At 50.0% G+C, this 141,237-nt stretch overlaps 3 protein-coding genes, 2 long non-coding RNA genes and 2 other non-coding genes across 11 annotated transcripts in view; 3 read left to right on the forward strand and 4 right to left on the reverse strand.

The window, feature by feature from the left end:
* Positions 1–24,641: 24,641 nt before the first annotated feature.
* On the forward strand, positions 24,642–39,154 carry ETV4 (ETS variant transcription factor 4). 3 transcript variants are annotated; one of them, XM_087854340.1, is made up of 13 exons: positions 24,642–24,757; positions 25,278–25,388; positions 25,571–25,664; positions 25,886–25,933; positions 32,562–32,615; positions 33,804–33,930; positions 34,267–34,428; positions 34,664–34,932; positions 36,903–36,977; positions 37,137–37,205; positions 37,356–37,528; positions 37,804–37,905; positions 38,245–39,154. In XM_087854340.1, the coding sequence occupies exons 2-13, from the start codon at positions 25,329–25,331 to the stop codon at positions 38,467–38,469; spliced, it is 1,458 nt and encodes a 485-aa protein (XP_087710466.1). In that variant the 5' UTR covers positions 24,642–24,757; positions 25,278–25,328; the 3' UTR covers positions 38,470–39,154. The 3 variants fall into 3 exon arrangements, with proteins under 3 accessions (XP_087710466.1, XP_045670470.1, XP_087710467.1); XM_045814514.2 differs by having other exon boundaries at positions 34,285–34,428; XM_087854341.1 differs by lacking the exons at positions 24,642–24,757; positions 25,278–25,388; positions 25,571–25,664; positions 25,886–25,933 and adding an exon at positions 27,708–27,865.
* A 903-nt stretch (positions 39,155–40,057) lies between these two features.
* Positions 40,058–72,559, reverse strand: DHX8 (DEAH-box helicase 8). The gene is made up of 23 exons (XM_045814072.2): positions 72,348–72,559; positions 67,555–67,640; positions 66,735–66,807; positions 66,224–66,309; positions 65,260–65,369; positions 64,520–64,873; positions 63,903–64,047; positions 63,609–63,812; positions 62,838–62,925; positions 60,119–60,216; positions 59,137–59,284; positions 57,577–57,758; positions 55,741–55,935; positions 55,252–55,437; positions 54,922–55,132; positions 54,305–54,486; positions 51,825–51,965; positions 47,930–48,085; positions 45,315–45,452; positions 44,717–44,845; positions 44,339–44,535; positions 43,717–43,896; positions 40,058–42,838 (listed from the first exon to the last, which is right to left on the reverse strand). Exons 1-23 carry the CDS (start codon positions 72,493–72,495, stop codon positions 42,619–42,621), a joined length of 3,657 nt encoding a protein of 1,218 aa, XP_045670028.2. The 5' UTR covers positions 72,496–72,559; the 3' UTR covers positions 40,058–42,618.
* Positions 49,416–49,488, reverse strand: TRNAM-CAU (transfer RNA methionine (anticodon CAU)). Its single transcript has one exon. It is a non-coding gene; the product is annotated as a tRNA-Met (tRNA).
* Positions 72,560–93,166: 20,607 nt separating the features above from the next.
* LOC148107943 (uncharacterized) lies at positions 93,167–115,194 on the reverse strand. Its single transcript, XR_015721390.1, has 3 exons — positions 114,940–115,194; positions 101,235–101,330; positions 93,167–93,309 (listed from the first exon to the last, which is right to left on the reverse strand). It is a non-coding gene; the product is annotated as an uncharacterized LOC148107943 (long non-coding RNA).
* An 11,960-nt stretch (positions 115,195–127,154) lies between these two features.
* On the reverse strand, positions 127,155–129,138 carry ARL4D (ARF like GTPase 4D). The gene is made up of 2 exons (XM_045814501.2): positions 129,015–129,138; positions 127,155–128,448 (listed from the first exon to the last, which is right to left on the reverse strand). Exon 2 carries the CDS (start codon positions 128,352–128,354, stop codon positions 127,749–127,751), a length of 606 nt encoding a protein of 201 aa, XP_045670457.1. The 5' UTR covers positions 128,355–128,448; positions 129,015–129,138; the 3' UTR covers positions 127,155–127,748.
* Positions 129,139–138,436: 9,298 nt separating this feature from the next.
* Positions 138,437–141,237, forward strand: part of LOC123803028 (uncharacterized) — a 4,583-nt gene continuing 1,782 nt past the window's right edge. The window contains exons 1-4 of one of the 3 annotated variants that reach the window (XR_015721285.1): positions 138,437–138,818; positions 139,446–139,588; positions 140,165–140,308; positions 140,415–141,237. The exon at positions 140,415–141,237 is cut by the window's right edge and continues 1,782 nt beyond it. This is a non-coding gene — a long non-coding RNA (uncharacterized LOC123803028). Of the gene's footprint in view, positions 138,819–139,445; positions 140,309–140,414 lie in introns of all 3 variants that reach the window. The other 2 variants (XR_006782733.2, XR_015721284.1) reach the window with 2 other exon arrangements.
* LOC123803267 (U2 spliceosomal RNA) lies at positions 138,874–139,064 on the forward strand. Its single transcript, XR_006782803.2, has one exon. It is a non-coding gene; the product is annotated as a U2 spliceosomal RNA (small nuclear RNA).

Here is a 141,237-nt window from a genome sequence, read left to right on the forward strand (position 1 = left end):
CTGTTTGAGGGCACCTGGCTGGCTTAGTGAGTAGAGCATGCAACTCTGGATGCCAGGGTCGTGAGTTCAAGCCCCATGTTGGGCACAGAATTCACTAAAAACAATAAAACAGTAGCTCTATTTTGAAAAATCTCTCCCTTAAGAGTTTGTAACATAGGACACTCATTGTTGCAAATATGGTCCTATCTTAGAAGAGAAAAAGCTCCTACTACGTGCCAGTTATAATGGTGACCATGTTATACACATAGTCCTGTTATACACATGATCCTGAAAACACTGCTGTGAGGAAGATACGAATAGCCTTCGTTGTACAGATGAGGAGACTAAAGTGACTTCTCCAAAGTCACAGAGCTAGAAAAAGATGACCCTGAAACTCAGAGAGAAAGGTCACCAGACTCCAAAGCTCAGGCTGCCTCCCCAAGAATGCTCGTTTTTTTTCCCCTCTGGTCTCTCAGAATCCATTTTGACAGGCCTGTTGAGCGGGGGGGTTGAGGGGGACAAAGGAGCAAGGTCTCCAAGGAACACCCTCACCGCCCTCCTGGGATGGGAGTCCATGGAACTTCCCCCAAGGCGCTCGGCTCACCGGGCTGACTTGGGACACATCAGAAGCTTTCAGAATGTTCCCTGCGATGCCGAAAAGAGACCTCCGTATCCTAAAGAAGGCACGAACCCATGGCTCAGAGGAACCAGAAGGTCAGCTCATGTAGGTGAGGCACGTTCGTGAAGTCATCCTGTCGCCACTGCTGGAAACCTCCCCACCACATCCCAGAGGCTGTGACCAACCTGAGGTGAAGAATGGAGACAGAGCCATGTGGTTCTCATCATCTCAGGAAACGTGATTCTCTTCCTGACACGTTGCCTGCAAGCAAGACAAGCCCAGCTCCGAAATTTGTATTTTCACCGTCGCTTCTCAGTTACCTCCTCAAACACATCAGAACGTCTCGCACAATCGCCACCCATGTAACCACCCCACCCCCGCCCCCCCAACAGCCGGCACCCCACAAACCATGCGAGTGTCATGAGGAGAGATCCACGGAGAGCTGCCGCGATGACCTCACCCCCAGGCTGGAGAGAGTTGTCTGTAACTGTCTCATCCCCCAATCTTCTCTTACTCTTCTGGGTGTTAGCGCCCACGCACAGGCCCTGGAAATGTCCCAAACGGACCAAGACGCTGCCAGTCTGTCCCCTAGAGCCGCCCAACACCAGGATGCCGTAAACACGATGACTCCAGGACTCTACCCCTTCCGAAAGAAGCCTGTAAGACTCAAAGGCTAAACAATAGCAATAAGAATAATAATAACAGAAAGGATGCGTGTCGTCCCTGGACGCAGAGCTAACCAGGAAAAGGAAGAGTACAGCCAAGGTCTCACGCCCTGGACCCTCTAGCCCTAAGCCCATCCCTGTCCAGTTCATCCCAGTTCCGCAGAAACATGCCCCCCCTTTAAACTCACTCTATCGCTTTCCCGTGTAGGCACAATACATCAACACGTCCAAATGTCCTTTATCTGAGACGTTGTCACTGTCTATTAAGCGTGATATGACAGTGATGCTCCTTGACAGAGGCTTATCACCCCGAGAGACGTGCCCAGCATCTGCACATGACACCGTGTATGTGGCTTGGCGCTAGCGGTGTGGACGGATCGGGGACATGGGTAGGCTGTGCAGCGTCCCCGGAACCAGCACGCACTGTTCTGAGAGCTTCCCCTCCGGCCTGTGTGCTCCCACCTTTTTCTGGGTTCAACAACAGCTTTACCCCGAAACCCCACCAGCGCACAGCCGTGTCCCTCCTCCCCTGCCTGCCTTGATCACGGGCGGCTTGAAGAGCCCCCGAGAGCCGTGTGCCAGCCAGGGGAAGGCTGTACCTTACCACCGAGCACTTTCTTGGGGACAGCTTTCTTTGCCTTGTAAACTGCAGAGGAGTGAAGCCCCGCTCGTTGGTGGGGTGGTGTCAGCCGGCCTGGAGCTCTGATGAACTGGCAAGGTGGGGATGGTGTCAAGGTGAAGGGCTGCCCTCTGGCTCCCCACGCCCCGGTCAGAGCAGCTGTAATTCAGGGAACAGAGACCCCCCCCAGCTCTTTCCCCAGTAGGTTAGAGAGGTGTCATCTCTAAGGGCCGCAGGCCAGACAGAGCCTGGCACCAGCCCCTCCTGCTGACCACCTAGTGGGGAACACAGGCCCCCAAAGGGCCAGCAGCACCAGGAACTCAACACAGCATGTGCCCCTCGACCCCGTTTGGGGAGACCCAGGGCCAGGCCAAGCTGCAGACACCCCAGGTTCTGCTGCTGCCTGAGTAGGGGCCGAGGCAACTCCAGCCTCCAGAGGGTTAAAAAACCCACTCTCCTCCATGGCTCCATTCCAAAGGGTCTCCGTTAACACCAGAGGTCTCCTGATATCTCACTCGCTTTAATAGATTTTTCCCATTGACAGCTCGCTTTATTGACTATCACTTCCTTTTCTGCAGGGGGGCTAGCTTCTGGGTCACTGATCCAACCAACTTAAAAGGGGTTGCATTGATCAGGTTTTATTGGTGGCGACTTGCACAGAGATGAGCCCACTTGCTCCTAACTGCTAACAGCTCCTTTGTTTCCCCCTCCCAGCCCCCACTCATCTGTGGACTTACGGGAGGGACAAAGTTGGAGCACTCGGGTGCTGGGCTTTACGCAGGGACAGGGAACTTCTGGCTACATGGCCTCAAGCTCTCCGTGGCATGAGGGTAAAGGCCATTCACACACACACACACGCACACGCACACCCAGGAATTCGTGTCAGCAAGGGCTTGGATAAAGGTAGAAGCAAATCCAGGAAGTTGCCCATTCATTTCCTGAGCACTTACTGAGCACCTACTGTGTGCGATCAGCATAAATAACGCCTTCGTAACATTTACAGGTTGCAAAACCTTTTTGGATTTATTATCTCACTTGCTGCTCACAAGTCTGAGCCATAAGTAGGATGATTATTATCCCAACTTCAGGGATAAAGCACCGGAGGCCAAAGAAACCTGCCCTGAATCACACGATTCGCTAGTGGCAAACTCAGAACTAAGCCTTCGTTGTCTGACTCCAGAGTCTCCAGCCTCTTGTGCTGAGAGCCCACGGGGCTACCAAGAGGTACAGGCAAAGTTAATATTTAATGTAAGTATAAGATTATTTATGTATGTCCTGTGCGTGTGTCACTAATAGACAAAGTACGGGGTGAGGCAGAAAGAAGCAGGACTGGAAAGGCTCCAGGAGGCATCCGGTTCAACCCCCTCAACCTACAGGTGAAGAAAAATGAGTCCCAGGGATATAAGATCATGCCCAATTCATATCATGAAGACTTTTGTTCATTCGTTCTTTCATTCATTCATTTTCCGTGCTGGGTCCTCAGATGTGCTCTCATGAGAGCAAGTACTCGAGTGAGAGGAAGAGCCACTCGCCTGTGGGAACGCTCGTTCCTGTCGAGAGGGCATCTGTGTGGGCAGCCTTTGATCCTTTCCTTTCTGGGTCACTGGCCTAAACTTTTCCCCTCCGTAGGCCTCCCACCCCAGCCCGTGACCGCGTTCGGAGCAGCCCACCTCCGGCCAGGACCCCAAAGCGCCAAGTCCCCCGACTTGGTCTCGGTCCCAATTAAAATGCCCCTCCAGTGCCTTCTTTCACTCTTAGCTTGTCCTGTTCTAGAATCAGATAGACCTTGTCTGGAAGGACAGCCGCTGCTACCCAGAGCCTTTCTGAAAGCAAAGGGCCAAGACGGGCAGAGCAAGAATCGATCAACGGGATCCAATTCCACAGCCACGACTAGGTGGGGGGAGCATGTATTTTTGTGGGTAAATATGTGTGTGATGGGGCACATGAGGGGCGGCTGCTGAGGGACCATGGATGTGTTTGTGTGTCTGCAGCTGAGGCCTCTGGAGGTACTCCTGACCATTCCCCTACTTGTGCGCTCATTCAGTCATTCAGGAAGCTTCTATTCGCCCAGCGTCTTCTCTGTCGCAAGCATTGCGCTGGGATCCGGTGATTCAGAGATGAACAGGCACGGTCTCTACCCAGGAGAAACCCAGGGTGGAATGTGGGCGAAAGACACATGTGCAAAGAATTACAGCTGCGTGTGGGGAGCCCCACAGTCAAGATATCTGCAAGGGAGAGGAGACAGGGAAAGTGTCTGGTCAAACACGACGTCTAAGCGGAGCTCAGGACAAATCAGCGTTTACCGAGTGGGCCGAGGGGGAAGAGGGATGTTCCGGGCAGTAGAGAGAAACATGCAAGGGCACGGTGAGCTCTTGGGACTAGAACAGTCAAGTTCAAGAGAGGAAAAGAGGTAGGCAGTGGTGGATGGCAGTGGGCGGGGACTGCTGCTAAAGGCTGGGACCAGGGGAGCCGGTCAGCAGGGGGACCAAAAGGGGGCCGTTGGATGGAAGGACAGGAATGTTCTTCCTCAAATCTGGCCAACAAGATGAGCTCTTTTTCTTTTTCTTTTTTTTCTTTTTAAAGATTTATTTATTTATTTGACAGAGAGAGAGACAGCCAGCGAGAGAGGGAACACAAGCAGGGGGAGTGGGAGAGGAAGAAGCAGGCTCCTAGCGGAGGAGCCCGATGTGGGGCTCGATCCCATAACACCGGGATCATGCCCTGAGCCGAAGGCAGACGCTTAACCGCTGTGCCACCCAGGCGCCCCAAGATGAGCTCTTTTTCATAGAAAGACCCCGAAAGATAGGCTCTCCTTATCCTTTTGGTCCATGTCTGAAACTTCTTCCAATAGAGAGAAGTTCTGCTCCAGCTTTAGCTAGAATTACTGTGTTCAACCTTCTTCAACCCCCTCTCCCTCTCTCTCTCCTTCAGACCCCCGTATGCAGAATCTGTGTTTTGCTTTCTGTGAATGAGAGAATTAAATCATCTGAATTTAATAAATTAAATAAATTTCGGCTCCTAGGCAGGAAGCTTGGCACATTTCAGAAAGAATTCCAGCAAACCCCCCAGAAACAAAGAGAGAGCCTGAGATCCACCCAAATGAGCAAAGGCTAAAAGGGCCGGCTGGTTACCAGAACCCATTTTTGTCTGCACAAATCTGCAGCAATCGAGGGATGTGCGTTACAAACACACGTGAGGGCTGTTCCCCAGAGCAGCAGCCGCGGGGGCGCCCCGCCAGAGAGACACATGCTACACGCGTGTGTCCACACGCGGCCCTGCTAAGTCCCAAATCCACACTCCAAAGAGAGAGGAAAACTTCCGGGCCCTGTTTTAAGGCGGTGCTCACACACTCACACACAGACGTCTCACGCACTGACTCGAAATCCTACTCACTTGCACACGTACACACCTCTCACACATCACACGTCTATCATCCACACATACCCGCAATCACACTCGTGCACAGGTACACACACACCTCGCACATATGACACCTACTCCCACGTACACACTCGCTCATACACAATCACAAACACTTGTACACACACACATGTCACACCACACATGCGCTCACACACACACAAATGTCTCGCACACTCACAAACAACACACACATACACACTCATCTCACACCACATAGACCCTCGTACACACGCTCACAAGCACAATCACACCCACTCACATGTACACACAGCCACACACGCTCACACATGTACACTTGCACGCCTACGCTCACGCATTGTCTGTGCTCCGGGAAAGCAAGAGTGGCACCTCACGTGTCAGGGGCAAAGGTGTGTATAGGCTGGTAAACTTCCAGTCTCCCCAGTCGTGTCCTTTGCTGCCCAGCAGAGCGATGGGGCTTGGGTGATGTCAACATTGCCTCCCTGTTCCCACAACTAGACTCACCAAAAGCTCATTGTCCCAAGATGCCTTTGGAGATGTTTTATGTACCGTGTGTGGGAGTAGAACAGCTACACAGAAACGTGCCCAGATCGTAAGTGGAGGTTCGTTGTCTTTTCCCAAAGACCATTCTTTTTTTTTTTTTTAAGATTTTATTTATTTATGTGACAGAGATAGACAGCCAGCGAGAGAGGGAACACAAGCAGGGGGAGTGGGAGAGGAAGAAGCAGGCTCCCAGCGGAGGAGCCCGATGTGGGACTCGATCCCGGAACGCCGGGATCACGCCCTGCGCCAAAGGCAGACGCTTAACGACTGCGCCACCCAGATGCCCCCCAAAGACCATTCTTGGATCAAGAAGCAGAACAGGGACATCTGGGTGGCTCAGTCGGAAGTGTCTGCCTTCCGCTCAGGGCATGATCCCAGGGTCCTGGGATTGAACCTTATGTTGGGCCCTGTGTCATGCTCCTTGCTCGGCAGGGAGTCTGCTTCTCCCTCTCCCTCTGCCCCTCCCCCCTGCTCACGTGTGCGCACTGTCTCTCTCTCAAATAAATAAATAAAATCTTGAGAAAAAAAAAAAAGCAGCGAACATTTCCTGATCCCAGAGGCCCCCACATGCCTCCTTCCTGGGATAATCACTCTCTTGGCTCCTAACAGCTTAGATGAGCTTTGCCTGGTTTTGAACTTTATATAAATACAATCAGTTGACTTTGACACCCCATAGACATCCACATCAAGAGATTCAGGGGGCCCCTGGCTGGTTCAGTTGGTAGAGAGCCTGACTCTTAATCTCAGGGTTGTGAGTTCAAGCCCCATGTTGGGCACGGAGCCTACTTTTAAAAAAATAAATAAATAAAATGTATAAATAAATAGAGTTTAAATAAAAATCTAAAAATTAAAAAAAAAATACATAACACTGACACCATAGGACAAAAGAAGACTAGGAAACAGGCATACAGAGTAGCATTTAGACAAAGAATAAGGAAAGGCTTTGAAGAGTAAAAATGCAATCCACTGATGTGAGACGCTCTCTGATCCATCAGGCGAAACTAGCTGCCCGGAGCGAAGTCAGACTTGCTCTAAGGCATCGGCGCTAGAAGAGAGGGTGTGCGGACAACCACACTGTCCCCCCTTAGACATTTTTCAAAGTGGGTGGAAACCACCACACTGAATACAGACTCAGGAGATCTGAGTCAGAGTCCCAGCTCTGCCCCCAACTCTCTGGTGACCCTGGGTAAGCCATTTTGTCTCTGGGCCCCTCTGCTTTCTCACCTGCACAGCAGGGGGTGAGAATAATAATGATTACACTCCCCTGAGCACTTTGGAGCACTGCTCCAACCTACTTAATCTTCTAGACCAGGAGTCAGCAAACCGTGATCTGTGCGCCCAATCTGGCCCCTCACCTGTTGGTATACCAGCAAGCGAAGAAGCATTCTCATATTTTTTAATGGTTTGAAAAAAAATCAAAAGGATGATATTTCGTGACACATGAAAACTATGATATTCAAATTTCAGTGTCTATAAATAAAGTTTTATTGGAACACAGCCATGCACATTCATTTACGTCTGTGACTGTTTCCAGAGCAGCTGTAACAAAGACCTTAACGGCCCACAGAGCTGAAAATGTTTACTCTCTGGCTTTCTACGCTCAAAGTTTGCTGAGCCCTACTCCACAGCACGCTCACCTTGGGCACTCGTTCTGATCGTCCCCACGTAACAGATATGGAAGCCGAGACCCAGAGAGGTTAAGACAACTACCGGGGGAGGCCCAGCTGGGAGTGGGAAGTCTGAGCTAAGTGCAGGCACCTGGCTCCAATCCACCGGCTCTGGGGAGCTGCCCCATATGGGAGGCCCTCTCAGGCAGCGGGCGTGATGGCATTGCTCGGCAAACGGCAGAGAGGCTCGAAGCACGGGATAGCTGCCCCCTAACCTCCTGGCAGTCATCAGTGACTCATTCTAAACACACCTCTCAGAGAAGATGCCCCAACACCCTACACATACCACATCCAGCCCAAGACCTTCTGATTTTTTTTTTTAAGATTTTATTTATTTGAGAGAGACAGCGAGAGAGGGAACACAAGCAGGGGGAGTGGGAGAGGGAGAAGCAGGGCTCCTGCCGAGCTGGGAGCCCGATGCAGGGCTCGATCCCAGGACCCTGGGATCATGACCTGAGCTGAAGGCAGATGCTTAACGACTGAGCCACCCAGGCGCCCAAAGACCTTCTGGTTTGAGTTAACCGTACTCTGCTCATGGCCCCTTATCATAATTAGTCTTTGTAGGCCCATGCTCCTGGCCTCATTCATTCATTCATTCATTCATTCATTCATTCATTCTCTTTTATCCCCATAGCCCAAGTCCATATGATAGTGTCTATCGTTCTGTTTGCTGAGTTCCTACAGAATGGGCAGTGTTATTTTATACACATGTGGTTTTTTATTTACTTAAATGGTATTCTGTCATTTCTTCTTGTGTCCTCTTTCTGCCTGGGCAACATGTTTTGCTCTCTACTCTCCTACTGAGGTGTAACATGCAGACAGTAAAACTGTGCCATGTGCACTGGCCTCAGTATAAAACTCGATTATTTTAGTCCATGAATATACCTGTGTCATCACCATCTACATTAAAATAAGATGCATTTCCAGCACCCTAAAAGGTTTCCTGGGACCCCTTCCCAGTCGATAAATTCTTCCCTTCCCCCATTTGCTGCCGGAGATACCGCTCTTCCCACTTCCGTCCTACCCGTTAGTTAACTGCTCTTGAACAGCATCTTTTTTAAATAAAATATTATTTTTATTTATTTGTTAGAGAGAGACAGAGCACAAGGAGGGGAGATTGGCAGGGGCAGAAGCCGGCTCCCCGCTGAGCAAGGAGCCTGATGCAGGACTCGATCCCAGGACCCTGGGATCACAACCTGAGCCAAAGGCAGGTGATTCCCTGACGGAGCCACCCAAGCCTCCCTTCTTGGACTTCGTCTACATGGAATCCCGCAGTGGGTTCTCTTTCACGTCCTGCTTCTTCCGCTCAGCTTGTCTGGGAGATTCCTACGTGTGGTGTGGGTAGCAGCACAGTGCTCCTGTCCACTGCCATGCAGCACTAAGTCTTTCAGATCGAGCCTCGTGGCTCTGTGTACGTCCAGTCTGTTGCTTCTCACGGCTGCTCCATGGCACATCCACCCCACTTTACCTTTCCACGCTGCCAGCGAGGGACACATGGGATGGCCCAATGACTGCGCTTGTCCAGCCTCCCTTACGGAGCCACGTGTACATTTCACGGGGCTGAAGAGCTAGGAGCGGAATTGCTGAGGCACAGGGTCTGGGCCGGCTCAAACAGACCGGTTCCACCCCAGCAGGAGCTGGAAGAAGGAAGAGCTGCTCTGCAGGTCTGCCCCTGACCCCATTCTCCCCTCCCCCTCCCCTTCTAGAAAGCCTTTCAGCTCCTCCTCCGTGTCCTCTTGCAGGACCCAGTTAAGCGCCTTGCTTCCTGAATGTCGCTGCCTCTGTGGCTGCCCGCGCCATCCTCCTGCATTATAACAAGACGATAATCAATGAACTGCTAACTCTATTGCAATAAAGGAGCGAGCCCAACCTTATATAATTCTTTTTAATTGTTTTCTCACATTACAAGGTTTTTTTTTTTTTTTTGCTAAACTTATTCCGCCATAAGTTATGTCGTTTAATTTCTCAAAGTGCTAATAATTTAATTGCTTCCTTCCTGCACACAAAGTGCCTGTACCGTCCTCCCTCCCCAGCTCTGAGATTATAAAACGGAGTTGGCAGGAATACCTAAGATGGGAGTCTTTTTGGCGGCAGGATTTGATGGGAAGCAGCTTTCTCAGAAGTCAGTGTGTGGGACTGGGAACCTGGCTTGGGACTTCAAAGGGGCATGGGGCCGAGCCAAGCCTGCCTGCTAGGAAGCTCCAGGGGGTTTGTGATAATCACAGGGGAGGGGAGAGGGGAAGAGCTGAGATTAGAGGGGCGGGATGAGGTAAGGGAGCCCTGCACACAGAATGTTCCCGGTTCTGAAGGGCTGTCAGGGAAGCTGGAATCTATCTCCAGCAGGAGGGATTTAGATCAGACCCGACACATTCCTGACAGTCAGGACCCCAGGAGAGGAGCTGACTGGACCCGGCAGGGAGGGGAGACGGCATCTGCTAAAAAGAACTAGCATTTATTGAACCCTTCCTGACAGCCTGACACTGTGGTCCCCTAGGTCATCACATTTTGTCTTCACACCCAACACTCTGAGGTCGGTACTATTATTAACCACTCTTTGACAGATGAGGAAACTGAGGCAAAGAGACATTCATTTGCTCAGGTCCTCATAGCTTGCTGTGCTTTCATCCGCCACGTGGTCATGCCTCCACCGTCTGAGCTGAATGATGACGTCACAGCTTATGGAGCAAGATGGGGGGGGTAAGAGGCCTCAGAAGACAGGATTAGAGATGAGCTACTCTTGAAGGTTCCGAGGCCCTGCTCTCCCTCCCTCCCTCTTGCCCAAGGTCTGATTCTCAGAATCACTTTAACACCTCCCACACCTCCACAGCCCCACTGCCCCATGACTCCACATTGTCTGTAGCATACGAAGTCCTTAACAAGGTCTCCAGAATGTTCGCACTCCCAGCCCCGTTGTTAATGCCCCCAACTCCATTACCCTGGGACCCATATTTCCTTTTGGGCTGCTGCAACTTTGTAAATGCTGTTTCTTCGACCCGGAACCATTTCCCCTCCCCTACGGATGAAATTTCACAACGCCCAGCACAAATGCTGCCTCCCCCCTTCCCCAAACCTGCCAGGACGCTTGGAGCGCACCTCCCCGGGAAAGGACACCTGGTCCGCGGCAGTGTTGGCATGAGCTTACTCGGTCGTCTCCCCAGCTACTTACTAGCTCTGTGACTTCAGGAAACTCACTTCTCTGAGCCCCCATGTGTGGCGTGGAACAAGGGACTGGCACCCATAAAATGTTGAGCCTGGCACAGGGGGAGCCCTGAAAGAAAGACTTGCTGTATTTTTGGCAGTCAGGATCCACGTATTCCCATGTCCTGGCACACTAGCTGTCATGTAGTAGCTGCTTCATAAATAAATAAAATGGGTAAAATATCTAATTAATTCATTCCCCCCCCAGACCCCTCCCCACTCAAGCCCCGAAATGCTGCTGTGCGTCCAAGTTTAGGACCCCAAATGTAGCATCTCTTCACTGTTTCCATTAGCCTAGTATTTCCTCTGGAGGGCAGGGCCTCCAGGGGTCCACACAAATGAACACCATGTCCCCAGTCCCCCTCCACTCCGTAAAGCAGGCAGCAGAGGGCATCCTGAACCAGAAGTCATAGGCGTGAACCATTGTCCGGGATGTCCGGCCTCCTGATTTGGAGAATCCAGAGCTTTTCCACCGGCCATCCCTCTCCTGCTCCCTTTCCTTTCTCTGACTCTGGTTATGACCTCTATTATCAATCGGGACTCTGCCTCTTGCTCTGCTCCTCAGGACGGGGGTGTCTGGGACAAGCTGTGTGTCTCCTGTTCTCAGTCTGTTGAGTCCATTCACACAAGGGAAAGAGCTCTAGACAGAATCAGAGAGCTTCCCGCTCCAACTATCATTCCTGGCTGTGTGACTTTGGGCAAGTCACTTACCCTCCCTGAATCCCCAGGTTGCGGTGATACTGTAGAGAAATGGGTGAGATTCAGCCACGTAAAGCCACAGAGATTATTCTAATGGCCCCCCTTCCCTGTGACAGCTGCCTGCCCTGGGAGACTGGGTAGGGTGCGGTCAGAGCGAAATGCCTTGGGGTCTCCAGAGTTTGAGATCCGGAGGGGACCAGGGAAGAGGGGTGAGCTACAGAGCCACCACCATTACCCTGGCTGTGGGAAGGTGGGGGGCAGGAGGGCAAGGACAGACACCGTCCTACCAGGGGCACCTATGTGACCAGGCACCGGAAGTGTGGCTCTGGGCTGCCCTGCTTCCTGTCATGTGCGTTTGCCGGAATTGGGTTTGAACCAAAGGCACGACTTGCTTCTCCAGCACTGTCTGAGCAGAGAAAGCGTGCTCTGCAACCGCTAGAGAAGGAACAGGGGGGGACCCAAAGTCTCAAGGCCCCCTCGTCCCTCCCCGGGGAGGACAGACACACAGATCGGTGTGGCTCTGAAGTTACCCCATCCTCAGCTGAGAGCAGCAGAGACCAAACGAGGGCCTGACACCCCGAAGTAAGCATGTGACGGGCCCAGCGTGGAAGGACCCCCAGGAGAAGCCACTGTTGAGCAGAGCAGGGGGCTCCGAACTTCTTTGAGCTAGAATTGGGGATACCCCCTCTGAGGGTGTCTCCCCCGCTTCATGTTGACATCCACTTGGCTGGGTTGGCTTTGGTGCCTCAAACTTGAGTTATGAAAAATGTTATTATTATAACATTACGCTGCTACTCCCCACCCCCACCCCCGACTAGACAGGAAGCCTTGGGCAGGTAGAGGCCTGTTTCATATCTCCGTGGACAAGCCCCTTCCCCCAGCACGCACTCACTTCTTCCTTCCTTCGTTCTCAAATATTTATTGGCTTCTGAAATCAGACAAGGCTGGGTTAATAGGCTGGCTCTGCCCCTTCCCAGCTGGGTGACCTCAGGCAAATTCCCTCTCTTCCCTGAGCCTGTGTGTTCCCCTCTATAATAAGGGGATAATGACAGACCCTCCTCTCCCCCCACACAGAGTTTTCCAGAGGATTAAATTATTCTCTACGGGCTTAGAATAATGTCTGGCACTTAGTAAGCTCTCAACAAATGTCAGCTATTTCTATTTTACTTATAACATTCCCCCTCATAGCGGAGAATGTCCATCTTCCCGGCCAGAAGATACTCTACCCACAGAAGGATCTCCATGAACGTGTGTTGAGTGAACAAATGAGGAAGGACGAGGCTGGCACGTCAGGTGTGAGCTCTCAAAAGAGTCACTGCTGGTGGTGCTCAAGAGGGTCCCCTGGGGTTGACCCCAACAGCGCCCAGTTCCCCGTTTGGTCCCAAGGAAGAGCCACTCAGGCACAGGGGCTTCTCATCTCTCTGACTCTTGGCTGTTCTTTAAGGCCAGTTTCTCAAGTGTCTCCAGCTGCCTGGCCTCCCCCATGTAGGTGCAGGAAAGAGGAGGGGAGCACCACGCACCCCACTCGAACCCCTTCTTTATAGGTGGCGGAGGACAGGCCAGGGCTGACTCCAGCGACATGGTGGCTGAGCCCTGCTCTGGGAGAAGCTGTCACTTCTCATCCTGTGGCCTTAGGATCTGGCTTGTGGCCACGGGCAGGGCTCTTCCCCAAGGATTCTAAAATGTGCTTCTCCATCTCATCCGTAAGTCTGGCTTCGGGGAAGTAAGAGCACGGTGTTATTTGGAGCCCTTTCTTCCCCTCACACCCCCTCGCACAGGTTCCCCATTCCTCCCTAGTCCAGGGGGCTCTGGGAAGAAGCTTGGAACTGGAGCCAAAGCCCCCCCCCCTTTGTCACCTAACTCTCCACCCCACCCCCGCTCAGCTCAGGGGAAGATACACCCACAAAGGTCCTTCTCGGACTCCTGGGGAGGGTTCATGCTGGGAACATGGATCATGGCTGCCTTTGCCCCTGACTTGCCCAGAGATACTTGGCGCCCTCCCTTGGGCTGCCCCACCTTCCGTATGGACTCCTACTCTCTGAATTAGGTCCTCCATCGACACTTTAGAGGAAGGTTTGGTGAACTTTCTCTGTCAAGGGACAGAGGGGAAATAACGTAGGCTTTGAGAGTCACACATACCATCTTTCCTGCAGCTGCTCAACTCCTCTGTTGAGCACAAAAGCAACCGGACAATATGGAAACCAGTAAGCATGAGTGCGTCCCAATAAAACTATTTATAGACACTAAAAGTTGAATTTCTTGTATTTTTCGTATGTCCCTAATGTTTTTCTTTTGATTTTCTCCAATCACGGAAAAAGGTAAGAACCCTTTGGAGCTAATGCACCATACAAAAACAGGCATTGCACCCGACTGGGCCCACAGGCCAGTTTCCCAGGCCTTGCTTCAGAGACTCCAGTCCTTCTGCATCTCCCCCAAGAACATTCCCTGGCCACAAACTCAGTTCCACGAACTTATCTTCAATTCAGCTTCTGCAGGCTGTTTGCAAAGCCCTGACTCTTCCAGGGGCTGGACTGGGCAGCAAAAGGGGTACAGAAAAGCAGTGGGGCCCCCAGGAGCTTTGAACCCAACAAGACAAGTCCAAGGAGGAAGGTCAGTGTCATGAGAGAGACCATACCTCGTCCAATGAATAAGTTCTGGCAACGTGCTTGGCAAACTTGGAGGAGAGGAACCAGTTTGCTGGGGGGAGAAATGTACCAAGAAAGACTTCAGGGAGGAAATGACATTGGAGATGAACTTGCGGGAATGGGAACTCTAGGAATGAATTGGTCACCCCTAGTCTTTCTTCCTCCACACAAAGGCCTTTGCACAAAAACATTGTGACCCGCTAGCTATTCCCTTGGCTTCATACCCATAATGCCATCACCAGACGGTGGGCTCCTCAGGGCATGGCTAGGGACCTAACTCATTTCTGAGCCTCTGGCCCCCAAGAACACGTTTTTTGCACAAAGTGTATTGTAGTAAATGTTTGTTGAGATTGAATTGAGGTTAGGGTTGGGAGAGAGGATGACAAAGATTTTTTTTCCTATGATTTTATTTATTTATTTGAGAGAGAGAGAGAGAAAGTGGTAGGGAGGGGCAGAGGGAGAAGGAGAGAAAATCTCAAGCAGACTTCAGTGGAGCAGGACACAGGGCTCGATCTCACAATCCTGAGATCACGATCTGTGCCAAAATCAAGAGTCAGACGCTTAACCGACTGTGCCAGCCAGGTGCCCCAAGGATGACAAAGATTTGATGGAAATTGAACCAACTAGGTTGTGTTGTTCCCTCTGTTTCCTCCAGCTCCCCGGGCCCCAGAAAGGCACTTCCCAGGGAACACACCAGCTGTCTTGGCCACAACCTAAGAGTCTCAGAGGAGACTCCTCATTCTGGAAAAATTACCGCAGCCTTCTGACTTCTTGAAGATGAGAAGGGAAGCGGCAACTATTATAATCTGTGTGTACACACACACACACACGCACACGGGGACCCAAATCCTCCCTCTACGACAGCCACCTCCTGCCTCTTTACTGGACCCCCCACTTCTCTGTTAAAAAAGGTGGAGTCCCTTAGACATCCCAATACCCACAGCAGACTGGGCTCTGGGGGCCTCAAAGCTAACTCCCCTAGAATCCAAACAAGCCCGGCCACCACGACCCAGGGAATGAAACAGGTCACTCCCTCGAAGCCGGCAAACCAGAACCATGGCTCAACAAGTACTACTGTGCCCAAGCAGCATGCGGGAGAAGTGCAGGGAATAGTCAGGATGGGCTGGAAGGAGCCCTCTCCCCCTACCCCTACACCTCCTGCTTTCTCCTCCTCGCCCTGGCCACCAGAGCTGACTGATCTCCCTGAGAAGAGTTCTCAGGTGACTGGGACTCAGCCCCTCCCACCATGGGTACCCTTGACCCCGAAGCTAGCCCACCACTGCCCACAGGCCGTGCTGCCTGTCCAGAAACATCAGAGCCTGAAGTGGAGGAGGCAGTGAAGTGAGGGTGTACCAGGAAAAGGGGACAGCCACAAGGACCTCGCGCACGCCCCTATGTGCCCAGACATACGGAGAGACTGGAAAATGGCTTGTTAACTTGGCAATGACTACACATTATCTCTAGTCCTCTCACTCCTATGAGGTCATTGAAATCCAGAGCCAAGGGAGATCTTATCCCCATGGTACAGATGAGGAAACTGATGTTCCGAGAGATTGCTTGACTCACCCAGATCACGAAGCCAATCGGAGGCACAACCAGGATTTGGACCCGGGCCCGTCTACCTCAAAACCCATGTCGGTAACACCAGAGTCAGTCTAAGACTGTGCCTTGGGCTCCAGCAAAGCAGAAGCACCAATATTTTATTCTTTTAAATACTTAGGTGTTGGGGCACCTGGGTGGCTCCGTTGGTTGGGCGGCCGACTCTTGGTTTCAGCTGGGGTCGGGATCCCAGGGTCCTGGGATCAAGCCCTGCATCAGGCTTGGCACTCAGCTGGGAGTCTGCTTGAGGTTCTCTCTCTCCCTCTCCTTCTGCCCCTCCCCCCATGGTACGCACACGTACGTACACGCTCTTTCTCATAAATAAATTAATCTTTAAAAAATGAATAAATAGGGACTCCTGGTGGCTCAGTCTGTCAAGCGTCTGTCTTCAGCTCAGGTCATGATCCCGGGGTGCTGGGATCGACCCCACATTGGGCTCCTTGCTCAGCGAGGAGCCTGCTTCTCCCTCTCCCTCTCTTTCTGGCAAATAAGTAAATAAAATCTTAAAAATAAATAATAAATAAATAAGTCCATACATACTTTGGTGTTGGTAATCAGGATAAAAATCAGACCTTTCTGGACTTCCTCTAAGTTATTCTGGGGTTTCTATTGTTTGTATTTTAATTGCGTGGCAGGTGAGACAATGGCATAACTATCTTAACAGTACACAGAACAGCCTCCAGAAGTTCAAGTCCAGCTGCATGAATTGCTTCTCGAACTACCCGTTCTCGGGTTGTGCCAGGCTCTGTCGGGATGAAGTTTCTTTGGCTCGTGATGCATTCAGGCCTCGGTGCTCACAGTTTCACACCGTTTGCGTAAACAAAGGAGAGGAGATTGCTGTTTGGTGTGTGAGGTCTGTATTTATCGTATGGAGGGAGGTATGCGTGGTCTGTGTCCCCAAGAGCACAGCAGAAACGGAACATCTTGGCTGCCTCTAGGAAGGCCAACTGGGTCGCCAGGGGAGAGATCATAAAATCTCACCAGAGACTATTCTGTGACTTTGGAATTTTGGTTTTTTTTTTAAGATTTTATTTATTTATTTGACAGAGAGACAGTCAGCGAGAGAGGGAACACAAGCAGGGGGAGTGGGAGAGGAAGAAGCAGGCTCATAGCAGAGGAGCCTGATGTGGGGCTCGATCCCATAACGCCGGGATCACGCCCTGAGCCGAAGGCAGAGGCTTGACTGCGCCACCCAGGCGCCCCTGGAATTTTGTTCTATGTGGATGTCTTACCTATTCAAATAAACAAATAAGGGCTTTACAACGTTTACAACCTCGCTTGAAGCAAAAACAACATAAAATGTGAATTCAGTAACTTCTGTTTTCAACGCCGCCGACCCACCTGGGACCACAACACAAAGGTCTGGTTACCGCCTCACAGCAAGGCAGAGAGACCAACACAGAGAACCAAATGCATTTTAAAATCTCACCAAATGGGATTCATGCGGAATAAGGATCCATCCTGGAAGTCAGGAAAGCGAGAGGCAGGAAAACGGGCAGAGAAGAGATCTGGTACCAACTAGGGAGGCGGGGAAAGGGGCTCCGGAGGCCAAGCCCCTCCCAGCATGAGTTTGCACTGAGGGTGGGTGGGGAGAAGGGGGAGACATTTAAAGACAGAGGAGCCCATCGGTGATTCCTGCCCTTGAGATACACCAGGAAGTCAAAATAGGGGAAGAAGGTGGAGCCTTGGAGAACCAGCCCCTCACCCATTTCTGGAACTTCAGGGGACCCTTCGCCAATCTGAGACTTGGTTTCTTTGTCTATAAAATGAAAGGTTTGGCCCAGAAAGATCTCCAGGTGCCTCACAGCTCTAATATTCTCTGATTTGATGGCTGCAGCCTTCTGCAAACGTGCATAAAATAGATGAGTTTTAAGCAGTAGTAAAAACAAAACTGAAAATCAGATTTATCATTTTAATTAAATATACTTTACACTCTCAATTTCTAGGGAACAAAATGCTACCCCCCCCCATCAGTTTTCCCTTCGTGGGAGACATTCATGGCTGATGCACAATTTAAGAAAATGCCGAACCGCCCCCTAAGAAGATCCACAATTAACAAGACCCTAACAGGTATTTCTTATCAGGAAAGTGGGACTTGAAGGGGGGGAAAAAGAACATAAAAAGGAAATGTCGGGGAGGGGAAGATCAGGTGGGGTCAGGGTAGAGAGGACAGGGACTGCTAAGAACAGCTTGCTTTTGTCTCCTCTCTCCCCTCAGAAGCCGTAGTTCACCCTAGAAACTGGGTGGAGCTTGGATGGGACTCAGGAGCGAGGCGTTTGGTCCCAGCCCTGGTGACATAAGGCAAACTGCTCCCTGAACTTTGGAGGGCTCAGCTGTAAAATGGAACTAAAAGCACCAACTTCAAGGAGTGCTAGGCAAATGTAAGAGAACGTATCTGCAAACGCTTAGGAAACCGCTGAAGCGTGAAGCGTGTGTGCAATCACCGCGTTTTGGAACCTCGAATTGGGATCCAGGATGCCTGGTCCCCTCTGATGAGGTACTGTGTCCTCTTAGCATGCGTCCCCCTACTAGTCCTTCCTCCCTGCCACACACTCTCCACCCAGGCACTTGGCCCCACGGAAGAGCAAAGAAAGCAAAGCCTCACCCAGGGGGGAGTGTCATTTCCTGGGCTCCGGGCTCCACCATCCCCAGCCCGTAAATTAACAAATGTGGTTGTAAATTACCAGATAACTCTGGGCTGGGGTCCCCCGTGGGATGGATGAGAATCAACAGGAGAACTAAATCTACAACGGGGGGTCCCTGAGTCACAGGGGAGCCCCCTCCCCACACCCTAGGGGCGGTCAGGGGCTGGGGGGTTGGTGACAGAGGAGTTTCTGTTGTGAAAAACAAAAACACTCAGAAATAAAACCGGGAATGCCCACGGCCACCACTCTTCCCCCCAAAACAGTCCAGAATGAGTCAAGAACCCAGGCTTCTGCCAGCTGTGGCTTTCCCTGCCCCAGCCTTAGCGAGTCGGGGCATCCCCTCAGTTGCCCATTATTCGTGATGACAAGAGCAAATATAGACACTCTCAGAGAACAGAGGAGAGACTCAGTGAAATAAACGGTGTTCGGTCTTTAAAGAGAGCAATTGCCTTTGCTTGGGAGAGCCCCGCCCAGCGGGAGCTGAGGTCCCTCATCATTCAAGTCTACACTTAATTAAAAAGGGGAGCATTCTGGACTCTGCCCAATTGGCACCAATTCTATTCTAATCCTTCAGGCTGCTGACATTTGTCTGTTTGTCTCTCTTTGACAAAAAGCGGGGTGGTGGGAATCAAAAGACAAAAAGAATCTTCTTTCCCGCAGCTTTCAGACAGGGCCTGAACTTGAGCTGAGGCAGTAGGTCTGTAAGTAGAGGGCTGCAAGTTCAGTTAGTACGGGAAGACACAGAACAGGACAAGGAAGGTTTTGCATTTGGGGGGAGTCCCGAGTGGCTACAGGCAGCGAATATGAAAAGCTGAAGTCACCAACACCTTCTAAAAATAGAAATGACTCTCCTCGGGGCACAGTTGGTCTCTCTTTGGCCTTCCAGACTCTTGCCAGCATGAGGCTCAACCTTTTGCCCTGGGACAATATTCCAGATGAAAGGCGGACACATGTATTCCGCCTTGTTTAAAAATACTGAAAGGCTAGGGGCGCCTGGCTGGCTCAGTCGGTAGAGCATGTGACTCTTGCCCTCAGGGTCATGAGTTTGAGCCCCACGGTGGGTGTAGAGTAGCGTTTACTGAAAAATAGATATAAAAAACAGGGGCGCCTGGGTGGCTCAGTCGTTAAATGTCTGCCTTCGGCTCAGGGAGTGATCCCAGGGTCCTGGGATCGAGCCCCACGTCGGGCTCCTCCGCTGGGAGCCTGCTTCTTCCTCTCCCACTCCCCTGCTGTGTTCCCTCTCTCACTGGCTGTCTCTCTCTCTCTGTCAAATAAATAAATAAAATCTTTAATATATATATAACAAAACAATATACATATATTGGGGCTCCAGGCTGGTTCAGTTGGTGGTGAACTCTTGATCTCAGGGTTTCAAGTTCGAGCCCCACCCTGGGGGTAGAGATTACTTAAAAAGAAAATCTTAAAAAAAAATATTTAAATGCTCTTCACTGGATTTCTGACAAGTTCTTATACAGCTCCCCAAAAGATTGCTCCCCAGGAGGAATCCTAAAATCAGCCCCTCCCAGGGATTGGCTTGGCCCCACGGAGATCGCTGTATCCATCCCTCTACTCCTGAGACTATCACAGCTGCCACACTGAGATGAGGGTCTCTCCCGGGGACTGGAACCTCCCACCTCAGATTCCTGACTGCCAGATCCATCTGCTCTAGGAAATCCGCCCCCCCTTCCTCCCTGGAGTCAGGCTGGCATGATCACCTTCTATTTCTCCCAAGGTTCTTGAGTATAACCCACCCCACAATACCCAAGAGAAAGACCGGTCTCCAAGGCCTCATCTTTTTCTTTTTTTTTTTTTTTAAGATTTTATTTATTTGGGGCACCTGGGTGGCTCAGTCAGTTAAGCATCTGCCTTCGGCTCAGGTCATGATCTCAGGGTCCTGGGATCAAGCCCCGGGTCGGGCTCCCTGCTCACTGGGAACCTTGCTTCTCCCTCTCCCTTTCCCTCTCCCTCTGTGTATGCACGCACGCACTCTCTCTCTCTGTCTCTCTCTCAAATAAATAAATAAAACAGAGAGAGTGTGTGTGTGAGCAGGCAGCAGGGGCAGAACGAGCAAGAATCCCAAGCAGACTCCATGCTGAGCACGGAGCTCAATACGGGGCTCGACCTCACAACCCTGAGATCACGACCTGAGCTGAAACCAAGAACCGACCCTCATGCAACTGCAGCACCCAAAGGGCCCTTCTAAGGCCTCACCTTTAGGACTTTCCTCCTGAGACAGCTCTCCTCTACAGGGTGCCCTCTGGAATTGAGCAAGACATCAGCTTCACCTGTACCTTTCCTCTTTAGCCCGACATGCTCCCGGCCAGCCGACTAGAAGGAGGGGTCTCTTTTCTGCGGGGTGTCAGGAAACGTCTCAGCTAAGTGGCAGGTAGAGATGAACAAGGGAAGCAGTTGCACACCACCCCCACCCAAGCACATCTCCCAAATGGTGCCTTTCCAACCATTTAGAAGGTAATAGATATTGGCAAGATATCTGTAAAGACATCTATGATGAAAGCCATTAGCACATGATTCTTAACCTGGAGGTGGGGGGGTCACAGTCCCGTTCTGTGACGACCCTGAAAAAAGCCATGGCCTCTCCCATCAGCAAAGTGCCTATATGAGTGCACACGCCAGTGCAGCCGCTGGCCTCCGCGGGTGCCCCACCCATGAACCCCGACTTCAGATGCCCTATGCTTTGGAGGGAGCAATGTAAAAGTGGGTCTGGGAGTCAAGGACAAAAGGAAGCCCGCGAGGAGCACTTTGTGTTTGGTGGTCCTGACCCACCCGTCCACGGGGACGACCCCACGGTTCCCCACCCCTACTGCCTGACCCTGTTCTCTGGTTCATTCCCCCTGGGGACAGATCTAGACTGGGAGCCCCTAAAGGGACATAGGACACCACTCGATCCTGTTTATCTCATCCATCTGGCCTTATCGAGCTGTCTCCCTGGGTTACCTCCTGAGTTCCACACTTTTTGCCATTGGGACTCTGAGCTCTTCCAGACACTGTGGAAGCCAGGCCTTTGAAGACATTTTGGGTTCCCTCACAGGTAGGCCGGACAGGTCACCCAGCGCCCCGCCACTACACTCTCTGAAGGCTGCCTGGGAAAGCCGGCCTCTCTGATGGCTGCTGGGCCTCCTTGTCTGACCCAGGTGCCTCTCCCGCCTCCTGGCAGGGCTCAGCCCAGCCCTCTGAGCAAGCCCCAGGCTGCTATTATAGGAATATTTGCATATCTAAAACCCACATTGGCATTTTATAACTTAGACTCCTGGGAAACAGGTCAGAGTCCAGCCCCAATGTACTAGAAAGAAGCATTTACCTGGGCAACCCCCTCCCAAGCTGTTTTGGGGGGACTACCGGGGAGTATGTTGTGCTTCGGCAAGGAAGCTGTGTGTCCGAGAGGGGACTGTGAACATCCTGAATCTGGGTGTGTCCACATGTCCGCGTCCTGGCTCAGAAGAGTCCTCCAGGGGTGCCTGGGTGGCACAGCGGTTAAGCGTCTGCCTTCGGCTCAGGGCGTGATCCCGGCGTTATGGGATCGAGCCCCACATCAGGCTCTTCCGCTATGAGCCTGCTTCTTCCTCTCCCACTCCCCCTGCTTGTGTTCCCTCTCTCGCTGGCTGTCTCTATCTCTGTCGAATAAATAAATAAAATCTTTAAAAAAAAAAAAAAGAAGAAGAGTCTGTGGCAAAAAGTCTGTTTGGGATGCCCTCCATCTGTTGAGTAGACACTTGGGATAGATGTGTGTTTGCAAGGCCTCAATCTGCCCATTTGTGAAGTGGACAAGACACCTCACAGGACCACTGTGAAAGTGGCGCGACTTACTCAAGTCAAGCACTGGACATGCTCAGGAAATGTTGCTTATCATGATGTGATTTCCGACAGAAACCTCTGGCCCCTCTATTCCTTCCTTTCCCTAACTATCTCGAGCCCTGGAAAAGGCTCGAATGTTCCCCCTGGAGATCACTGCTCTGAGCCTGGGTGTTGAATCAGAGGCCGGGTGACAGCAGGGGCAACAGCAGCGAGTGGCATTTTCTCTCACTCAGCCCGCATGCTAAGCCAAAGCCGGAAGAAGAGCAGGAGGAGGGGGTGGCTCTCAGCTGGGACCCCGGATGGGGAATAGAAAGGGAACACTTACTCTCCAGAGAGCCAGGGGCCTCCTAGAGAAATGCAAAAGCTCAAAACCAGAGGGGCACCCCTAAGAGAGTCTCTTCTCTGGAGTGCCCACTCTGGGACCCACAGGAATCTTCTTCATTGTCATGGAGACTACATCGGAAGAATCCTCTGTCCTCCTCCCCCACTTCTTTTGGCCCTGAGACACAAGCTCTTCCCTAAGCCGGTTCCATCCAGCCCAAAGCTGGGATTTGCTGGGGCTTGTCTCTCCTGCTTTGGGCAGGGTTCCTGCTAAGCTCGATTAATTTGGTCTTTATTGCACCTCTTCGCTGAACTAGTATTTCAAGGGACTCTCCTAAGCATGAAACAGCTGGGGGAAGGTTTTAAGAGACAAAAGAGACCTCCTCAGGACCTGGAGAGCTCTCCATGCTTCCGAACGACCATGAGGCAGAATGAAAGACATCTACAACAGAGATACAGGCGAGAATGTTGTGGGGTCCTTAAGGAACTGACTCAAGTTATCTGGAAGTCTTCCTGGAGGAGGGGGGCAGTAGACCTGCATCTCAAAGAATAGTTCCTCGGAGAAGAGAGAGAAGTTTATTTTCATCTGCCCACGATGATCTCCTGGAATTAACCCTAAATAAAATAAATAGCCCTAGGTGCTAGAGCTGTGGTGTTCGAGTCCCGGTTCTCACCTTGAGCGGCCTAAAGAGCTTACCAGTATCATTTCCTTCTCTGAAATGCCACTGCCTCATCTGTAAAGTGGAGGTGTTAGGTTAGACAGAATTTGGGGTTTGTTTATTACATAAACTCTCCGGCCAACGTGGGGTCCAAGCTCACAACCTGGAGATCAAGAGCCCCATGCTTTACCGACGGAGCCAGCCGGGCGCCCCAGGTTAGATGAATTTTGAAAGCAGCCCCAGCTGGCCTGGGGTTCGGCTAGTCTCTAGTGTGTATCCCAGATAGGCAGGGGGCAAAATCGGGCTCTCCTCAAAGGAGTGTATACACTGTAAACCCAGAGATTGTCTCTGAAAGAGGGCCTGGGGGACTTCATGTTCCGTGTACCCCCATGGCTACAGCCTACACAGCCCAGCTCTTATCGGGGGTCTGTCTTGGTCACAGCTGCCTGCCTGGCACCCAGCACTGTGTCTAGCACAGTAAATGTCTATTGAACGAACTGGTGAATGATCTTGGTGAATGATCAAGGAACCAGAGCCTGTGACCAGCTTTTTGGCTACACTGAACCAGTCCTACCCCCAGGTCATCAGATGCCTTGGGGCTTTTCTCCCTAAAACCCTATGTTTGCTCTCAGGATTAAGAGGAAAGATGGCTGAGAGGGAACTGCTCTTTCAGAGGTCCATGCGGGGGCCTCTGGCTTCTGCTGCAATCAACAAAAAGTGGGTCACAGACAGCTCTGCAGAGCAAACCCTTGAGGAAAAGCCCCGATTCCGTGCTCACTTACATTTATTGAGGGCCTACTGTGTATCAGTTGTTGTCACAAAGCCTTAATTCATTTAACTGTGGCCTCAAAGGGCTGTACAGGAGAATGTGGGAGATTGGGGGCTGTAAACCCCAGCTGCGCTGAGCTGCCGCAGCCAAGTCACCACCCCTCACTGAGTTTTCATTCTCAATCTCTGTAAAATGGAAACAATAGAATCCCTTCGCCAGGTTATGGGAATGAAACGAGCACGTGGAAGCGGAGCGCTTCATAAACGCTAGTTATTATTGTTCCTCCGGGCACAAGTCCGCTCGCCTCCCTGCAGGGCGCACACACAGACATGTTCACACTCCCACGTACACGCAGATGCAGAGACGTGTGCAGACGCCAGCCGGGCCAGCCCGAGGAGCTGGCCGAGCTTCACACCCAGGGACACCGCGGAGCCCCGCAACGAAGCCGTCGGGTCCTCGGCTTCGCTCCCTTTCTCTCAGCTCTTTATGAATGAACTCCGGCCGCCGAGGAGTTTATTTTTTTATGAATGGGAGCCCGAGCCGTGAATGAGGCCGGGAGCCAGCCCCTGCGTCCTGATTGGTCCTCGCGTCTGGGAAACTCCGCCCCCCAAGGCTCGGCCGGGCGAGTCTCCGGATTGGCGGGCGTGCCCGGCCCTGGGGTTTCATTCACAAAAGTCAATGAAACAAAGGGATCGGGGTGGGGGGGGTAAGAGAGCCGAAGCCGAGGCGAAGGAAATGCACCAATCAGCGGCTCCCCCGGGCTCACAACTGTCGGCGGCGCCCGGAAAACAAGCCGGTGCGCGGGGGACCCGGGGCCGGGGCAGCCTCGCTCCGGCCTAGCCCCGCGGCCCTTGGTGCGGCCCCGGGGCAAGCTCGCGAACCCCCGCGGCTCCAGCTCAGACGCCCCGGCCTCAGGTGAGGCTGCGGGAGGGGGAGGGAGGGAGAGCGTCTGTGACTCCTCGCCTCGCCTCCGACACACGCTGCACTCTCTAACCGCCGCCTCCGCAGATTCTAGGGCGGGGGGGGGTGGGAGGCGCTGGGATTCGGGGTCGGAGGGGGCGCGGGAGTTGTGGGCGTGCGAATGGTGCGCGCCTCGCCCGCTCCTCCGCGCGCGAGCGCACACACACACACACACACACACACACACACACACACACACACACGTCTTATGTAACCGAGCTTGGGCAGAGCAGGGCTGCAGAAAGCAGCCGAAACGGCGAGCCCGGCTCCCAGGAGCAGGTGGGACCTCCTTTGGCCGGAGGGGAGTGGTGGCGGCGCTCAGCTCCGCAGGCGGAAACCTCCCCATCGCCTGAGTGAGTCGGAGAAGTTTTGCTGTCGGACGCAGAGCCTCGGGACTGCCCCTCCCTACTGCCCTTACCCACCCCCACCCCGCTGCCTTCCCAGGACGGTGTGCGAACGCAGCCCCCCCCCCCAGGTCTCTGCCCCCGCGCGGGGCCCGGGCGGTGCGGCCGGAGGGAGCGGCCGGATGGAGCGGAGGATGAAAGGCGGATACTTGGACCAGCAAGTGCCCTACACCTTCTGCAGCGTGAGCGCCGCGCGGTCCTCCACGCCCGCCCCCGCCCTACACCCCGCCCCGCAGCCCCTTCCCCGCGGCCCCCACGGGGTCCAGCGCTGCCCGGCCCCTGTGTCACCCCGGGACCCCAGCCCCGCCCCCCCAGACCGGGCGGCCTCAGGGTGACTCGGGGGCATTCTTCCCCGTCTCCGCAGAAATCGCCCGGAAATGGGAGCTTGCGCGAAGCGCTGATGGTCCCGCAGGGGAAGCTCATGGACCCGGGCTCCCTGCCGCCCCCCGACTCCGAAGGTAAAGAGCCGAAAAGACAAACCATGACCCTCTTCACCTCACGCACGCCGAGGGCCGATCCTGGACCACCGCTCTATTCTCCAAAAGACTCCCCTCCAAGGGACTCTGATCATTCTCGGTCCCCTACCACCAAGGGGGGGGGGTCATCACCCGGCTCGCTAGGCTCCCTCCGTCTTACCGTCTCCTCCACCTCACCTCCAATTCCATTATTCACCCCTCAGATCTCTTCCAGGATCTCAGTCACTTCCAGGAGACGTGGCTCGCTGAAGGTGAGTAGTTTTGTGACCTTTTCTATGATTGGGGCGGGGGATGCTCTCTACCCCTGATATTCCAACCTAACCCACTTCTCTCTCCCTGCCTCAAGGAACTTTCCAAAGACACCCCCCCCGCCCCAAGCCTCCTTACTCCCCGCTCTCCCCAGCGCCCAATGTGGACACTTATATTGATATTTATTTTCTCTGCCCTGAGCCAGGCTTGTGTAACTAGGCCCGGGGATGAATCAGACCATTGTGTGGGGTATTTGCTTATTTGAATGGAACTTGGCCCCAGGCCCATTTTCCTGGTTGAAATTTTCATTTGCAAAGTTTGTTAGCAGCTGCCAGGCGAGGTGTGTGTTGGTGTGTTTGGGGGGTGGTGAATAAGGGACAGGAGGAGGGGGAGAAAGAGCAATTAATTTGTAACCTATCTTCAGGAGTTGCCAAAACAGTGGTTTTCGCCCCCTGGGTTCCTCTTCTTCCCAACCCCCAGCGCCTAACCATTTACTGTCTGAGCCAAAAGCACAACAAAAGTTTAAATAATTCTTTTTTGCAGCCCTTTGGCAGAGAGGGCCCAGGGCTTCCCCCGCAAATAGCCTCGATTGTAATTCTGATGGCAAGTGATCCTCCCTCCCCCTTCTCTCCCAAATACCTCTGCCCCAAGCAAATTCCCCCTCCTTTGACTCGGGTGTTTGCTAGGTGGTGAACTTCGAGCTAGCTGGGGTGGGGTCAGGAGCTCCTCTGCGAAGGGAGCCGTGTTCTCAGGGTCTTCTGGTTGGATCCCTTAGTGCGTTTTTGCGGGACCTCAGGGTGTCACTGGTGGGGTGGCAGGTAGAAGGCTTGCGGTGTTTAGACAGTCTGAGAGGGAAGGGTTAATACCCCCATTTTAGGATCCCTTTATTTTAACACTCTGAAAACCAAGAATCCATTACAGTAGGAACCCCTTTTTAAGGGCTTTTCTTTAGGATTTCCCCATCTCCACCTGGGTATCTTTGGTGATTTTTTAAAGCTCACACCCAGCTCCTCTGGAACCATGATTAAAAGCTTGAGGTAGAAGGGAAAGACCCCTGACTAGATCCTTGGAGTGAGACTCTCTGTCTTGACTACCGTGGTGTCCCCCAAAATATGTGTATTAACAAAACAACTATTTAGCATAGAGCAAATGCTTAAGACATTCTGTGGAATTCGTGGCCGACCGCCTGTATGGATGTTGGAGGGATCTGGGGGTTCTGGCAAGGGAATGATACGGCTCTTCCCTGACTCTGCAAGCCCTGGGCGCCCAGCCCTGAGTTCCAGGCAGAGTCTGCCCAGTCTGCCCATCCTCCTCCCGAGGTTCCGGAGCTGAGCTGGAGCTGAAGAACTCAGGGGTGTCAGTTTCCACGGTCTCTAAAAGACTTCCTTTCCCAACGCCTGATTTCTGTCTGGCTTGCCAGCCTTCTTGTCTGTCGGCAGAGGGTCCCTCTGCGCCCCACAGTGGGCAGCTCCCAGGGCTGCGATGTAGGGGTAGGCTCAGAGGTTGGCATTTTGGCCGCAGCTGGTCCATTTGTGCCTGGGTCTGGAATGGGAAGGGGAGGGAAAAACGCTCTCTCAACCTTGGAAGCCCCACCCCTTGGCGGTGGGGGTCTAGAGATTGTACATGTGTCTATCCGCATGTATCGGTGTGAGGGCGAGTGTGTGTGTTTCATGCTGCTGCCCTGGGAGTCCCTGTACATTTAAATCCAGTGGGTGGGGAGGTGGGGGTGGGGATCTCCTTGGTTCCCTCTCCTTCCTTCTGAGGGAGCAGCTCAGGTTCCCAGCTGGCGATGGATGGCCAGGCCTGAGAGGGGGATGCTGAGGCCACTCGCTCCTTCTCACTCTCTCTGCGGAGACAGATGCAGCTGCCGGGGCCCTGTCCCCCTGCACCATCCCAGCACCACCCCAGCCTCCTCTCCTGCCTCTTCCCACCAGGTCAGTGACCCCCACAGCCCAGAGGGAGCTTTGGGGTGGTAGGGAGGGGACTAGCTTCTTTGGAAACTTGCCAGTGGTGGGGGACATCAGGAGGAATGGGGGCCGGAACCCAACCTCCCCACCGCAAGTTTGATTTTTTTTTTTTTTAAATAAAGTCCCAATTTGGAGAGAAGCAGTGGGTCCTTGTAGTGTGGGTGGGGCTGTGAAGAATTTGGGGGATGCCAGGCTGGATCCGCAAGGATAGGGTTCTGGGTTCAGTCTGGTGTCTGGGCTTATTTAGGGGTGAGTGTGAGTGGGGCTCTGTAGAGACAGCTTAGACATCTTTGGGTTTGAGGTTTTTCTAGATAGTGGGGGGGTGTGTTAAAATAAGGCTAAGAGGGTGTGTCTGTTTCGGATGCCTGGGATCTGTGGAGTTGCTACAGAAGGGATCGGTCTGCTGTAGGGACCTGGGCTCAGGCAGGCTGAGCTTTAAGCCATATCTGGTTAGGGTCAAAATGTGCTGCTTCTGGTCAAAGGTTTCTTTCCCGGCTTGTCGGGAGCCCTCGGGGAGCCCTCAGGGACAATGACTTGGGTCTATTTGGTAGCAAGGAACATTGAGTCTGGGCCACGTTTGTCTTTTGTATGAGGCTGGGGTCTATAACGGAGAGTCTGGATTCACAGAAGCTCTGGAGGTAGGTTGCAGGGGTCCTTACGCCCTCCGATGTTGTGTGCAAAATTGTTAGGGGTGCACCATACACAAAGGAATGTGGATTTTTCTAGGAAGAGACGATCCATGGGTTTTACGAGATTCTTAAAGGGGTGGGTCTGTGCTCCCCTTTTCAAAAGGTTTACTGTTCCTAAATCTTCCTCTAAGGTCTCCAGTCCCTTTGCCCTTTGGTCCCCCCTCCCACCCCACCCTGTCACATTTGCAAGTCCAAAAAGAGCCGGTGTGTGAAGGGTGTGCATGGAGGATATGTTTTACCCGTGTGCTGCCGTGTAGTGAAAAGGAAGTAGGGTGTGTGTGAATCCGTGTGTATGCACACTGGTGCCTCAGCATGTCTGTGGGACGAGATGGGGTTAATCCCCTCCCCCAGTTTCTCCTAGCTACAATGCCTCCTTCTACATCTTTCTGTCTCCTCCCCTTCCAGAAGGCTCTTGGGGACAAATGTCCCTCCATAGATAGAGAACTGGTTCCTTCCAGTACAGAGGCTGCCAGGGTGGGGGCAGGGTAAGGGTGAGAGACAAGGCCAGTGGTGACACAATGGAGCAGAATGCCTCCCCCCGCCTCCACTGGAATCCTGAAGAGGCCCCTTCACCCGGTGATTGGACCCCAGGAAGGGGAGAAGGTGATGGGGCATAGATGGTGTAGGTAGGCGGCCAGCCTGGGGTGGGCTTAGCTGCTTGGCTGCTTTAACCTCCCAGTTCCCTCGCAGCCCAGCTTGGGAGGCTCCCAAGCCCCTTCCCTTCTACTGACCCCCTGTCGGAGGGACGTTCCCTGAAATTCTCTCCTCTCTGGGCATGATGCTGGAAGGGCACTTTTCTCATCCCCATCTTTAATCATCTGCCATGTCCCCAGGCAGATAAACTCCAGCTTCATGCCAGGATGGAGCTGGGGGCAGCCCCTGGCACAATAGCTTGGCAGCCAGAACTCAGCCAAATCAACAAATAAGTAGAGTGGCAGAGTCTCAAGACCAAACATGGTAATTAGAAATTCTCCTGCTCTCCAGGAACTCGGGGCTCCGTGTCACACTGTTCCTATTTCTATTCTTGTTGGCAGTCTCTGAGCGAGGCCCTATCCTGTCCCTTTGGTTCCAGAAGCCAGTATTCTGGGGAAGGGCCAAGCAGAGACTGGGGTTCACACCGCAGCCCGTTTTTGTCTTGACTGGTTTCTCCTGGCCCTGGGAAGAGAGCGCACCCCTTATGGGGTGCGGTCTATGTGCCAGGGGGTAGCCTTCTCTGGCACCGCTGGGGTGCGGGGATTCTGGTCAGAGCTTCAGGCCTGAGGTGGGAGGAAAGGCAAGACGACCCCTAGGGCTCTGTCGCATCATGTGAACTGGCCTGTGACTGGCCTGTGACGCCAGCAGGAGATGCCCCCAGCCCATTACCTCAGTGGAAACTGGCAGTTAATGAAGCCCCAAAGGGGGCCCAGAATGCGTCAGCCTCCCCCATGTTCTCCACCTACCCTGCCCTCGGGACCCTCCTTGCCTAGGTAGCAGAGATGGAAATGTTGCTCTTCCTGCTCCCATCACCCCCATCCTGCCAACTTCGGGGGGATCGGCTGTGGCTGGGCCAGAGGGCACATCAGGGATGAGCGTGGCCCTTGCGCCCCCGAGAAGGTTTTGCTCCTTCCCTTTATCCAGTGTTTCCCAAACCTGCCTGTTCTTAAGGGCCACCGGGGAGGCTTGTTAAAAGTACAAATGCCTGGACCCCAACCCATGCTTATGGAATAAGACTCGCCAGGGGCGGGGACTGGGAATCTGTGTGTTCTTTTTAAATGAATTCTGTGCTCGAACCTATGACCCCGAGATCAAGAGTCACATGCTCTACCCACCGTCTGAGCCAGCCAGGCGCCCCAGGAATGTGCATTTTTAACAATATCTTGGTGATTCTTGATTTGGTCAGTCTGGGGATGTTTGCATTCGCGCCTTAGCTGTCTGTGCGTTTTTGCCAAGGGACGTTGTGTCCCGCTCATTCGTTCACTCACTTTAGAATAGTTTTCTGCTGACTTTTCCTAAGTTCTTCTTTCGCTGCAGGTGGCTTCTGATTCTTAAACCCCTCAGTCCCATCCCTCTGTCGAGAAGTCAGCTATCTAGAAATGTGTATTTTTAAAGCGCTTGGCAACTCTGGTATTCAAAGCAAGTTGATGAAGAATCCTGCCGAGCAATTGATCCCAGCCTGAAGTACCTCTTGTGAGACGGGCTTTCTCTGGAGGGAGGACCTGCCTTTACAGTTACCCTGTGTGGGGGGAGGGAGAAGCCCCCAGGGAGAGGGAAGAGCTGGTTGGTTAGGATCCCTTCCGCTCTTGCTCTCAAGTCCACCGGGAGGACTCCCACCAGCCTGAGGATGGGGTCATCGTATGTTTATTCATGTGGTCAACAAATAAAGCATTTGAGTGTCTATTCTTAGCCAGACCTTCTTTCCCCGTGCTGGGAAATCATCAAGACAGATAAAGCCCCTGACCTCAGGGAGCTTAACTTTCACGTAGAGAAGGTAGACGACAAGCCCATAAACGTAAATAAGTTAATAAGAGGGATCCAGGTAGCGGTACATGCGAGGGCAAAAATACACGTGGGGTGTGATAGGAGCCGGGAGGGACCACTTTGGTGTGGGTGGTCAGAGAAGGCATCTGAGGAAGCGACAAAGTGAGCCAAGACTTCAGTGGCCAGAAAAAAACAGGCAGGCGAAGGTCTGGGGGAGAGGAAAGGCAAGGAGAGGCAGGTCGGAGAGGTCAGCAGTCCAGACCACGTGGGGCCCCAGAGGCTGGCCAAGAGGAAGAGTTTGGGGTTCGAGGTTTAAGCAAGGAGAGAAGAGAGTGGACTTCTCTTGCAGAAAGACCGCTCTGACAGCTGCGTGGGGAACCACGTGCTGTAGGAAGTGAGCGAGGAAGGAGGGCGTCCCGACAGAGGCTCTGGCTGAAATCTCGGGAAGAAACCTCTGCTCATGGGGAGGCTGAAGAGGCTGCGGTGGGTGTGGGTAGAGCTAGGAGTGGAGCTGGTCCCCAGCCTTGTGTCCTTGTGTCCTTGATCCTTACCAGCCTTTCTCTGCTCTGCTTGTTTTATCCATCGGTTTCCCGTTGTCCATTCTAAGAACAGTCTCCTGTCTTCCGCCCCCTCTCCTTCAAACCACTCTCTTCCTGGACTATCAGGAAGTTCTTCTTGGTGTCTACCCTTCCCCTTCCTGCTTTGATCTATTCTGGAGAGAGGGGCAAAAGTGGCCAAAGATTCTGGGGTCAGGGGTGGTACTCAGCTGTATGCCCACCTGAAGGAGCTGGCGAGGCCAGGGTAAGAACTGGAAATCAAAGTTCGAAGGTCCAGCTTGGAGGCCATGACGAACTGCTGTGCTATGGCTGCCTAACCCCCAAACCCAGCTCCGCCCACGCCGGCTCCCTGGGAGTGTTCTCAGACCTCCAAGCTTGGGAAGCCTTCCCCTCTCTCCTAGCTACACGCCGAAGACATGAGGCGCGGTGACCTGCCCATGTCCCCAGCCACTTCCCGTCCCACTGCCATCCCGTTCACCTCTCCTGAGCCACCCCGTTCTCCATTCCATCTTCCTTCCCAAGTTCTCCATCTCCGGAGTTCACCCAGGAGGTTGTATAAAACACAGATTCCTGGGCCAGGCCCGGGTTCAGAATCTCCCCGTGTTAGTCTAGGTCCACAGGATGTCGTGGTAATGCCCACCCATCCCGGATTCAGCTCTGCTGGGAGCTCTGAGAGGGGGCTTTGTGAACCCTGAGGGCCAGGGTTGCCTTCACTTCCGAAAAAATGGAGGGAATAAAGACAAAGCATCTAGGAAAAGACTGGAATCTGCTCAGACAGGTTCTGGGAACTTGCCGCCTTGCCTCCAGGGTCTTAATGGAGCCCAGAGATGGAGGGCACTAGGACCTGGGGTGGGGTTGCTTTCAGGCCTAGGAAGGCTGTTTTCCCCTCGGGCTGGTGCTAATCTGCAGGGCTGCCCCCCAGGGCCCCCACCCAGACTCACCTCTGACCTCTCTCTGCAGCCCAGGTACCAGACAGTGATGAGCCCTTTGTTCCTGATTTCCATGCAGAAAACTGTGAGTGGAGGGCCCTGGGTTGAGGGAATGGGGAGTGGGGGAGGGCAGGAAATGAGTCATGGGGATAGAGAATCACAAAAGATCAACTTGTTCTCTCCTAAGGAAAAGGGGGGAAGAACGGGGCTCCCCAGTCTTGGGTTTGGACGCCAAAACCAAGGCAGTGCCTGGGAGCTGGAGACCTTGGTTCAAGTCAGGGTTTGCGCCGTCCTCGCTGTGTGCCCTGGGAGTGGACACTTCCCCTGTCCCTCCAGTCCCTGATTTCTGGAAGGAGGGGCTTAAACCAGTTTAGCAGGGTCCAGTCCTACCCTTCTAGGTTACTTTCGTGCAACTGGGGGACCCTTTTGCCTCCCAGGAGACATGTGGCTGCGTCTGCAGACATTTTTAGTGGTCACGCCAGAGTGGGGTGCTATAGGCATTTAGTGGGTAGAGGCCAGAGATGCTATAAACACCCCATAATGCCGAGGACAGCTCCCCCCCCCCAACAAAAATCCTCTGGCCCAAAGGTCCTCAGCGCACTGTTGAGAAACCCCGCTTTAATGTCAGATACTCAGTTCTCAACTGTCTTCACCATTGAAATGAACTAGGGGACAAATAATGGAAAACAGCCGACAACAGAACAGTCCGTCACTGGCGTAGTAGAGAGAGAACCTCACACTCGCTCGGAACCAGCTCCGCGGCTCGGCCTGGAGGCTGGAGTTTGCGGACCCAGCAGGGGCCGCAGGAAAGACCAGTGTTCCTCACAGATAATTAGGAGCATGTGTTTAATGGTAGTCAGCTGACGTGCGAGTGGGCGGATAGCCAACCCGAACCAGAGAAAGAATGATCCTTTATAGCACCGAAGAAGAAAACATGTCTCTCCCTTGGAATTTTCCAGGGCACTCAGGAAAACCACAGGCCCTAGGTTGGAGGTGCTCACTCCTCCAAAGATGTTTTTGGGGGCTTAGGGTCACATTAAATGTTGAATTTTAGACAGTTTCTTTGGTTAATATTGGACCTTAGCCCGATGTATAAAACTAGACATGGTGTAGATAGCCACACTGTCCTTGAAAGTGTCTGATCATGAGTCTCTGGAAACTGAGACCCAGGGAATCACCTGGCTGGTCCTCAAAGAACAGAAGGTGTCGGGAGCTCTCCTTGCCTCCTCCGTGACCCCCTCTGGCCTTGCTCTGCCTCCTCCCGCTCCTGCAGTAGCTTTCCACAGCCCCACCACCAGGATCAAGAAGGAGCCTCAGAGTCCCCGCACAGAGCCCGCCCTGTCCTGCGGCAGGGAGCTGCCGCTCCCCTACCACCGTGGCGAGCAGTGCCTTTATTTCAGGTGAGCCCCAGCCTGCCGGGGAAGGGGAGGAGGGCGGAGGGAGGAGGGGGAGGCAGGAGGAGACAGGTGTGAAGGCAGCAGTGGGATGCAAGTTAGACAACACAAAGGATTTCTGAGCCCCTGGAAGGGAGCAACGGGGCTGGGGAGAGGCATTCTCAGGATTACACCCATTTTCATGAGTTACGAGAAGGGAGAAAAAGAGCTCACTTTGGGGCCCCGTCGCTCATGCCATTCCTTTCCCAGCACCCTCTACTCTTCCTTCTCTGGGGATAAAGGGTTCAAAGATGCTCGCCCAGCTTCTCTGCCCCCTCACCCCCGTCTCCCCCTCAACTCCAGTGCCTATGACCCCCCTAGACAAATCGCCATCAAGTCCCCCGCCCCCGGTGCCCCCGGACAGTCGCCTCTGCAGCCCTTCCCCCGGGCAGAACAACGGAGTTTCCTGAGATCCTCTGGCACCTCCCAGCCCCACCCTGGCCACGGGTACCTCGGGGAGCAGAGGTAAGGAGACAAGGAGACCTACAGAACCTGTGGGCCCAGGTCTCACTGGTTCTTCCTCAATCCCTGAGTGTTCTCCAGCTGTCCCTAAGAGACATGGCGTGGGGGAGGTGAGGAAGAAGGGACGTTGATACCCCCCTCACCCCCACCCCAGAGCCCACTCTGCAAGCTCTGCGAGTGGGGGGCACAGGGACAGTTTAAGTTAATCTTCTCTTCCTTCTCTGTCCAACACATCCAGCTCTGTCTTCCAGCAGCCCCTGGATATTTGCCACTCCTTCACATCCTCCCAGGGAGGGGGCCGGGAACCCCTCCCAGCCCCCTACCCACACCAGCTGTCGGAGCCCTGCCCACCCTACCCCCCGCAGAGCTTCAAGCAGGAATACCTGGACCCCCTGTACGAACAGGCAGGCCAGCCGGCGGTGGGCCAGGCTGGAGTCAATGGGCACAGGTACCCAGGGGCGGGGGTGGTGATCAAACAGGAGCAGACGGACTTCGCCTACGACTCTGGTAAGACATGCTCCCGGGGAAGGGGGTTGGAGGAGTTTTGCTGGGATTGCTGGGGAGGGTGGCATGCGATCCTATGAACAGTTCCATTACACCCAGAAGGTCTCCCTACAAGTTTTTTACCTGCTCACCCGCTTACCGCTTCATACATCCAACCCGCCCAACCACTCACTTTTTGTCATAGTTTCCAAAGAATTGTTATTTTTCAGTCAGCAACCTTCTGCTCAGATGAAAGATAAGAGGGGTGCAGTTCCTTGCCCTCAGGCGGCTTGAGGTTTCATAGGGAAGTTGAGGTTTATCTCTTCCTTTTTCTCTCTGCCAAGCGTTTGAGGCTATCATTACCTACTGAGACCCGAATGCTGGGCCGGGAGCAGGAGTTGTGAGGAGCTGGGGGACACAGAGATGAGTAGGATGTGTCATTGGTCCCAGTCCCCACGGAAGCTTAAAATTATTAACGGATTTGAATGAAGAGAAACATGGACCTGCAAGGAGCCAGGCTCCTAGTTCAGCGGGAACGCAGGATTACTGTGTGGTTTCCACATTCTGTTCCAGCCTCCAGGTTGATGGAGCTGGGTACGGGAGCAGGGCTGCTGCCTGAGCCTGGACAGGAGTGAGGGGCACTCAGCCAGATTCTTGACCAGCAAGAATGCAAAGCCTCCGGGGCCCGAGGGAGGGCCATTCTCATTTAGGAGGGACCCAGAAAACCTTGGCTTCTGTTACATTGTCACCATCCCCAAATTTGAGTTTATCTGCAAGTTGGTGTGAGAAAAATAAATACTGAGATTAGAGTCGGCTCAGGGCAGGCTAGAGCTTTCGGATTTCCCATTTCCTGATGTACAGGCTTTTAGGGGCGGGGGGGAGGGGTGAACCACAAACCCCCAGGCTGCCCAAGTGAGAACCACAAGGGTTCGCCTCTCCTCCAACGTGGGGCAGACGCTGAGCCGCGCCTGGCAGCGAGGTGGAGGAAGGAGGAGGGAAATGCTCTTGCCGCTGACCTTCAAAGGATGTAGACCGGAGGAGATCTTGTTACATGCCCTTGAACTCCTGCCCCACCCCCTTCGGCTTCCTCTCAATGGAGTCAGGAATTCCATTCACAAAATGGAGGCATGAATGAGCCCACCCTCCAGCCTCCTCCCGGAGGTGTCGGGTTTCACCGTCTCATTCATAGGTGGGAGTGGAGGGGGTAGGGCGGGAAGGGGCTGGAGCTTGAACGGGTGGCTTCACACCACCCGCCTCCTCCAGGTGGAGTAGGGCTCTTTCAATCCTAGGGAAGGGAGGGAAAAGGGAGTGAATGCGCTCTGCTGTCAGACCTGCAAAAACACAGCCCAGTGCCCACCGGCTCTTCCCAGATACAGATACATTCCGGTGTGCTCTCTCGCTCTCCCTCCCACCTCCCTCCCTATGGGTCTTCCCCCAGCCCCCATCCTCCTCCGTTTCCTCCCTCCCTACACAACACACACAGAGCTAGGAACCTGGCCTGCTGCACTCTCCCTCTCTCTCTCTCTCTCTCTCTCTCTCTCTCTCTCTCTCTCTCACACACACACACACACACACACACACACACATACACACAGCTAGGAACCTGACCTGCTGACCGGAGGTTAGCCCATTCCAAGGGAGTCTTAGGCATGGACACTGAACCCTTTCCCCGGAGGTTCATCCCTCCCCCCCCTCCTCCCCCTGAACTCACAGGAAACAGCTGTTGCCTGGAATCCTGGGCCTTGTGCAACAGCTTTGCCCAGCCCAGCTGCTGCCGGCAGTGCCCTCTGGCCCTCTGGCCCAGACTTCAAGCCGAGAGGTTCAAGCCTTGCGCTCCCTCTGGGTGAACTTGCCTTGGGATTTGGTGCTTGGCAGGCAGCTGGGGAAAAGAACCGGAATGCAGGCTGGCAGGAAGACGTTCTCAAATGTGGGCAGGACTGCCGCCTCCCCCTGCAGCCACCTGTAACATCACCCTTTCTTTCCTCCCGTCCCAGATGTCCCTGGGTGTGCATCAATGTACCTTCACACAGAGGGTTTCTCTGGGCACTCTCCAGGTGACGGGACCATGGGTAAGGCGGCCCCCTCCTCTCTGCCAAGCCCCTTCACATTGGACGGGGGTGTCCTGCTGTCTGGGAGGGTCTCCTGGCCAGGAGTGCCTCGGGATGCTGGGGGCTCATAGCAGTGAGCCCCCCCCTCAGATCTGAATGACCCCCAACTTCCTCCTCAAGGTTATGGCTATGAGAAACCTCTGCGACCATTCCCAGATGATGTCTGCGTCGTCCCGGAGAAATTTGAAGGTCAGAGAAGTGTTTGTGAGAGGGTCAGGGTCTTGGCCATGCCCTCTGTGTCCCCCCTGCCCCGCTCATTACCCCTGGGGAGAGAAGAAGGGGTTGCTTGGGGGACCAGAAGGCACAAACCTGACGGCCCCTGTTTTCTGTGTCGCCCAGGGGACATCAAGCAGGAAGGGGTGGGAGTGTTCAGAGAGGGACCGCCCTACCAGCGCCGGGGGGCCTTGCAGCTGTGGCAGTTCCTGGTGGCCCTGCTGGACGACCCGACGAATGCCCACTTCATCGCCTGGACCGGCCGGGGGATGGAGTTCAAACTAATAGAGCCTGAGGAGGTGGGCCTCTCAGATGTCCCCACCTCTCCTCCCCACCTCTTTGGGGCCTGGAGATACTGGGACCTGGGAATGTGGCAGACGCCTCCCCATCAGAGTTGCTTTTCCTGACCTGAATTCTTGTCACACCTGGGTCTGTGGGCTGCTGCTTAGTCTGCTGGACCAGCTTACCATTTTGTACCAAGAATCTCTGGTGCTCTTTCTAACCTGCCCCCCCCCCCCCCGTTTTTTGTCTGCTGAGCAGACACCACCATCCCAAAACTCTGTCCCGTCTCCAGGTTGCCAGGCTCTGGGGCATTCAGAAGAATCGGCCGGCCATGAATTACGACAAACTGAGCCGCTCGCTCCGATACTACTATGAGAAAGGCATCATGCAGAAGGTTGGGGGGCCAAGGGCCCAGGGATGGGAGGGGGAGGGGCAATAGCCATGGGAAGATGATGGGGGCAGGGGAGCATTTCTCAGCAAGTGTGTGGGAGCAGATAGTGAACCAGTCAGAGGGAATGAGAAATCGTGGACAAGATTTCCCTTTCCCGAAAAAGTGCCACCCAGTAACTGCAAAGCCCAAAGTGTGGAGACATCGAGATTGGAGAACCGGAGCTGTGCAGGGAGCTGGCGCCCCCCGTGTCTGCCTGGACCTGGCCAGGCCGGGTCGTGTTCCCCCTGCCCCACACCGACCTGGAGGGAGAGCTAGGCCGACCCAGCCCCTCTCTTCCCACAGGTGGCGGGCGAGCGCTACGTGTACAAGTTTGTGTGTGAGCCTGAGGCCCTCTTCTCTCTGGCCTTCCCGGACAATCAGCGTCCAGCCCTCAAGGCTGAGTTTGACCGGCCAGTCAGTGAGGAGGACACAGTCCCTTTGTCCCACTTGGACGAGAGCCCTGCCTACCTCCCGGAGCTAGCTGGCCCTACCCAGCCCTTTGGCCCCAAGGGTGGCTACTCTTACTAGCCCTGGCCGCTGCTCCCCTGCCGCCGGGGGGTGCTGCCCTGTGTACATATAGATGAATTTGGTGTTGGGGAAACCCTCACTGTGAAACCCACAGATGTCTTTGGAGCAGATCCCCACTGGCCCATCAGTCGCCCCTGCCCAGACTCTGAGCTGCTCACCAGAGTTGATGGGAAGGAAAAATGGAGAACACTGAAAGTGTAAAGGTGGGGTCTAGAAGCTCCCCTGGGGGTGTCACCTCCAGCCTCTTCCCAGGTCCTGCTTAGAGGCCCAAGCTGCACTCCTCTCCCCCAACACAGAGAACAATAGTTTGCTCTGTTCTGGGGGACAACAGAGAAGGAGCATTCCCACTTTATCCTGGTGGAGAGGGTTGCATTGAGCTCCCTGGATCTCCCACTGTGGGCAGACAGAAGCCTGGATCTTGCACTCCGCTCCAAGCTGTGACCCCCCGAGGGTCCTGCTTGTCCATTCTTGGTGCTCTGTGTTCCCAGAGGCAGGGGGAGGCTGGAATAAGGACGCTGGTGTGGGGGAGGGGCTGCAGGGTGGAGGCAGGGAGGGCTGGGTTCCTGCTCCTAGGGCCCTTTGCCTTTTCTCTGCCTTTTTCTAGGCCTAGGCCTGGGATTCCACCTCCACCTCCAACCTCCCCCACATCTGCCGGACCCCAATAAAGGCCCCTGCTTCTCCTGTTTGTTGTCCTGTGTCCTCTTTGCTGCCATGGGAGAAGGACCTGGGGTTGGAAAGAGCTTTGGCCTTGGGGCAGATGACCAGAGTTTGGCGCCTGGCCTTGACACTTAGCTTCACAGTTGGATTTGGGAAAAGACAGTTGACCTCTGACTTTTCCTCTAAAAATGGGCTCAGTGATACCTGTTCTTTCCCCCTGTTCTATCCCTCTCCAGGATTATGGTGTCAGGATCCTGAAATAATGGTTGACGGGTACTTCATAATCTGGCACTGGCTGTCTTCTTGCTGGGGAGGGGCCAGACAGGGCTGAGCTTGGAGGCCCTCCTGGAGCTTCCTCAGGCAGTTTGGCCTGTGGTTTTGTGACCATGACCGCACTACCCACGTCTATACCCCAACTGTGTGTCCCCCCTTCTGCCATGGCTCCAGGTTTCTGTTTTTGCTGAAGCTGGGGACGAGTTTATACAGAGAGGATCTGGAGAATGGGGAGAGAATGGGCACCTGGGCAAGAGGGTGCAGGGAGAGGCTGGAGCAAAGCCCTGTGTTCTGGCCAGTGAAGGCAAAGGACCCTGGGTCTTCGGGGAAAGGGGACTAGAAACAGGCTCCTTCCCCATATTTAGGGGACACCAGAATGCTGGGGCCGTTCTCTGTGGGTGGACGGGAAAGTCAAAGCTGAGAAAGTGGTAACACCTACGGAGGAGACCTGTCCAGGTGTGAGGATTAGAATGGAAGGTTCTAGACCCAGGCTCTGGTAAAAATGCACGCTCCAGTTAAGCCAGAACTGCAGCCCTGCTGAGGCTACGCAGGCCCAGCCCTCATTAAGGCTTGAGCAGCTTGGGTCCCCGGCCCCTAAGCCCTCAAAGGAACGGATGCCCGTCAACCACTACCACAAATAAAAAGCAACGTTATTGTTTTCCTAGAAACTGAAAACATCAACTTACTTTTATAATTTAGAGCAAGGAACAAAACATTTTAAAATACAAGTTTTAAAAAATATACATGTTTTTTTAAAAATACATAATTTAATTCCACATTAAAGCCAGACTATCTCGGTGGGAAGCTGTAGAAGTCCATGGAAACCCTGAGGTCCTGAGTTTTCGTAAAGGAGTGACAGATTTGGATGAGAAATGGTATCCACCGCCTGAGACCTGTGACCTCTATCCTCTGAAGTGTGAACACTGCCACTCCTCACAGCCCTTTGTTCAAATCTTAACCTTGGAGGGCCATGACTCCGAGGAGGCAGTCCGGCTCCGGACTGGATGAAGGTGAACCCTGGACGGAGGCGTAGAGTTCACACAAGCCGCACCGGGACGGTTCCCCCCACGTACACAAGCACACACTCAGCACGTGCGCAGGGGCAGGAAACTCCTGAGCGAGGCTCCTGCAGGGGCGGGGCGAATGGCCTAGAAGATTCCAGCGCCCTGCAGAAGACCCACATCCTCTCCCAGGCTGTCACTCAATCTCAGGGAAATATTGTTTCAAGGAAGAGAAACAAGGGCCCCATTGTGTGGGAGCGGCAGGCAAGTCCTCCTTCCCAATCTGGCCCCTTTCTCCCTCTGAGCAGGCTCAACAACGCTGCCTCCATGCTGTTTCCTGATGGTCAGTCTGAAGGTCAGACCCCTAGCCATACCGGCAGAGCAGAGCAGTGACCCCAGCTCTTAAGAGGGGCAGATGTTCAAGGAACACCCACAGAGCTAGGGTCCTTTTTACTCACCTAACCCACACAAGATGACTAGCCCTGCTGCCTCTCACGTTGGCCTGTTAAACATGTCCTCAATCTCAGCTCAAATCCCAAACCTCCCCACCCCGTCCCCAGGGCCTTTATGATCTCCTAGGTGCCCATGCCTCCAGGCTTGGTCACTCAGTGGGGCAGGCGGCTGCCCAGCCTGGAGTCTGTTCCTGAGCCGGAGACTGGGTAGCTGGGTGCCCAGCCCCAGCTTCACGTTCGGTTTCATCTGTAGGCCCCTGCCAGTCTCTCCCCCTAAGGCCTTAAAGGTAAACACACAAAGATCCCCTGCCCATAATTACTGGCCTGGGCTTCCTGAGGAGCACGTGAACAGAATCAGCTCAAGGGTGGGGCAGGGACCTCTGTCCGCAGACGCCCCGGCCTGTATTCCTCTCTGCTGGATCCTCTCTGAACTGTCTTTAGGGTGGTCAGTTTGCTGCCCAAAGACAGCCTACATTCTTTTACATCCTAGAACGTCCTAGAGTCTCTTAGCTTCCGGTGTACAACTCAGTACTTCTGGTATTTACATCATTTCAGAATTTACTAGAATAGGGATGGGGGAGACAATGCAGGCCATAATCTCCGACGTGCCCAGTCCCCCAGGGGCGTCTCTACCAGCTCCACACCTACACCTGCTCTCCAGAAGCCCCACCACCTGGCCTGGCAGCATCTGTCTGATGTTCTTCCCAGTAGAGAGCTTCCTCAGGCACTGGGAGATGGCCATTCCCCAACCAAATGCTACGAGAAACCCACTTGGCGACAGCAGCACAGACCGGCTATGAGAGGGGTTCTGTGGGTTTTGTTTGTGGTGGGGGACGAGAGGCTTTGACCAGAAAAACCCTTTGTTAAAGCCCATCGAGGACCCCAGGGGAAAAAAATAAGAACAAAATAAAATAAAAGCTGTGACATCGCTTGCATGTTTCAAAAAGAAAAAGGACACACTGCGCGCTGTGTGGCGTGCAGAGGAGGGAGGCCGGGCGAGCATTCCGCATCCAGCAGGCTGCATCTGTGACCACGCAGGCGCCCAGACTGGGCCAGTGGATGTGGTTAATCACGGGGCCATGCGGCAGAGCTGGCCTCGCGCGGGCATCAAGAGATAGGACTGCAGGCCTGGGCGATGCGTCACCCCCAAGCCCGAAGAGGCCCAGAGCTCTGGTTACAGGGGACTCTCCACCATGTGGAGAAGCCACCCATCTCCCCAACCCTGAGCCCAGGCCAACATCCTAACCTTCCAGCTAGAAGACACAGCCACAGAAAACCATTTCTGTTTCCTTAAGAAAATAAATATTTCTAGGAGGTTAAGCAAAAGTACAGGCGCTGGATAGGGGCGGGAAGTGGGGGCAACACGGTCAGTGAGCTTCGTGGCTCCCTCCTCCAGAGTTCCAGCTACGGCATCAGGTCCTCGCTGCGTCTGGGGGTCAGATGCTCGCCACTCCCGTTCCCATCCTAGGGCTACAGGAGTCGCCCATGTCGTGGAGATGATGCCCTGTACTCCCGTGTCGGCTCTGAGCCCCCGCTGGCCACAGTGCCTTGAGGTGGGAGCGGCTGGAGGCTCTGGCCAAACCAGGCGTAAATCCGTTTCAACTTTACCACCAGGGAAGAAGTAAGAGTCAAGTTTAGAAAAGGCCCAGGGAAGATATTCAGTCACAGGACAGCTGTACCCTCAGGACCAGTTTTTCCTCAGTAAGAGTGAGTCCAAGGCCCAGGCCTCGGCCGCAGGAGAGGCAGACACGGAGAAGTCCCGCCTCTCAGCGCCGCCGGAAGGCCCGGGATATTCTCCACGCGTTGGGCTCCTCGTAGCGGTTGTACAAGGGTTCAAGACGCTGCTGCTTCTTCTGCTTGCTCAGCTTGGTCGGGTCGGAGACCTTGAAGAAGGCCGGGGCGAACTCTACAAGCCACCTGGGGTCGATAGTGGTGACCTCACGCATGTACTCCTTCGTGGTCAGCACCAGCTCGTGGTACACCACCCTGAGTGCGGGACAGACAGAGGGCTGCAGCCTCCCGCGCAGCACCCCCCCCCCCCCGGGTCCCCGGGGTCTCTGGCAGGCCTCGGCAGAGCTGTCAGGATGTGTTCTAGTCCCGGCTCCAACTAGTCTTGGCTCTAGCTAGTTAAGCGACGTGAAGCCAATCACACCGCTTCTCTGGACCTGGGTTTCCTGCTCTGTGGGACGGGAGCGTGGTTTTTCGGGCTGTCTCCACAGAACTCTGGGGCCCTGAAGAGGTGCCTCTGGGGGCTGCCGCAGGGGCTGGGGAGGCCCGCGCGGCAAGGCTCTGCAGCTGCAACCCCTCCTAGCATGACGACACCATGGGTTTAGAGCAGTTTGATGTTAGGGTGGGTAAGACTCCAATTTTTTTAAGTGCTACTTAAAAAAAACTTGTTCAAACCGTCTCACTAGAGGCGCCTGGGTGGCTCAGTCGTTAAGCGACTGCCTTCGGCTCAGGGCGTGATCCCGGCATTATGGGATCGAGCCCCACATCAGGCTCCTCCGCTGGGAGCCTGCCTCTTCCTCTCCCACTCCCCCTGCTTGTGTTCCCTCTCTCACTGGCTGTCTCTCTCTGTCAAATAAATAAATAAAATCTTTAAAAATAAACAAATAAACAAACAAATAAATAAATAAATAAACAAACCGTCTCATTAGACGATCTCTAAGATCGTCCTCCTTGGCTCTCACTCCTGTGATTTTATTTCTCTCGACTGTGCCTACCTCCAGCTTCTGCCGCTCTAGAAACGGAAGCGATGCTAGAGGAGGTGCGAGTCCGGGTGAACACCTGAGTGCAAGGTGCCAGGATGGTTACACGCCCTTTCTGCCCACGGCTGCCCCTGGACCCGAGTCCTGCCCACCTACCATTCGGGCTGTCTGTTGAAGAGAGCGCTGGAAGGGTGGATGTAGACCACCTGCTGGTCGATCAGCGTCCGGTAGCCCTCCTGCGGGTCTTTCTTGGCAGCGTTCCGGAAGAATCCACTGCAGATGGCCTTCTGCACTCGCACCGTGGACTTGCCACAGGAGACCACATCCAGCTTGTGCCTAGCAGGAGAAGAGATCAAAAGAGAATGAAAATGCGAGACTACTCCGCATTCACAGGGTCTATCTTCTGGAATGATGGTGCCCGGGTCCCCAGAGTCTTGGGTTCCCCTCTTCCAGCCCTAAGTGTACCACGGGGGCAGCTCTACAGAGGGCAGGATGGATGCAGGAAGAGCCAGAGATTTTATTCGATTGAGCCTATAATGTTCCAGATACTTATAAGCAAAGCATTCTTCAATTACTAAGAAGTAAACTGCTTAGGAACTTTCTGAAATGATTCTCAGTTGCCCCCTGCCTGGGCGGTGGGGGGGTGGGGCACAACAAAGGAGGAAAAGGCGAATGTGAAGAGCCTGTAACTTCTCATCAGGTGCACAGAGAGACAGACGAACAGACCGGATAGTCAAGCAGGCTCCACTCAAACACGGGGCAAGCCACCAGACGTCACCTGTCCATTATGCCCAACATCTGCTTGCGAATATCCTGGGCCCGGCGCAGAGAGCGAGCCTGGATAAAGTTCTCGTAGCACCACGGGTTGGAGAACTTGTTGTTCTTCCAGGAGTTGTACACGGCCAGCAGGGTGAGGTGGTCCCCTTCGGTCTGGTGGAACTTGGCTTTCTTCTGGTCTGCGAGGGCTTGTTTATCCTGCCAAGAGGTGGGACGGAGGATCATTTTCTGTCCAACGGCTACTATGTGAGCACTCAGCAGCTCCAGAGAGGCCTACCTGGCCCTGCCGAGTGTCTACGTGAAGCACTGCGGTGACAACAGGCTGATGTTACCCACCGTCGCCACGCCCTGCACCTGAACGTGAGCCTGCTCTCCCTACCTTGGGCCTGTAGAAGACGTTCTGCACCGACAGCATGGACACGATGGTCAGCATCTCCTCGCTGCAGCCCAGATGCACGGACATGATCAGCATTTTGCACAGCATGGGCTCCAGAGGGAATTCTGCCATCTAGAGGGAGAAATGGAGACTGCAGTTGCTGCCCCGCGGAAGAGCCATGCGACACTGAGGGTCTGAGGGGGTAACACACCCAGAACCTTTACCCGAGCATGACGATATGAGCTGCCGGTCTCTATCCGAAGAATGTTGTTTTTTAATTTCCCAAATAAACCTCAACAAAATGTATGTGACTGAGAACATAACTACTGTTGGGGTAGATGGGAATTTTGCAGACCTCTTTTAAAATTAAGCCTAGACTCAATCATGTATCCTGAAGTAAAACTGACCGTACACAGAATTCCTTTTTCTGTAAAGAAATAATTTTAAGTGATGGTGGAACATCCAGTTTAAAAACATGCATCTAAAATTCTACTCAAAGCTTACCCAGGGCCTCAGAGTTTGATTTTGCACAGAACAAAGAGTACGGAAGGCTGGCCAGGGCCCCTCCCCGAAAGCACCGGAAGTTCAGTCTGGTTCCTACCCTGCGGCCCAGGCGAGTGAGCAGGCCCTCGTCGTCCAAGGCCCCCAGCGTGTACAGCTGCTCCATGGCCGTGATCAAGGTTTCCATTGGAGGGGCGTCCATGAAGTCAAAGGACAGCAGGTCATTGATGCCCATGGCCTAGAAGAGAAGGGAAGAAAGTGTGTGATGGGAGGGTCAGCTCTGCCAGCATTAACGGGGAGGGACAGTCCTTGTCCACTTCTTTCTTGTTTCTTCTGTCACAAGTAGGAAGTCATCAGCAAGCTTAGCGGTCACCTCCAGGGCTGGGCCACACAAAACCCTCAGACTAGTGGAAAGCATATACTTTCTCAGAAAACTTTAAAAACTGCTCCTTCAGAGTAAATGTAAATATAACTCGACACCAAAACGATCACAATTTAAATATGGGCAAAGGGGGGGCGCGCCTGGCGGGCTCAGTCAGAAGAGCTTACGACTCTTCATCTCGAGGTTGTGAGTTCAAGCCCCACGTTGGGTGTGGAGATCACTTAAATAAATAAATCTTTAAAAAAACAAATAAATACAAGTAAATAAAAATGGGCATCAGACTTGGAAGAGACATTTCTCCAAAGAGATTATAAAAATAGCCAAAAGGCACATGAAAATATGCTCCACAGAACTGGTAATTAGGGAAATGCAAATGAAAAGCACGAGATGCCCCTTCACACCCACGAGGACGGCCCCAATGAGGAAAAGAGCAGAACCAGGGTTGGCAAGGATATGGAGAAATAGGGACCCTCAAGCGTTGCCAGCGGCAATGTAAACCGGTGATCTCTCAGGAAGTTAACCATACGATCACCGTAGGATCCAGCAATTCCACTTCTAGATATGCCCCAAAGAACTGAAAGGAGGGACACAAGTAGATACTTGTACACTAGGTTTCACAGCAGCATTATTCACAATAGCCAAAAGGCAGAAACCACCCAAATATGCACCAACAGAGGCAGGGACAGACAAAACACTGTGTGTATACAACGTATTATTCACCCTCAAAAAGGAATGAAATTCCAACACACGCTACAACACAATGAACCATGAAAACAAGAGGCAGTGCAAAAGAGGCCAGACACAAAAGGACAAATACTGCATGATTCCATTTACATGGAAATTAAGCTCCAGAGACCAGAAAGTGGACTAATGGTCACCAGGGGCTGGAGGAGGGGAGGAGGGATGGTTCAATGCAACAGGGACAGAGTTTGTTTGGAATGATGACAAAGTTCCAGAAATGGATGGTGGTGATGGCTGCATACCTGGGGAAGTACTTAATGCCACTGAACTGTAGATCTTTAAAAGGTTACAAGGGTACTATGTTGCGTATTGTAACAAAATTTTTAAAAAAGGACAACACACCAGCTTGTCCTGTCTCTTACATACGTTAATTTCTACTTTGCATCGAGGCAGTGCCTCATGTCAGGCGGCAGGGATATGAAGATGACTAAGATATGGCCCCGGCGCTCATAGAGTTCACAATGGGGAGACACACGGACACGCAACTGCAGTAACGCAGTGAGATCTGCGTGCCGGGCGAAGAGTAGGCATTTCATGTGTTTGTTGGCTAATGTGATGAATCAAAGAAACAGACGAGTGGTGCACTATCCAAGTGTGTATAAGGGGGATGTGGTAGGACCTAAGCCTTCTGTTCCTTTCCCCTAAACTGACTGTGACCATAAACACAGCAGGTGCCCAATAAATGCTTATTGTATGAATAATCACTACAAGGAATTATGTTAGCAATCAGCAAGCACTGTGCCAAGGGCCTTTACCTGTGTTATCTCATTTATTTTCACAACAGATACTATTAATAGCCCACTTCTGGAAAGGAGAATATAGAACAGAGGGCTGAGCAGATAAATTTGCCAAGGACACAGAGCTCGGAGCCGAAGTCTGAGCCACAGATGCCTCTCTGTTCTCACTCCAGAGACTAGAGCAGGGGTTTTTTTTGTCTGAAGCTCTGGTTTAGCCTCTCTTACGGCGAATGAATAATAAATTACAACAGAGCACTCTGCACCAGTAGAGTGCCAGGGCCCCAGGGCAGCATCAGTGTCAGGGGGTGCAGATGCCATCAGCTGGGAAATTATTCATGCAGCTCCCCCTGCCAAAGAGAATAAGGGTCCTCACTGGGGACCGAGAGAGGAAGAGCAATGATTCAGAATGAAAACCCAGCCCCCAGAGGGTCAGTCAGTACAGAAACCTGTACTGATAGTTCCCTTGCAAAGTTCTTGGATTGGGAGTTTCGCTTCCATTCTAGAAGAAGAGGGCCGGACTGGGGTTGAAGGAAGTGTGCCTGTCCATGGTTTGGCACTAATGAGATTTTTCTAATATCCTTTTAGAAAATGCTACCAAATAAAATCTTTTATAACCAAATATCCTGCTGGTTATTATGGTAAGAAAAAAACGTGTGCTCGCAGCAGACATGCCAACTTAGCCCCAGACCCGCAGTGGAGATGCTGTTATCACAGCCATTTGCATTCCATTCAAAGGGATTGGCTCCACGAGGTTACTGCAGTATTTAACAAGGTTCATAAAACAGACGCTCATTTACTATGGACATACGACTGGACTGTTCCACCAGCCCATTCTAACAAGACAGTGATTTCTACCTTGAGCGAGAGCACTGTGCTCGCTAGGTTGGTCCTCTGGATTTCCGGCACGTTGGTGGTCAGCATTTCATCTCGGTAGGCACGTTCGGTGTACAGCCTGTAACACTTTCCTGGGCCTGTTCTGCCGGCTCTGCCAGCTCGTTGTTTTGCCTGAGCCTAGAGGGGTGGGCATATAAAAGTAACATATCTGTTAAACATCGTTCAACAGCTTTACCCAGGAAATCTACTAAAAGGGGGGCACTGAGCAGCTGGCAAAACCTGAAATGGGGTTTATTTCACTTCCTTTAGGACCATTTCCAAGACTATCAAAGCTCTTATCATCCCCTCTCTAAAACTCAGCATTTCAGGAAAGTTTGTTCAAAGGAGGCAAATATTAGCAACGTGAATGGAAGAAATATTATAAAGATCATAGAAATGCACATTCAAAATACTGTGACACAATATAAAAGAAAAAGCGTAACACAGTATGAAAAATACCACCTCCACTGTCGTGACCAAAAATGTAAGTGAACTAAAGAAATGTCATGTTAATCACACCAGTGATGACTCGGCAGCTTGTGCGTGCGTGTGCGCGTGTGTGTGCGCACGTGTGCATGCGTGTGTGTGTGTGTGTGCGTGTGTGTGTAAGTAGGCTCCACTTACAAAAGAATTATGAGCTCCACTTACTTCATGGCCCAGCATGGAGCCTGACACAGGGACTGAACTCATGACCCTGAGATCAAGACCTGACCAGAGACCAAGGAGTTGGATGCTTACCCGACTGAGCCACCCAGGCGCCCCTCCCAAATCAGGTTTGGGACTCTCAATAACAGAAGGAAATGTTCGCGCACATAGGGAGAAGAGCAAGTTACAGAACAATACTAAATTTGTAAACGGAACAAAAAACTACCAAAAGGAAAAACCAGGACAAAATGCCCCCAAACTGCGGCTCTGACGGTAGGCTTGCAGATCGGTTCCATCGACTTTGATCACAGATCTGATGTGGAACATTATTTTACCTTAATAATCAAGAAAATTAAACGTTTAAACAAAAAAATACACAAAACTGCATACTTAGTAGACGACTAGACTTGCAAACAAGAAACAAGCAGGGGCGCCTGGGTGGCTCAGCGGTTAAGCGTCTGCCTTTGGCTCAGGGCGTGATCCCGGCGTGATGGGATCGAGCCCCACATCGGGCTCTTCTGCTGTGAGCCTGCTTCTTCCTCTCCCACTCCCCCTGCTTGTGTTCCCTCTCTCGCTGGCTGTCTCTGTCTCTGTCGAATAAATAAATAAAATCTTAAAAAAAAAAAAGAAACAAACAAAAAAAGATGGGCGGCAGGAAAAGCATCAAAATGATGACAGTGGTGGCAGCAGGATTACAAGCAATTTAACATTTTTTTTCCTCTTTCCCCAAAATAATGTAACACTTCTCTGCACTACTGAGGGGAGGGGGCCGCTGATTTTTAAAGTGTGTGTTTTTTAAAATTATTTATTTAAGTAATCTCTGCACCCAGTGTGGGGCTCGAACTCACAACCCTGAGATCATGAGTCCCATGCTCTTCCAACTGAGCCAGCCAGGCACCCTGAGGGGCGCTAATTTTATATTTAAAAAATATATGTAGTTTAGCCATAGGTTGCTAGGAAACAGTGAATGGCAATCGGAAGAGGGCCATTTGCTGACAAAACCATCTGTCTTACAAGTAGTATCAGGACTTTACAAATACCTATTCCAGCCCCAAACCAAAGGACAGCGTATGAAAAATCACTAAGCGCACAAAGGCAGGCAGCAATCGCACAGTGGCAGACTCCACGGCGTTCTACAGATGTCTCTCTCCAAATCAGAGAGGACAAGTGCAGCTAATTTCTCAATCACTGCGAGTTGCACGCACCATCCCGAGGAATGGTACAAAACATACACGCAGGGGCCAGACCGCCCTGGTTCAAATCCTAGCTCCACCAGCTGTGTGACCTTGAGCAAGTCACTTAACCCCTCTGTGCCTCCTCCTCATCTGTGAAATGAGGGTAAAGACACATCTACCACCGAGGGTGGGTGCGGGAGCGCAATGAGTTCATGTATGTGCAAGTACCGCGGGCCGGCACTTAGTAAGCACTCTGCACGCGGTAGCTAGCGCCACTGGAGGTTCGAAAGGACGACAGCCTTCTGATTTCTATGGATTACGAAAGTCACGCATCCCTCTTATAAAACATGAAAATAATACGTAGAAGCACACGGGGAAAAAAATGCACTTCACCCCTCAGCACAGAAACCGGCAGCTCCATCGACAAAACCCCCAGCTACCATGCCGACTGCACGCCGTCTCGGGCGCATGCGCGCGCACCATTTATTTTTCAACAAAACTTGGATTCTAGGTGCTATGGTCCCATTCACTTTTTTCAAATAATAGATCATAATTATATGCTTATGTCATTAACTATAGATGCGAACAACCATGTTAACGCCACGCAACACTCTATGGCGTGGATAAACCATATTTTATTAAACGACTTCCCTTTTGGAGTTCATTTAGCATTTTCCCAGGTTTCCCTTCATATAAATAATGCTTCGGTGAACATCCTTTCCCCTTACTTTCAGACGTGTGCTTAGTAAACTTTCAGATTAATTCCTGCAAGTGGAACCATTACATTCAAAAGATGAACTCTGAAATGTTGGATGCCTTGTAGCCAAAATGCCCTCAAAAAGGCTGATCACGTTATTCATTTTTAAACATAATTTGGGCAGGAAATTATTCCACAATTACCAAAGAAACACATTAACATCTCATGAAATATTACTATCTCAGATGTCTGTGGTTAAGTACAGTATTTTTAAAAATATGTCCATATGGGTGCTGGGGTGGCTCAGTCGGTTAAGCATCTGCCTTTGGCTCAGGTCATGATCCCAGAGACCTGGGATCAAGCCCTGCGTCAGGCTCCCTGCTCAGTGGGGACCCTGCTTCTTCCTCTGACCCTCCCCCATCTCGTGCTCTCTCTCGCAAATAAATCTTTAAAATAAATATATGTCCTTATATAGTTTTATAATCTAAGGTGCTAGAATTTAAACATTTTAAGTTTGAGGAGGCTTTTTAATGTTGAAACACTATCCTAAAGATTGAACACAAACCACACAAAATCTTCCTTATCTCACAAAAGCACCCAGTATCTTAAAGGTTCCTCTTTTTTTATTTTTAAGATCTTATTTATTTATTTGAGAGACAGTGAGAGAGCAAGGGTGAGAGTGTGAGTGTACAGAGGAGAGGAAGAAGCAGACTCCCTGATGAGCAGAGAGCCTGACGCGGGGCTCAATCCCAGGACCCCGAGATCATGACCCGAGCCGAAGGCAGACGCTTAACTGACTGAGCCACCCAGGCACCCCTTAAAGGTTCCTCTTTGAAAACAATAAAGTTCAGGGGCGCCTGGGTGGCTCAGTCTGTTAAGGGTCTAACTTCAGCACAGGTCATGATCCCAGGATCCTGGGATCGAGCCCCACATTGGGCTCCCTGCCCAGCAGGGAGTTTGCTTCTCCCTCTCCCTCTTCCTCTGCCCCACCCCCCTGCTTGTGCACGTAAATGCACGTGCGCTCTCTCAAATAAATTAAATCTTTAAAAAAAATCTTAAAAAAAAAAAACCAATAGGGGCGCCTGGGTAGCGCAGTCGTTAAGCGTCTGCCTTTGGCTCAGGGCGTGATCCTGGTGTTCCGGGATTGAGTCCCACATCAGGCTCCTCCACTGGGAGCCTGCTTCTTCCTCTCCCACTCCCCCTGCTGTGTTCCCTCTCTCGCTGGCTGTCTCTCTGTCACATAAATAAATAAAATCTTAAAAAAAAAAAAAAACCAATAAAGTTCAAAATATAAAACCACAAAAAATTTAGAAGCCCTAACAAGGATTTTCAGGATAGCTGTGGGTAGAAGCTGCCATACCTGAGAAATCGGAGTGACCACGAGCTGATCGATGCCAGTCTTGGAATTGTAAACTTTTTGCTTCACAAACCCAGGGTCCACCACATAGTAGATGCCATCAATAGTCAGCGAGGTCTCTGCGATGTTGGTGGCAATCACGACCTGCAGACAAAAAGGACACCACTGGATTGAGCCGCCCAGGCTCCGCCCGGAGCTCTGAATCAGGACCTCTGACCTCAGACATATTCCCGAAGGAGTGTGCCATTATCAGCCTCTCTAGGGGATTCGACAGCACTTCGTCTGTTCGGCCTCAAATGAGTGGAAGGGGAGGTGCCCTCATCTTAAAGGTCAAGTTGGGAACGGGCTGCTACCTGAGAGGAGAAGCAAACAGGAAAAAGCAAAGGCCAATCAAAGCCAATTTCATTTGGTGCAAATGGCTACATATCTCATTTTCTAGATCCAGTGTTGATTACTACAATTTTAATTTTCTTGCACCCTGGGAAAGCAGAGATTTCCTGGCATCACATGTGCCGGCGCAAAATGAGATTTTTCTTCCCCCACGGGGACATCTGGACTACAAAATGAGCTGTTTGTGTACGTGGAACGAGAGATTTTTTTTTTTCCTGATCATAAAATGAACGAGGCAGCAGAGGAATTTCACGGTTTGTGTGTATGCAGCAGTCTGTGTGATCTAGAAGATTATTGGTCTCGGCTTGGCACTGCCACTGTTCTTCCACCCAGAGGTTCAGCTAATAAAACACAATTGCTTGGAAAAATCATTGCAAGGAAGCACCAGAACATCCCGAGTCGTGCCAGCATCTCCCTGGCCCTGAAAGGCTTCCACCTGCCACAGAGCTGCAGAACCCTCTTAAAAAGAAGTCCGATCACCAGGAACAGAACAGAAGAGGAATCGCCGTCTTCCCCGCCTCAAACCTGTTCCTTCTCCGTGTTTCCCTCCTCGGCACCCTCTTCCATCCAACTGTTCAAGCCAGAAAACTGCGAGTCACTCCTGACTCCTCCCTGCCCTTCTCCCCTGCACCTCCAGGCACCCGTTCTGTCTCGTCCATTCTAACTCTTCAGTGTTATTTGAATGCATCTGTCTTCCATTCCAAGGTATGCACTCAAGAGAAATGAAAACATATGCCTGCACAGAAACTTGCAAACAAACGCTCATAGCGGCATTATTCCTAATAGCTAACCTGTGGAAACGACCTGAATATCCGTCAAATGGTGAATGGAAAAACGAAATGCGGGACAGCCACATTCTGGAGGTAGACTCTCATTCTACGGTAGAAGATCGTGTGGCAGTAAAAAAAAAACGAAGTACTGATACACGCTGCAACGTGGATGAAACCTGGAAACGTGCTGCGTGAAAGAAACCGGTCAACAAGGACCACGTATTATATGACTCCATTCATATAAACTGTTCAGAATAAGCAAATCCAGAAACACAAAAAGTAGATGAGTGGTTTCCAGGGACTGAGCAGAGGGGTGAATGGGGGGTGACTGTTAAGAGGTACAGGGTTTCGTTTGGAGGTCATGAAATTATTCTAAAATTAACTCTAGTGATTAATGGTTATGATTAATTACCACCAATAATGGCAATTAACAGTCAAACGACTCTGAATATACCAAAAGCCACTGGATTGTATGTTTTAAAGGGATGAATTGTATGGTATGTAAATTGTGTCTCTGTAAGGCTGTCATCTAAAAAAAACCCATCTGGGGGCACCTGGGTGGCTCAGTCATTAATCGTCTGCCTTCGGCTCAGGGTGTGATCCCACCGTTCTGGGATCGAGCCCCACATCAGGCTCCTTGCTCCTCTGGGAGCCTGCTTCTTCCTCTCCCACTCCCCCTGCTTGTGTTCCCTCTCTCGCTGGCTGTCTCTGTCAAACAAATAAATAATCTTAAAAAAAAAAAAACAAACAAAAACCCATCTGTCTCCTCTCCCGCTGTCTCATTTGCACATCCCCACGGTTAGTTCCAGCGGCTAGAAGGGCACAGCCCCCGGGGACGGCCACACTCTCCTGTCCCTAGGCTATCACAGGCTGTGCTCTCAGAATGCTTGTCCTCCCACCCTGCTTGCCTAGAGGAACAGCCACATGCTCTTCAGGACGAGCTTAGATCCTGACTTCCTCTAAGAATTCTGGGCGAGGGGCTCCCCCTCGGGGTATCCACAGCCCCAGCAGCTCTTTCACAGCATGTGCTCAGGGCATGTCTACTGGTGGGTGCCCCACGGCAGAGACAGGCCTGGCCTCACACCGCAGCCCTAGTGTGTGCTCCGAAGCCTGACAGACGCTCACAAAGTATCTGTCGGATGTAGGAGAGGACGAGGAGCTGGGGCCACATACAAGATCTGTATTCCTTAACAAACTGGTTGGACTGTTTTCTAAGACATAAGAAAACAAAGCTGGCGTGCACCTCAGGCAACCCCCGTCAGTGGCAGGTGCACGCACCGCGTGGGTCCAGAGCGCACGGGAGCTCCACCTCTGCCCAGTTACCTTCCTGCTGCCAGGCGGAGCCGGGTCGAAGATTCGGGTCTGCATCTCACTGGGAAGAGCAGAGTATACCGGCAGGATGATCAGCTCTGGAACATCCGGTCCCAGGGATTTCATTCTTTCATAGAGGATCTCGCAAGCGGTATCGATCTCCTCCTGACCAGTCAGGAAGACCAGGATATCACCTAAGAAGAGAACGTGGACTTCCTGGGTGCGTGCTCCATACAAGACCACAGGGACATGAAAAGAACGCCGAAGGATGGAAGACACACTCCTATTCCGACCTCTACTAAATCAAGTGGTTTTCATCTGTCCGGGTTTATTCTGGTTTTTCCTTTTGAGTGTGTTCTTGTTTTTAATTTTTTTTTTTGATTTTTAAAAATTTGGGTCAATATGTGTGAGCGCACGTGCATGCGTGTGTGTGCACGTGTGTGTCTATGTTTAAACAGATGCACTTAAACCCTGTGCACCATTATTTGCATCTCTACCACCACTTCAAACATGCAAGACTTAGGCTCACAGAGAGACTGATATTTACAAGGCATTTTTTTAAAGATGAGAGAAAAGTGACCCACGTTAGGACTTTTGCCCTAAGACGGGAAGATGCCCTTTCCTCCCACCTGGCGGTTCTGTTAAATGGATCTGCATGACGGTGATCAAGCTGGCGTCCAGATAATCTGTCTCGGGTTCCTTCGTGTACAGTATTTCCACCGGGTATGTCCGACCTGGGATGGTGAAGATGGGCGCTTCGTAGAAGTACTGCGAAAACTTCACTGCGTCCAGCGTGGCGGAGGTGACGATCAGCTTCATGTCCTGCCGCTTCTGAACCGTCTAGAGGGAAACGCAGTGCGGTGAAGAAGGACTAGGGCACAAAGGCACAGGGACTCGAATCCAATTCCCAGGACTCAGTCCCCAACAGGTGGAAGGGGCACCAAAGGGCACCTCGCTACCTTCTTCAGCAATCCAAAGAGCACGTCGGTGTGAATGGTTCTCTCGTGCGCCTCGTCCAACATGATGATCGCGTACTGTGTGAGGTCGGGGTCAATCAGGCACTCTCGGAGCAACATCCCGTCTGTCATGTACTTGATCACTGTCTCCGGGCTGGTGCAGTCCTCAAAGCGAATGGTGTAGCCCACCTAAAGCAGAAGCGAAGCTGAAAACCTCAGACACGAACCCTCTCCTTTCTGCAACCAGCAGGCAAGACTTTGGCCCGGTCACACTGTTGCCTGTAATCTTAACAGGTAAGAATTTGACCAAGGTGTGCAGTGATTTCCTCATAGTAAAATCTGCCTTGGACTTGACCCTGAACGGATTAATGATGACAATGAGCACCCTCTCCCCCTCGGAGAAACCTGAAGTACCATTCCCATTCTACAGAGAGAGATCTGGGCTTTACACTCTCTTTAGGCGTTTCCAGAACAGCTTCACTACCCACTTACCTCTTGGCCCAAGCAACAACCAAACTCCTCCGACACTCTTTTGGCCACGGACATGGCTGCTACTCTTCTGGGCTGGGTACATCCTATCTTGCCCCGGGACGTGTAGCCTGCCTCCGCCAGGTACTGGGTGATCTGCGTGGTCTTCCCAGATCCTGTCTCTCCAATAACAATCAGGATTTGGTTGTCATGGACAGCCTGAAAGCAAGAGAATATAAACATAATCATTAAAATTTCCGACACGTTACTCTGCAGGAAAATAATTAATGCTTACATTCTAACACTAAAGAACAAAAAGGGGATACAACAATATACATATGGTAGGATTACAACCAGAGTCCAAGTTACTTTGAATCGTGCATAGAAAAAAATATTAATGGTGATTTTCTATGGGCAATGCTCTTTCTTATTTGAACTGCATGCATAGCTTAAATTAAAAACCTCAAACTTTATGGGTATTCATTTTTAACAGACTCAACTCTATTTTTTAAAATTTTATTGGTTTTCTTCAATTCATAAGAACCTAAAGGTTGATGCTAAAAGCATAAACTACCACCCAGATATCCCTGATTTTACATATATATATTTTTTTACGTACCACATGCACATGGTTAAAAATTCAACAGTAAAGAAAAAAGGTATATAAAGTGTTCCTGGGTGTCTCGGCTTAGTCGGTCAAGCATCTGCCTTCGGCTCAGGTCATGATCCTGGGGTCCTGGGATCAAGCCCCGAAACAGGCTCCCGGCTCTTTGTCACTGCCAAATCTCCAATACCTTACCCCAGAAGTCATCTTATTTCTACACTGTTTATAACAGCAAAGGACTGCCATCAACCTATACGTCTATTAATACAGGACTAGTTAAATAAGCCAAAGCACAGCCACACAAAAAAGCACCCAAAAAAAAAAAAAAAAAAAGGAAGATTTTCCGAGCTATGTCATTAAGGGGGAAAAGCAAGATGCAGAACATATGCATGATATGCTGCCATCTACAAACATACAGTAGACAAGAAACATACACCGTTTATGCACACAGGTACACGTGTACTTGTACTTGCTTGCGTATGTTTGAGATAACACAGAAAGGATTCACTAGGAACTAGTAAACTCGGCTGCCTAGGGAAAACTTGCTGGTCTTCAAACCTGATCTCCAAAAAATGGAAAATAGTACCCGAAGCAAAGTGTTGCCCATATGGGATCCCTGGTCAAGCATCCCCAACCTCTCTCACTGGCCGGAGACGCAGTTCCACGCCACACAACACCCCTGCCCACTCGGAACGGCTCCATGGGCCCCTCGTTCAAACAGGTTTATTTTCTCATTGGAAAAAAAAAAAAAACATAGGGGTGTCTGGCTGGCTCAGTCGGTGGAACATGCGACTTTTTTTTTTTTTTTAAAGATTTTATTTATTTACTTGACAGAGGGAGACAGCCAGCGAGAGAGGGAACACAACCAGGGGGAGCGGGAGAGGAAGAAGCAGGCTCCCAGCTGAGCAAGGAGCCGGAGGCGGGGCTCGATCCCAAGACTCTGGGATCACGCCCTGAGCCGAAGGCAGACGCTTAACGACTGAGCCACCCAGGCGCCCCGGAACATGCGACTCTTGATCATGAGTTCAAGCCCCACACTGGTGTAGAGATTACATAAATAAATCCAAAAAACTATATAGACTAACATATACATTTTTATAAGTACTTGGATGTGTTCTGTTTTTTTCCTATTCTCTCTGGAAAAGCCACTTCAAATGTACACATACCCGTCCAGCTAATTTCAACTCAAACACGTCATCCTTCTTTTAGAAAACACCGCTGCTCCCACACCAATACATCGTAAAGGGGCTTCTCACCTGGACCAGCTGCTCCTTCAGCTTGTAGATGGGCAGGCTCTCTCTCTGCTCAATGATTGACATCTGCGTCTTTTTCCCGTAAGAAGCTTTGTTGCCCCCAAAGGCATGCTTCTTCCACTCAGGGATGTCATTGGGCATCATCCCAATACCCCTCATATTGGCAGCAATCTGCCTGCCTTCCGCTGCAAAGAAAAACAGGCGACTTAGTATTATCCTCAAGCTAGCTCAGCGTCCCCGCCCCCAACATTCAACAAATCCCATTTCCCCAGTTGATCCCTCCTGTCTGCTACCTCTGTGTTCAAGGCACCATGCTCTCTCCTCTGTTAGAAAAGCCTCCTAGGGGCATGTAGTTCATGGTGCACTGGGTGTTATACACAACTAATGAAACATCGAGCCTTACATCGGAAACCGGGGATGTACTGTATGGTGACTAACATAATATAATAAAAAATCATTTAAAAAAAAAAAAAAGAAAAAAGAAAAGCCTCCTAGGTCAGCTCAGTGTCTACACTTGCCCCATCGATCCATCTGTGGGGCACTCTCAACAATCCTTTAGAAATGCAACTCTGATCATGCCCCTCCCCTGTTTAGACCCTGGCAGCCCCTGCCAGCGGAGTCTAGGATTGAGCCCCAATTCCTGAGTCCTGGCTGCCCCACCTCATCCCCACCACTCGGCCCACCACTCGAGTCCAGCCGCACAGGCCTGCTTTCCAGCTCACAGCCCCAGGCCAGGCCACTCCTCAGCCTGGGACACACACCCCAAGGCCCACCTCATCCCCTCTGACGGACAAAACCCTATTTATCCTTCAGGTCTCAACTTTCTCAGGGAAGTGACCCACGTTACCTGTACTTCCTCACACAGCGCCGGTCGTGATGTAGTTAGTTAGCTGGTAACTACGTGTGATTAACCTTCATTTTCCCCACTAAACCGTAAGCCTCGTAAGAGCAGGGATCATGTCTACTTACTTCACAGCGTGCCTCAAGCTCCCCAGTTGCCTCACACAAATTACTAAGCACTTGTTATGACTGTATCTGGCAGTTCTGAACACTGACTACACAAAGAATTATGTGAAAAAAGGAGCTTCAAAGCTGTATTATCTTTAGCATAAAAAATTCTGGGGACACCCGGCTGGCTCAGTCAGTACAGTGTGCGACTCTTGATCTTGGGGTTGTGAGTTCAAGCCCCACGTTGGCTGTGGAGATTGCTTAAAAATAAAATACTTTAGGGGCGCCTGGGTGGCTCAGTCGTTAAGCGTCTGCCTTCAGCTCAGGTCATGGACCCAGGTCCTGGGATCAAGCCCCGCATCGGACTCCCTGCTCGGCGGGGAGCCTGCTTCTCCCTCTCCCACTCCCCCTGCTTGTGTTCCCTCTCTCGCTGTCTCTGTCAAATAAATAAAATCTTTAAAACAAAATAAAAATAAAAATAAAAATAAAATACTTAATTTTTTTTTTTAAGTAAACTCTATGTCCAACATGGGGCTGAGCTCAAGAGTCGGACGCTTAACCCACTGAAGGCTCAGTTGTTTTTGAACAGTCCCCACGCCCCTCCCAGGGTCTTACCATCAGGCAGAGGATCAACCCAGTGTTTGTTGAGCCCCATGGGAATAGAATCCATCTCCGCTTCCCGCTGGGCCTGCTTGAGTTCCCGCCTTTCTTTGGCTAAGGCACTCTGCATCATTGCTGCTTGGGAGAGGGAACCATCCGGGTTCTAGTGCAACAGAGGATAAGCAGCATCAGAATGAGATCTCAGCATGCATTAAATGTCCAGGAACTAAAATGCAGAGGTTAAGCCCCTTGAATCTAAGAAATGAGACCCACCTGGAAAGACGTTCATCTCAATGTACCAGACTACACTGGAGGAACTGGGACTGTTTGGCTTGAAGATGAGAACCCCAAGAGAGATGGGACACACAAGAAAGGGGTAAGACTTCTTCTGTATGGTCCCAAGAACTAAAATTAAGACCAACATGGCTGTCTCGGTAAGAGAGATTTCAGCTCTGCCTAAAAAAGAGCTAATGATCAGATCCCTCTGAAGATGGAATGGGTCTCTTTAAGGGAAGATGAATTCCCTGTCACCAACCAGGTCAAATACACAGAAAACCAAAGGGGAGGAATGCTGCAGAAGGGTACGTGAGTGAACTACAAGCACTGTATGGAAGGCTGGGCTGGAAGACCTTTAACATACCCTTGTCCAAACCTAAAAATGTATCATAACTTTCCATGAATTCTTCTCTTCACAGCCCTGCTATCCACAGCACCCAGTGCTACAGCTTTCACCTGAGGGCCAGCCCCAAGTGAGCCCTTCAAAACTGCCTTGGACTCTTTCAAGGCAAAGGCCTTGAAAAGACAAAAGTAACAAAGCCAAGTCAATCACTCTTTAAAACAAAAATATTCTAGATCCTGACCAACAGTCAATACTTTCTTCTAGCCTCAGTTCTGCTTCCACAGATGTAATAGCCGGCTCCGAGAAACTAACTCAACAGTTACTTTAAGAAAAGAAATCCACCCACCACACACAGGTTAGAGCCCCAGCACTTCTCACCTTGACGATTTTAATAGGGCTCATGTCCATGCTTTGCTTGGTGTGGCCTCTCAGGAACGGAGGCTCTTCCTCAACCAGTTCGATCTCAAGATCTTCATCTAAAAGATGAATGAGCAAAAACACAAGAGAGAAATAACCAATCATTTTCACCAAAACAAATGATTTCCATGGATACAGGCGATCTTTATCAAAGATAGCTCCCAAGGTCAAAAAGACAGCAATTCAATAGAGAGGACTGTCTCCTCTGCCCTCCAGATACTTCTGCCATTTATGCTCTGGCCCAAGACTGATCAGAGGAGCTACTTTCCAAAGAAGTTAAGCCTGTGGAAAAATGTGGTCTAACATTCTTTTTTTTTTTTTTTTTAAAGATTTTATTTATTTATTCGACAGAGATAGAGACAGCCAGCGAGACAGGGAACACAAGCAGGGGGAGTGGGAGAGGAAGAAGCAGGCTCATAGCAGAAGAGCCTGATGTGGGGCTCGATCCCAGATCGCCGGGATCACGCCCTGAGCTGAAGGCAGATGCTCAACCGCTGTGCCACCCAGGCGCCCCTGGTCTAACATTCTAAACGGCACTAAGGTATTTGCCATCCAACTCCATTATGGAGTAACTTCACCCACAACAGACTAGCAAAAAAATTAAGTTGAACACCTGGACAATACCAAATGTTGGCCAGGATGCAGAGCAAAGGAGCCCACACTTATGACAGAAGTGTAAAGGCGGGGGGGGGGGGGGCTCGTTGGTTCAGCTGGTAGAGCATAAGACTCTTAATCTTGGGGCTGTGAGTTCAAGCTCCACGTGGAGTGTACAGATTACTTAAAAATAAAATCTTAAGGGCGCCTGGGTGGCTCAGTTGGTTAAGCGTCTGCCTTCAGCTTAGGTCGTGATCCCAGGGTTCTGGGATCGAGTCCCGCATCGGGCTCCCTGCTCAGCAGGGAGTTTGCTTCTCCCTCTCCCTCTGCCTCTCCCCTGTGCTCGTGCTCGCTCTCTCTCTCTCACGCTCTCTCGCAAAATAAATAAAATCTTCAAAAAATAAAATAAAGTCTTTAAAAAATTTCATAATAGTATTATTCATAAAAGTAAACAAAAAACAAGAAAACAGAGGCACCTGGTGGCTCAGTTGATTAAGTATCCAACTCTTGATTTCGGCTTAGGTCATGATCTCAGGGTCGTGAGACCGAGCCCAGCGTTGGGCTCTGTGCTCAGCATGGAGTCTGCTTGAAATTCTCCCTCTCCACACTCACATTCTCTCTTTCAAAATAAATAAAATATTGAAATACATTTTCTTTTAAAGATTTTATTTTTGAGAGAGAGAGCAAAAGAGAGCACGAGCAGGAGCAGGGGGTGGGGGGGGGCAGAGGGAGAAGCAGACTCCCTGCTGAGCAGGGAGCCCAATGTAGGACTCGATCCCAGGATCATGACCTGAGCCAAAGGCAGATGCTTAACCAACTGAACCACCCAGCCACCCTCAAAATAAATAAAATCTTTAAAAAAAAAACAAAAACGAAAACACAGAAACAGCCCATATGCCCAAAAAGAGTAAAATGGATAAATTATGGTAAATTTACATACAGAAAACACGACAGCAGTGAATACGAAATACAACTATAAAAAATCATCATTGATAGGGGCGCCTGGGTGGCACAGCAGTTAAGCGTCTGCCTTCGGCTCAGGGCGTGATCCCAGCGTTATGGGATCGAGCCCCCCATCGGGCTCCTCTGCTGGGAGCCTGCTTCTTCCTCTCCCACTCCCCCTGCTTGTGTTCCCTCTCTCGCTGGCTGTCTCTATCTCTGTCAAAAAAATAAAATCTTTAAAAAAAAAAATCATCATTGATAAAGATCAAAAGAACGATTTAAAAAAAAGGAATTAAGTTCAAAAGCCAACTAAATAAGGTAGTAGGTAGGAACAGATTTATAGAGAGGAAAATGCTAAAAAAAAAACAGGGAAATAACACAAAATTTAGGATGGTGGTTACCCAGAGGAGGAAAGAAGAGGATGTAATCGGAGCGGGACAGGTAAGGGTTTCAAAGGTGCAGGTAAAATTCTCTGTAACCTGGGCAGTAGGTACCTAGTGTTCATTTATTACTTACATCAATTTTATGTCCTGGGATTTCACAATTTTTAAAAACTGTTAATAGGCTGAGTTAAAATTTCTTTCCATGGCAAGTCAGAGGTAATCTAATTGGACCCATGGTTTTCAGAACAATTACTAAGACTATCAGATGAAATTTACTATCCAAAATACAATTACAACTTTTTAGATTCTGAACACGTATCACAGGGTTGCCTGGGTCGCTCAGTTGGTTAAGTGTCCAGCTCTTGGTTTTGGCCCAAGTCATGATCTCAGGGTCACGAGACTGAGTCCCGAGTTGGGCTTCGTGCTCGCAGGGAGCCTGCCTGTGATTCTCTCTCTCCCCCTCCCTCTGCCCATCCCCCACACACGCTCTCGCTCCCTCTAAAATAAATCTTAAAAAAAATATATCATAACCAAAAAGTACAACAATATATGTCTGTCAGAAAAATGCACTTTCTGCTTCCATCCTGGAGGAACCCCCGTTCTCAGGGATAATGAGTGGTGAGACCTCAGGAACAAAGGAGCTAAGTCACTACTCAGAGGCAGATGTAGCTTACACTACATCTAAACCACCCTATCCAACTGCCCTCCTTGCCCACTGTCTTCCGGACGCGTGACCCTGCTCGAGCCGAGTGGCTAGTTACCTTCTTCATCGTCCACTTTAGGGAGAATGCCAGTCTCTTCGTCGAAGTCCGGAAACTCTTCTTTGGAAAGGACATTGGCAGCAATCATCTAGTGAAAGGACAGAGCGCAGCACCTGTCACCGGCAGGGACTGAAACCCTTCCTTTGTAGGCGTTAATGCAGAGGTCCCACACAGGAAACGCAAGTTTTTTTCCTCTTCCGACCCGGGACTGCGGGGCCTCAAACATCATCTATCCCATCCCTAGGGGGCACAACCTGGTGCCTAAAAGCTCAAGGGTCTGTCCTCCGGGAAGTGTTACCTGCTCCTTCCCTGCTTTCCCCAGCACTGGGCACATTCCCGGTTACGTAACACCCAACTTCGACAATCGTGTTTCCATCTGTCTCCTCCAGTGGACTCTGAGTTCCTCAAGGGTAAGGAACCATGACACGTTCGTCTCTACAGCCCTAGCATCTACTCAGTGCCTGGCACCCCGTGGCTCTGACGTGCACGGACAAGTGGTGAGAACAAGAACGAATGTTTACACAGCACTTCCCACAGGCAGGCACTAGCCTAAGCGCTCCACTCCTACGGATTAATTTGATCCCCACAGTGCCACCACTGGCCCTGTTTCACAGATGAGGGCACTGAGGCACCAGGAAGTTGAGTAGCTTGGCTCCAGATCACACAGCTAGTCAGCGGCCAGAAGTCAACCCAGGCCACTGAGCTCCAGGGCCCGCCCTAACTACTACGGCCTGCAGAATGACTCTGATCATAAAGGCAAATGGCTCCGACCTGTTTGATCTCCCACTTCTCCGGGTCAGAGATGCGGGTAAGGCGCTTGCGCTCCAGTGAATCGTCCTCTACTTCAGGGGCGCTGACGAGGGAGAGGTGAGTGGGTCTGTCTGGATTCCTCATGGAGGTCTCCTCATTGGTCTCCCCAACGAGATTTCGTCGCCGGTTGGGGTTTAGATCTTCTCCAGTCTCTTGATCCACATCCTAAAGCATATACAAAAAAAGGGGACTAACTCATTCTTTGTCCTCTTGTTTCCTTGGCCATCGGATGAGGACACGGGGTATCTCACCTACCTTCATGCTCAGACTGGTCTTGGTCCCAGTGAAGGACAGTACTTTGACCTTCACCCTCTGGCCTTTGCTCACCACATCAGCCACATTGGCCACACGGCCTTCTCGCCGGAGCTCAGAGATGTGCACCAGGCCTTCCCACCGCTTCCTAAGGGAAAGTCACACACATCTGGAGCATGCCTAAAATACATTTTCCCCAACCAATTTCCACCCTTGTTGGAACAAAAGGAAATGGTCTTAAACTCAAAAACTTGAAAGTACCAAAAAGGGGGTCAAAAAATAAAACAGTGGGGCACATGGGTGGCTCAGTCAGTTAAGTGTCTGACCCTTCATTTCAGCTCAGGCTGTGATCTCAGGGTTGTGAGATCGAGCCCCGCACTGGGTTCCACACTGAGCGTGCAGTCTCCTTGTCCCTCTCCCTCTGCTACTCCCCCCACCCCCACGCACTATCTCTCAAATAAATAAAATCTTCAAAAAAGAAAAAAGGTCAAATTCTAACAACCTGATACAGTTGATTTGATTAAAGTGGCATTAACCGTAACTTTTTAGAATGTGAAAATCCCCAGGGATAAGAGAAATTCTGCTCATCACAGGTGTGGAAGAAGAGCACCAGCCATTACCTTAATCCCTCCAGCTGCACAAAGCATCCAAACTGCATGATGCTGGTAACTTTGCCATTGTAAATGTCTCCGATGGCAGGCTCTTCCGGGGGCGGGCGGTCCACATGCTTATCCCGCCATCTGTCCAGAGTCCTTTCCCCATACTTGTCCCGGTCCTTCCTGTCTTTGGGGGGACTCTGACTTCTGCTCCTGGACCGATACCTGGACTTCCCTTTATTCCTTTCCCGGGTCCTGGAACGTGACCGGGAGCGGGACCGGTGTCTCCTCTTGTGGTCTCTATCACGGTCTCGGTCTCGGTCACGTTCTCGGTCCCGGTCGCGGCTCCGGCTCCGCTTCTTCTTCTTTGTCTTGTCCCTAACAAATCAACAAACACCTGTTTGAAAAAGAAACCGGCCCAATTTCATGTCCGCATCCCCAACACCCAGCACAGTGCCACACACATGGCAAGGGCCTACTAAGCGTTGAACTGAATTATAGTTTCTCTGGGACGCCCCTGCAGGCCAATGAAGGATGAGGTCACAAACATATTCCACCTCCTTCAACCCAGATTTCTATCTTATGAACAACTTAGCATTTGCCGTGTAAATACTCTTTGCAGGGAGCAATGAAGTAGATCTAACAATGTGGTACGTGGCCAGTCTAGATCCTATAAACTTGCCCAAAATTTTGCTTAGCAGGTCCACAAAATTCTACTATCACAGTACCCTCAACCTCCAAGGGCTAAGACACTATGGACAAACCGGTGCTCAGCATCTCTCTGCTTCTCCTGGCCCGCTGCACTGGGCATTAAGGCCTCCAGTTCCTTTAGGACATCCACAGCGACTTTCACATCATCCTCATCCAGCATGGTCTGTGACGACAGCGGCCGGCAAAGTTAGGAGGACAGGGGGAGAAAATCATGTGAGAATCTGCATTCCAGGTCCATCTGCAGACCTGACAGGCCCTACATCACAGACCACTTTACGTGAAGGAAGCAGAAGCTGGAGATTTCCAGCACAATTTGAGAGAGAGGCAGAAGGAATGAGCAAAGGCTCTTGGAAGTCACGGCTACATCTGACAAATTTCCTTTGTCCTTCATGCAAGCCTACGGAGGGCAATTAGCTACCACCCCTCCAGTGAAAGCATCCGAGTGATGATTATAAACAGAACATAGATGTTAAGGGCGCCCGGGTGGCTCAGTCGGTTAAGCATCTGCCTTCGCTCAGGTCATGATCTCAGGGTCCTGGGATCAAGCCCCAAATCACATCAGGCTCCCTGCTCAGCAGGAAGTCTGCTTCTTCCTCTCCCTCTGCTCCTCCCCCTGCTTGTGCACTCTCGGGCTCTCTCTCCCTCTCAAATAAATAAATAAAATATTTAAATAACAAATAAAAATAAAAACACTTCTAACATGTAATAGATTTTAAAAAAATCTAATTTCACATATCAGGTATCTGTTCTAGAACCTTAAGCTAGTTCATACTTATTTCATATCCCTAATCACTGCTCCCCACAATTCTCAATCCCATTTCCCTCAAACACCATTCTCCGAACTGTAACACTATTCTATGCATAGTGCGTACTCAGGGAAGGATCCAACATTTTCAATTTGAAAAATATATTACAACGAACACAAACTTCAAACTAGGAACTAATGAGACAAAGAAAAAGGACAGGGATGGGGGAAACACCCAGTTATGGTAGACATTCTCAAAATGGAATCAGTACCCGAACAGAAGGGTTGTCCGGTTGGCAAAGGACTGGGAAGAGTTCCTTCAGCTTTTCTTTCCCAGTTTTGGGTTTAACAACTGGATCTTGTTTCATCAAAGAGCATAAAGGGGTTAAAAAAAAAAAAAGAAAAGAAAAAGATATATTTAACATTTTTAACAAAGAACCCCAATAACAGATTTGCATCAAACTAAAAAATTGGACATAGCATTTTTCTACCTACTACTCATATACATTACTATAAACATGATTCAATTTTCTAAAAATAACACTGATGACAAAACCCTCAACAAACAATCTGGGCATGTGGTAGGGTGTGTGCTGGGGTGGGGGATACATCAGAATTCATTTGGGTAGTTATGTCTTATGGGTTTAATTTTAAGTCATTTGGAAAATGTTCCTAGACTGTGTACTTGGCTCGGGAGCTCCTGCAAGGGAAAGAACACGACGTACAGGACGCTCACACTCTACACAGCTCTGGGGGCTAAGCGCAGCGGAGCGCTCTACTCACCTTTGCTAGTAGAAGGCTTTGCTGGAGGCCGCATGGTCTGTATGAGCCGCAGCAAGTTACTAATAAGGGAATCCTTTCAAAGGAACAGAACAAAAATTGTCAGCCCCTGAATTCGTGCCCGAAAACACTAGTTTTAGGGGCACCTGGGTGGCACTGTCAGTTAAGCATCTGCCTCTTGGTTTTGGCTCAGGTCGTGATCTCAAGGTCATGAGACTGAGCCCCATGTCGGGCTCCATGCTCAGCTTGGGGTTAAGATTCTCTCTCCCCCTCTGCCCCCCGCCCCCACGCACGCATGCGCTCCCTCTCACTCTAAAATGAAAACATCTTAAAAAAAAAAAAAGAAAGAAACACTAAGAAAAGGTGGTTGTATTCCTGAACGGAACTAACTAGAACAAAAGCAGCACAGGGTATCAATTTGATGGGCATGAACCTAGCAAAACAGCTTCAGAGAAAGCTGATATTTAGGATTCTTTGGGGGGGAAAAGTAATTTCGTTCCATTCAACCATTTTTATTTTCCACTGTTCAGAATTACTTCCAAAACCTAGACTCTTTTGTCTTTAACTTCGGATTCATAAAACAAGAATATAAACACTCATAAAGACTTAATGATGGAAATCCTGCCCCATTTTCCTAGAAAGGTATCACAGGAAATACGGTTATATCACCATTGCTTAGTGGCATGAAAACATTACACACTTAATGGTTTCTTGGATTGGTACGCACAAATTATCTCCTCTCTCCATCAAAATCCTATGTGAAATCCTATCAAAATTTCAGTAGTGACATTAAAACAAAAGAGGGGTCTCCGGGTACACGTACCGTGAATTCGGCACCATTTTTTACCAGAGATGCCTTAAAAGTATCAAAGGTGGTATTTTTCTCAGCAAGACTGATCACAAATTCAGCTGCAAAAGAGGAAAGGGATTAAAACTGGAATGGAGACTAACAAAAAATCACTTTCAAGTACATTAAAAGCAAAACCAATTAGCCTATCCAACAGTCATAAAAACCAAAGAGCACCATCCAGTGAGAGTAAAGAGAATTTAGAGTACCAAGATTATCCAGGTATGTTCCAGTTAATTTTTAGAAACGCAAAGAAGATATTACTACAGAATGGCTCACCGGGCCCTTCAGTGCATCTAAGGGAGAAATATCTCCCTCTCCCAGATCATCGTACCCGTCTCATGAGACTAGTAGCTGTGCGCATTGCCACACAGACTCCAGAGCTAACAATGCCCCAAAGCAAGAGCCCTCCCTCTCCCCTCTCCCCACGATGGAAGCACACAGTAGGATGCTTTCTACAGTTTCAGGAAGGTCAGACCTAGTCCATCTATGGGAGCCAGGCAGCTGCTGAATGGTACAATCTCCAAATTGATCAAAGACTCACTTGCCCCTCAAATTTTTCTCTACAAACCTGCCCAGTGTTTGAAATTTCTAATATTAGAGCTATTTAAGTAAGGGACTTTTGGAAGAAAAGTGCATTTTGTGAGGGGTTGAGATAATAAGCCTCACGCTGTGAACGCCACAAGAAAATGGTAATAATGATTTCCCCTGGATTTTAAACCTGAAACACAGCAGTAACAGCCTAGCAGATCTGGATCGCTAACACAAGCTAGCGCTATCATGCCATTTCCTAGCGGGAACTTTTGTGCCTTTACCTTTTTGATGACCTAAGGAAAAGCCAAATGCCGTCGGGCTACATGGACTTAGCTTATGCATAACAATACCAACGGTTAAGGCTTTGAGACCACCTGCCATAGACCCAGCAAGCACTATGCTAAGTGCTTCCCGTAAGCTATCCCGTGATCCTCACAACAGCCCTCATTGATCCCTTTTTTCTTTTATTGTCCCCCCCCCCTTTTTTTTTGGCAGATGAGGAGGCTAAGGCTTTGAGATGCTCACCTACCCAATAATAACTGGTGGAGCCAGGATTGGAACCCAGGCAATCTGACTTCTGAGCCCACATTCTGTAGACAAATGTGGAGGGAGAAGCAAGTCACGTGGTGCGAGGCATGCAATGCTCAAGAGACTATTCCAAAGCAATCAGCTGCATATTCACACTGCAGCTGTCATTAATCAGGGCTGGGTTATTTTTTTTAATTTTCAGAATTATATAGGGGCATCATTAAATTAACTGAACTATCAAGGATGAATTAGTAAGACTTTTTTTTTTTCCCTTAGCGAGCTCTATACCCGATGTGGGGCTCGAACTCACAACCCGGAGATCAAGAGTCACATGCTCTACCAACTGAGCCATCCAGGCACCCCAAAGATGAATTCATGTTTTTTTTTTTTTAAGATTTTATTTATTTATTTGACAGAGATAGAGACAGCCAGCGAGAGAGGGAACACAAGCAGCGGGAGTGGGAGAGGAAGAAGCAGGCTCCCAGCGGAGGAACCTGATGTGGGGCTCGATCCCAGAACGCCAGGATCATGCCCTGAGCCGAAGGCAGACGCTTAACGACTACGCCACCCAGGCGCCCCAGATGAATTCATGTTTAAAAACAAGTTCAGTGATGGGGCGGCTGGGTGGCTCAGTCATTAAGCGTCTGCCTTCGGCTCAAGGCATGTTCCCGGGGGTCTGGGATCAAGCCTCACATCAGGCTCCTCCGCTGGGAGCCTGCTTCTTCCTCTCCCATTCCCCCTGCTTGTGTTCCCTCTCTCGCTGGCTGTCTCTCTGTGTCAAATAAATAAATAAAATCTTAAAAAAAAAAAAAAAAAAACAAGTTCAGTGCTGAAAAGAGGAAAAATAATGACACCGATTTAAGCGATAATATAGGAGGGTGCCAGGGTGGCTCACTCGGTAACCGTCTGACTCTTGATTTTGGCTCAGGTCATGATATCAGGTTGAGGTGAGATCAAGCCCTGCGTCAGGCTCTGCGTTGCGCATGGAACCTGCTTAAGATTCTCTCTCTCTCTCTCTCTCTTTCTCTCTCTCTCTCTCGGGCGCCTGGGTGGTTCTGTCCTTAATTGTCTGCGTTCGGCTCACGTCATGATCCCAGCGTACTGGGATTGAGCCCCACACTGGGTTCCCTGCTCAGCGGGAAGCCTGCTTCTCCCTCTCCCACTCCCCCTGCTTGTGTTCCCTCTCTCACTGCCTCTCTCTCTGTCAAATAAATAAAATCTTTAAAAAAAATAGATTCTCTCTCTCCCTCTGCCCCTTCCCCCATCTCCCTAAAAAAAAGAAAAATGATAGTACATTAAGGCCAAAATCAAAAGAATCAAGTCAAAAAATAAAACATAAAAGTAGCAAATATATACCTTTTAGTTATTAAACCCACTCTGGCAATTTAATTTCAACAGAACAATACTATCTATCACATTTTTCCAACTTTAGTAACTTTAATGTTACTGGTTTTAAAATTCTGTGTCCAACACTGTGATACTGTGATTTGTGAGAAGAAATGTGTGTTTGGTCTTCATCCCCTTTCCAGGCACAGCCCTCCTAAAACCCTTGGAATTTCAGAAGCGTGGAGAGTGAAAAAGGTCTTTTGTTACATTAAAGAGATGACTTTAGGAAAGTGCCCAAGTAAGGTGGGGCTGGTTGCCAGGGAAACCAACCACGTGTTTACATGCTGGAACTTTCAGCCCCGCCTCTGGAGAGGGGAAAGGGGCTGGAGACTGAGTTCGTTTACCAGTGGCCAACGATTTCATCAATTTTGCCTTTTTTTTTTTTTCCAATTATGCCTATTATAACGAAGCCTCCACAAACACCCAAAAGGACTGGGTTTGGAGAGCTTGTAGGTAGGTGAACACATGGAGATTTGAGCACAGTGGGGCACTTAAGAGAGCCTGGAAGCTCCTCCATCTTTCCCACATACCTTGCCCTATGCATCTCTTCCATCTGGCTGTTCCTAAGTTATATCCTTTTATAATAAACCAGTAATCTAGTAAGTAAAATGTTTCTCTGAGTTCTGGGAGCCGCTCTAGCAAATTAATCAAACCCAAGGAGAGGGGTGTCATTGGAACCCCTGATCTACAGTGACTGTGGGTCAGCCCCTGACCTTGCAAATGGCATCTGAAGTTTGGGGTGGGGCAGTCTTATAGGTCTGAGTCCTTAACCTGTGGGATCTGATGTTATCTCCACGTAGACGGTGTCAAAACTCAGTTCAATGTAGGATACCAGCTGGTGTCACAGAACCACTTAGTGGTACTGGAAAAAGCACACATCATAAACGGTGTCAGGGGCACCTGGCTGGCTCAGTCAGAAGAGCTCGGGACTCTTGATCTCAGGTTCATGAGTTCAAGCCCCACGCTGGCCACAGAGATTACTTAAATAAATAAATATTTTTGATAAATAAATAAATGGTGTCAGTATTACAAACAGAAAACGCATGTTTGTGGTTTACTTGCAAATTAAATGGAGACTTCAGTTATATATAGGCAAGAAAATTATGGAGTTTATACCTCATTTTGTTTTTTTACATAATGAGGTTAACCTCAAAATGATTTAACACTGGCTCAGTACGTGTTTGCTGAAAAACGAACGTACAACCCAGATAGCAAACTACGAGACTGTCACTCATTACCATCTAAAAGAGAAGGAGAATGAAGACAAAAGATACCGGACAAGCACATCTTGACTGGGAAGAAAAATGTGACTAAAACATATTGGCAGCAGGGCATCTTCCCAGGTGTGACATGGTAACCCCGAGAAACACACATTATCGTCCCCATTTCACAGATAAGGAAAACAGCTTCAGAGACATTAGGTATCTTACTCAAAGTCATAAGGTCATACATCTAACCTCCCTGACCCTTCTGTCACATGCCCTTTCCTTTCCATCTCTCCAGTTGATGACTTCATCTTCATTTAGAAAATAGAACAATTAAGTGGAAGTCTCTCCCTCATCTTCCTACCACCAATCCCTAAACCTATCTGCACCTACAATCGCATTCTCTGTCCTCCTTCCTATTAAAATGGATCAAGCATCCCTGTACCTAAGGTCAACCCCTCCATTCATGCTCTTGATCCCATCCTCCCTTTGCTTTCATAAGGGCTCCACCAGCCTGTGGCCTTAGCTCTAGGCCCCTAGCCTTTTTCAATTCCACATTTTGGTACATTCAACGCCTAATAAGTGGTTGAGAATAGTTAAAGGCAGACTTCAAAAGGCTAGATCAGGCTCACATTTGATACGTAATTTTGAGGAGATTACTTAATTACTCAGACCCTTGTTTTCTTAATCGAAAAACAGATAATACTGTCTCACAGGGCCGTGTGAAGATCAAGTAAGATAATGTAAGCAAAGCACTGTGCATAATATCTGCCCTGTCAATAAAGGTCGGCCATTATTATCATGATCACGATGGGGTTGCTCCTGCTGTTGTTCTTAACGCTGTTTAATTAACTAGAGCTGGGAGCAGGGGTAGCAAGGAGCAAGAGCGATAGTCGCTCCGGGTTTCACTGACAGCTCCGGGCAATGGTTTCTAACAGCTCAGCCTGGAAGGTTCTCAAGCGGGGGCCACGGCCGCAGGTTCCCTGGGCCCAAGTATCTGCGACAGAGAGGGAAAGAAACTCACAGGGACACACGTATTCAGCCCATCAACCCCATTTCTTCTTCCGCTTCCCTCGACCCCAGGCCCAGAGGCCGCAGGGGCCTCCCCGGGCTTACCCAGATCCTTGTCGTTGATCCCCAGGTGATTGTCCAGCTCGGTGCAAACTTTCGACACTAAAGACAGATACTCGAGTTTGGCGAGTTCCTCCGCGGGGCCTAGCTCTGTGCCGGTTACGGCTCCCGCCAAGGCCACAGCCACCGCCATGGCTACGGCCGCCGCCACCCAGCTTTACTGCCGGCCGTCTGAGCTACTCCCGTTTCCACTTCCGGGTCGGCGCACGACCCTTTTGTTTACAGTAAATTGAAAACTCTAGGAACTTCCCGTGACGCAATCGAAGAATCATAGAGATCAGACAGGAAGCGCTTGAGGAAGGGACGGCCAGGTGGGTTACTCGGCACGCCGGCAGCGCCCTCTACAGGCCAGCGAGCTGCTCAGTCGGCTCTCAGGCCCGGAAACGTTCAATCTCAGCGCTCTCCCTCCTGAAGTCGGCAGAGGGCGACCGTGGCCTGCGCAAGGGGCTCCGGGGAGGTCACGACCCTCACGCCTCCAGCGCACCGGCGCCTGCGCTTTGAAAAAGGCACCTGAATTGAAGCCTAGAAAAGGCAGAACTTGCTGTACAGCGGTTCCCTCTATTCCCGGAGCTTTGCCTCTTCGTGGTTCATGAGTGATTCTGTAATAAACCATTAGGTGATAGTCTAGTTCTATTATTAATTCATTTTACAGATAAGGAAACGGACACTTCCGCTATCTACCTAAGTGACATTGGGCAAATTAATCTTTGGGGGCTTAGTTTTCTTATCTATAAACTGAGATAATGTTGCTTTAACTGGGTTTAGGTGATGACCAAGATGATTGTGCGAGGAGCCCGACGCATAGTGAACACACTACAAATTCCAGTTAGTATAATCCTGAGGATGAGATAATGGTCATGGTAAAATTCATCTGTCAGGTACATCCCCTCAGTCTGAGACCCCAGAGAGCGACCCGGCTGTCTCTTATGAAAAGCGCTTCTCAACTCCGGATTTTCCGGTAGCAATACCCTCAGAACATGTGCCCCCAAATAGCAGCTGTGCTGTGAACCTAAGGTCATAAGCTCAGGTCTCCCAACTTCTGTTTCTGGTCTCCCATTTTCCTTTGCAACAACCCTAAGGTGAAGGAAGCCTTTTCCCACACCGCACTGCTCTGGGTGATGAATAAGGAAATGAGGGCACCCCGGGGTGAGTGGTCCTCCAATCAAGCAAAAGGGAGGAAATCAGACCCTTTTGCCTTTAGCTTCAGGCTACATTACACTGCTGCACCTTTGGACTCTGTCCGTCCAACATCTCACCATGGACTAAAAAAATGACAGAGAAACCCCTGGAGCAGTAGCTCTCACCGACTTTGAGAGCTCCTTGTTTCCAGGCTCCTAAGGAGTCAGTAGCGCACTGATTATTTTTCCTTGTGAATGGAAAGGAAAATCCTGCTCTTGATTCAACATGCTCAACTTGCCGGCTTGGAGTTAGGATATTAGGGACTTATTCCGTTTGGCTTCCTTTCTTTGTGCTTCTCTGCCTTTAGAAATGTTATATTTATATTCTGCTTTTCTCCAATATTTAACAGGAAGGGGGGAAAACATGGAGTTTGTTTTGTCTTAAAAGTACTGTGGGGGAAAGGGCTATAGAACCACAATGGGTAGTAGTTGTAGTAGCAGTAAATACTGTAAGAACTCTTAGGATTGGGTAGCCTGGGTGGCTCAGTAGGTTAAGTGCTTGCCTTCAACTTGGGTCTTGATCCCCAGGGTTCTGGGATCAAGCCCCTAGTCCTGCTCCCTGCTCCGTGGGAGGTCTGTTTCTCCCCCTCCCCCTGCTCGTGCTCTCTCTCTCTCATATAAATAAATAAAATCTTAAAAAAAAAAAAGGTTCTCTCTCTCCCACTGCCCCCCATGCCACGTGCTCTCTCTCTCTCTCTCAAAAATAAAAATAAAATAAAAAATAAAATAAGGTTTAACTTTTAGCACTCCAGGATTATTTGGAAATTATTGAACATACGTCTCAACAGTAAATATTAACAGCAAAACTAATTAAATTTTATTTACATATACATGTTTTCAAGAGTGCAAGTTTGTTACACAATACGCATATTTCCTGTAACACCAAGGAATTCTTTGAAGCCAAAGGAAAAGAAATAAAAGCAAAGATAATGGATAACTTGACAGCCCAAACACAGATGCACATGGAATCCTCCTCTCCCCTTATGAGGAGGCACTGAATCAAATGCAGTCCTAAAGTGAATGCATTCTAATTGTCCTTTGGTTATTATATATCTATATATAATATAGATATTATATTGAATATTATATATTATATAACATATTAAATATTATATCAGATACACTTAATTGCCCATTACTATTATTATGTTGCTTTCCTTGAACAGCTTCCATGTGGCCCTTGTCACACAGCCATTGACAGTTTACCTTCACCAAAAACTATATTAAAACAAATAGCCTATGCTTCATCACCACCCACACCACCACCCATTACGGTTAAGAAATGATTTCCCACCATCCTCTTTGTAGTAACAAGGACTTTGCTTTGATGCCTATTTCCAGACTGATATATGTGTTCAGCTCTAACCGCAATCCCCGCATTATTTCTGCTCTGTCCCAGAGACTAGTCACAGCTGCTGGCATTTGGGTAAGAAGTTGGGGGAAGGCAGGAAGCAGAGAAGAAAGTACTGAACCTCTTAGCAACCCTAGACTGGATGGGGGAGGGCAGAGATCACCTTAGTGTGTGTCGCCAAAAGATGGCGTCCTCAGGGAGGTTGGTGAGAAAAATCACAGGACTTCCTGTCACCAAAACAAAATGGTATTGCTGCAACCAAGACAGCCCTCGCTTTTTCTGCTGGGGTAAAACTCAGATCTTAGAGGAAACCCCTCTGCTCTGGAAGGCAAAAATCAGAATGATTTGCGTCTAAGCATATAACTGCTGCTCAGCGATTATTGTTATTAATGCAGGCGGACTCTAGAAAAAATGGCACCTCCTTCACTGCTCCACGGGGGCCCTGACCCAACCTAAAGACATTGGTGAAAATGGCCTAAACGCTTTCGTCTGAGGTCCTCCAGGAGCCCAGAGAAAATGAAGGACTGAAATACCTCTTTGACTTTCCCCCCAAATTCTTCTCCCAATCTGAATCAATTCATCGAACGCATATGGGACATCTACTTTGGACCCAGGCACTTTAGGTAGGTTCTGGAAAGGACCCTTAGGGATCTGGAAGGTGGTGGGAAGCTATCAAGGAAGAACTAGAATATTCTAAATGTGGCACTCATGGCTGGTGGCAGAGTTGTGTTTATAACTGGTCTCTCTGCTGCTTAAACATGACTGCAGGTGACTGGAAGACAAAAAAGAAAGCAGGTCTGCTGCCTGTCATCTGGGGGCAGCTGGGGGAGGGCCGGGGGCAGACCAGGGCCGGGGCCATCTCACAGGACAGTTTCTCCTGCTGCAATCCATTATTTGTCAGCCTTATCTTTTTATGCCCAGGCATAGCCTCAATTTTGCCCTAAATGTCCCTGACCTAAAATTCCCTCCTTGTTAAGCCATCAACCTACCGTTGGTAGTAATGGATGTTTTGGCTGCAAATTCTCCAAAGCTTTATAGCATTAGGCAAAAAATATTCCTCCTCAACAGGCCTTTGTGTGTGTGTGTGTGTGTGTGTGTGTGTGTGTATCTTTTCGTCACAATCAAGTTTCCTCCTTCCTCACTTTCAGGACTATCTTAAAAATATCAGGAAAAAAGAAAAAAATCAGACACCCAGATACCCTTACGAGGTGGACTTTGTAAATAATAATAATAATTCTTCCATCTCCACCTCTTCATCGTCTGTGAGAATGGTAAGGAATTTTCACATATTTATTTATGAGTTAATCACTCTTTAAGTGACCCTGCTTCTTAAACTCAATTGGAGTTGGCTTTCTTTCTTTTTTTTTTTTTTTTTTGTTTATTTATTTTTTAGCACTCTCTACACCCAACGTGGGGCTTGAACTCATGACCCCAAGATTAAGAGTCACATACTCTTCAGACTGAGCCAGCCAGGCACCCCTGGGTTGGTTTTCTTTAAAAAGGAATTTTTAAAGGTCAATGTGACAAGTATGGGCAACAAAGGGACAAGTTACATTAGGCTTCTTTTTCCTCTAGTGATTTTTGTAGCCTCGGGTTGCTGTTTGAGGTAATTCTTTAGGAACTTTTAAGGCTTTCCTCAGGAGAGATGCAAAAAGCAAGCCTAATCAAGAAGGGTATTGATGGGAAGAGACCAGAATAAAGGAGGGGCCGCGTTCCATTTGCAAGCCAAGCATATAAACAGCTATCCTCCGGTCAGTCCAGTCCCCGGACCAAAGATCTGGGTTAATCTGCATGTTCTCGCCACTAACTCAAAAGACACTGCTCCTCTGGAAACTTCCCTTCTTCCCCCAAGTAAAGGAGGATGAGTTTCCAGCCTGGCCTCCATCCAAAATCTGGAGCGCCCAGCAGAGCTAGCCACGCCAGACCTCTTCCCCAGCTCTCCAGGCCTGGAGCCTCAGGTAGCAGAGCGTCGGTGGTCGGTGGTCGCAGTGGTGGCTGTCCCCCACCCCCACCCCGTGCCTAAAAGAGCTGCCTCTCCATTTTGGGTTCACAGCAATTATGGTGATTTATGCCTCCAGAGTGAAAATTAGCAATCTGGTGAGGTAACTAAAAATGAACGCATCTCTTGCTGGAGTTCACTCCACCCAGCTGGGCCACCCAATAAAACCAGCATATGGGGCAATTAGAGAGCCGAAGTCCTGCTCTCAGAGCTCCGCAGAAGCAGACAGAGTTCAGGGGCCCGGGTTCCCCTGCCTGGTTCGAAAATGAGCACAGGTCCTAACAAGCATCCCCTCTGCCCCTCTCCAATGCCCCGAGTCCTCTTGTAAACACAAGCCTGTGGGTCCACCTTTCAAAGTCATTTGTTCCAGGACGGCTAATTTACCCTCTTTAGTTACAAACTGGCCGAGAGAGGGGAAGGGGAAGTAAGGATAAACCTCTATCACATGCGTATGTGTGGGACAAGGATATTTTTTCTTCTTAGTCATATATTTGCCTTTACATGACCCAGAAAGACTATCTTCCCTAACGTCCGCAGTCCACACTCAAATATTGGTGTGAGTGGGGCACCCGCGGGGCTCCCTGGAGGTGTCCAACTCTTGATCGCAGTTCAGGTCTTGGTCTCAGGGTCGTGAGTTCAAGCCCCATGTGGGCTCCATGCTGGGTGTGGAGCCTACTTAAAAAAGTCAACTATTGGTGTGAGTGAAAATTTTTGAAAGACGTAGAGCTCTGATATTGATTGATCATCCTCACCACTGAGCATGAGCAGAAACCCCCATTCTGTTTTACCCCCATGGACGTGGACCTAATGGAACTTCCCAGGTAACAAAGATTGATTGGAGTCACGCTGTCCGCTACTTGGAAATTTGGATTTAAATGCAGTATTCAGGGGCGCCTGGGTGGCACAGCGGTTGAGCGTCTGCCTTCGGCTCAGGGCGTGATCCCGGCGTTCCAGGATCGAGCCCCACATCAGGCTCCTCTGCTGGGAGCCTGCTTCTCCCTGTCCCACTCCCCCTGCTTGTGTTCCCTCTCTCGCTGGCTGTCTCTATCTCTGTCGAATAAATAAATAAAATCTTTAAAAAAAATAAAAATAAATAAAAATAAATGCAGTATTCAGGGGCGCCTGTGTGGCTCAGTCAGCTAAGCGTCTCCCTTGGGCTGGGCTGAGGGAATGATCCCGGAGGCCCAGGATTGAGCCCCCGCACCAGGCTCCCTGCTCAGCGGGGACTCCTCTTCGACTTCTGCCCCTTACCCCGCTCGTGCTCTCTTCTCGTGCTCTCTCTCTCTCTCAAATAAATAAATAAATAAAATATTTTTTTTAAGAACTTAAATCTTTAAAAAAGATTTTATTTATTTATTTGAGAGAGAGCAAGCGAGAGAGCAGGAGCAGGGGAATGGAGAGAGAGGGAGAAGCAGACTCCCCACTGAGCCGGGAGCTCGACATGGGGCTCGGGACCCCGGCCACGATCATGATCCGAGCTGAAGGCAGACACTTAATCAACTGAGCTACCCAGGTGCCGCAATAGATAAAATCTCTAAAAAATATAAATGCAGTATTCAGTCATTTGTATTACTCATGAAATTTTAGAGCGGAAAGGATTTAAGAGATAATGTAATCAAACTTATTCTGAGGTACTGTGTTAATTGTCTGAGTACGACCTGGGCATCAGGATTTTGAAAAGCTCCCAGATGAGTCTGCAGTGTAGTGAAGCTTGGGGACCACTGCCCCAATCCCCTAATGCAAGGTTTCTCAACATCAGCACTATTGACACTTGGGGCCAGGGTCATTATTTGTTGTTGGGGGTTTCCAGTACACATTGTAGGGTCGTTAGCAGCATCCCTGCCCCCCCCATCTCGTAGATGCCAATAGCCTCCCCTGCCCCCAACTGTCACAAGTGTCAAAAAAGTCCCCAAAGGGGTGCCTGGGTGGCTCAGTGATTAAGCATCTGTCTTTGACTCAGGTCCCCATCCTGGGGTCCTGGGATCAAGCCCCACGTCTGGCTCCCTGCTCAGCAGGGACCCTGCTTCTCCCTCTGCCTGCTGCTCCCCCCCCTCCCCCGCTTGTGCTCTGTCTCTCTCTCTGTCAAATAAATAAATAAAATCTTTAAAAAAAAAAGTCTCCAGAGATTGCCAAATATCCCCTGGGGAGCAAAATCAGTCTGGTTTCGAGCCACTGCCTTAATGTCATCGGTTCCCATCCTCCTTGACTATGGGTACTATTGTTAAAACCCTCCTTCCGAAGACTCTCCTTAACGTGGCTTTCTCAACACTGCCCTCTGACTCAGTATGCAAGGACATATTGATATTCAAAACATGTTTACAGAGTGGACCTAGCAGTTGCTCACATGTCTTTGGCTCACCTCCCCTTAACCAATTATCTGCAAGGGAGACAAGAAATGTGACCTTCATGGTGGCAGTCATGTCTAGCTAAAGACTGGGGTTCTGGTCCCACAGTACTTCCGGATCCTGTCTTTTTCCCACTTTCCCCCCTTCCCACTGGCTGGATGTGCAGATGCGGTAGTGTTGAGTCATCGTGGACTGTATGAGCAAGGTCATGACCCCAAGGTTGTTGAAATAAAATGACAGGAGGACCCTAGGTCTCTGACCCCCCAGAGCCACTATACCAGCCCTAGACTGCTTACTCTTGAACTGTTATGAGACAGAAAGAAATATACTTCTGGGGAGACTGGCTGGCCACTCTTGAGCATGCAACTCTTGATCTCAGGGTTGTGAGTTCGAGCCCCACATGGGGCATAGAGATTACGTGAAAATAAAATCTTCCAAAAAAACAAAAATGAAATATACTTCTGTCTGGTTTAAGCTACTATTACGAGGGCGTCACTATGACATCAGCTGAACCCACAACCTAATCAATAAAGATTCCATCAAGTTCAACTCTCACTTCCAGCCACTCTCAGATCTGTCTCCAGCCGCTGCAACTCTCCCAAGCTCTGAGTCCACATTTCAGTTACCTATTGGGAGCAGCAACTGGATACCCACCCGAAATCTTTAACTTTCTATATCTAACCCCGTCCACTAACTTGTCCTGCTATTTTCTCTAGTGCTTCTCAAAAATGCATCCCATTCTCCAAGTTACTCAGGCTCCAAATCTTAAAGGCACATCTGAGTCACCCCACAGGAGTCCATCCCGAAGCCTGGCATGTGGTAGGCACAAAAATGTTCAAGTTAAAGGGCTCAAGCGGCTTTGTCCAAAGCCACACATCTAGTTAGAAATGTTTTGCTAGATGATGGAGACTGCACATTCAGATGATAGACGATGTCCTGCTTTTTTTTTTTTTATGGGGCTGACAATGTCATGAGGACACAGGCTTCTTAGGAAAAGGTAGTGATTTGAGAAATTCTAAACTACAATTTAAGTAAGTGTTGTGCCATTTTGAGCCTTTGGCATACCGTGCACTATAATTATACCCATGTGTCTGTGTAATACAAGATACAATATAAGCATTTCATGTATTTTCACGGAGTAGAAGTGACTCTTCTCCCGAACATGCCCAAGCCTGCCTAATTCATTGTGGGCCAGGAAGTATTTAGAACACTGAGATATTTTTGAAACTAAGAATCATTGTGGGATCCTCTGGGTCAGTTTTAAGCAAATCAGAGAATACCATAGTCAATATTTGAGCCATATGGCCTGCTTTTACAATTGAATGTCTGTAGCCAACCTTGTTTATGTGCCCATAATTTTCTTTTTTTTAAGATTTTTGAGCTATAGAAAGAGAATCAGTATTCATTGTGTATCTACTTAAGCATGTGGCTAAATGCCCTAGTGGTTATCATCACAGCCCGAGGAGGTAAGTAGGGACTGCAAGATATGGGAAAGTGGGAAGACAGGCAGCAGGACCATTTGGCCAGGCTTCAAATGATGGGGCCTTCAATTTTCTCTGCTTTTCAGAAAGCAGATTTGAGCACGGCTGGTTGAAGCCTTGAACTATATCCTCCAACTCTTTCTAAAAGCCATTTGCCCCAGTTGCCTTGGCCTGGACTAGTCATTCACAGCTACGTGTAAATTCCAGCTGAGTTTGTGATCACGAAACTATCCCCTTGGCCACTTAGGAGACAGTGCTCGTGTTACTATCGTGCTGGCTCACAAGGAAACCTTTTTTCCTCCAGAGCACAAGGGAAGATGCTCTTTGGGAACATCTAGCTATTTCTATGAATATAATAGAAAGACTGATTAATAGCACATACTCTTGGAGATTACAAATTGCATATATAATAACCCGTATTATCAATATACTTGTTTATTATAATTTTAAATTTCTGAATCATAAAAAAACGATTCCTTACAATTTTCTACGTTTTACCTTTCCCTTTATTCATTTTATTTTATTTTTTTTTTTTAAAGATTTTATTTATTTATTCGACAGAGATAGTGACAGCCAGCGAGAGAGGGAACACAAGCAGGGGGAGTGGGAGAGGAAGAAGCAGGCTCCCAGTGGAGGAGCCTGATGTGGGGCTCGATCCCATAACGCCGGGATCATGCCCTGAGCCGTAGGCAGACGCTTAACCGCTGTGCCAACCAGGCGCCCCCAGTTTGCATATTTTAGTATTCACAGAGTTTCAGTCACCATTTTTAAAGGTATTGTTTAATTAGACACTGAATTCCAGAACTTGGGTCTTGCCCAGGAAATAATTTATTTAAAAGTAACTGCTTTGCCTACTTTTGGACGTGAAAGTAAATATTTCATGTCACCAAATTTCTTTGTATCAATACATTAAAGATGTCCTGGTTTGTCTCATTATTTTTCAGCCCCCAGTACTAGCTAGATCAAAGGGCAGGACGGAAGCGTCAAAATGTCACCATGGCGTTGGGTGGTATGCTTAGTTGCATTTTACACATGATCAGAGGGAGTCTCAGAGGTGAAGTAGCTGTATCATTGGGTTATCAGCCAGGCTCACAGTGAATTTCCCGGATCTCTGGAAATGGTTTTGTCTCTGCTGCCTGACACCCTCCCTCCCCAACATTTGATTGGTCTGGGACCAGACACCTGACCCATGCCAGGCCAATCAGACTTCTTTCTAGGATATTTGATATTGGAATAGGGGAAAGAGACCAGGACTTCTCTAATGGTGAAGTTATGACTCATGAGACACAAGCGCTACCAGAAGGCATGATCCCCTGTCTGGAGAGAAAGCCAGACGGAAAGAATAAAGCCAAACATATTAGAGAGGAGAAAGAAAAAAAAAATCCATGGGAGAGCGTGTCCTGGAGGCATTTAAGTCCCTGACTCCAGTTACCCCCAATTCTAGATGCTCTTGGATCCTTCCACTCAATTCCCCTTTTTGCCTAAGCTGAGTCAAGTCGTCTTTATGCCACTGGTAACTGGAGAGTAAAGAGGCCTGAACTGGAGGAGGAGACCCTGGAGCCCGTGCTCTTTTTGCCACAGTAGACCAAGATCACCTGATTGCTCAGATCTTGTCCCCGCAACGTGAGAATGAACAGCACAAAGGCACCAAACCCAGCCCTTCAGCCTCATGTGATTCGCACCCATGTTCAGCTTCACTTTCCCACAGAGCGTGGGAAGCCGATGTTCCCACTGATGTACGTTTAAAAATGACACGCGCCCCTTAGGGCATGGGCTCGGAAGGAAATGTTACACTCCTAGCTATGTGTCTACACTGGACTTGGGCGGCTTGGTGAATAATCAGCCCAGTGAAGCCGCACCCAGACAAATTCATACAGGCTTGGGAGGATGGGAAGGGAAAAGAAAAGAAGTAGAAAATGTGAGCTAAAGGCAAAGATAACAGGCCTCTCCATGGTTATATGCTTTGCTTCTCCCAAAGTCCCTTCCCACGCCTCATCTTATTTTGGGTCCCATGGCAACGCAAGAGGGAGAGAGAGCAGGTGCAGGCTAACCTCCAGTTTACAGAGAAGACTGTGGAAAGACACCTACCCCAGTGCCAGGAGCATAGCAGGTGCTCATTCAACTCATCCCTTCACTTCACATGCTACCGATGTTCAGATGTTCAGCGACCGTTTGATGAATGAATAAATGTGGGGCAAAGGCATGAAGTGACTTGTCCGATGTGACAGAGCTAATCAAGGACAGAGGAGGCACTGAAACGTGGGTTGCCTCGCTCTGCACCCGACCACAAGACGCTGCGAGCATTTCCAGCGCCTTCATGAATTCATGCATTGCAGGTTGAGAGACCTTAATTCTCCACTGCATGAGACGCAGTGCCCTTTGCCACTTCTCAGGCTTGCCAGCCGAAAGTTCTTCAAATAAATGCTTACTGGCCGTAGACATTATTAGACCTTCTAGCCTTGAAAGGTCTTGCTTCCCAAGCAAGCTGTTTCAGAAACCTAGGACTCCAGCACAAAAATGCTCAAGGAAAAAAAAAAAAAGAGTGATTCCTGCAGGAGCTAGCAAGTGATTTATGGGTCAAACGTGCAGTCCCAATTCCCTTTTTGCTAGTCTCAATGGCATGAGAAGCTAATTCGGGGAGGCAGAAGGACATTCCATTGCCCAAGTTGTGTAAAAGGGAGGTGGAAACCCTGCCCTTCCATAGCCCGCAATCCCAGCGGCAGGAAACACGGTTTCTCCTGCTGAGCACGTGAAGATGATTGAGGCCTGTCGTTGCTTTATTCCCTTGTCACCAGAGGAATATCAGTTCAGAAATCACACGCAGAAATTAAATCAAAATTTAAATGGGGGGGCGCCTGGGTGGCACAGCGGTTAAGCATCTGCCTTCGGCTCAGGGCGTGATCCCGGCGTTCTGGGATCGAGCCCCACATCAGGCTCTTCCGCTATGAGCCTGCTTCTTCCTCTCCCACTGCCCCTGCTTGTGTTCCCTCTCTCGCTGGCTGTCTCTATCTCTATCGAATAAATAAATAAAATCTTTAAAAAAATTTAAATGGGGATGCAGGCATTTCTGTCACTTGGGGAATGTCCCCCAGCTGAAGCGGCAGAAGCTCTTCCTGCACCCCCTGGGAGCCATCTGTCACTGACTCCCCCGGTACCCGACAGAAGCTTCTGTTCCTGGGGCAGGCTGAATCAGCTGGGCGTGAATCCCCAACTCAGATCTGTCTTGGACAATCCAAGTTCCTGGCTAGATTCCAACCAGACCCGATCCTGAGGAAACAGAGTAAGTCCCAGGGAAGAGGATTCATTGCTTAGGGCAGCCTCTTTGGGGTCAGTCAGCCACAATCAACTTGACCTCCCCTTGGGGTCTGGAGAAAATGAGCCCTGGGACTTATCCCGGGTCCCAGGGTAGCTCCAGGCACCTGGTAATTCAAGCAGAGCAACTGGGCGGTGCAGGATAAATGCTGAGCGGTACAGCCCTCCTGGGGTGGACCACCTCAAACCTCGAGTGAAGGAAGGACATTGTAAATTGCATTGGTCCGCCTAGGTTGGTGAACAGTATCCAGAGAATTTATTAATACCAAAGTCGGGCGGGACGCCTGGGTGGCTCAATCGGTTAAGCATGTACCTTCAGCTCAGGTCATGATCCCAGGGTCCTGGGATAGAGCCCTACGTCAGGGTCCCTGCTCAGCAAGGAGTCTGCCTCTCCCTCTCCCTCTGTCCCTCCCCCACCCGTTCTTGCTCTCTCTCTCTAATAAATACATAAAATATTTTTTTTAAGATTTTATGTATTTATTTAAAAGAGACAGCCAGCGAGAGAGGGAACACAAGCAGGGGGAGTGGGAGAGGAAGAAGCAGACTCCCAGCGGAGGAGCCCCACATGGGACTTGATCGCAGAACGCTGGGATCACGCCCTGAGCCGAAGGCAGACGCTTAACAACTGCACCACCCAGGTGCCCCAATAAATACACAAAATCTTAAAAAAAAAAAAAAAACAACTCACCAAAGTCACCAAGAGACTGACTTAATGAGGCCACGTTGACCCTTTGCAATGAGCACGCACCCTCCCAGCACTAGGAGTACTCCAGTCTGAAATTACGCAGGTGCCTGGACATTACGCATGACACCTCTATCAGTTGGATGGTCCTAACTGACTTACGGGGTGAGGATCTCTTAGGTGTATAGAGTCATGAGGCCCTGAGTAAAGCTTCCCAAGAGGTCAGCAGCTGTCTTAAAAATTGTGTGTTTCGGTATTTGGCAGGATCACGACCTGAGCCAAAGGCAGACACTTAACCGACTGAGCCACCCAGGCGCCCCAATATCCATCTAATTTTCAAATCTTGTTTCCAGGAATGTATGCTACAGACGCGTGCACAGAAGCAAGCAAGGCTACATGTCCAGAAGCACAAAGATGTTCATTGCCCCCCTGCTTATAATAGTGAGAATCACCCTAATGCCCATCACCAGGGAAATAGTTAAATGAATGACAGTGCAGCCATATGGTGAGAAGCCGTGGACTGGCACAGTGCTATGATATCATTATTTTTTTCTTTCTTAAAGAATAGATGATACAGATGGATGTAAACACACTTAGAAACATATGTTTTTATACATATCTAATCTGGAAAGAAGCACAAGAAACAGAAGAGAGAACTAAGAAAGGACAATTAATTTTCTCTAAATCCTTGTATTCAGTTTAAATATTTACAATGAAGCATTATCTTTAAATTTTTTAATTTAAGTTCAATTAGCTAACATAGAGTACATCATTGGTTTCAGATGGAGAGTTCAGTTATTCATCAGTTGCAGATAACACCCAGTGCTCATCACATCACATACCCGTCATCCAGTTACCCCATCCCATTATCTTTAATTTTTTTAACTGTTTCTTTCTTCAATTCTATTCCTCGATCTTTTTTCAGAATGATGTCAGCCCAGCCTCTGTCCCACCTGCCATTGTCTAGACCATTAATCACCCAGTGAGCTTGCCGTTGAACTCGATAGGCTTCCGTGAATTGCGTCTCCAAGGTCCCCTCCCTGTCCACCTCTGTAAGGGGAAAAGGTTTGATCATTCGACTCCATTATAGGTGGCTGATGCATGTGGTTGTACGATCATGTTTTCCTAGAAACAGTGATAAACAGACACCTGAATCAGTTAAGGGGGACAAATCCACGTTGTTAATGCTCCTTCTGACCATCTTAATACATACTGTCAAGGGCGCCTGGGTGTCTGCCTTCAGCTCAGGTCATGATCCCGGCGTTCCGGGATGGAGCCCCACATCGGGCTCCCTGCTCAGCGGGAAGGCTGCTTCTCCCTTTCCCACTCCCCCTGCTGTTCCCTCTCTCGCTGCCTCTCTCTCTCTGTCAAATAAATAAATAAAATCTTTTTTTAATTAAATAATTTTTAAAAAAGTAAAACATACTGTCAAAAGAAAGGGTGGAGGTGGGAGCCTGGGTGTCTCAGTCAGTGAAGCATCTGACTCTTGATTTCCGCTCAGGTCATGATCTCAGGGTCATGATCTTAAGGTCGTGAGATCAAGCCCCAGGTCAGTCACCATGCTTAGTGGGGAGTCTGCTTCTCTCCCTCTCTCGCTCCCCCTTCCCCTGCTCTCTTTCTCTCTCTCTCTCTCTTTCCCTCCCAGAAACAAATAAATCTTTTTAAAAAGAGGGGCGCCTGGGTGGCACAGCGGTTAAGCGTCTGCCTTCAGCTCAGGGCGTGATCCCGGCGTTATGGGATCGAGCCCCACATCAGGCTCCTCCGCTATGAGCCTGCTTCTTCCTCTCCCACTCCCCCTGCTTGTGTTCCCTCTCTCGCTGGCTGTCTCTATCTCTGTCGAATAAATAAATAAAATCTTTAAAAAATAAAAATAAAATAAAAATAAAAAGAAAGGGTGGGGGCAGGATGGGGAGTTGTTCAAAAGATAGAGCATTTCAGTTTTGCAAGATGAAAAGAGTTCTGTGGATGGTGGTGCTGGTTGCACAATGACGGACGAGCTTACTGCCGCTGAAGCTCACACCCCAAAATGGTGAAAACGGTCGATTTTACGTGCATTGTACCACAGTGAATCTTCCCATGGCCATCAGATCGTGGTTTATTTTTTAAATGGCAACAAGATGATAAAGCAAAAGCAAATGCCCCCTTTCAAATGCATTCTATCCTGATTGATGCCAGCCATTGGAATTTTGGCAAATCAGGCCCTTTCCCTCCTCAATCAAAACAAAAAGTCCTTCATCTGTTACTCAGCTCCAAAGAGATCTATTTGACAGGGTACTATTTTAAAAAGGAAAGACTTTTGCAGGACACCGGGAAGGGAGCCATTTGTAACCCTCTTATAAAGCACCGGGACAGATGAAAATTAACTGGGAGCCCTTATGGCCCGAGGTGCCTGAAAGGAAATGGTGGCCTGTCCAGAGCCCTGCAGCCCTTCCTGCACCCCTGCAGCTCCTGTGCACTCATCGGTCACCCATTAGCATCCAATGGCCCCGTCACATGGGAGATGCCTGACTCCGGCCAGCTCAGGAGAACCAGGGACATATGGCAAGTTCTGTATACACGAGGAGCTTACTAACTGCAGGCTCGTAATCTGTTGGGTGAGTTAAAGGGAAAGGCTGGTTCTCAGTCCTTGTTCTGATTTCCAGTTCGAATCCAGGCAGACCGCAGGTCTGGAAAAAAATGCTTCTGTCCTCAGAGATTCTAGAAAAATTCTTAGTAGGAAACATTCTGAAAAATCTTTTGAGCCCAGAAAAGGCGCAGGTCTACATCCCCATTCCCACCTAGAGGCTGGCTGCTTCCTTCGCTGCTGCAAGTGTTCTCCTAACTTCTTTGAGCCTCAACTTTGCCATCTGTGAAGTGGGATAATAGTGGTGCCTAGAGGCAACAAGCAAGCAAACAGATAAATAAGTAAACAGGATGATGTTTGATAGAAATAAGGACTATGGGAAATATAAAACAGGGGGATTAATTCATTCAGTGTTCAATTCGAACAAGATGTAGGAGCATCTGGGATGGGCCAGGCACTGCTAGGTGCTGGAGGTATGTCAATGAGCGTAACTGACAGCAATGAGCAACCTGACAGAGATCCCTGCCCACTGCACCTTATATTCCAGCTCCTAGAGGACAGAGGATGTGAGGATAAAAGGAAGGATCCTATGTTAGAAGCAATGGTCGGGGGAAGCCTCTTTAAGGAAGAGACTTTTGATTTGAAGAGGACATCTCTCCAAGAACCTTGCAAGAGAACAGCAGATGCAAAGGCCCTGAGGCAGGAAGGCAGCTTCCAGGAACAGAAAGGAGGTCAGGGGAGCTGAAGCGAAGCAGGAGGGAACTGACACTTTCTGGAAAAGTCCACAAGTTTCCAAACTTCAGAACTATAGGTGGGCAAGGGAGTCCTGGGAATGGGTTTGGAGGATGGGAAGGTTTTCACTTCCTTCTTCCACTTGCTCATTTTCCTGTGCCTGGACCGGAACCCTGAAAGGGATTCATCCAGCTTTCCAATCTGAACTCCCAAGGAAGTAAGGGTTCCGGTGAGGAAACACTGCTGGGCCACCACCCCTCAGGCAAAAGCCAGTCGCCCTCTCCAAACTTGAGAGGCTCCCTCTGCCAGACGCATACCTCCCTTGCTGGAGGGAGTGGAGGCCCCCAGCACCAGTGCTATAATGGTTGTACTAGATTTTTCCAGCATGCAAGCGTGACCACATGTCACTTCTCTGCGTTGTTAGAGTTCAGAATCTATTTCTGCCCGCAGGTGCTGAACCGGAGATAAGGCGCACTTTGGTCGGCTCTGGTTAGGTCTGTTTTCTCCAGGGAAAGTCCCCCCACCCCCAAGCAGCCTGGACGAACCCATTTCATGCTTGTGGATTTCCCACCTCTGGGTGTGAGGCTGTCAGGCCCCACAACTGGCAAAGAAAGGCATCTCTACAAGGGTAGCCTCGAAGGTGTAACATGGTGCTTTGGGGGGTAATTTACACTGGAAGTAGACATTGGAAATCATTCTTCATTTGCAGATCACTGGCACTTCACACAATGACAAAAGTCACTGGTCCTCATGGTAAGGGGCCAAGTCAGTAATGCCTTTTGCATCTCTCTCTCTCTCTCTCTCTCTCTCTCTCTCTCTCTCTCTCTCGGGCGTGCACACACACACACACACACACACACATGCACACACCACTGTGATTTGCCACCTTTTCCTTCAGAGGAAAAAAGGAAGTTCAGAGGCACGAACCCAGAGCGGGCGGGCAGAGAGGGGTGGGTCAGGACTTCACTCCTGTGGTGTAAGAGTGAACCACCCTCCCTCGCCCCAGGGCTCACCACTTCCTCCGCAGCTTCTGGGAAGGCCCTCCTATCCCCAGAGTGTGGACAAACTGGCTTCTTTTTTGCACTGCGAGAGCTCCCGCCAGGAACTGCGAGGCGCCAAGGTGGGAACTTGGAAGAAGCACAATTTTAAATTAGGTTGGACGCTTGCCTCTCTGGAAATGGCAAGTTTCTAGAGTATGGCAGAGTCAATATTGTCTGTCCTGATGAGCAAACGTGAGAGGGTCTTCGACATAGAGAAACCACCCAGAGGAGCAGACGCCCCAACTCCCAGTCCTGGGAAGAGACAGTGGGGTCACCAAAGTGTGGCTGAGAGAGGCTTCACCCATTCCCTGTTAGCAGCCTGCCCTGCTCCCGGGGACTTGATGGGGACATTGATTGACACTGACTATTTCTCTGTCTTTTCTAAAGGGCAAGCCCCCACTCCCACTTTCCATGTGGTTGCCCCTTAAGTCCTCTTGGAGAGAAATTTTGAAGCCACGCTGGTAAGAAAAAACATAATAAAAATAATAATAACTCAAAAACCATTCTGACCCTATGCCATCCACCCTGCCAACCTCAAAATATTTTATATTTATAGAATGCATCATAATTTTCACTCCCCTTTCCCCATAAATGATTGAGTTTAATTTCATGACGAACCCTTCAGGTAATAGGTAGGGGTTATTAGCCCCTTTTTTACTGCAGAGGAAACTGATGCTCAGAGAGGTTTGGTAAGTTGGCCAAGGTCACCCAGCTAACACAGGAAGTGGTGAAACAGGGCCCCAGATCCAAGCATCTGGATTCCGAGTTCCAAAATCTTAACACCATGTCCCCTCTACTCCATGTCACCTCGGATTCGCCCAGCTCTCGGTGGGTGGCAAACAGAGACCGCACGGGCTGAGGTTGGCCGTGGATGACCCCGAACCAGCTTTCTCCCCAGAAGGGGCAGTGCGTGCTCAGTGACAGCCTCATTACAATGATTAAATCGTCCTGTGTTGGTGACAGATTGGAAGATTGGGGGGCAGGTGGACTATGAACCCAAGAGTGCCTCTGGGACAGCCCAACCAATGAGAGCCATCCATCACTAGGAGCTGGCAGGGCCCGATGCGCTGCTCCAACATCTCTGGGGACAAGACAGCCGGGGACCCTGATGAGCCAGATGTTATCTACCGCCATTTGCATCTAAAATTCCTCATTTCTTGACATGAATTGATGGAGGAGGCATAAAGGGGTGGTGTAATGGGGTTGGTACTTTCAGCTCCTTTCTGACCTCCATTTAGGGCAACCTCAAGGGGGAAGTTCTCCTAAGGTTAAATGGCTTTAGGTGATGAGCAGGAATGCGTTAGACAACTCAGCCAAGGACTATCAGAGGCCTCTGGAGGGCAACTTGGCAGAATCTACCAGACTCTTAAACGAATTGAATTTATCCTACAAATATATTCTCTCATGGGCCAAAGAAGTACTCACAAAGCCATTCATCGTAGCATTTGTATTGCTACAAATATCTATTAATGGGGCGCCTGGGTGGCTCAGTCAGTTAAGCATCTGCCTTCGGCTCAGACTGTGACCTCCGGGTCCTGGGATCGAGCCCCGTGTTGGGTTCCCTGCTCAGCGGGAAGCCTGCTTCTCCCTCTCTCTCTGCTCCTTCCCCCCCTGCTCGTGCTCTCTCTCTTTCTCAAATGAATAAATAAAAAATCCTTTAAAAAAAAAAAGAATCATGGCCCACAAGTAGGACCAGATACATAATTCTCAGGGCCCAGTATGAAATGTTGACTCCTTATTCATAAATTATTAAGAATTTCAGAAGATTAGGGGCGCCTGGGTGGTGCAGTCGTTGGGCATCTGCCTTTGGCTCAGGGTGTGATCCCGGTGTTCTGGGATCAAGTCCCACGTCGGGCTCCTCTGCTGGGAGCCTGCTTCTTCCTCTCCCACTCCCCCTGCTTGTGTTCCCTCTCTCGATGGCTGTCTCTGTCACATAAATAAATAAAATCTTAAAAAAAAAAAAGAATTTCAAAAGAGTAGCGGCAGAACATGAAATCAAGCGTGGGGTCCTTGCAAACGAAGGGCTCCGCTCCACCACACGGGTCTCCCGGGGCCCCGGGGAGCCGGCCCTGCACACACACAGCGGCCAGTTGGGCAGAAGGGGGTGGCTTCGACCAGCCCTGCAAAGCAGACCAAACCCACGGCAGCTGGTAGGTTTGCCCCAACAAGGACATCTGGGAACACATTTCCTCACCGGGTCACTTTCCACGCTCACGGCTGCCCTGGTCATGAGCTCAGAAGAGAAACCAAAGCAATAAAACAAACATAAATCAAAAGCAACCGTGTTAATAAAATGGATCCAGAGGGTCAGTGTGGCAGGTGGGACATTAGGATTCAGACAGCTTTAGTACCTTCCTGGAAAAATTACACGAATTGCTGTCAGAGGATCTCAAAGTTCACACAAAATATGTCTCCTGCCTCATTTAACTCCCATTTCCCCGGCAGTAAATTATTAACTGAACAAGCTGGAGCCGGTATAGCTATGGTTCCAACAGAGGCCTCACATCCGGGCGGAAAACTGCTCAACACTTTGTACTGGAAGCGACCCGGCACCAAACCCATCTCTCCCCGAGCGCCAGCACCTGTCTGCAGGGGAAGACTCGTCCGCACGGCGTCCGGCTTCCCTTTGGAGTGGGGTGCAGAGTCCCCGTCAAGGGGCCCAGGTGGCCCTGCAGCCTCAGAGCAGCGGTCCAGAGACCGGTGACCTCATAAGGCCAAGGGCACCAGCGGGGCCCACGGAGGCTGCCAGTGGGGGATCAGAAGGGGAAAGAGGTAGGGAAAGGACAGAGGGGAGGGGATCGACTGAGGACGAGAGAAGAAATACGAGCTTTGGGACAAAATAGATAGTTCCAAAGTGCAGCTTCCCCCTTTCACCGTCCCCATCTCAGTTTCTGAAAGTCCTTCCCATCTTTGAGCCTCCATTCAGGGAAGATTTCCTCCGGGAAGCTTTTGCTGATTGCCACAGAATGATGTTCCTGCAGAAAGAAATAATAGCAGGGCTCCTGAGCGGCTCAGTCGGTTAAGCGTCTGAGTCTTGATTTTGGATCAGGTCATGATCTCAGGGTCGTGAGATGGAGCCCCGTGTCAGGCTCTGCGCTGGGGGGGGGGCGCCTGCTTTGGATTCTCTCTCCCTTTCCCTCTGCTCCTCCCTCCCTTCTCTTTCTCTCTCTCTCCCTCTCTAAAAAAATAAATAGAAGAAGAAGGAGAAGAAGGAGGAGGAGAAGAAAGAGAAGGAAGAAGGAGAAGGAGGAGAAGAAATACTAGCTAACATTGGTGGAGAGTTTCCCATGTGCCACCTGCTTCATCTAGTTTAGTCCCCCCAGCCCTTCCAGGTGGACGTTATTACTGCCCCGATTTTGCAAATGAGGAAACTGAGGTACAGAAAGTTGAGTAACCTGCCCAAGGTCACACAGGGGGCAAGTGTGCAGTTGGGACCAGCCTGACTCCAGAGCCCTCGCTTTGGACCATTCAGCACTCCCATTTCCTTCTTCTGCCTCACCATGTGCCCTCAAGTGGCTCAGGCATGGCTGCTTGTGGTATGGACCGTGGCGCCCTGGCGTCCTGGTGTCACCCCATGCCCGAGAAAGCTCCCTTGAGCCCAGGACTCTGCCTTACTCATACCCCCATTCTTCCAGCAACGCATGACAAGGTCTCGTACACGGTAGGTGCTCAGTAATACCAGTGCCATTCCTTTCTCTCCTCGGACACGTGTGCAAAGAGGATTGTGTCTCAGCTACAGACTGAGGGAAAATATTTACAAATCACATACCCAACAAAGGATTTGTATCCAGAATATATCATGAACTCTCATAACTGAACAAATAGGAAAATGGGCAACTCAATTAAAAAATTAGCAGGAGATAGGGGCATGTGGGGGGCTCAGTGGGTTAAGCAGCCGACTCCTGATTTCAGCTCAGGTCTTGATCTCAGGGTGGTGGGATGGAGCCCCTCGTCATCGTCATCGGGTTCCACGCTCAGCGGAGAGTCTGCTCCAGGATTCTTTCTCTCTCCTCCTCTCCCTCTTCCCCCTCCCCACTCACACACTCTCTCTCTCTCTCTCTCTAAAATAAATAAATAAATCTTTTTTAAAAATGAGCAAAATGGGGCACCTGGGTGGCACAGCGGTTAAGCATCTGCCTTCGACTCAGGGCATGATCCCGGCGTTGTGGGATCGAGCCCCACATCAGGCTCCTCTGCTGGGAGTCTGCTTCTTCCTCTCCCACTCCCCTGCTTGTGTTCCCTCTCTTGCTGGCTGTCTCTATCCCTGTCGAATAAATAAAAAAAAATCTTTAAAAATAAATAAATAAATAATAAAAAATAAATAAAAATGAGCAAAAAACACTAATGCTTGATCAAAGAGGATATTATGGGGATAGCAAATAAGCACATGAAAATACGTTCAATATCATTAGTCATTAGGGAAATGCAAATTAAAACCACGATGAGATATTACTACACAACGATTAGAACGACCAAAATAAAAACTACAGATAATAAATACCACGTTAGGGCAATGATATGGAGCTCTCCTCCATTGCTGGTGAGAATGCAAAATGGAAAATAGTTTGGCAGTTCCTTGTAAAGTTAAACATACATACATTTACCCGGAGACCCAATATCCCCACTCCTGGGCATTTACCCCGGAGAAATGAATATTTATGTCCACACAAAAACCTATAAATGTATAGTTATAGCATCCATAGGTATAGTTGCCAAAAACTAGTACTAGCCCAAATGTCTCTGCATGGTTGAATGGATTTTAAAAAACCCGTAGACCGTCCATACGGTGGAATCCTACTCAGCAATAAAAAGGAACAAACTTTTAGTACGCAACTTGGATGCATCTCAAAGGCATTTAAGCTGAGGGAAAGAATCAAGCCTCAAAAGGTTACATGCTGTATGATGCCATTCACACGCCATTCTCAAATGATAAAACTGCAGGGACGGAGGAAAGATCAGTGCCTGCCAGGGGATGGGGTGGGGGAGGGGCGGCAATAAAGGGATAGCACAAGGGAGTGTGTTGGAGTGATGGAACAATCCTGTATCCTGATTATGGTGGTGGTTATATAAACCTATATATGTGTCAAAACTTACAGAACTACCCACTGGGGAGGGGGCGCCCGGCTGGTTCAATCAGAAGAGCATTCAACTCTTGATCTCGGGGTCTTGGGTGTAGAGATTACTTAAATAAATAAAACTTCAAAAGAAGAGACAGAACTCCCCATTAGTATGGCTATAACCAGGGGCTCTGGTTGGTTCAGTCGGTTAAGCATCTGCCTTCAGCTCAGGTCATGATCCCAGAGTCCTGGGCTCATGCTCGAGTCTGGCTCTCTGCTCAGCAGGGAGCCTGCTTCTCCCTCTCCCTCTGCCCCTCCCCCCTGCTCGTGCTCGCCCGCTTGCTCTCTCTCTCTCACACAAATAAATAAATAAAAAATTTTTTAAAAGGATGGCTATAACCAAAAAGAAAGATAATTACAAGTGTTGGCGAGGATGTAGAGAAATTGGAACCCTGACACGTGGCTGGAAGGGATGTAAAATGGTACAGCCACTTTGGAAAACAATCTGGCAGTCCCTCAAAAAGTTAAACATAGAGTTACCATATCATCCAGTCATTCCACTCTTCAATATATGCCCAAGAGAATGAAAATAAATGTCCACACAAAACTTGCACACAAATGTTCTTAACAGCGTTACTTATAATAGCCAAAAAGTGGGAGCAACCCAAGTGTCCATCAACCAATGAATGGCTACAGAAAATGTGGTATACACAAAATATGCAATGAAATATTATTTGGCCATAAAAAGGAATAAAGTACTGATATATGCTACAACATGGGTGAATCCTGAAAACATGCCCAGTGAAATAAACCCAACACAAAAGGCCACATATTGTGCAATTCCATTCACAGGTAATGTTGAGAACAGGCAAATCCCTAGAGACAGAGAACAGACTCATGTTTGCCAGGGGGTGGGGGGAGGGGAATGGGGAGTAAATAATAAACGGTACAAAGTTTCTTTTGGGAATGATGAAAACGTTCTGGAATTAGCGGCAATGGTTGGACAACTTTGGGAATATACTGAGAGTCACTGAATTGTGTACTTTAAAAGGGTGAATTGAGGCTCCTGGCAGGCTCCGTCAGTGGAGCATGTGACACTTGATCTTGAGGTTGTGAGTTCTAGCCCCACGTTGAATGGAGAGATTATTTAAAAACAATTTTTTTTTTAAGGGTGAGGGGCACCTGGGTGGCTCAGTCGGTTAAGCATCTGCCTCTTGATTTCGGCTCAGGTTGTGATCTCAGGGTCGTGAGTTTGAGCCCCGCTTCAGGCTCATGCGCTAGGTGTGGAGCCTGCTTGAAATTCGTTCTCTCTCTCTCCCTCTGCCCCTCCCCCCCAAAAGGGTGAATTTTACAGTATGTGAATTATATGGACAAAAATATTCATTGAACTGTACATCAACAGAAAAAACTTTTCATCAAATTTAACAAAAGCAAGCATCGTGTCTAGAGGGCAGGCACCAGGTTCTCACCTGTTTTGGGTCATACACACTAAATGCTTAAGACAGCGGTTCCCAGACAGCCACGCATTGGAACCTCCATAAACTTCTGATGTCTGGCAACCATCCCCAGACATTGTGATTAAATTGATCCGGGGTGCAAGCTGAGAGTTTGGAAAGCTTTCAGGGTGATTCTAACAGGCAGCAAAAGTGGAGAACCCCCGGCTTGGCAAATAGCTGATGAACAACCACTCCGGGGAGCCAAAAGTCAGCCCCCTCCCCGGCTTCACTTCGGAGAAATCTGATCGGATTTGTCCTTGGCCAGAAGAACAAATGCCATCGTTTCTGCTGTTCACCAAGCTGGACGGAAACAAATTAGGACATTCCTTCCAGTTCCTTAAGGGCCCCTGCTCTCCCCGCAAACGTGTGGTTGATGAGATCATCCGCAGTTCAAGGAGAATATGTTCTTCAGGGCCGTGCCTTCTCTGTCCTGCTCAGGCTCTCTCGCTGGCCCCACTGGTAGCTGGGGACGGGAACGTGGAGGAGGAGGGAAGGAGCCACTTAATAGCCACACTCTCCGTAGGATGTAGCACGCTTTCTTCATTACCCTTCTGAGGGACATTCACGTTTTCAAAGAAGACCAGATGCCCGACAAAGGCATGAATGGCTAAGGACAGACTGAGATGCTAGTCGGGGTGTTTTTGGAGGGGAGGGTCTCTTCCCCTTGACTTTTCAGGCATGTGACTGTACTGGCCCTGAGCTTTTGGGTCCTGTTTTCTTAGAACAGAGAATGAGATCGTAGCTAGCAGCCTTCCGATCGCTTAATGACTGTGGTTTGAATTGAAATTTCATTCAGTTATGATTAGATATTGTCTCTGGCATTTATGGTCTTTTTTGGGGAAGGAATCTCACGCTTCATTGAAGGTGCTTTTGTATTTTCCACTGTTGTTTGATGCAGGTGAGTCTCCTCTCCCCGACTTAGTTATTAAGACTTTTGGTTGCAGATTACAAAAACCAACTCAAGGTTTAAGCAACAAGGGAGTTTACAGTAAGATTACAGGTGGGACTAGGAAAAGGTAAACCTTCCGGAGAGCGGGAATCCGGGAATATAAGGTCAAGATCAGGGAGTAGAAACTGGGGCCCCACCCTAGTGGATGGGGAAGTTAGAGCTCAGAGAATAATAATCACCTAACATTAATTGGGTATTTACCATGTGCCAGGCACTGTTCTAAATCCTGCATGTTAATCCAATGAGGTTATTCTTACATCATCATCATCACCATTATTATTATTACGAGTAATAGTACATTACTATTACTATTGCCATTTCATAAATGAGGAAACGAAGATACACAGAAGATAAAGCAACATGTCCAAGGTCTTCCAACCTTTGAACCTTCCTGCATTTGAACTCAGGCAGTTTGGTTTCAGAATCTATATATTTAACCGCCATGTGAATGATGCCTGTAAGAATTGTGCAGTGGGCAACCTGTATACCTGTATATAGCAGCCCTGCCAATGGATCAGTGTTTCTCAACAGGGGCACCAGCGGGATAGAGGATCAGATAATTTGTTGTGCAGGGCTATCTCAACCCCGTTTACTAAATGCCAGTACTAATCATTCCAATCATTGTGACAATGAAAATGCTCCCAGGGGAGAGTAGCAGCCACAGTAGAGAACCACTGGGATAAACAGACACTCCCAAAAGGTGTCCCCCTCTCTATTTTGTGAGCCCCTTGAGACCTAATATCCATGTGTCTTCTTTTCCTCCTCCCCTAGCAACCAGCCCAGGGATCTGTGCATGAACTCACTCAATGCACAGGGCATGCTTGGAGCCTAGAGCCCGATGGTGCCTACAGTCCTCGCCCCCAGGATATGCCTGAGCGCTGAATGAATGCAGGTGTCCAATCTTATCAGCCTAAAATAATAGGGATGAAGATATGAGTCATACATGGTAGATTCACTTCAACAAGCCTTCACAAACGTACCACACTTTTCCCAGTTTAGAAATTAGTCATTTCTATTATGAAAAAAGAATGCAGCATTTTTTAACTTGGGGAAAGAGAAAAGTAGTTATACTCCTACTTCCGGCATAACTAGTCTGTTTTGCATGTTGCCTTCATCCCCTGTCTATACTCACTCTTCGTGTACAGATTATAGTCAAAGAACACCCATCTGGGCTTCTGCTCTTTTCGGGTAACATTTATAAATAGTTTCCGTGTTGCTACGCCGTCTTCTGCAGAGTGTTCCATTACACTGATCTACTCTAATTATTATTATTATTAGTCCTTAGAAAAATCTTTATTACAAGCATTTTTAAAGGATCTATTTTAATTTTAAGCAAACTTCCAAGTGCTAAATGTTTAGCTGATTTCCAGGTTTATTGGCTTTTGGTTTTTTGCTTTATGGGTAATGCTGCCATACACATTTCTATGCATATAACTCTGCTTCTGTTCTAATTATTCAGATAATTCCCAGAAACGGCCTCAGTGAGGCAATGGGTGTGGACATCTTTATGGCTCTTGGAACAAAGTTCCCTATCACCTTCCAAGAAATAAGCACCAGTTATTGTTTCCTGGCAGTCTATGAGTGCACGAATTTCACTACAACTTCACCAGCATTAAAGACTCTTCTTTTTTCCCCCCAAGATTTATTTATTTACTAGAGAGAGAGAGAGGCCGCGAGCAGGAGGGGCAGAGGGAGAGGGAGAGAGAGAATCTCAGACAGACTCTGTGCTGAGCGCGGAGCCGACATGAGGCTCCATCTCCCGACCCTGAGATCACGACCTGAGCTGAAACCAAGCGTTGGACACTTAACCTACTGAGCCCAGCCGGACACCCCAAGGACTCTTCATTCAAAAAAATAATTGTCCACGTATGTGAAATGGTGGCATTTCAAGTTGGCTTAAATTTGCATTTCTGTGACTTCCTGCATTTTCCTGCTGCTGTTTATTATTACAATACTCCTTATATTAATAACTTGCACACAGTGTCTAGAATGGTAATTCTTATCTTCATTGTACACATCACTACCCCACTAGAGAGGTGAGGTCGAGTTGCCCGAGTTCGTGGCGTCGGTCAAACTTAGAAGGAAGCTTCGTCCAGTGCTCTTTCCGGCCACCCACCTCCTAGCCTCCCCCTGCTCGGACGCGCTCAGGGCTGAAATCAGCTTGTAGGGTGCAGTTCCCACCCAGGAATCCACGAGGGGCTGGTGCAGAGGGTCCCTGAGGCTCTGGAGTTAGCACCCATCTCTTTCCCAGTAATCGGCTCCCGTCAAAGGGGCAAAGACAGCCCCCAGATCAGGTCCCGGCACCTCAGCCTCCTTCCCTGTCTTTCTGCTCCGGGTCCTGTAGAACGAAAGGAGGTGCTCCCAGCGTTTCGCCTCTGATATATTCCTTAGGATTGTGATTCCCAGACTTGGCTGCTTCCCAAAATCCCTTGGGAGAAACCTTCCCACTTTCCACACACAGATTCCCCGTCTCTGGAGTCAGAGTCTTCAGAGGTTAGGGCCTGAGGAGCTGCGGGGTTTAACCTCCCCCCGCCCCGACCCAGGGAATGATGAGGCTCACCTAAGTTTAGAAGCCATTGCCTTAGGGTTCATAAGATCACCCAGGGGTGCTTGTTAAATATGCAGATTCCGATCTATCTGGGGTCTGGTATGGGGCCGTGGGATGTGCGTTCCTACTAGCGTGCCGTCCACAGACCACACAACGGTGACCTTTGGGGACTGGGAAAAGGCCTCGCAAGCCACCACTTTTGCAACTGAATCAAAACGTAGACAAACCTCCACTGGAAACGGCTCTTCCCTCTCCCCAGAGGAACCGGCTAGACTTCTTGTAAACCCAGTTTTCTCGGCAAGCGCCAAAGCATTCGCGTATAGGCACTGGAGAGTGGAGCGAAAGGAGAAGCGCTTTTCTGCCCAGGAGAAAACTCTCCCTCCCAAGCAGAAGGGGGGCTGCGGGGGGGCCAGTGTGGCAGGTGGTGTTTATCTGCAATCACGGGCTATTCATCAGACTTCCAAACCGCCTCTTAGATGCAAATCGTTCATCAGCACCATCATGCAGCCCTTCATCCCGGGGACTGGCAATTTCAGTTGTCTTTTGTTCCCCCTTTCCCAAATCCAACTCCCCCAGAGCCAGCGGAGGCTGGAAACCACACAAAGGCACCACTTCCCATGTGAAAGGACAGGCCATCTACCCCAGGGGGTGGATCCCCAGCTCCCCGACTTAAAACAGAGGGTCAGGTTTGTTCGCTTAGGCAAAATCACAACGATGTTTTTACGTGGGTTCCAAAGTATTTCCTCCCTTTATTGGAGGAGGGGCGAGAGGATATTTAACTTCAGACATCTATTGATCTTCGACTACCTTACTCTCCACCAAATAGTTATCTGAGGGCAGGAATCCGGGGAATCTCAGCCCAGATCAAGTCATTTGTTTATCTAACTGTCTTCACTGCGGATGGGCAGAGCATCAGAAGCAACGGCATCCGAGACAAAGGACTGGGAAAGCCACAGTGTCTCTACATCCTGCAAACATAGGTTTTGAGCCGGGGAAAACCATGATGGAATTACAGTGGCAGTGAGAAAAATCTTTTTAAAAAGCTCTCAAATTGACCAATATTAAAAGGAATTCTAATACCCAGTATTGGCAAGGGTGGAAGAAGTGGGCATCCCACTCTTCTGTTCTACTTCCTGGAGGGCAACTGGGCAGTTGGTGTCACAGGCCCTAACCATTAGGCAAATCCCATGCCACCGCAGTCACACTTCTGGAATTTATTCGGGGGGGGGGTCAAATATGCACAGATACTACTTGCAGTGATATTTGTAATCTTTTAAAATGTTCAAGGACAAAAGAATAAAAAGCATGGAGTAGACATACACAGGGATCTTTGTAAGATCTTAAAAAATAACGTCATGGAACAGGAGTTGGCAAACCACACCCACGGGCCAAATGGACCTGCCTCGTGCTTTTGTAAATAAAATTTTAATGGAACACGGCCATGCTCCTTTGTTTATGCGTCCGTGACTGCTTTCGTGCTGCACTGCAAGTACGTAGCAGTTGTAACAGACCTTCTGGCTTGTAAAGCCTGAAATATTTACTATCTGGACCTTTATTTTAAAAAGTTTCAGGGCGCCTGGGTGGCTCAGTGGGTTAAGCGTCTGACTCTTGATTTTGGCTCAGGTCATGATCTCATGGGTCCTGGGATGGAGAACCCAAGGAGACTTAAGATTCTCTCTCTCTCTCTCTCTCTCTTCTGCCCCTTTAACCGCTCATGAGCACGCGCACTAAATAAATAAACAAACAAATAAGTAGAATCTTTGAAAAAGTTTGCCACCTCTGCTCTGGAAGAATATTCACTGACAAACAAAAATGTTTATGATATATTTCTAAGTGAAAATAAAAAATCAGGGGTGCCTGGGTGGCTCAGTCATTAAGCGTCTGCCTTCAGCTCAGGGCGTGATCCTAGAGTCCTGGGATCGAGCCCCGCATCGGGCTCCCTGCTCCACTGGGAGCCTGCTTTTTCCTCTCCCACTCCCCCTGCTTGTGTTCCCTCTCTCGCTGGCTGTCTCTCTCTCTCTCTGTCAAATAAATAAAATATTAAAAAAAAAAAAGAATGAAAGAAAATAAAAAACCAGGCCACCACATAATGTCATTTTTGTTATGCGTAGAAAATAAGACTGAAAGAAATTCAAATACCAATGGTTTTCTCTGGCAGGTGGGATTATGGGTGATGAGGTGCGTCTGTCTGTTTCTGACAGCCTTCTCCCGTCGGTCCACACTGAACACGTACTTCTACGATGGGCAAGAGGGAAGAGGAAAAAAAAGAGTAACTGGGAGTTGTATCCTACATGGGTCTCGCTTCAGTCCCCGTTTCCACTCTTGTCTCCTGATCCCCATCTGAATCCCCAACTCCATCCCCAAGCCCTTCCCAAGTAGGTCCTTGCCCCAGCCCCCACCCCAATCTTGTCTTGCTTTGCAAAATCCCTGCTCAAAAGAAAATAATAATAATAATAATAATAATTCCTCTTATTCGGGGCGGAGGCTACATCAGCATTTGTGCCTGGGGACCTGAGAGGAGGGAGGGGGGAGGAGGGGAAGAAGTGAGTTTGTTTGTTTTTACTGGTTGTGCCTTTGAACTAAAAAAACAAACCTTAATAATGTAGGTATTCAAGGCCTTAGCCCGTCCTTCAAACCAAGAATTCCTCAGCTTTACCCCAATGTTCATAGCAGCATTGTCCACAATAGCTAAATCGTGGAAGGAGCCGAGATGCCCTTCAACAGATGACTGGATTAAGAAGTTGTGGTCCATATATACAATGGAATATTACTCAGCCATCAGTTCTCAACATTTGCTGCAACATGAACTGCACTGGAGGAGATAATGCTAAGTGAAATAAGTCAAGCAGAGAAAGACAATTATCATATGACTTCTCTCATCTATGGAACATAAGAACTAGGAAGATCGGTGGGGGAAGAAAGGGATAAAGAAGGGGGGGTAATCAGAAGGGGGAATGAAGCATGAGAGACTATGGACTCTGAGAAACAAACTGAGGGCCTCAGAGGGGAGGGGGGTGGGGGAATGGGATAGGCTGGTGATGGATAGTAAGGAGGGCACATATTGCGTGGTGCACTGGGTGTTATACGCAACTAACGAATCATCGAACTTTACATCAGAAACCGGGGATGTACTGTATGGTGACTAACATAATATAATAAAAAAAACATTAAAAAAAAAAAAAGAATTCCTCAGCTTTGTCACAGTCTAGGACACTAGGAAGCCACTGGGCTGAGGTCGAAAACCTGAATACTGAGCAGCATTTCAGTATTGTAAAGGGACCACCTTCACTCTTGTACCCATTCAACGACGTGCTCCCAAGCACTCCCTGGTACCAAACAGAGGCCTACCTCAAAAACTGCAGACAAGCTTGGCCCTTTAAAGGAGGAATAACACCGTCTTAATAAGCAGCTCTAATACCTGCACCGCACGTTACCGTGGTCAGCTCTCTGTTACACACTGATGTTGTTCTGTTTCTCCCCACTCAATGTAGAAACACTTTGACATCACCAAGCACTCCCCTGTACATGGCCCCACAAGAAGTATTAAAAAAATATAAGCATGGCAACAAAGTGGCTCTCAATCAAGTGGCACATCAGGATCACCTGGGGAGCTTTAAAAAAATGGCAGATGTCAGAAACTGCATGGGGTGCAGGCCAGGAATTTGATTTTGAAAGCTCCTCCAGAGAGCTCTCCCTTATGCAAGGCTACGGTCCATGTGAGTTCAAGAGGTGGTTCTGGAACTTGGCTGCACATTGGAATCACCTGGAGAGTCTCCAGATCCCAGTGTCCAGTCTGGCACCCAGAACAATTAAATCAGAGTGTGTGTAGGTGGACCGAAGCACTGGTATGTTCTCTAGCTCCCCGGGTGACCCCGGCGGGCAGCCAAGGTTGAGAACCACTGAACTGAAGGAATTCAGAGCTGATAAGAGGACAGGCCAGAGTGGCCCAAGAATGTTCTGCAGGAGATGGGATCTGAGCCATGGCTTCAAGAAGGAGCAGAAAAGAGGAAAGGAATTTGAGGGTGGAGAATGCCACAAGGACACATTTGGCTCAGGCAAAAGATTCGTCATGAGAAATAAGGCCGGGAGCATCGGGTGGGGCCCGATCTCAAGGGGTCCAGAATGCCGAACAAGGGGTTTAGCTTAAACCTAAGAGATAGTCATAGAAGATCTTGAGCAAGGAGGTGACTGATTTAAGATTTGGAGGAAGATAAGTCTGAGAGTTGATAGCAAGTTTACATAGGAGCCAGCAGAACCAAATAAGAGATTGTTAAAGATTTTCTAAAGTGATTAGATCTAGTAGTGGAGAGGGTGCAGAGAGACACACATTCTCACATACTGCTGGGGGGTGTATAAATTAGCCCCACTTTTCCAGAAGGCCGGGCAGCCCTAGCCCTTAGGGTGCCTTTGTGAGAATTAAAGTAAGATGCCCGTCCCTCCACATACACACAATCCCATGCCACAGAGCGTGGCTCGGCGACCAGAGATGAAGCTGAATTTTCAACCCTGTCTTGCTCCCCTTGACACTGACCCCATGTGCAAAAAACAGCCCCCACAATTATCTGCAGCAGCCCTGCCATGGAGCAAGTTCCCAAAGTCATAGGACTGCCCATCATCAGCCTCCGCTATGGTCACTAAACATGGAGCATATAGGGACTGTTCCTGCACTGGGACAGGTTCATCAGAGAGCTACGTGTATCTTGGAAGTGCCCAAGAAAGCAGGGAGAGTTCCGGAAGAACTTGGACCAGGACAGAACCCATCAGCGGCAAGCATCGTTGATCACCTGTCCAGCAGATACTCCCTCATCTGCCTTGATTCAGAGCCCTGCTTTTCCCCTACAGCGGTGTGCCCAGCACCAGCGATGACTTGGGATTGTTCTAAGCCATTCCTGCTAATTGCTGTCCCCTTTGCCAGCGATCGGTCCAAGGGAGCATATCAAGGGTTGGAGCTATCGGCAATAAAAGGATTTGCCTTGCCCGAAGAAGTATGTGAAGCAGAAGCCCTTCTCCTGCCACCAAGACCTGACCATCCACATCGCTGTGTCCTGTTTGGAGCCAGCTGCGAGAGGACATGTTGGAGCTGCGACAGCCACCTCAAAACCAGGAAGAATCTCAGATTCTCAGAGATCCTGAGCCAAGAGAATCCCTGAGATTCTGACTCAGCGCCCTGACCTTGCCGAGCAGCTGAACTAATCCTGGAAGCGCTTACCCCCAGACCTCATGTTTTGTGAAATAATGAAATGCCTTTACAATTTGAGTTCTCATTCTTTAAGTAACGTATCACTTACAGCCGAACGCATCTGAACTTTCCAAACACCTGCAAATTGATTTGTTCCACAAGAACCTAATGAGCTCCTGCTTGATCCCTGGGATTTAAAGATGGGTGAATTTTCAGCCCTCTGAGAACTTCAATTCTAGAGGGAAAGACAGACATTAGGGGCGCCTGGGTGGCTCAGTCGTTAAGCGTCTGCCTTCGGCTCAGGGCATGATCCCAGCGTTCTGGGATCGAGCCCCACATCAGGCTCCTCCGCTGGCAGCCTGCTTCTTCCTCTCCCACTCCCCCTGCTTGTGTTCTCTCTCTCGCTGGCTGTCTCTCTCTGTCAAAATAAATAAATAAAATCTTTAAAAAAAAAAAAAAAGACAGACATTAAAACAAATAAACCCATGGGAGACGCACTCTAGCAGAAGAACAGAGTAGTGCAGGATGACAGAAGGCAAAGTGACTTGGTCTGAGAATAAGAGGATAAATGGACGGCGTTTTGTTTCAGACTTTAGCTTCGAGGGCTATCCAGGCGAAGGTGTGTGAGGCTGTGGGCAAGAGGTCTGAATTAAACGTATACACCTGGGAGGTGTCGGTGGAAAGCCAGGGGTTGAAGTCATGGCAGTTGCTAGCATCTCTCAGTATATCAGGCAGGAATGCTTTTGGCAGCTTAAAAATGAGAACAGCAGGGCCAGCCCAGCACTGCTGCCTTTGTCGTCTTAACCAGATCACAGCTGCAGGGCAGCATGGCGGTGATCGAGCCCGTGGGTTCTTCTCCGCAAGCTCGCAAGAAGGGTGCTGCAGCTCCTGCCGCTATAGCCTCATCGCTTTTTTTATTATTATTATTATTGTTTAGATGTTTTTTTTTAAGTCATCTGTACTACCCAACGTGGGGCTCAAACTCACAATCCTGAGATCAAGGGCTGCACGCTCCACCAAGGGAGCCAACCAGTTGCCCCTTTCGCCATCTCCTGATTAAAGGCAGGAAGGGCTGCTTCTCCTGAAATCCCTCCCACCCAAGCTTCTATTCATGGGCCGTTGGCCAGGGCTACGTCATGTGTCCACCCTGAAACAGATCACGTACCAAGACACATTTTTTATTATGATTTATTTTTTGGACCAATCATGATTCATCCCCGGGCAGAGAGGAGGGGTCTTCCTCCCTGAACAAGAAGAAAAGGCAATGTGGAATGGGCCTCCGACAGCATCCTCCACTCCCTGAAAGAGCCCAGAGAATGGACAAAGGCCAAAGACAGACAACTGGAAACTTGTCAACATTTTCAGGATGGTGGGGGGGGGGGGTTGGTAAGGGAGGTAGAGATGGAGGAGAAGAGATCAAAAAAGCAGGAGGAGGGAGTTCCAGGAGACAAGAAAAAAGAATTCCCAGAAGGAGGAAGTGGCCAACAGCTTCAAACATTATTAGGGAGGTCAAATTGATGAGGACAATCCTAGAGGCCATTAGTCTTGGTGAGGAGGAGGTCACTCTTGACCTTGGTAAGAGCGTTGCCAAGAACATAAAAACATATGGAAAGGGGTGAGTGGGAGGTAAAGTAGGGAAGTGTGCAGGCAAATGGAAGAAACAAAATATGCAGCCAGAGGGAAAAACCTTGGAGGGAAAAGCTATATTGAGCACAGAGTCGCTAGAATCCTGAGCTAGAGGCAGACCTGATTGGAGCTAAGCAGGAAGACTTGACCAGCTTCCTCTCCTGCATATTCATCAGGGGCCTTCTTGCCAGCTCGAGAGAGCGAGTGAGACAGTAGCGCCTCTTCCACCCCAACTCCACGATTAATTCCCATTTCCCTTGGGGCTTGGCACAAAAGAAGGACTAAATCATGCTCTCCCACCATCTGGGCGATTATGGTCTCCCATCAGCTGGTACAAAATGAAGGGTCTGTGACACTTAGTGGCAACCCTGCCCCCATCACATCTGGGCCTTCATCTCTTGAATTAGCCAATCAAGGGACATTTGGAGATGTATTGTGATTCAAGTGACGGAATAAATAACCCCTTGGCCAAGCTGCACTCCAAGCCTCCCAGTCTTCGTGATGCTTAATCGCAGAAGGCAAAAGACGTGTGACCGGCTCTGCTCTCTGACGTCTTGGGGCAAACACAGGCGTCTGGGCAGGAGGATGACAGCAGGAATGTGCCCAGCCTCCGGTCCTCCTACGGGGCCTTCCTGGAGCTTCCGCATCTGCTGTTCACCCTGGACCCATAACCTAGAGCAAAGGGATATCTTGGGTTGTCTGGGGGAGGCCATGCTGGGCAGACGCCAACCAAAACTTGGGAAGGCCTGATATGAGGATTCTGTGATCCTAGAGCCCCGATGTGTCCCTCTATCCTGGCACCAATCACACAGCACTGGAATCTTCTGGGACATCTCTGTCCCATAGACTGTTTGCCGCCTGAGGGCAAGGAGCAGATCTGCCTTTTCCGCCCAGTGCGCAGAATAGGGACTAACATCAAGTTATACTCAAGGGGTGTTGACCATGTGAGCAAACAAATGAATGAAAGAATGAGAGGGTGTAGAGAATATATTCTGACCACAAAACGCTCCTCAAAGGGCATTTCTTCGGGAACCACCATGTGTCCATGGGGCAAGAGGGGGTGGGGACGGTGTGTCACTGGGATCATGCCTTCTGATAGGAAGATAACTGGTTGGGCCCGTCTCCTGGTCCCCTTTGGATTACAAAATACCTTCACACCTGGTCTCACATGAAATATTCCCAATCACCTTGATAGGTTGGGAAGAAAGAGGAAATAAGTCAAATGAAATCCTAAACAGATTCAGTAAGGAACTTCTTAGCCCTCTCAGGGATGCAATCAGGACAGAGAATTCCCTTCCCATTTGTGATGAATTAATCGTACAACAGGGATTACATTTCCCATTTCACAGATTTAAAACAAAAACAAAAACAAACAAAAATTAGCTCAAAGGCATAAAATCCCTACTGTGTTTACACAACGAGTAAATAGAAGAGCCAGAACTGGAAACTGAGCCAAGCCCAACCCTCTTTCCACTTGACTCCCTTGCCTCTTTGCACACCCCCTGCCTCCCTTCGTGCACTATTTCCAATCAGCAAAGCCATCCTCTCCTCTAAAAACACTGCATATCCCAAGGAGGAGCAAAGCTGCTAGGGAGAGAGTTTGAACCCATCCTCGGGCCAACCAAATGCTTTGCCTAGGTTTCTTTATTCCCAGCCTGGAGTATTCCCAGCCCCAACCAGCCAGGCATTCAGGAGAGAGCCTGTATCTGGCCTCAAGCTTCCCAATGTCATGTGGGCCCATCCTCCCAGGAGACACTCTGGCTTGGGGCAGTAGAGTTAACCCAAGCACCTGTGAAATGCTGGAGCAGGACTCTTTTTTTTTTTTTTTTAATATTTTATTTATTTATTTGACAGAGAGAAAGGCAGTAAGAGAGGGAACAAAAGCCCGGGGAGTGGGGGAGGGAGAAGCAGGCTTCCCGCTGAGTAGGGAGCCCAATGCAGGGGCTCCATCCCAGAACGCTGGGATCATGACCTGGGCCAAAGGCAGACGCTTAAGGACTGAGCCACCCAGGTGGTCCTGGAGCAAGACTCTTAAGACCCACGCCTCTCAGGGCAGAGATGGCTACCGGAGTAGCTGGTTCTCTGGAGACGTCTCGGCACATGTCTCTGGGTCCACTTTTCTTTTTAATTTTATTCATCCACTTCAATTTTTTCCAGATTTTTTTTTTAAAGATCCCATTTATTTATTTGACAGAGAGAGACAGCCAGCGAGAGAGGGAACACAAGCAGGGGGAGTGGGAGAGGAAGAAGCAGGCTGCCAGCGGAGGAGCCTGATGTGGGGCTCGATCCCAGAACGCTGGGATCACGCCCTGAGCCAAAGGCAGTTGCCCAACGACTGCGCCCCCCAGGCACCCCCCAGATTTTTTTCTTATAAAATAAAACTTAACCATTTGGATAAACTCAGGAAATAATTAAAAAAAAAAAAAAAGCAGCGATCACTCATACTCTACCCCCTAGAGAAAACCCCTATTAACATTTCAGCATCTTTCCTTCCAGTCTTTTCTTATGCAGTTGTTACACGGTTGACAGTGTGTCGTTATGTACAATTTCGTATTCTTCATCTTTTGGGAATTGGAACAGCTTTGTTGACTTTTATTATGATCAAAACAGTTCGCCCTAAGCCTACATACACCTAGAAAAACCTAGGAAGGTTAGATGATGTAGAAACAATCAGATATTCATGCGTACCTACTATATTTTAGACGCTCGGGTGCTAAGTTGAGCCAAACTTTTCCTTCCAGTCAGAGAAGAAAGATAGCAAATAGATAAACAAATAAATGAACAGGAAATTTCAGATTATGGTAAAGGCTTTCAAGAAACAGGGACTGTCACGGAGAACAATGAGGAAAGCGGGTTAAGTGGCTGGGGAGATCAGGGAAGGCCTCTCAGAGGAAGGGGCATCTGATGGGATGAAGCATGGGATGTTGCTTCAAAATCCAAAGCAGACCTGCTGGGTGCTGTCTCCACAGACAGCCGGGTACCCCCCCCCCTCAACGCCCCAGGGCTCTGGCTGGAGACCGCGGCTTCTCCAACATTCGGTGAGTATTTATTGAGCGTCTGCTGTGGGCTGGGCACTGGCAGCACAGGAAAGGACAACACAGAACTGGTCTTTCCTCGGGACGCTTACTGTCTCGTGGGGAGACAGATATGAAACGAATGAAGCCATCAATATATAAATATACATTTGTTAAGGGTCTTACGTGACAAGCAGGGGAGAGGAGGAGGGAGGTGCATACACTGAGTGATCTGAAAAGGAAAAGAGCTCTCTAAGGGAGTGACATTTAACAAAGAGTTGAAGGATGAAAAGGATGTCACGCTGGCCCACTCTGTCAGCAAGGAGTCCACGAGGAGAAGAGTAGCAGCGAGGAGACTTCAAGTAGGGGGAGCGTCGTCTCAGAGCAGGAAAGGGCTTGGAAGTGTTCACAGAACAGAAGAGCCCTGTTTGGCCTGCGATTTGGAGGGAGGGTCCCTGGTCCCAAAGGAGGTGGACAAGGTAGGCAGGAGCCAGGAGAGCCCCATAAGCTAGAGCGCGTAGATGGAAGTTCCTATTCCAAGTATGGAAGCCGATGGAGAGTTTTAAGCAGGGCAATAACAGGATCTGGTTTATATATAGACTTTGGCTTTGGCTGCTGTGTGAAAAGTAGATTATAGGGTGGGAAGAGTGAAAGCTGTAAGAAATAACCGGGGCTGGGCTCAGGGAGAGAGTTGGATGCAGCCGAAAGAAAGTTAAGCAGTTCAGAGAGTTTGGTGTCACATTAGAAGTTTCTCGCTTGGGCACCTAAATAGATGGAAATGCCACTTGGAGATGAAGAGTTCCGAGTTCCCGGGGAGCTGGGGTTGGTGGGGCAGGGGGTGAGGTGTGCTGAGAAGACCGAACCCCCTCCCGGCCCCTGAATAGCACAATGTCACCTTGAGAGTTAATAATAGCTCCTGGGGGGGGCGCCTGGGGCGCCTGGGTGGCGCAGCAGTTAAGCGTCTGCCTTCGGCTCAGGGCGTGATCCCGGCGTTATGGGATCGAGCCCCACATCAGGCTCCTCCACTGGGAGCCTGCTTCTTCCTCTCCCACTCCCCCTGCTTGTGTTCCCTCTCTCGCTGGCTGTCTCTCTCTCTGTCAAATAAATAAATAAGATCTTTAAAAAAAAATAATAGCTACTGGGGATACCTCAAAGTTTGATCTCAGTATAGAACCAAAATGTGGTACTCTGCTCGGCTTCATCGTTGGCCTTTGGAAGACAGAACTGTGAAATGTCTCCTTCAACGGCATTTCTGAGCTCGTGTATGATTGGTGATCATGCGGCCACATACTTTGCCTTCATATCTCGCCAGTGTCATGACATCAGTAATCCAAGGAGGGCATGTCATTCAGTGTGACTGTTCTATGTCCATGCAGGCAAGCATTCCCAACGTAACTTGGAGTGAAAATCTCCTCCTGTGCTCTATGTGTGGAAATTATTTTTTTTTTAAGTGTCATTTTCTTTTGTTTTAAGTAAGCTCCACGCCCAGTGTGGAGCCCAGTGCAGGGCTTGAACTCACAACCCTGAGATCAAGACCTGAGCTGAGATCAAGGGTTGGTCACTTAGTCAACTGAACCACTGAAGTACCCTAAAGATTTTTTTTTAATATTTTATGTATTTATTTGAAAGTGAGAGAGCCCAAGCAGGCGGAGAGGCAGAGGGAGAGGGAGAAGCAGACTCCCCACTGAGCGGGGAGCCAAGCACATAGGGCTCCATCCCAGGACCCCGAACCACCACCCCAGCCAACGGCAGAGGCTTAACCAACTGAGCTACCCAGGCGCCCCCTAAAGATTTTATTTTTAAGTAATTTCTACACCCAACGTGAGGCTCAAACTCAAGACCTCAAGGTCGAGAGTTGCATGCTCTCCCGACTGAGCCAGCTGGGTGCCCCTAAGTGTTAAAACTACTGTTTTGAGGTAAAAATGCTTTAACAATGCGTTAACAATGTGAAAACTGGCAGTTCTATATATAAAAACAGTGTAGAACTTTGAAATGGTGGTCTAAAGAAATAAATAGACAATTATGTAAATAGAAGGACAGTGTGTTGGCTGGATCAGCGAATTTTTTAAGATTTTATTTTTAAGTAATCTCTACACCCAATGTGGGTTTCAAACTCATGACCCCGAGATCAAGAGTCACCCGCTCCACCAACTGAGCCAGCCGGGCACCCCTAGATCAGTGCTTCTTAAACTTAGGAACAATCAGAATCACCTAGAGAGCTAATTAAAATACAGATTCTAGGAGGCTTATCTCCTAATATATTTTTTTAAGATTTTATTTATTTATTTGTCAGAGAGAGAGCACAAGCAGGGGGAGTGGCAGGTAGGGGGAGAAGGAGGCTCCCTGCTGAGCAAGGAGCCTGATGCAGGACTCCATCCCAGGGCCCTGGGATCATGACGTGACCCGAAGGCAGCAGCTTCACCGACTGAGCCCCCAGACATTCCAGCAGCACGTTCCTTGCCAACAATCATTAAATGTCCAAGAAGACTTTCATCATCATCTTCTGCTACAGAAATCTGGGATATGTTTCTTGGGTATCACCAGAAAATGCGTTGGTGCTTCATGGGAAATGTCATGGAAAGCAAGACACTGGTTATCCTCAAAAATGATTTTTGGCTGGCATTGCCTTGCAAATGATCTTCCTAAAAATTTTCTTTTTTTTTTTTTATGTTTTTTATTTAAGTCATCTCTACACCCATTGCGGGCTCAAACTCACGACCCCGAGATCATGGATCTCACACTCTTCTGACGGAGCCAGCCAGGTGCCCCTAAAACAAGGACTTTTAAATAATTATTTTTAATATGTTCAGAAAACAGGAGCGCCTAGGGGCCCCTGGGTGGCTCAGTCTTTAAGCGTCTGCCTTCGGCTCAGGGCGTGATCCCAGGGTCCTGGGATCGAGCCCTGCATCGGGCTCCCTGCTCACAGGGAAACTGCTTCTCCCTCTTCTCCCTGGTTGTGCTCTCTCTCTCTCTCTCTCAAATAAATAAAATCTTTTAAACTTGTGGTCTAATTTGGAGAGACAGACACAATAAACAAGTAAACTGCTAGTCTTCACAAAAACCATGTAAAGTAAGTGCTATCGTGATCCCCATTTTTAATTTTTTTGAAGTAATCTCTACACCCAACTCACAGCTCGAGCTCACAACCCTGAGAGCAAGAGTCCCATGCTCCACTGACTGAGCCAGCCAGATGCCCCTTACGATCCCCATTTTACTTTTTTTACTTTTTTATTTTTTTTAAAGATTGTATTTTTTTAAGTGATCTCTCTACCCAATGTGGGGCTCAAACTTACAACCCCAAGACCAAGAGTCCCATGCTCTACTGACTGAGCCACCCAGGCGCCCCAGTGATTCCCATTTTTAAAATGAGGAATCTGGGGGCGCCTGGGTGGCTCAGTCAGTGGAGCGTCCAACTCAAGCTCCCCTCAGGTCTTGATCTCAGAGTCGTGAGTTCAAGCCCCACGTTGGGCTCCACGTAGGGCATGGACCCTAGTTAAAAATAAAAATAAAAATAAAATAAAATAAAATAAAATAAAATAAAATGAGAAATCTGAAGGGTGCCTCGGTGGCTCAGTCAGTTGAGCATCTGACTCCTGGTTTTAGCTCAGGTCATGGTCTCGGGGTCCTCAGATCGAGACCGCGAGGGGTTCTGCACTCATCAGGGAGTCTGCTTGAGGATTCTCCCTCCCCCCTGCACCTCCACCTGCTCGCTCACGTCTGCTCTCTCTCTCTCTCAAATAATTTTTTTTTTTTTTTTTTTTGTTAAGGAGACAGAGAGAGGTTGCGGGGTTTGCTCAGTCCCACGCTGGAAAGAAACAGCCGGATTCAGATGCGGCAGCTGGACCCAGAGGCCACACACACGGCACCTCTATGCTATTCTGGTCTCTCCAGTAACAGCCCCTTGTGGGAATCCAATGACAGAAAGTGTGTGAAACAGCTTTACAAACATTGGAGCTGATGATGTGGCGGCCAAGACTGGCTGAGACCATGACAGGCGGTGGGAAAGTGACCTCCAGTTTCCCACCCAGGCACCACGAGGCCGGCACCTCTTCCTCGGCCACCCTTCAGCCCTGGGGTTCCCCGGGAGGCCTCTGATGGGAGTGGTGGGGAAGCTGCAGGACGAACAAAATGATCAACTCGGCTCCCTTCCTGGTGGCTCAGAGGCCCCGCATTCCTGGTGGCTCAGAGGCCCCGCAGGGGCACAGCCCGGAACACCGCCTCGCTCTTCAGCCAAACTTGGATTCGGGGTCCTCATCTTGTAGGAAGGGAAGTCCCACAGGCAACGTGACTAAAGCTGGTGAGACAGGCGCCCAGGCCGGCCTCCTCCAGGCACCAGCATCCAGGGCCCAGGGAGAGGCGGGAGAACGTGTCCCTGGCCGTCTGCACCCGGGGGTGAGGGCCGGGGGCTGGGGACGCTAGGACTTCCCTGCAGACAGAACAGATGGTTGTTGCTTGACGAAGGCACGTGCAGTCCCTCACAGACCCTCGCACCCACGCCCACGTGCGCAGAACGGGCTCCTGCCGCAGAGAGGGGCTCGTGAGACCCTATACGAGGGCACTCCTTAGTTCCCGGCGGACTGAGTGCGTCGGTGGAAGGATAAATAACAGCTCACATCTGAAAGCACATTACAGCTGGCAAAGCATTGTCACTTACTTCAGTGCATGAAATCCTCCAGAAAGAATGACGAGGGGGGTCACAGTATCCCCATCATATGAATGAGAAAACTGAAGCTCAGAGAATTAATGGCCATTTGTCCGGGTCTCACAGCTGATCAAGGGCATTTACTGAATGAATGAGGGAATGAATGAATGAGTCTGTAAGCCAGGACCTGAAGGATGTTGTCTTCTCTGGATCCGGCACTGTTTCTACCATATGTGATACTATTGTCCTCAGCCGGAGTTCAGCAGTCTCCCCTGAGGAGTTGAAGTTGGAGGCGTTGTGAGAAAGACTGTACAGAAATGTCTCCTGGAGGGCTGATGTCACCTTATCCGCTGACGCATTTCTGTGGACAGGGACCCGTCCTCCAATCCCACCAAGCCCTTGCTGTCACAGCCATCCCAGACCACCCCAGCCTGCTGGGTTGTAACACACCTACTCACTGGCCCGTCTCCCTTCACCTGCGAGCTCCGGGAGCACTGAGCCTTGCTGCCCGTGTGCCCCAGCAGCTAGCATCGACCAGGACATGAGTGAAAAAAGGGATGAGGGATGTGGCAGGTCTTCCTTCCCTATGTTCTTCACAACAAGGGAACAGCCATAGACGGACCCCCAGGATTCTGTCTGGTGGTTTGGTGGCAAGGGAATGTACGGAGCCAGTTCTGAAAATCCATAATCGGTTTCCCTCCCTCTCTCTCCCTCCCTCTCTTTTTCTCTCTCTCCCTCCCTCTCTCCCCTAGAAAGCCCACCAATATTTAGAAGGCTAAATATCAACAGGGCAATTTCAGCTCCCAGGGAGCAAAAGGGGACAAGTGCATCCCAGCTGCTCCAACCAGGACAGCCCCAAAGAGCTAAATTTTCTTTCTCCCTCGAAAGGGCCCAATAGCATGCTTCCACCCACGTCTTGGCTCTCCCACACCCCATTTGCTGTCTCCCTGCAGACAGCCGATGCTGCCACCCTCCCACCCAGCCCTCTGCTAGCGGAGCTCTGAACACCCAAAAAGGAAAAACGATTGTGCTGAGCGAAGACAGAGCCGGGGAGGAAGGGAAGGGCTGTTTGCTGCCAGCTGACGTTCTGCAGACTGGCTGCCTGTGTCTGTGCCAAGGGTGTGGCCACCAGCAAACTCAGAGAGATGGGAGGGCGAAAGAGAAAATGCTACTGATAGCAGCAGCACATCCTGAGCCCTACCTTACAGTCTTATCTCCAGCTCTACTGAATTGGCCTCCCCAAGAGGGAGGACGAGATCAAAAGCCTAGAGATAACCGAGAACTACAGGAGGTCACACATTCATGCCACAAACATTTCCTGGGCACACTATGTGCCGAGCAACACACGCAGCACCAGGAAGGCAGATGTGAAAGGCAGCATACCTGCTCCTGGGAGGTCTCACGTTGGAGTGGGAGCCACAGGCGTGTCAACAGCGGCTGTAGCGCGAGCAGTGGTGAGGGAGACATGAGCCCTGGACACAGGAAGAGGTCGGAGGAGGGGCACTTCACCCAGATTCCAGAGCAAAGGGTAGGCAGAGTCTGCCTGGAGAAGGTGACATTCAACACGCTGAGTCGTGAAGGGGAGGAGGAATGAGATAGTGAAAACAGGAGGAGAGGCACTCTGAGGCAGCAGGAATAGGCACCATGATTTGGTGAAGGGTGAAGAAGAGGAGTGGTCAGAGTATGAGAGCTTTGGTCACACATGCAAAGGAGCTGGGATGCTATTTTAAAGACATCGAGCTTTCGGGGTGCCCCGGGGGCTCAGTTGGAAGAGCATGTGACTCTTCATCTCAGGGGTCGTGAGTTCCAGCCCCACGTTGGGGGTAGAGATCACTTAAATAAATAAAACTTAAAAAAAATTAGAGTCAGTTGGGCTTTCATCATAAGGCTTTAGGAAGAGGTGACTGATCAGACTTGACCCCCAGGGCACAAGATGGGAGAGTGGGAGACTGAGGGGGGTAGGGTGGTAACCCTACAAACAGATGGTGACCTGAACTTAGGGCCATTCCCGTGGGAGGAAGAGGAGGACACAGATCAGTGAAGTCTGTGGGAAGTAGAGTTACTGGACAGGGTGACCTGCATGGAAGGGCAGAGTAGGGGACAGGGAGAAGAGGATGATGCCCAAGTCCTGACTTGGGTGTTGAGTGGGTCAGATGAATGGGGATGGGGAATCTGGGCAGAGGAGCAAGTTTAGAGAGGAAGCGGATGAGTTCAGCATGGGGTCTCTCGAGTGGAAGGCACCTGCAGACATCCAGGGAGAGATACTCAGCTGTGCGGGGGAGGTAAGGTAAGGTAGGGGACTCAAGAAGGGGTCTGGACTAGAGATGAACACTTGGGAGTCCGTGAAACTGCTGTGGTTAAAACCAGGGGTGTGATGAGATGGCTCAAAGGGAATATGCATGTCTGAGAATGTGTAGACGCCATCTTCCTGCCCACAGGCACGATGGGCTGAGATAACATAAGTCTGATGCGTAGGTCGGAACGGGCGCTCAATCAATTGCAGTTGAATGAATAGTAGGTCCAGAAAAAGTCATGGATAATTATTTAGCCTAATGTTTTGCTCCCAAACGTGATCAGCAACATTCCCCTCCTTCTTTCAGAACTTTCTGTCCTATTGTCTCTTGTTCCTGATACCTGGGTAGTCCTTCGAACACCTACCTCGAAACCCTCCTATCAGCCTTCCAGCCTTTGCAATCCTGAGTCCTGATTGCCTTGCTCACTGTATTCACCAACTGCTCACCCTCTCTGCCTGCCTCCTACACTCTCCCTTGTCTGATATTTTTAAACTGTTTTATTTTCAGACAGTGTTCGTCACTGCCATCAGCTGCCTATTTGAGGTATTTTCATCAAATATTGTATTTGTGTAGTTAAACCATAACTTTCTATAGAGGAAAACAATGGCACAAAAAATCCAAAAATGATCAATTTAAAAGACTTCTAATTGGGAAGCTACTTTGGCCCTTGCGTCTGAATATAGGTGTGTTAAAATCAAATTCAAGCAAAATGGCCATCTCAGGGGAATTGATGCAAGAGGAACTTGCCTAGAAACCGCCTCACTGTTCCATCCCTAGGACTTGAACACAGCACGCAGCCTTCTATCCATCCATCTTTCTATTCACTCATTTGGTCCATCTCTCTGTCTTCCAATTCATCCATTCATCCACCCACTCGTCCATCTATCCCTCAACACATCTATCTATCTATCTATCTATCTATCTATCTATCTATCTATGAGCTATCTGTCTGTCTGTCCGTCTGCCTAAAAACATGTTTTGAATGCCCGCTCCTGTACTACACTAGACTAGTCACTGGACGATATGACATGGAATCAAGAATCTTTGAGTCCAAATGAGAAGAAAGACCCAAAGTAAAAATGAATACCCTGTGAGTGCTTTAAAAGAAGACTTAGAAGAGGGGACTGTAACTCTTTCCAAGGGAATCAGGGAAGGTTTCATAAGAAAGGGTCTTGAAAGAGAAGAGAAATTTGAAGGTGGGCAATCTTAACTCTCACAGGGGCACAGGGCAGAGAGGCAGGATTTACCCCCCAAGGTTATAGGCTGCTCCAGGGCATGGGGGATCTACCCATGACCCAGACTTCAAACCACATCTCCTCTCCTGGCTTGTGTCTTCAATAGAGCAAAAGGATTGTATCAGTGGTTGGACTATGCTCCATTGCCCAAACATGGGCAACCGACTGCCCCAGTTTGCCAATGTTTGAGGGATTTCTTGGGACGCAGGACTTTCTAAAGTCAGATATCACAAGTTGGCCATGGAGGCAAGAAGTGGGGGGCAGGTCTCGGGGAGAAGGACAGTCCAGGGGGCTCAGAGCCTCCATTTACACTTTAACTGGATCAGCCAGGACATGTCCTACAGACTGAGCTCTTATGTTAGATTTTGTTTGCTCACTGCTTAAAAAAAAAAAAAAAAAAAAGTCTGAAAAACCCCTGGACTAAATGATCTCTAACATCCCTGCAGTACTTTAAAATTAAAATTATATATTTGTGTAGACCTGGGTTTTTTTGTTTGTTTGGTTTTGGTTTTTTTTACTCTATCTCCTTTCCATTATTCTGACTTGGATTTTTTCCTTTGTCTGGTGAGATGGAGTGGGGACCACAAGACAGAAATAAGTATTATGGCTCAAAAGTCTTCCTTCCTTTGGGACTTTTAGAAGCTCTAAAATAAATGAGAAAATACTAAACTTAATTAAACATGGTTGAGTTTTTAAACCCATAGCTTCCCAGACCAACCTGCAGGAAGGCATCCTTCATTGTATGCCTTTCTCCCTCTCAACTTTCATGCCACTCATTCTGAAATTATATCTCTGGGGGCAAATTCAGGAGTGAGGAAGGGTGATAATATACCAGCTTAAAGAACCCCCTCTTGTTTTAGGATGAAGCAGAGAGATGAGAGGGGACCAGGAGAAGCCAATGGAAACCACCCAGCTCCCCCTCCCATCCCAGATCCTTCTGGCAGCTCTAATTGAGGCCTGTCACAGGGAGAGAAGCCAGCTGCAAATTGCATTCATCAACGAATTACAGCAATTACAGCCCCAGCCCCAGCCTAATGGGGGTGACACGTCCAGCCAGGCAGTCCCTTGCCCTGATTCCAAGATACCAAATGCTTTGGGCTGCCAGGGTCGTGTTCCCCAGTTCAGACCCCCAAACTTTATCCTGGCCCCACGCCCTGCCTTCAGACAATAGACCAGAGGATGGGTGCTCCCCCAAATTTCTCCAGGATCACTGAAGTTCACCCAGCGATCTAGGCCCAGGTCCTGTTGCTGTTCTTTAAGCTGAGTTTCCTCCAGATTTGGTTCTTGGGAGAACTGATCTGCTGGCATTTCAGGGGCCTGTTAAGGATGCTTTCCTTGGGGAAGCCTGCGTGGCTCCAGATGGTTAAGCGTCTGACTTCAGCTCAGGTTATGATCCCAAGGTTCTGGGATCGAGCCCCATGTCAGGCTCCCAGCTCAGCCAGGAACTTGCTTCTCCCTCTCCCTCTGCCTCTGCCTCTCCCCCTGCTTGTGTTCTCTCTGTCTCTGTCTCAAATGAATTAAAAAAAAAAAAAAAGATCCTCTCCTTGTTGGCATGTGGGCCAGCTCTCTTCCTCCATCCCTCATGCCCACCCTGACCACACAGAGCCAAGGCTAGGGTGAGGTTCAGATGAAACCTGTGGAGGTGTAGTGGAAATGTCACCTCCCAAACGGAGAAGTATGTGGCCACCCACACCTGTCCACAGCTGCTTCCTCACTCGCCTCCCTGGAGCCAGCAGCTCTGGTTTCAACAATGTGAGGGTGTGTGTGTGTGTGTGTGTGTGTGTGTGTGTGTGTGTGTGTGTGTGGTGTGACATAGCACAGGAAGATGGGAGGACCTAACACTAGACCCCCTCTTTGTCATTTTGGGTGTAAAATTGCAACCAAATGGCCTCAAAGAATGCTCTTTTTCTCTCTCACGCTTTCTGTCTCAGAATTCCGGCGTCTCTACAAACCAGGTTGTGCCAGGGAAAAAAGAAGTTTCAGAGATCAGACCCAACATGTCCCAGCATTTGGGGAGACGCAATCATCTCTTCCTCTCTGACAGCCCCTGTTTGACTTTGGGAGGGGGCAGGGAAAGGAGGCTGCTTTTCTGTTCTGAAGTTTCTAAGGAAGCCAACCCAGATCCCACCCTTCCCTTCCAGAGAACGTATCCTGTGATGTTTAAGTAGGAGTCAAGCCTGGAGAAGGAATTCTCCTGAACTGTCCTACAGCGGTGAGGAGGGACACACCCAGGAAAGGGAGGGTCCAAGAGAAAGGGTGTGTTTCAAATATCCCCTAGCACACCAAAGCTTTCTGCCCAGGGGAGCAGTGGGGCTCCCCTGACCCATCAGCAAGGGAAGAGGTCCACAGGGATGACTCAGTAGCCCCAGCTTCCGTAGGCTCTTGAAGAAACTCAGCCTTTCATCTTGAGTTTCAGATACATCTCCAAAAGAGAGAGGACAGCAGCCGAGGCAGGAACCAAGGGCGGGTATCGGGAGCTGGGGACAAAAACAGATGAACCGAGACACAAGGCGGGACAAGGGCAGATAAAGGCTGAGGCCGAGGCTGAGAGTGAGAGTAGAAAGAGGACTGGATTGCCAAACAAGGACAGCTGTCAGGACTCAGGGCCCGCCCAGGGCACCTTGAGCTTCTCTTCTCGGGCTCCAGGCTGAGTGGATGCCCCTGACACCCCACCCAGGTCCCCTCCACTGGCTGTGAGTGTTGGCTCCAATGGCTCTGGGCTGTTCCTTCTCTGGGGACTTGAGCAAACAGCAGCCAGGTGGCTGACCGAAGGGGTATAAAAGACCAGCCTCTCTGCCCCTGGGGGATCTTTTCTGAGGTGCAATTCTCTAACCAGAGCTTCCCCACAGGACCAAGCCAACATTAGACTCCAACCGTGAGAGCACATCCTTGTTTAGCCCCTCCCCTGACCCTCAGGCTTCCCTCCCTCCCTTTCTCCTGCAAATTTGCCCTCAAGGAACCATGCGCCCCTGAATCCCTGTCTCAGGTTCTGCATCCAGGAAACCAGGACACCTTCTTTGTGTACAAATTGCACCTTAGCTCCAGTGCCTAGGACAATACGGCCATGCACAATAATGCTAAATAGTGTAGTGTATGTGGTTGATTGAAGGGGGGATTGATTGGATTAATGCTCAGGATGGGAGATAAGTGGGTGGGGGGTTTTATTGCAGGACTGCCCCCTCCCTCACTTACACACACACACACACACTCACACACACACACACAGAGTCACACACAAGGTGTTAACCTTATCCCCTTGGCTCATCCCAGGACATCCTGTCTGCATATAGGCCACCTGCTTATGTATGTGTAAACTCAGGGGCAGATAATCCAGTTTGTGGATTATCCAGACCCCCAGCTGGCTGGCATCTTCCCCTCTCCTGTCTGAACCCCCCTCTCTGTTCCAGGACCTTTGCGCTGGGGAGAGGGGAGGGAGCTATAGGGCTGGGCAGAGGAAGGCAGCAGAGGAGGGCAAGATGATGATGCAGGCTCAGTCAACACGGACGCTACTAGCACAGCCATCCCGTGAAAGATCGGAAACCACCGCACAAAATCGCCTTAGCATCTTAGTGTGGATTCCAGGCATCTGGGCTCCACATGAAACACGTTTAAGGAGCTGTTTTATAGAGTGAAAACACCCCGAATGAAGCTAGGGACATCTCCTACTAACCAACCAGGAGGGGATCCTTGAGAATCATAGTCTGATAAGATGTTCTCAGATAATTCAAGATACACCAAGTCTTCACCTACCCTGAAAGCTTTCCAGGAAGGAGAGTATGCAGATTTTTTCAGGTTTTTCAGTTCTCCGCATCAAGAAGGCCTTCCTAGAGTCTACTCTCCTGACAGACTCCTGCATTGTGGTCTGTTTCTCTTCTGATTTCAGAAGAAAGAACAAACTATGGATCTCCCATTCTTTTCCCCATGATGCTCCTTCCCCCAAATATCTGGACCTGCCTTGTCAGTAGAAGTAGAATGTGGGGGTGCCTGGGTGGCTCAATTGGTTAAGCGTCTGCCTTCAGCTCAGGTCATGATCCCAGGGTCCTGGGACAAGCCCCACGTAGTTTGGGCTCTGCGCTCAGGGTAGAGCCTGCTTCTCCCTCTCCTTCCGCCCCTCCCCTTGCTCATGCTGACTCCCTCTCTCAAATAAATAAAAACTTTAAAAAAATAAAAAATACTTTTAAAAAGTATTAATGAGATATTTTACAATCTTTTCTCTAACTAAGTCTTCGAAACCTGTTGTATTTCACACGTAGGGCATATCTGAGTTCCGTTCAGCCACATTTCCTATGCTTGGTCGCCACTGTGGCTGGTGGCTGCCATATTGGACAGCACAGATTTAGAGATCCCTGGGGGTCCCTTGCCTGACACCAGCCCCACGTTCAGCTCCTCTGGGGTGGAAGAATGGCAATCTAGCTTGAGTATCCTGGGGTGACCTTGGGAGGAGCTGGGTAGGGGAGTGGTAAACAGACTCCAGGGAGCGTCCTAGGTCAGGTAATTAATTACTGGGAAGGGAGGAACGAAACTATGTCTGTCAAACCTCAGACTCAGGTCTTTTCTCCTGAGCAAAGGAGAGGTAGAAGTAGAGCCAAGAAAATGCTCTGAAGCCCATGGTCCTCTAAGTCCCTTGTTAATCAGAATATTTAACTTGGGTTCCAAATCTGCTTCACTTCCTCCAGGAGACCTTCCCAGATGAACTCCCCAGCCTTGCTTGATAGCTTCTTTCCTGGTTGCTGTCACTATTTACAGACTAAAACCACTTCTTCACTGAGGTGATACCCCAGCCCTCCAATCCTTGAGTGGACACCCCATATTCCACAGATATGAGATGAGCTCCTACTGTGTGCCCACCACTGTCCTAGGGATACAGTGGTGAACAAAATGAATGAGGGCCGTCCTCCTAGAATGGATAGCCTGGAGATAAAGGCAGACAGCAAACAAACTTAAAAACAAAACAAACAAGGTAATTTCAGAGGGCGATAAAATGAAGGCAGAAAGATCATGAAGGAGTTCCCCGTGCCCACCTTGTACTGAGAACCACAGAAAGTGAACCAGAAAAGATCGAATACTGTCTACTCAACCCCCTCACTTTGCAGATGGGGAAACTGAGGCCAACTGTGGGGTCCTTTCTGAGGTGCTGCCTGGTCAGACGGGTGGCTCTGTCCCTCCCCCCCGTCAGCCTGGGGGAGTTCCAGAGAGTGAGTAAGCAGTTCTGCCTTCTCACTCCCGAAGGATAAGAGTCAGCATCTGCAATGGAAGGCAATGGATAATCTTGCAAAAACAAACACAACCAAAAGCACAAACCTCACTCTCAGCAATCTCTAAAGCCCAGCTGTCATCCCTGCACGGCTCCACCAAACTGCTCACCAGATTTCATAGGAGGGGGTGGGAGGTGCTCAAGAGATAAGCCCTCCCGCCTTCCCCACCCCATTCTGCAGGGGCACGAACCAAAGATTAGCCCAGGGGCCTGCATGAACAGAGAAGTGGTACCCCACACGGCCCCGAGTGGCCGAGGTATCTAATACTTCGGGTTTCTCCTTCTTGTTCCAGGAGTCCATTGCTCGAGAGCAGCTGGTGGGGGGACCTCGCTAGAAGAGTAGGGGTCACCCTGGGGGAAGTCCAGGGCCTCAGCTGCCCTTCTTCAGACCGAAGAGCTCCTCTCCATGTTTCCTTTGGAGCTTGCATTCCGTGTCTCAGCCTGGCTCGCTCCCTGAGTTGCTGAGATTTATTTCCAGAGATGTTTCGCCCACTCTGCCTGACGTCTGTGAGAAGCTGGGTGCTTAGGGAGTCCTCACCATCTGCCCACCTCCACCATCAGCCAGGCAGCCCCCAAGCGGTTCAATTCCCAGACCAGGAAAGTCAGCCCAAGCTCCTTCCCACGCCTGCAAAGCCTCTGCTGAGTGGCTGGAGATTTTCTTACCTCCCCAAAAGCAAGGGCACTATAATGTCTACCCCTACACACGCACCTCAGCTCAAAGAGGGCTTGAGATCTGGGGATGGAGGATGAGGAGGCTGGACTAAACTTCCTTCCCCCCAAAACCCTCTCCACACACACATTTTGGCAGCATCTATGAAAATTTGAAATACATATACCCTTTGACACCACAATGACACGTCTAGGAATTTATCTTATGAGAAATATGTGCAAGGAGGTCCATCGCTGTGGACATGCTGTGGATTTCACAGAGGATTTACTTAAGAAATGATGGCATATTCAGACAGTGGAGTCTCATGTGGTCATGAAAAAGAACGAGAAAAACCCATATGTCCCAACATTGAATAATGCTCGAGATATAAATGAGAAAAGCAAAATTCTACCACAATATGCCTCCTATAATTCCCTGTGTGTTGAATATTAATACATACCTCTTTTGTCTATGCAGAGAAAAAATATCTGAAAGATTATATATAAAAACCTGTCCCCTAGGAAAAAAAAAAAAAAGAAAAAGAAAGAAAAAGAAAAACCTGTCTCCGACATTTAGCTAGCTCTGAAATTTAGATTATGGGGTTCTCCATTTTCTAAGTTTCTTTACAAAAAGATCTGTTACTTTTGGGGCCTGGGTGGCACAGCGGTTAAGCGCCTGCCTTCGGCTCAGGGCGTGATCCCGGCGTTCTGGGATCGAGCCCCACATCAGGCTCCTCCGCTATGAGCCTGCTTCTTCCTCTCCCACTCCCCCTGCTTGTGTTCCCTCTCTCGCTGGCTGTCTCTCTCTCTGTCGAATAAATAAATAAAATCTTAAAAAAAAAAAAAAGATCTGTTACTTTTGTAAGCAGACAGGGGAGGAGGGGAATAGTAAAAACAAACAAACAAACAAAACCAAAATTTTTTTTTGGTAAAGGAAGGAAAACAAATCCCATCCTCTGGTTTAGCCAGGGAAGGAGGCCCCACGACACCCACTCACAAACTCCCCAGCTGATGGCCTTGGCAGAGATGTGTGGCTACAGCCTGCCCACCCTCTACAGCCCAGAGTCGGCCTGGGCCTCGCTGACTGCCTTCACTCCCTCTGCTCCTGCTGGCCTCCATTCACAAAAGGCCTGTTTTGGAGAACACGCTGTCCTGTGCACCCCCGGCGGAAGTCTGGGCTTCCCAGGCCCCTGTGGAGGAGTCCATCTCCAGCAAGACTTGGGATGACATGTGGTCAGTGGGAAAGGAGGGTGGGAACTTCTGGCCAGATTTGAGGCCAGAGTTCTGGACTTGGGAGATAAAGCTCCGGCTCCTCAGGAAGGGGAGCGGAAAGCTGGCCTTTGAACTAATCAGGGAGGGGACCCAGGGAGGGAAGGAGGGAGGGGAGGGGAGGTGGGAGCTCTGAGTTGCTAGACTGGCTGCCCATCTCCTATCTGTCTGGCCCTGGGAGAACAAAAAGCCAGCCTGGGAGGAAGGATCTGGATGTGCCACTAAGTAGCTAGGTGTTCTTGGGTGAGTTGCTGCCTCCTTCGGGCCTTGGAGACTTCTTTCCTTCCTCTTTGTTTTCTCTCTTCCTGGAGCACATGTTGCACAGGAGGACCGGAGAGGGCAGAGGAGGTGAGGGACCACCGCCATCTTTGCTGGGGGATGGGCAAGGCACCCGCGGCAAGTGCTGTCCACCTGGATTTGCCATCCAGCTTGTGCAAGGAGAGGAGGTGGCTGGTAGGGGGAGGGCAGCTCAGAGGGAGCCCAAACTCTGGGCCCATTGATTTCCTTCCACTCCACCCACAGCCCCCCACCACCAGCCCCTAACCACCATTCCTGGCCCCCTGAGACCCTCTCCCCTCCACAACTCAACATCCATCTCAGGGCCTCAAAGAAAATTCCACGTGATAAAGAAGCTGGGACAAGGAAACTACAGCCTACCTTCAACCGTGAGCCCACCAAGCCTGTGGCCAGAGCTCAGCATGCAAAAACCCTGGGGCAGGGGCACTGGTGACTCGGTTAAGTGTCTGAATCTTGGTTTTGGCTCAGGTCATGATCTCAGGGTCCTGGGATCGAGCCCCCCCTCGGGCTCCATGCTCAAGGGGAAGTCAGTATGAAAGATTCTCTCCCGCTCCCTCTGCCCCTCCCCCCCAAATAAATATATACATCTTAAAAAAAGAAAAAAAAAAGAATCCCTGTGGCAAGATGGACAGAGGCAGGAGGATTATTCCAAAGCTCCTGATCCCCAGCCCAGCCAGAATGTAGCATTCTTACCAGAATCTTCCAGTGCTCTCCTCTCCCCAAAAGCCCTTCAAAACAGCTGACTTCTCCATGTCACTCTTGCTGCCAAAACCCCTTCCTCCACCTCCACCAGCTAGTCAGGCCAGAGGGATGTGGGGAAGAGCTGGGACATTGGCAGTCTCCTGTGGACCATGGTCCCTGTCCAGGGTTGGAGTCTGGGGGAGCAGAAGACGATTCTAACCAGAGAGGGAGGCCAGGCAGTTGGCAGAGCCAGAACCAGGAGCTGGCCTCATGGAGGCCCTCCGCAGGGGCAGTGGTGATCTTCTTCCAAATCTGGAGACCTCAGTCCCCCAGGTGATCAGAAATAGAGAAAACATGTCCTTGGAGATTCTGAGACAAAAGGACATTATTGGGGTGAAGTGAGGAGGAAAGATCTCTCAGCAGGATAGAGGCCCTTCTAGCCAAGTCCTCCCCAGCCTGTTCCTGGGCAGAAGAGGACTCTGCCCTGAGGACTGAGTGAGATGAGTCACAGGCATGTGTAGAGGGGGGCCAGGTAGCACGTGTCCCCAGCAGAACCAGCCCAGCAGCTCTGTCAAGCAGGCCACACACTGACACACACTCGGGCACCCTTCCGGATCGATGCATACCCACCCGCGTCCTGCCAGCCACGAACAGACAGATCTGAACAGACCCAGTCTCCACAGCAAAACTAGGCTTCTGCTGGCCCTGGCTAGGAAGAAGCAAGTTCCTTAGGAAGTCCTCCAGGACAGGATTGCCAGCACCTTCTCTCCCTGCCCAGGTCCTTTATTTGATTCTGGAGTGGGGACTCTGAACCCACTCTGGATCCCATGTTTGCACAAAGGGTAGGGGTGGCACTGGGGGGCTGAGGGCTGGAAAGAATTGTGCTTGGTTTTTACCCACTACTCCCACCCAGATTAGGAGGGTCTGATTGTTCATCCTCTCACACTCAGCTGGCCCTGGCTATTGGTGCAGGGGGCACACTTGAAAGTCTGGGCAGAGGCCCTCTGGACCTCATAACATTAGCATTTTATTTTTTTTTAAGATTTTATTTATTTCAGAGAGAGAGAGAGAAAATGAGCAGGGGGAGGGACAGAGGGAGAGGGAGAAGCAGACTCCCCGCTGAGCGGGGAGCCCGCCACTCCACCGGGCTGGATCCCAGAACCCTGAGATCATGACCTCAGCTAAAGGCAGATGCTTAACCAACTGAGCCACCGAGGTGCCCCTAGCATTTTATTCTTATCACGCTACTGGTGGCTTATACCTTCCCCCTCCTCCCCTTAGGGGGGAGTGAATGTCCACACTCCCACCAGGCACAAACCGGGACTACTACTACAGCGCCTCTCGTGGGAATAGCTACCATTCCCAGAGCTGGGCCACTCACAGCTTAGTCACCAGGGCCTGGCTGGCTCAATCCAGCACAGACCTCCCCAGCACCAGCCCCTGCCACTGCTGCCGGGAGCTGCAGTCAGCAGGATTGAGCACACGGAGATGGCTGAAAGCCAGGAAGGAATTACTTTCCATTCTCACAGGATCCCCCAAGGTGGAAAAAAAAACCAGATCAGCCTGAGTGCTGAGGAGTGGGGGAGGATGAGAACAGAATGGCTCCTTGAGGACTTACCTATATAGACCTAGGAAAGTGGCCCCAAAGACCAGCTGGTATGGGGGGCAAACAAGAACCAGGGGATGAGGGGAGGGGGTGGAAGCAGGAGAAAGAAGGGACACCCCAAAAAACTGCAGAAATCAGGTAATAGCTTGGGAGAGGGCAATTTCAACTCCATTTGTAATTCCCACCAGCCATCCCATAAAGAGTGTTTCCTGTGCAAATTCAGCTTCACAATTATGCCCCCTTCCCCATTCCTGCCACCCATACAGAAATCTGGGATTACTCCTGGGGCTGGGTAAGAAAATGCCAGACCAAGGTCAGAGCTACAGTATCATCAGTCTTTAATAACTTATAGGCAAGTGCTAAAAAAGTTAATAATAATGCAGAGGACACACACACGGCTTATAAAAACAGTTGTGGATCTACAAATGTGGGGAAGGGTTCTTTGCACTTTCACACAGACACAAAAATAAAGACTATTGTGACTAGCATCCTTAGAAAAGCAGCCTGGGGGACACCCCAGTTGGGAGGGGTAGAGGTGGGGGGACCGTCCTCGTTCATCCCAAATGCATTCTCCAAACAACCTTCTTTTGCCCCAAAACACATCTCATCAACAAGCCAGAGAAGGAAAAGAAGAAACAGGGTCGAGGTAGAGTCACAGCTTACATTTAAGCCTCCCCAGTCCTGCAGCCCCTGTTTCTCCAGAGGTGAGGCTGAGGGAGGGAGAGGAGAAGACATCCCGTCTCCCCTCCCCTCCCCAATGCTGCACCACAGCAGGACCCCCAGTGCGCTCCGTGGTCCTTCACCGAGGCGGACTGGTCCTGCAGCCCAGAGCTGAGTGAGGGGCCACAGGCTCCGCCTGGCTGTCCAGGTGTGCAGACCCCTACTGGTGAGGAGGGGACAGCCTCGGGTCACCGTCTCTTCCTGCCTACCCGGGCTGCCTTCTTCCTCTTAAGGATCATCTCGTACAGGCGCTCCAGGCCCGGCTGCAGGCCCAGCCCATCCACAGCGCTGCAGCCCTGCACGTGGGTGAGCGTGGCCGCTGCAAGCTCTCGGACTGCGAGCCTCTTCTCAACCTCTGCGGCGCTCAGCGCCCCGGGCTGATCCTGCTTGTTGGCCAGCACCAGCACAGGCACACCCTGGTTGTCCGAAGCCCGACTGATTCGGTGTAGCTCCACCTTGGCCTCCTCCAGGCGCTCAGCCTCGGCAGCATCCACCACAAACACCAGCCCGTCTGTCCGACGTGTGTAGGAGCGCCACAGCGGTCGCAGCTTCTCTTGCCCCCCGACATCCCACACTTGGAAGGTGATGCCACGGGACCCTCCCAGCGGCACCCGGATCTTCTCTGTGTTGAAGCCTTTCGTGGGGATGCTCTGGACAAACTCCTTGAACTTGAGGCGGTAAAGGAGCGAGGTCTTTCCAGCAGAGTCCAGCCCAATGACCACGACATGCAGGGCCTGGAAGTGGGGCAAGAAAGAGGAGGCAGTGGGCGCCATCTCGGTCAAGTGGTTCCCCATGGTGAGCTCCAGCTAAGGTGCAGGTCCCGGGGCACGAAGTAGAGGCAGGGAGGTGGCCTTGAACTGCAGGCTCTGGAGGCGGCTGCTGGGTTATCTGAACAGGGAAAAGTCAGGAGAAAAAAGGAGACGATTAATAAGAAACACGAAATGTGCAACTTCTAGATCCTTTCCTAAATCAGTCTCTCATCCTTCCTTTTTAAAATTCCGGTTTTTGTTTTGTTTTTTTAAACAGCTCCAAGTTTTAACAGAGGCGCTCCCCGCTTTCAGGGGCGACGAGATCTACAGAGACCCCCGGGTTCTGGACACAGGCTGGGGGGGTGAGGCCTCAATCTGGAGATGGTCGGCTTCCCGCGCCTCTTCTCCGAGCTCGCGGCGCGGTAGCAGACGCACAGACCCTTATTCCCCACGCGAGAATCTCACAGGAAGGGGCAGGTCGGGCAGCACCCCCCAGTTAAGAGTTAGGGTCCGGGCGCTGAGACGGGACAGTAAGGCCCGCTCCCGCCTGCCCTCCACATACCCAGACGGTTGACACGCCCCTCCTCAACACCGCGACCCCCTTCCCAACGTCCCGTGACACTTCGCCTTGGTCGGATCGCCGGCTCCAGCTCCCCGGGTCCCCGCACCGGGGCCACCTCAGCTCCGCCTGAACAGCCCCTTTACCTTCCGGCAGCCGCAGTCTCCCCGTGCCAGCCACCCGAGCCTCCACGCGAAACTCCACGCCCGCCTCCGGCGCCGCCGCCGCCGCCACCGCCGCCACCGCCACCGCCAACACCACCACCACAACCACCGCCGGCACTGCGGCCACTGCGGAGCGGGCTGGGGGACTCCGCCTTAAAAAGCCGCGCGGAACGTCACGCAGCGCGGACCAATCAGCAGTCCCACGGCGGCGGGGCGGGGCGGGGCCTGGAGCTATGCTCCCTGCGACCCCGACAACCCAATGACGGACGTGTTCTCAATTGGTGACCGTTTTATTTGCCCTTTTCCCCCATAGTCTAATATTTGGAGGTAAACTCGGGATGGAAAGTGGGAGGGACAGACGTGGCAGCGTTTGACTTGGAAGGAGAGGTGAAGAGCTTCGTCCTCTACACCGCGACATCCTCCTCCCCACGAGAGAGCCACCCCGCGCCTCCGCCGCCTCCGCCAGGGTCTACTGCGGAGATGCTCACAATCTTCCTCCTTTATCTTTCCTAAGTCAGTGTTCCCACCTGTGTAAACCTGGAACCTCATCAGACAGCCTAAGCCTAAACCCATTACCCCATTGATCCTCACAGCAGCCTGTGAGGTAGGGCCTGGTGCCGCCTACGTTCTACAGGGGAGGAAAGCTCCGAAGGGTTCAATGACTTGCCTAAGGTCACCTAGCCAGGAGGTGGCTGAGCAAGGATCTGTCTGAATCCGGTGTCTGGGCTCCTGACGGCAGAGCTCTCCCTCCTCTCTCATTGGAGAAGCCAGAGAGTTAGGCATCCTCCACAGAAATCCCTCCATTGCTGGTTAGAGTGCTGACCAGAAGCAGACACCCCCAGGGGGGCCTCCCTTGTTCAAAGAGATAAAGAGAATTCTTCGCCCCACAGGACTTTGATTGACCTCATTCATACTGCACGCTCTCCCAGACACACTCCGCAGATACAGAGGCATGGGCCACACTGCCTGACCTCAGAGGGCTTAAACTCTAGTGAAAACACGACTGGCCACTGACAGGGAACACTGGGCCTTTGTAAATCTGAGCTAAGTCCTTGTAGGACTTCAGAGAAGGGAGAGAAGGTGGGAACTGGAAGCTTCTGGAAAGCTTTCTGTAAGTTAATGAGTCCTGTGGAGTTCTGGTTGAGAGGGGGACAGGACTGAGTGGTAGCTCCCCAGCCATTGCAGCCTGATACAGTCTGGGCAGCCCTGAAGAGGACGAGGTGTCACAAAAGGACAGTGTGACCAAAAGGATATCAGTGATTACCTGCAGGGGAGGTAAGTAAAATTGAAGGAAGGGAGGAGGATCAAAGGAGAATAAGATCATAACTCTAATATTTCCATTTTTACAAGGAGGCTGGATTCTTATATTTATTTTTTTTAAGATTTTATTTATTTATTTGACAGCGAGAGAGGGAACACAAGCAGAGGCAGAGGGAGGGGGAGAAGCAGGCTTCCCTCTGAGCAGAGAGCCGGAGGCAGGCCCCTGGGATCATGACCTGAGCCAAAGGCAGACGCTTAATGACTGAGCCACCCAGGTGCCCCTGGATTCTTATATTTACTGTGTAATTCAATATTAACCCTTTTTAAAGGTTATGTTTGAGGGGGATCGGAAAAAGAGTAGGGAAGTCACTGCTAGACAGAAGGGCCTAGCCCTTTCCTGCCCAGTGGCCTCCCATCCGTTTAGCACCAGCCTGCCTTGCCACCTCCTTCTTCCCCTCCCTCCTCTAAAACCAGCCACCTGTTTTCCCCAGCAATGCAGGGAGCCTCCTTGAATCCCTGAAGACAGCAAGATCTTAGAAAATTAGCATTACACTCCATGTTGGGGGGGGGGGGTTGGCAGATTGCCACAGGAGCTAAGACACAGAGGTGGCCTGTGTTAGGGGAGGGGAAGACAACCAAGTTGGAAACCACTACCATGTTGAGTGGTCACTGCATGCCAGTCTCTGGCCCGAGAACTCTGCATACTTTTCCTTTTTGATTTGATTTTTTTTTTTTTTAAGTAAGCTCTACGCCCAACGTGGGGCCTGAGCTCACAACCCCGGGATCAAGAGCCTCATGTCCCACCGCCCGAGCCAGCCAGGCACCCCATACTTTTCCTTTTTAATATACAACTCAACCCAAGAAGTAAGTGTGGTCATTCCAAAAAGAAGAAAGGAGCCCTGGAAAGTTAGGTAACTTGTCCAAGGTCACTCTGCTAGAAAAAACTTGGCATTGAGTGACTGTTACAATGGCTGTGAAACCGAAAACACACAGTAATGAGAAACACAGATTGTCTCGTGTTTCTTCGGCAACCTTTGAAACTTCCTGGGCCTCACAACCGAGAGGGAAATTGTCACTTGATTATCTGATAAAAGAGATAAAACTGGCAATCCCACCCCACCCTTCATCTTTCTGGTTTGCCAGAGGTGTTGATGAACAAACGGGGAGGAAGGGGTGGGGCAGGGAGAGGTGAAGGAAGGGGCCCAGCTTGTCAGGGCAGCACTAGGCTGTGGGCTTACCACAGTTTGTCTCCTTTAAATGGGAACTCCAGCCCCCCCCACACACACACACACTCACACACCGCATCCCCAGGGAGCCTTCCTCCATTAATGACTGTTTTCCTTCCTGGCAGCCTCACCTCTGCAGCCCTTTCTCTCCATTAGATCACAGCCCAGGACCTCCTGTATCGGGGGATTCGCTGCAGAGAACATTTGAACATTCGTACATTGAACAATCATATATGGAGTACCTGCTAGGTTCTGAGCACACAGCCCTGAGTGAGATGAATAAGGACCTGTCCTCTTGGAGTGTACATTCTAGAGGAGAGAGATAGGCAATGAATAAAGAAGATGGTTTCGGATGGTGACACTTGCCATCAAGGGAAATAAAACAGGGAGATGTGCGAGAGAGAGACTCGGGAAAGGAACTACTTCAGACTGCAGGCAGCAAGGTGCTCAGGAAGGCCTCTCCAATAGGTGACATTAGAGCCAAGGTGTAAGTGACAAGGAGTCAGGTCAGCATTCAAAACAGAATGACAGACTCGCTAGGACATACCCGCTTCCTTCTATGGGCTCCCCCACGTGGGTGACAGTCCAGCTGCTATGTCACGACCGTCCTCAGAGCTGTCTCCCCACCAGACGAAGCCCTGAGCCCAGGAGCTGGTTCCTGTCATCTACATCTCCAAGGTGCCCAGCGCTGTGCCTCGCACACAATAGACAGTCAGGAAATCTTGCATGAATTCATGGACGCATGACAAAATGATTAAATGTACTGAGGGATGTACCTGAGTTTGAGAATCACACATCTACCCTTAGCCTGGGAGATTCCTGGTCTGGGGTTCCTAGGAACCCCAGGAATGCCTATAAAACCCCGCATTTCTGGGCAAGGTCTCGGTAGTATTGAACTCTCGGGTCTTTACTAAGAACGAGGGACTTCTTAGAGCAGGAAAAACGGAGGCCAGGGGTGGGGATGACACTGGAGAGAGAGGCCCCCCTTGAGGCCGGGCATGCTGAAACCCTGGGCTGAGAGTCAGGGTGAGTCGTGTCCCTCACCAGTAGACTGGCTTGGAAAAGTCACACACACACACACACACACACACACACGCCCAGGGCGTAGGCAATTCCAGGTCCTTTGCCCCACGAACAGTCCATACTCCAGAATAGCCGATAGGGGATAAAGGAGCTCACCGAGGAAGTGGCTGAGAACATCCTTGTCTCCACAGTGCTGTAACCAAATACCTGTGTCAGCGCACAAATGAAGGGAGGAAAGGAGTCTGCAGCAGTGAGGAGTGAGGGAGGGCAGCCAAAGAAAAAGATGGCAGCTTGGGAATCACAAAGACCCATTTCTCTTTTTTTTTTCTTTAAGCGAGCTCTCTGCCCAGTGTGGGACTGGAACTCTCTACCCCGAGATCAAGAGTCACACACTCGGGGTACCTGGGTGGCTCAGTCGGTTAAGCGTCTGACTTCAGCTCAGGTCATGACCTCGGGGTCCTGGGATTGAGCCCTGCGATGGGCTCCCCATTCAGCAGGGAGCCTGCTTCTCCCTCGTGCTCTCTCTCTCTCTCAAATAAATAAAATAAAATCTTAAAAAAAAAAAAAGGCACATGCTCTACAACTGAGTCAGCCAGGTGTCCCATGAAGACCTATTTTTCTTTTCTTTTTTTTTAAAGGTTTATTTATTAGAGAGAGAGAGAGCAGGGGGAGGGGCAGAGGGAGAGGGAGAATCGTCAAGCAGACCACTTGCAGAATGCAGAGCCCGACACAGGGCTCAATCCCACGACCCTGAGACCACAACCAGGAGACCACGATGTGAGCATAAACCAAAAGTCGGCTGCTCAACCAACCGACTGAACCACTCAGGTGCCCCCACAAAGACCCATTTTTCAAATCCCAGCTTTATTTCCTCAAGAACAAAATGGAGAAAACACAACCTACCTCTTAGAATGAGTATGAAAAGAAAAAAAACCTGTGTGTAAGGGCCCCGTAGGCACCCCTCTCCCCTACAAGGGGCCCTTTCAGATGCAACTCTCCCAAAACCCAGTCCCGGGGCCCCAGCCTTAGGGCTAGAAAGGAGCAGATGCTGCCCCCTGGTGGATATGTTTGTCACTGACTGATTCCCTGAAGAAAAGTGGAGTAGAGGTTGAGTCATATGCATATAAGTTATATGCAGGTTCCTTTGCCTCCTTCTGGAGTCTTCCTTTCAGACAGAGCCTTTCCTACAGTTGAGGTTAGGAATGAAAAATCTACCCTCTTCAAGTTTTTCTGTGGAGCTGAGATCAGATTTAAATGAACATTATTTGAGAGGCGCCTGGGTGGTCCAGTTGGTTGAGTCCGACTGTTGATCTCAGCTCTGGGCTTGACCTCAGGGTCATGAGTTCAAGCCCCACATTGGGCTCCATGCTCGGTGTGAAGCCTACTTAAAACACAAAAACAAAAACATGATTTGAGCAGAAAATCTAATTTCGGTTACATTTCCCAGACTGTTACTGCGGGCCTAACGACAGGTGCAGAGAGGGCTCAGGCAGGAGGAAGCTCCAGGGCAGGGAGAGTTATGAAGAGCTTAGCTACAGCCATGTTTCAGTGTCTGTGGCGATGGATGTCCAGCGTCCATTTGTGCAAGAGCCTGGCACTCAGGGGAGGCCTTGGCTGGAGGAAGGGATTTCAGTGGTCAGCAAGAAAGAGCAACGGGAGCCCAGGAGGGTGATAATACTCCGGAAGCAAGGAACAACCAAACAGAGAGGCAGAGAAGGGAGAAAGCCAGGTCCATGCTCCGGAGGGAACAGGGTGACCGCCCAGATATCCAAGCTGGGTGGGCTCTTTGGAGCACTCACAACAAGGGCCAGTCCCCAGTGACCCCATCGTTTGATTCAGTCTTTCTCCTCTCATGGGGGGGGGGGGAGGGCGTTCTCTGCCAAGCCCTCCATGTTGTCTTGCACACACGGAGAGGAAGCATAGCTTCACACCGTGGTTCTTAAATTTGAGAGTATATCAGAATCATCTAGAGGACTTACTAAAACACAGATTGTTGAGCCCCGCCTCCAGAATTTCTGACTCATTCGGTCTTGGGCTCTCAGGCCCAAAAATGTGCATTTATAGCAACTTCTCAGGTAATACTGATGGTGCTGGTCTGGGGGTCACACTGCGAGGACCACTGGTTAAAAGATGAGTTCCAATCCTGACTTTAACATTTCCAGTGAGCCCTTGGGCACATTATTTATCTTCCCAGCCTCAACCTCTTCATCTGTAAAATGGGGTAATACTTACCTCACATGGTTGTTATGAGAATTGAATAAGGTTAAATGTGTGAAGCAATCCGCAAAGGGTTTGGCCTATATAAAGTCCTCTCTACCTGGTAGCTATTATGATAATGATATTAAATTATTTCAACCAATAACAAAAAAGAAATTTGACCCAGGAAACCAGCTTAATATGGAATATCTCCCTCAGATAACACACAAAGTAACATGTACAAATTGATCCTTGGCAGCCTTCTCTTTTCCGATGTATATGACTTAAAGCATTGCTTTTTAGAATTTCATGTGCGTATGAACCTCCTGTGGACCCTATTAAAATGCAGATTATGGTTCAATAGGTGTTGTAGACTGAATTGTGCCCCCCATGTATATATTGAATATTCAACATTTTATTCAAATATGTATTCAATATTTATACATTGCTGCCCTACCCCCCCCCCCAGTGTGATGGTATTTAGAGGGGAGGCCTTTTGGAGGGTAATTAGGTTAGATGAGGTCATGAGAGTGGGACCCTTGTGATGGGATTAGTTCCCTTAAAAGAAGCACCAGAGACCTTGTTCTCTCTCTTCCACACGGAGAAGGTGGCCATCTGTGAGCCGAGAGGGACCTCACGAGAGCCCTCCGAGGCTAGCAGGCTGAACTGGGACTTCTGGTGTCCTCAACTGTGAGAACAGAAATTTCTGTTATTTAAGCGCTCGGTCTATGGAATTTTGTTATGGCCGCCAGAGCAAAGTAAGACAGTAGGTCTGATGTGGGGCCCGACTTTCTGCATTTCTAGTCAGCTCCCAGGTGGTACAGATGCTGCTGTTCACAGACCACATTTTGAGCAGCAAGGGTCTAGAACAGATTAATAGAAAGTTACCGTAAAGGCTATATATTTTCCCTGATGATGAGGACTTTAAATGTTCTCCTGCAAATCTACAACAGAGACCTGTTACAATCCCAGGCCTCTAATGGGTCTAGAGTTTATGATCCCAAGCCTCTAACAGCTCTTTCCTCAGCAATCATTGTTAGATAAAGAAGTGAATGAGCTAGGTGTTTTGTCTGGCAGGGGGCCACCTCCCCTACTGGGAAGACCTTTGGACTTAGAAGACTTGGGGAAGTACCCAGGGTGAGTCTGGCACCTTTTCTGAGCTGGATATGCTCTCTGAGATCTGGGGACATAAACACTTCCCAAGGGTGTTGTAGAGATTAAATGAGAGGCACCTGGTTGGCCCAGATGGTGGAGCATGTGACTCTTGATCTCAAGGTTGTGAGTTCGAGCCCTACCTTGGGCATAGAGTTGTTGTTTTTTTTTATTTGTGTGTTTTTTTTTTTAAGATTAAACAAGATTGTGACCATGAACGTGCCATAAACAGCATCTGGCTTACACACAGGGACACTAAACAAAACAGTCACAGAGCAGAGTCGAGCCCCATGAACAAGTTGCTTGGCCTATGACTTGGAACTCTTTGATCCAAGGCTCATGTTGGCCTCCTGCACCTGGAGGCTCAGGGTAACCAGTGGGGTCTGCTGCAAGCCCAGCTGGGAGGAAGAGAATACGGAGGGAGAGGGGACAAGAGATGGGGAAAAATATATCTTGGTATAGTTTTTATTTAATTTTATATGTTAGCTTGAGAACCACTTTTTACTTTCCGTGAATCGTCTGTGCCTGGCCTTTGCCCGTTCTTTTTTTTTTTTAGCTGAATTGTTCATTTTTTATAATTATTTCCAGGAGCTCCTTATGTTTTAGAAAAATAAGTACTTTTCTTGTGGTTTGGGTTGCAAATATTTATTCTTAATTGTTTTGTCATTAATCACCTGTAACATGATGTGACATACATGGGCAGGTGCTGGAAATAGAGAGGAGACAGACCCCTTTCCTACCCTTGGGGCTCATCCAACTTGGGATGGGGACTAAGACACCTGCCCAAATGGCCAGAACACGAGGCAGGACAAAAAGGCCAGTGAGAGATGAACAAATGCTTGGAGGGTTCAAACCATAGCAACCCCCTGTCAGCAAAACCAAATTAGTGAGTATAGTAAGATGGTCTGATACACACAGATCTGAACAGAGATCACGGGATTTGAAGGCCCGAAGAGTCATGTCAGGTGCAAGCTAACCACATTATGTATTGTTTTGTGTGACTCTCATGCATTCATTCAGGTGCTGGGGTTAGGGCAGCAACAAAACCTCTATCAAGGTGAGAAGCAAATAAACCAATAATATGTGTGTATTTGTGAATATATCTAAATAAATTGTCTTAAAATATTAGTTTTTTGTAAAGATTTTATTTATTGGACAGAGAGAGAGAGAGCAATCACAAGCAGGGGGAGTAGCAGGGGGAGAGGGAGAAGCAGGCTCCCTGTTGATCAGGGAGCCCCAAGCGTCACTGGATCCCAGGACCCTGGAATCATGACCTGAGCCAAAGGCAGACGCTCAACCCACTGAGCCACCCAGGCGTCCCTGTCTTAAAATATTATTAATTTTGATTATTGAAGAGTTTTTTGGGGGACATTCTCTTAACCCCCCGCCCCCCAAGGAGGGGGCCTCATTGGTCTCACCATAGGCCTGGCCCTGGATAATTATAATAATATCCGTCTTGTAGGGCTGTTGAGTAAATTAAGTGAGATAATACAATAGAGCTCTCGGCCCAGGGGCTGGCATTGGGAAGGGCTCAGGCAACACCTGAGAACAGGCTTTCTGTCCTGCAGGGTGAAGTGACTGACTGGGTTTCAGTGTTACATTCATGACACCTTCTAGATTTTCTGAGATGAAATGAAAGAAATATTAACCCCCCAAGTAAACCGAAGTTCTCTAGGAAGGAGAATATGAAAGGTAAATGCTGACTGAGCAGCCAACAGCAGTCTTTGCCCCAAGGAAATGTCAGGGGAGGGGGTTTAGGAGTTGATTGGCCTTGATACCGAGCATTCCTGACAGTCATCTCTCCTCTGTCATGTGCCACCACCCGTAACCAGATCTTCCACCCCCATCACCCCTGGACCAGGCCAGTAGCCTCCTAATTGCTTCTCTAATGCAGTCTGACCTGGGGGTCGCTTCTTCACTCAACAAACGTTTGCTGACCACCTACTACCTGCCAAGCACTGAGCTAGTGGTGGGATACAGACATAAATATTGATGAGGGTTACCGCCCTCAATGATCTTAGATTTCAAGTGGGGAGATCAAGGATTGCCCAAAAAGGTGGTGAGTCCTGTACCTGAAATGAATTAGCAGGTGGGACGAAATGCATATGAGGGCCGCTAATCAGACTGGAGATAGGGTATAGAGGCCTTTAAGGAAGGCTTCCAGGAGGAGGTGACACCCAAGCAGAATCCAGAGTATCTGCATAAGCAGCCAAGTGAGGAAGAGGTGAAGAGAAAGGATGTCCCAGGCGCAAGGAGCTTTACCTACGAAGCCCAAGATATGGTTCATTCTCAGAAGCACCGATAGACCCAGGTACTGGAGTTGGGAGAAAATCCCTCCAGAAAATCCCACACGCCTCCTCCCTCCTCCGCACTTTCTAGGATCGGCCTTCAGCCTTGCAGGGAGGCTACCCTCCCCGCTCCGGGAAGCCCCTCCTCCAGACCTTCCGCTCCCCAGACTCAGAATGAGCCCCTCTACTGGCAGGTACGAGGATCGTCGTACCGGCGTGGGACCACCTTAATACAATACAGTCCAAGCGTTTCTAGTGACTGTCTTGCGACTTTGTCTTTCTTCCACAGGCCTCTATTGCCGTCACCCCCAACCCTCTTTGATCCTGTCTTTTTTACTCCGTCTGTACAAAAGTGGAGACCGACCCCCGCATCCCGGATTCAATGCCCGGCGCGCTGAAGCGACCCCAGGTGACTGTCTGCCCGCTGTGACCAAGGATCGGGACAAGGCGGGGCATTCAAATTTGATATGGCGTCACAGAGAGAGAACGGAGACACGAAGCAATGGCAGACGCACCATTTCTCTTTTAAAATGCAGAGAATTTAAAAAACTCTGCGCCAGAGCCTAGTGACCCGTGACGGCCACGGCACTGTCCGAGAAGCGAGGGAAGCGAGGCGCGGAACGAGCGCGACCTGGCTCACCGTGAGTGCGACATGGCTGGCGGCGCGGCGGTGGCGGCGAGGGCGGGGCGCAGGGCATCGCTTCTCGGCCTTTTGGCTAAGATCAAGTGTAGTATCTGTTCTTATCAGTTTAATATCTGATACGTCCTCTATCCGAGGACAATATATTAAATGGATTTTTGGAGCTAGGAGATGGAATAGGAGCTTGCTCCGTCCACTCCACGCATCGACCTGGTATTGCAGTACTTCCAGGAACGGTGCACCCCTTCGTGGGTTAAATAAAACTTTTTTGGTAGTAAACAACAGAATTTATCTTTTCCCAGCATATGCCTTTAAGTGTTTTTTTTTTTTTCACTTGAGTGAGTTTTGACTCACCTCTAAAGTCTTAAGCCGCTACTGTAGATAGCTACAAGTAGTTTTCCTTTTAGTGTTTTAGGGAGGAAATCGGGAAGCTTGAGGGGAGATGTGGCTCCCATTTAACAGGGCTTGCTTGAGGGGAGATGTGGCTCCCATTTAACAGGGCTTCTTCATTTTCACTTAAAGACTAAACTCTGAAAGAATTACACCTTTTTCTAGGGGCTTGTTGGATGGACAAATGCACAAGATCCCTTCTCTTATCAACTTTTTCTTTCTTGTCTCTCCTATCCAGCCCAGCAAACCCGATTCTGTTCCCAAGTCTGGTTCGTTCAAATCTCTTTCTGAAAATCAGTTTTGTCGCCTGTTGAGCAGGGATCAGTTTGACCCACTTTCCTCACAGTGTGGATGGGAATAAGGACCTGCCGCATCCAAGATGTAAAACCACCAGCATCCCACCAGCCCAGTGGGGGTCCTCTTAATTCTGTGGGAGGAGGAAGAGGGCTGAAGAAGTTGGGAGGGGGGGAGCCTTGGCAGCCTGAGTTTCTTCACATGTAAAATATCATAACACCTTCTGTTTGGGACTATTGAAAGACCAAAAAGAAAATGAGGGAATTAGGTGGCACACAGTGGGTGCTAAATAGTGGCAAGCAAGTTTTGAAGCCCCGTTCTTGGTTGAGTAGAACTAGTTTTATGGCTATAGTCTAGCTGGACACACACACAGCTTGCTCTCCAGCACTCAAGCCCTTATGTGTTAGCCCCAGGATCCTGAACGCATTCGGGGTGGGAGGTTGCGGGCGGGCACTCTGCTGGCCCATGCATTGCCTCCACCATCAGTAAGTCCGGGGAGTCCTACGTGCAGGGTTCTCAGGCTTGCAGTAACACCCACCTGGGTGAGAGGAACACAGTGTAGCAGCTCCAGGCTTCTCTGTTCACGTCTCTCGGGGAACGTGAAAGTGCATCTAGTTAATAACCCTCACTTTCTCCTATGCTCTTCTATCAACTCATCCCCAGTTCTCGGAGGCTCCCCAGTCACTAACGATCTACAAAGAAGACCCAAACATTTAGCTCATGCGTTATGGGCACCCTCCTTTTCTCGGTCTCCCCGCCAGAAGATTCTAGAAACTGCTTTGCAGACTCTCCTCAGGGACTTAGAAGGTAAGGGTGAGAGAAGGATGGTGAGGCATTGGGTCGCGTATGTTGGTGGTGAGCGTTGAGATCCTGAAAACCGTGTTTGCTGCTTCTCTCCGTCTCTCTCCCTCAGCCACCAAGTCCCGTCGCAGAACACTTCTCCCGCTGCTATTCCACACGTGCCTTCCAGGAGAGTCTTGTTCAAAAGCCCGTGGTTCTGCATTTCCCACATGCTCACGGGACCCCCGCGCCGCTGTTCTGGGCACCACACTTTGAGCCGCAAGACTGTGGCAAACTGTCCCACCTCGGGTCATTTTCAAAACGGGGTCTGTGGGACCCTAACTTAGGCAGCTGTTGCTAGAAAAAGCAACCTCCTTTCCCCACTGCTGAGGCCAGCCCTAGAAGTAAAAGCTCTCGTTTGTACCTGGGAAAAGGAGAAGGGGAGAAAAGGACTGCGGGGGAGACGGGTGGGTCAGAGAGAAGGGCGAGGAAGTCCGAGGAAACAAAACGGTCGGTCTCTCCAACCAGGCCTCCTCTCCAACCCGGTCTCTTCAACTGGTTATGAAAGCTGAGGTGATGGAAAGAACCTGATGGAGCCGTGCAAGAGGACCGTGTAGACGTTGAGATGGAGGCAGGGCTGCCGCAGGACCAGGCGAAACAGATACGGTGGGGCGTGGACTTGAGGACGCTGGCAGGGACCCGGCAGCCCTGTGGAGCCCGAGGACGGAACAACTTGGGAGCACCGCACGGGCACACGTCCTCTGGTTGTGCACAGGCTTCCCCCACAGCTCTCTGAGGAGCGGATGGGGTTGAATGGCAGCAGGAGAGGAATGGAAGAGCATGGCAGACGCCCCTTGGGGACCACAGGGACACGGTCATGTTCACTGGTGTGACCCCAGGGCCCATGCGGTGACAGGTGCAGAGCAGGTGTGACACCAAAGAACCAGCTGAATCAA

Source organism: Ursus americanus, chromosome 23 (assembly GCF_024610735.1).
Source record: "Ursus americanus isolate L20-20 chromosome 23, mUrsAme1.1.p, whole genome shotgun sequence".
In the NCBI taxonomy this organism is placed as follows: domain Eukaryota; kingdom Metazoa; phylum Chordata; class Mammalia; order Carnivora; family Ursidae; genus Ursus; species Ursus americanus.

Excerpts from the sequence above, each read along its gene's own strand:
- ETV4 (XM_087854340.1), top strand. The coding sequence starts at position 25,329 with ATGGAGCGGAGGATGAAAGGCGGATACTTGGACCAGCAAGTGCCCTAC. Across the intron at positions 25,665-25,885 it reads GCCGCCCCCCGACTCCGAAG|ATCTCTTCCAGGATCTCAGT; the intron begins GTAAAGAGCCGA and ends TTCACCCCTCAG. Across the intron at positions 25,934-32,561 it reads GGAGACGTGGCTCGCTGAAG|CCCAGGTACCAGACAGTGAT; the intron begins GTGAGTAGTTTT and ends CTCTCTCTGCAG.
- ARL4D (XM_045814501.2), bottom strand. The coding sequence starts at position 128,354 with ATGGGGAACCACTTGACCGAGATGGCGCCCACTGCCTCCTCTTTCTTG.
- DHX8 (XM_045814072.2), bottom strand. The coding sequence starts at position 72,495 with ATGGCGGTGGCTGTGGCCTTGGCGGGAGCCGTAACCGGCACAGAGCTA. Across the intron at positions 55,133-55,251 it reads TCTTTGGATTGCTGAAGAAG|ACGGTTCAGAAGCGGCAGGA; the intron begins GTAGCGAGGTGC and ends GTTTCCCTCTAG. Across the intron at positions 45,453-47,929 it reads GCACAGTGCTCTCGCTCAAG|GCCATGGGCATCAATGACCT; the intron begins GTAGAAATCACT and ends CTTCTCTTCTAG.